The sequence below is a fragment of the Hypomesus nipponensis genome, chromosome 17 (assembly GCF_054491055.1).
Source record: "Hypomesus nipponensis isolate SF chromosome 17, ASM5449105v1, whole genome shotgun sequence".
In the NCBI taxonomy this organism is placed as follows: domain Eukaryota; kingdom Metazoa; phylum Chordata; class Actinopteri; order Osmeriformes; family Osmeridae; genus Hypomesus; species Hypomesus nipponensis.
Genome location: NC_140377.1, coordinates 3402037 through 3514129, shown reverse-complemented (window position 1 = coordinate 3514129; position 112093 = coordinate 3402037). Strand labels below are relative to the sequence as shown.

The following is a 112093-nucleotide window of genomic DNA, read 5'->3' as shown; positions in this document are numbered from 1 at the left end:
ACAGTAGGCCGTTTGAGCCTCCACATCTTGTTGAGCACGTGCCTTGAGCAAGTGTATGATGTCTCTGTTTTATCTGCGATGTCTATCATGAACATCAGACAATAATCAAAACCCCATCTGAGCAGCCACATAGACACTGGCTCTCTGCTCGGCCTTGTTCTGAAGGCCAGGCAGCCCAGCAGGACTGAAACCTGTTCAGCAACACAAAGCAGTTTTCAAAGGGCATCTTTGTTCGGGCCGGAGCCCCCCCAAAAGTTTCATTAGCCCCCCCCCAAATTATTTTTAATAAAACAAAATATGTAATGTCGTCATGTCATCATCTACTACTTGTCCGGGGGTCGGGTTACGGGGGCAGCAACCTAAGCAGGGAGGCCCAAACTTCCCTCTCCACGGCCACTTCCACCAGCTCTTCCTGGGGGAGCTGGGGGATATATATATATATATCTTCCTAAAACCCACTAGAGAACACTATCTAAAAGGATATTTTCAAAAATGTCTTCTGGGGGAAAATGCCCCCAGACCATAGGCGGAAATCACAGGGGGGCCCAGACTGGGAAAAATAGGATTTCCCCCCCCCAATAAATCACTGCAAACACAAAGACATCTAAATAATATTAATGATATACATTTAACTTATTACAATATAGGTTATGTGTTACAGCAGTAATTTTTGTGTCCCCTTCTCAGGAATTGCTCTTGTGAAAAGGTCATATAATTGTTCCCCCCAAAATTTATAGCAGATTTTCGCCACTGCCCCAGACGCCCCCCCCCCCCCCCCCCCCAAACCTAGATTCGCCCCTGGCTGGAGGTGCAGACGCAGGATTCCCCCCGGCCTCTTACTTCTTGAAGGGAATGAGTAACATACTGTGTGTGCATACTGTTTACTATACTCAGATACAGTACACAGAAAATTCAGACAAGACGCTGCTGCAAAATAACGTGTTTTTTTATCGTTTCACATTAAAAACATATACTGTAGCCAACATCACAAAATGAAAAAATCGGCCCTGCAAAGAACAATGGAAAATCAAAGCGATACAAACGACCCGGACTGCGTTTCCCGAAAGCGTCGTAAGCCTAAATTGATCGTATAGAATCCGTACGACGAATCTTAGTTTTACGGGCCGTTCCCAAAGCCATCGTAGCTAAAGTGTCTCTTGAAAATTATTGGCTCTTGAAAGCGCGTGATGTAGGCTTACACGCGCTTGGAAGAGCATATTCGGGACACGCACGTAAGAAATATCGATGGTTTTGTTTTTTGCTCGATCGTGGCCACGATCCATCGTTATCGGGAAACGCAGCCCAGGGCGATGTTCACTGCGGCCCAGAGTCCGGACCTGTACGTACCTCGTCCCAGGCCAGGTTGGACGGCGGCTGTAAGGCATACATCATGATGAAAGGTTCAACACAGCAGGGTCAACCTCAGACAAGAAACCAAGAGGTCACACACCCAGTTCTCTACATTACCATGACAGCAGAGGCAGTGTGTGGATCGAGTCCTGATATGATGAATAATGGATACGCTGTAAGTGGTCGTCATGTTGTATTAATGTAGACGTGGTCGTATTCATGGTCGAAAATCGATCAGAAAGGCTCAGCATAAACATGTGACCATGATTCGTTGGGAAGTGAACTCAGTGAGCTGCTCATTGCATGGCCTGCTTTTCTTCCTCAAAACCTCTCTAAACTCACGGCTACTAAGGGACACTATGATCTCATTTTGTCTGGTGAAAGGCTGTCTGATTTGTCTGTCGAGATGACTCACTCCTGAGCCTGGTACCCGTTTATGAGCACAACAGCAATTTCTACAGCACTATACAATACACCCTGCAATGGGGAAAAACAACAACCTTAAAAATAGTTCCAGCTGAATTCAATGTACGTCAACACCTAATTATCCACAGCATTTTCATAAAAAATAAAAAATAAAAAATAAAAAGATGAGGTAAATGATCCTTTCGTTTCTTGCCTGGGTTTGGGGTGTTTTGATAGTGGAATGTGTTAGCCAATGATGAGGTGTAAGCCCTAGAGGGCCCTCAGTCAGGTAATTATGAGAGACATTTGGCCTAGGCATGTTCTCTTTCAGGAAAACAATGTTCCACACCCCTGACTAGCTGGGCATAACCTGGAGTCTAATTCATTTAAATTGAATTTCAGATTTCTCGTCAGAATGTAGTGCTGGTTCAACACATCTTTATGAAACAGCTCAGTGACCTGGAAATCTGCATTACATCTGTTTACATTCAAACTGATGTAATCAAAGCTGAAATAACAAAATAAATTAAATACTGACTTTGAAAGAGTCACTTTGTATAAATTAAATACATTTTTGCAGCCTAATTTACACTGGATGGATCTACATTGTTAAACCTTTATGTATTGTCAACAGTACCAACAATCACACTCCAAGACATTAGTTGCCACCCTTTAAAAAGAATCGACAAGATGGACACGGTAGGTCACATATGAAATCTGATATAAAGAACCATATCCAATCTGCACATTCTATTTCTAGTTCTTAGAATGCCCTGTCTCACAGGGCAGTTCACACAGAGAGAGAGAGAGAGAGACACAGAGAGAGAGAGAGAGAGAGAGAGAGACAGAGAGAGAGAGAGAGAGAGAGAGAGAGAGAGAGACAGAGAGAGAGAGACAGAGAGAGAGAGAGAGAGAGAGAGAGAGACAGCATATGGCACATACATGTACAGCAAAGCAACATTGCAGTCCAGCATACGCATCAGCATTAAAGAAAGAGAGATAGTGAGAGACCGAATCCAAAAGATAGCGGCGCATGCAGTTTGAACAGTTCCCAGCTGTCTACGGAACAGTGTTGGCAGTAGAGCGCAGACTGATTAATGGTGAGGCGTTTACAGATGTCCTGCACAGGGCTGGCCCCATCCTGACAGTTTTGCTGTGTAAGCTATGTGTCTGTATTGTGAGAGTGTGCATTTAGGTGTGCGTGTACTGTGTGTGTGTGTGTGTGTGTGTGTGTGTGAAGAGAGCCAGTGCCTCCACACAAGTCTCTGGGAGCCGTGGAGGGGGAGAGGAGGGGAAGCTGCGATCCTCCTGGATTAACAGTACAATACCAAAGAGGCTCAGCCTGTTCTTGTGACAGCTCCTTCCCTCGACCAACCGCTGCAGGCCGGCCAGTGGGCAGGGCTTTTAGACAGTACCCAGGCCCTCCCCTCCCAGCCGTCTCTCTCCGTCCTGCCTAGGAGAAGCGTGGTTCCTGGATGGCACCCCCCTCGGGTCAGAGCTCCAAGCCCTCTGTGCTGGAGGGACTGGGGGGCTGGGGGGAAGGGTGGGGGGCTCAGCAGGCGATCTCCTCCAGCGTGCCCAGGGTGGTCTGCAGGGGCATAGACACCGTGTGGCTGACAGCCTCCGAATGGTTCCCCACCGGGTCACAAGAACTCTGGGGTCGGTGGAAATCACACACACACGCACGCACGCACACACACGCACAAACTTTACTATAGCTCAAAATATCTTGCTATGGTTTGAATGGCAAATGTGGGGTCTGGGAAAATTGTCATCGTAGTGCTGGGTTTTAAGAGTGCATCTGCTATAACTGCTAACTGATAACTGCTATCCTTACCACATCCTCTCCATGGCTCTCTTCCTCCTCCTCTCTGCTCAGCAGATCCAGCAGTCTGTCCTTCACCACCTAATATTGGTATAAATCACACCAACACGTTGCATGAACAGATCAACCATACCAAGGCATTGAATAAAGGCAGGCTTTAAACACAGGGGACAGCTAGCAGCCAAGGCTATAATTATGGAGATAGAACAGTTTAAATCGCAGCAATAAACATTACCTTGACAATTTCTTTCTTGGTACAGTCATACTTATACAAGACCACAGTTCTATCTGTGTACAAAACTTACATTTCTGTCATTCAAATGCTCTGAAAAACACTTTTGCTGTGTATTTATCTGGTATTTTGTGTTTGGCAGAGCTGTGTGCAGACACAACAGGAGAGCGATGGACCCAAAGACAACTTAATAAAAAAGCCGTATAATACCTCCCACTGACTGTCTCAGACAGCTCATCTGTGTGTGTCTTTTCCAGTCAGTGAATGAGAACGTGTGCGCCGTGGCTCCAAGCAGTGTTTGTGCTTGTCTCTCTGAGGGTGTGTAACGCTGTAATTCTGTCAAGATTTGTGGGAGTGTTTCATATTGGAAATGGAGGGGGAGTGGGAAGATGCCTGGGGGGGAGGGGGGGGGGGTTCATGTTTGGCTAATGTATGTATGTGTGTGTGTGTGTGTGTGTGTGTGTGTGTTGGTGTGTGTGTCAGAGGGAATGCAGACTGTGTACAGAGTGTTTGCAGCATGACTTACCTCGTAAGCATAGTCAAACAGCTCCAGGATGGTAAGGATGCTTGCACCAATGAACAGGCCCATCTGACCACCAATATCACCTGTTGAACCAACCGACAGTTAAAGTAGGAGAGACAGAGGGGAAGAGAGACAGGTTTCAGGACAGTGTTAGTTGGTACACTAGGTAGTCGCTGAACCTACCTAATAAACCAGCCACCTCGTATGCTTTCTTCTGCTCTATGGTCTCATAGTTCAAAGACTCAAAAAACACGTCCAAGACAAGGATATTATCCCTAAGAAAGACAGAATGAGAGCGAGAGGAAGAGCAAGATCATGGAAATATAATGACAATGAAAGATCGAAAGTGAAAGAGTGAGACGAGAGGCATTGAGAGAGATGGTGAGCAAAAGAGAGAAAGAGAGATGGCAAGAGACGTTAGCGGAGACAGTGTGAGACATTGAGTGAAGGAAAAATATTGAAGAGGAAAAATAATGCGAGTACATCAAAAACATTCCAGAAATATTCACCATCACTAGGTTGTTTTTATTGTGATAACTTAATTAGCAACCTGTGAGACAACGTAGGCATACTCAATCTGTTTCCCAAGCTTTGCTCAGTGACATTATCCTCTGTCTGTTGAGGCTGTTATTCGAATAATGAATAACTGAATTTCATTCGAAGGGTACCGATGCTATGTATTGAGCATTTGTCTGGCAAACCATCTGGACTGTGATCTATCTACGCGTGGGGGTGCTCAAATCCTCTTTACGGTACCTGCACACGGTTCTCACGAGTCGCAAGGCCTCGTGGGCGTGTGATGGGAACCGGTTGCGCCAGAGCAGACTGTCACTCACGTGATGTATTTCTCCGACCTGTTGAACTTCTTTTCCAGGTAGCGCGCTGAGGTCTTACTGGGGATCTTGACCATGGACAGCTCCTTGTTGTAGCGGGTCATGTTGCATGGTGCCCTGCAGATGCAATTACTGCTCTCCAGCATGGACAGCTTAGCTAGGGGGAGGCAGGGAAGGGGCGATAAAGGGGAAGGGAAGAGGGAAGCAAGGCAGGGGGGAGGCAGAAGAGCAAATCTTGTCAACCGTAATGGATGAGCAGAGACGTTGTCCATGACAACCGTCTAAGTATAGAGTGTTGAACTCCTATTGTTTATGACAGCTGGGGGGAAACAGGGTTGCCGTCTTTCTCATTCTGAGCGCAAGCCAGGGTCCACCCACACATACGCACACGTCCTTGACCATGCTGCACTCTGCCTTAAACCATGTGTGCCAAACTATGCTCCCTCATGAAAAGCTCTGGCTATTGTTGATGTCAACATCATGGCAGAGAGTGAATACAGTCCAACAGGAACATCACATATTCGGCATCGCAAATGCCTCCCCCTCAACTCTGGTACTGAGAGAGACTGGCTGCACAGACTAGATTCAAACAAGGAAAGAGCCTCAGATAGGAGACGGCAAAAGTGGAAATCCACTTCCTTCAGACGACACAAGTTGATGATGGCAAGCCTGATTTACTTTTCTGACAAAGCGTTTGCTAACAAGCGTTTGCTAACAAGCGTTTGCTAAAAGCGTTGCTTTTAAATATCAATGATGAAGTTTAAAAGGATGTTCGAAACGAACTGATCTGAGCAGCAGCAAACCCTGTCATCTTAACATCCACTTTCTTGCTTTCGAAACCTCCCCCAGAAAATATGACCAAAACATCTCTCACAGTGTCTTCATTCTGCTGGATTGCCAGGAACCTCGAGATGGGAACCTGCCAGACATACTGATGTCCTGCAGGGTTCAGCTGTCACGTAATTGCAAAAAGGAAATTCAATATGGCATCTTGGTCGCCTCTTATTTCCATTCAAATAAGGGGTTATTGGAATTGGGTAGCACTGTGCATTCATTAGCCTGGTTTAATACTCTCACTGTGGCTCGCTCTTTCTCGCTCTCCTGTTTCGCTCTCATTTTTGCTTCATTTTTGTTCTTTTCATGTAATTATAAGGATAGCACGTTAATGTTTAAACACTTTCAGAAACTCAGCCTTCAGCTTTGGATATAATAAGCTAGTTACAGTTTGACAATCACGTCCACAAAACAATTATACCCGGGGTTATAATTGTTATTTATGAAAATTACCATATTTCCAGGGCTCCATGGCCATGAAACCAAGGCAAAATGACTGCCTGTGCAATTAGCTGCAGAAGGCAAGCCACCTTCCAAATCCCAAACCTCGATGTAGAGAAACAAATTCTGCTGTCCCCCATTTAAACAACAGAGAACTACGCATACGGAACACTCTCCCCAAACACCATGACTGATATCTCTTGGAACTGAGTGAAAACCTTAACTGGTGGGTGTAACAATCTGGCGCCAACCGGAATGTGTACCGAAGTTTCAAAGTGTGTGTGTGTGTTAATGGTAGTTCAACCATTTCGCACCAAACTTGGAGCCAGAGCTGGACTGAAACCCAGCTCTATCTCCAGCTCCTCATTACTACTTAGCTTCAAATACTTGTTAGAGCCACAATGTCTAATTACAGAGCGGCAGAGAGGGAGCCTGCATGCACACTGTCAGGGCCTGCACCCTGCAGCTCAAATGTGCAGGAGAGAGACACATTTCTGGCAATAATGTCGGCCCAATGTCGGCGATGGCCTCCGTCTCACAAAGCGCGTGAGCATCTTTCAGTGAAGGTAATTGAGATGACTGGACAAAGCCATTTCATGAGTCCCTCCAGTGTGAAGGGAAGTTAAGTTAATCTGAAACTCCATACAGCAAAGGTAGAAACTGAAATTAGTTTTTAGTTTGAAAAAAACGAATTCAGAGTAATGTCTTTTAGTCCACAACCTGGATGGTGAGGGGCAACCTGAAGCGAAGGCTTCTCATGCTTCAAAACCTCTATGTCATTCTCCACTGAGGCAAAGAGAGTGTATGTTAAAGACTTTAAAATGGAGAATCACACTTACAGTATCTATACTTCAAGTGACCAATCGTCATTTTGTGCTATGTGTTCATTGAAGTCCATATGTGTGTGTGTAGGCACTGTGTATGAGTGTGTGTGTGTGTGTTTGCCTATGCTTCTCAGCATTTAGACTTACCAAGTGCAGGCTCCGCACAGTCTTTATACTGCTCAGGAGTGCAGAATGCAGCATCACCTTTGCGGAGACACAAGGAGATTTTCAATTGAGCTTGTCTTCAAAAGAAATTGGGTCAAAATGAACAACATCTAGATTGCTTACACCCCCCCAAACACACAGCTCTGATTATTCTAGATGGTCAAGGAAAAGCAAACTATTCTTTGTTGGTTGGAATCTATATTGGCACTGCTAGGAGAGAGAAAGAGAGAGAGAGAGAGAGAGAGAGAGAGAGAGAGAGAGAGAGAGAGAGAGAGATAGAGAGGGGGAGACGGAAGGAGGGGGGAGGGAGGGAGGGAGGGAGGGAGGGAGGGAGGGAGGGAGGGAGGGAGGGAGGGAGGGAGGGAGGGAGGGAGGGAGGGAGGGAGGGAGGGAGGGAGGGAGGGAGGGAGGGAGGGAGGGAGGGAGGGGAAAGAGTCAGAGAAAGAGAGAGGGAAGAGAGAGAGAAATGCCCCAAAAGATTATAAACATATTTTCCTTTACAAAAACCATAATCAAGTTTAATGTTATCTAGTGGTGAAAGTAGTCGTAAGGCTTCGGAGGTGTGTGTGTGTGTGTACCTACCAGGCATGTGTACCATCCTGCAGTTGCAGTTCTCGATGATGTAGAGAGTCTCGCAGTCAATCCTGCAGGCTGTCACACTGTACACCTGGAAGAACCCTGAGTCCAGGGCCCTGGACTGGCACTCTCCCCACGGCGGGGGCAGGTAAGTCAGCTACAACACACAGAGCACAGGCCACAGGTGAGCACAGAAGCAGGTAAGCACTGGGACTGACATTCAAGTCCCACACAGCCAGTACAAGTAGTCCGCTGGCAACTCAAGATGAAACTGTGCACGTTTTGGAAACAACCCCCTCTTTTGCTGTCTTGTCCCGGGAGGATTTTCAGGACTCGGGAGGTCTGACTGCAGCGGGTCTTGGTATCCCAGCATACAGTTGGGTAGAGGACACAGAGTTCCGATGGGGCAGAGAAGAGCGCATTCACAGATCCACATGCTTTGGCTGTGACTTCCCACAACAACACGCTCTGTGAACACAAATCTCCAAATGCGGCCTCTCTGCCTGTGACTCCGGAGACAGCGCAGCAAATGAGAGGGAGGGGACAGCAGGAGAGCCCATCTGCCCTACAACATATACAGCCTGTTCCAGCATCCATCTCCCATCGCGCTCTGCTCCCAATCTCCAGTCTCTGTCAACACGATGCATTGTGGGGAACGTGGTTTCCCCTGCCAAAATGACAGTTTGGTTTTTGGATCAATGTAATGAATATCCTGCCAGTCAGAATCTGGCTCCTACATACTTGTTAGCCCAGAAATTCTTGGACACAAGGTCCATCTACCAGAAAGAGATACTAGTTTGTTGTTTGTCTAATGTATTCCTAGTTTAGAATAATACAAACCTTTAGACTTACAGAATAGTATGGTGAAGTGCCTTGCCCAAGGACACAATGTAATTTTGCACAACCAGGAATCAAACCGGCAACCTTCTGATTAATAGCCCAATTTCTCTAACCGCTCAGCCATCCGACCCCCCATTTTACTGTACTCTTGTAACGGCTGTCTAACGGCTCCCAGCTATCAGCCCTGGGAGAGACTTCTAGAGACTTCTAAACAGCATCTATTCATCTATTCAGACAGGTGCTCCCCGGCAGTCAATAACCTTCATCATCCCCTTCACAGCTTGGATCATGTGGCCTGATGTACTAATTAGACCAGCTTTTGGCACAACCTGATTATTTGCGTGTAATCAAATAATCAAAGTGGCTCGATGTCAGTCGCCACTGTGCTGAGATCAGCTAACCTGATTAAGGGCTCTCTAATGAAGGCCCTGCCTCCTTGGTCTCCCTGGAACATTATTCATCAATGCATGACACATTCTCAACTCCGGATGATAAAGTACATTTTCTGTAGGACAGAGACGTTGTTAAAAAAGCCTATTTTTGAACACGGCATGCAATGGTGTTACAGTGAAGAGTCGCGGAGATTGTGAGAGGGATCATGCACACATATCTACAATATTCAATGTGGTATGTTAACAAGGTCAGACTACGGCTCCCCCTGATGCAGTCACACTGTTAGCTCCACTGCGCTGTCATTCCCAAAATACACACGTTTATCTCTATGGCAACGGCACAATCATTTTGATCCTTAATCATTATATTAAGATCCTATTTCATTATATTGAGATCCTAAATTATTATAATAAGATCCCAAGTCATTATAGATATATCATTAATGATTATATTGAGATCCTAGGTCATTATATTGTGATCCCAAGACATTATGGAGAGATAAGCAATTATATTGAGAACCTAAGTCAATACTTTGAGATCTTAAGTTATGTTGTTTGTTACACCAATACACTACACATGGGGTCCCGGCTTCAAGATGATTAAAAAGCAAGGCATGAAATTCAACCAGCATGTTAACCAACAATAAAAGCTTCACCATCTTGGAGCAGAGGTATTGTAAGGTTATCTTTTGGCCGGACTCTGAGAGAGAGCATCACTCAGACTCTGGGATGGACTGACTGGAGGGGGAGGGGGGAAGAGGAGGAGAGGGGGAGGGGAGAGGGGGAGGGGTTCAAACTAAACCATTTTACAACCTGTCTTGTGGAGAACTGTAATCCTCAGACATTGCAACACAGAAAAAAAAGAAAAAAAACACTTTCACAACTGAAATAGCAAGATGAAATAAAACTGTAATCAGTCACCTCGAGCAATCTATATTCTCTCTCTCCCTCTCTGTCTCTCCCTCTCTCTCCCTCTGTGATATACTGCAGCACTCTTAGAAGGTTAAATGTATTTACTTTAAATCAATTTGATCTGGAACATTTACATGTTATTTAAACATTTAGCAGGAAAGGGTCGAGCTGAGCTCATTCCAGTTGAGAGCCAAGCTCACTCTTTGATTGGATCACTTCCCTCCCCCGACGACCACCGCTAGTTCAACAGTTTCCTGCCCAAACCTCTACCCTGATTAAAGACTCTCTTCCACCGCCTGATTGTGGCCATGTTTTCCGGTCAGCCCAGGACATATCTTCAGGGGGCCGTTCAAGAACACAGGAAAGAACATGACGCAGCGAGAGCTCTTTCTGGTTTTGTAATTCAAAGTGGAAAGCTGAGTTAATTACGAGGAACTGAATTCATTGGTCTGCCACTGTGCTGGGGGCAGGGAAGTGTGGCTGGTATGAAAGCTGAGCAGCTGGCGATGTTGTACAGAGCCAGGTCTGAGGAAAGGTGAGGAGGAACTGGGGATCCGACCGGTAACATGAGGCATTTATAGAACACTCAGCCTCCTTTTCCTCTATTTTCTGTGTAGGGTTGAGAGGAAATACACGTGTCCTCTCCTTAGATTTTCCATATATTGTTTAATTCGTAGAATTAGTTTGACTATTATTATTTTTTTACTTTTAATTTAAGATCTGTATGTGTTTATTGTTTGCACCTTCCTGCCACAGTAAATTCTGTGTTTGTGTAAACCTACAAAGCGAATAAACCAAATTCTGATTCTGATCTCTGAAACTCTTTAAAAGCATGATTTATTTTCAACTGTGTTCTATTGAATGTGTTGACAAAATGATAGATATTATAACCGTTTTCCTTTTTGAGAGGTGTATTTGTCTTGTTTTTTGTTTCAGAACAGTTTGTGGTAACCTGTGGAACAGTGATCTTGTATGCTAGACACACAAGCCATTTAAAAATGAGGAACAAGGCATTAATCTTGGCAGAAATATGTCTTCTCCGACAAGGGCAATCAAAAGACAATCAAGTCAACTCCCCATGGCAACCTGGGGTAAAAACAGCTCCATAAAAAGAGAAAGAGAGGGCAAATAGAGAGAAATAATCTACAGAAATACGAGAAAGAAGAGAGAGATAGTAGGGCCCATGAGCCACATAAGGTCTATCACAGACATCAAAGAGTTGAGACAGTCTATCCATCCATCCATCCATCCAGACTGTAAGGGGTGACACCGTGGGCAGACAGGCAGCCTTCTGTCCAGATGACTCATCATGGCAGCCCTGTCCTACTCAAGACCGAGTCTTTCTCCAACCTGGCAGCCAGGTTTCTGGGTAAAGAGTGGAATAACCCCCTCGTTGAGCAGCCCCTGGCTTAGCTGAAGGGTGTGACTACAGGCCTCCCGGTGCACACACAGGTTTGAGGTCTATTGAGTCTACGAGGCCGATGGCCTTGATGCTGCTGTTGGTGGAGACAAGCACCTAACGACTGAGTGGGAATGAGGAGGTGAGCCACTTGGCTGACAGCAAGGTCATGGACAGTGACACAAGTGGAGGTTATCATCAGTCAGTCATCGTCTTTGAAGAGACAACCGAGGACGAGAGGTAGGGGCAGAGAAACCGAGAGAACAGACACGCACAGCTATGCTGACACACAGACACGTAATGTATACGCACACACTGTAGAAAACAAGAGCCAAGAGCTCCACACCGCGGTTGGTCAAAGAGGAGAGATGTTGCGGTCTCTTACCCTCTGTTCCTGCGTCGCCACGAAGGTCTGGAACCCCGGAGACACTCCAAAGCCGAGCTCGTGGATGAAGGGGGGCTCTGCCTGGCTGTGGATCTGCACCCGCACCCCGGCTTCAAAGGCTGTCTCCTCTGGAAGACAAATACCACAGGTGTCCTTGGATGCACGCTATGCCTCTCTCTGTCTCTCTCTCTCTGTTTCTGACTCACACATAAAAACACTTGTTTCAAGTAATTGTTTACACGCTATGTGCAAAAACACATTTGCGCGGGCAGACGCAAAGAGTGAACGTCCTGGGTGAAACCACCTTTGGAGAATTACTCTAGACTCTAAATCTATACGCTTTCATCCCAGTCATCTCCCTCGCTTGGTTACACCAAGTCAGTGGATCGTCAGTCCATTTGCCTTGGCTCAACATCAAAAAGAGGGTGCTGAAATAAAAGATTGCACTGGCTGTATGCTAACTCTGAAGATGAAAGGAATTTTACACTGAACACACACACAGACACAAACACACACTCACAGATAGGAGAATTCGAGAACATAAAGGGGTTTTAATGGCATGGCAAAAAAAAAATTCTCACAGAATCAGTGCCAGGCACGCTGTAGCACACCTTACAGGAAGAGGAGTCTTTATCTAAATCAATCATTTTCTCTCGACATGCTTTACATCCACCGGCAGTGTTCTTAGAACATTCACTCCAACCTTCCGCATCCAGCATTGCAGGCAGCAGCTTCAATCAGCCTGCAGGGCAGCTAGCTCCTGGGTGCAGAGTGCCTGCTAACTGGGCAGGCGTGACAGAAGGCACAGACACACAGACTCCTAACTGCTGCTCTTCGATCCCCACACCTGCCCTCACCATGGAAACCCATCACCCCATACGTCACCAAGACAGGAGGATAGCTTTAAAATGAGTTTGAACATGCCATGGGCAAAAGGAGGGTTGTCCACAAGTAGAGAATGACAAGGTCTCTTGTGTTCATACCTACTACTGCTTGCTCATTGACCCCATTGAAAGTAGTGACTATTCTGCATATTGGGATCAAAAGACAACAGTTAAGGACACAAGCTAAGACAGCAGAATTATTCTTTATATAAAATCTATCGTAAAACGATTATAATTACAGTACAGAACGACAGGGTTACATTCTCAACATTTGCACAGTATCATCATTGTTATCATCCTTACGCTTATTATATTTTTCTGAAAATACAAATCTCTGAATAAAGATCAGCATCTCAATGTGGCTGCTCTCTTTGCATAATAGTTCACACTGTTATTCATTCTACAGGTCATGTGTTGAGATTCAACAGGTCAAGCTCTATTATGGCTGAATTTCATTTCCTGGCATGACTGGCTGTGCTAGGTGGGATTCCTTCTCTTCTTGAATAAGAGGCCCAGGAGGAGAGGGGGGGTGGAGGCTCTGTGGCAGGAGGCAGGCAGGCAGGCAGGCAGGGAGATTGGTTGGTGTGTGTGTGTCTATAGGAGCATGTGTGTGTATGAAATCAAATCAGCACAGGCTCAGCTAAACTCAAGCTGGCCACCGCTGCTTGAGGTCAGACAGGTTTCTGCAGTATTTTAACTTTCTAACAACAAACAATCCCGAACCCTCCCTCTCTTCTTTTCTCCTTCCCTCTCCTCTCCCTCGCTCTCTTCTTTAGAGCTTTAACACACCTATAACCAAGGCCTCCCCACTCACCACTAACACCCACACTGATTACAGATTTGTACAATTGCTAACAAGCTTTTCCGTTTAAGATACTTTTTTTTTGTTAAAACTCTAAATACAACAACAAACCTACATCACAAAATTAGCCAAGCAGTTAATGTGGCAATTTAATGAGGGTGTCTGACCTGCCGTTTAATTAATATTATTTTCATGGTCCTCCTGGTGTATTAGTGTACACAGGACATACAAAAATACTGTAATAACTTGACAGGGCAGACGTAGATGAGAACAGAGATGAGAGAGAAAAGCGTTTTCATGTTGGCCTTAGAACTCCGAAATGCACCAACTCTGCTGTTTGAAGTTCCACTTTCTTTTCTCTGCTAACATGGTAGATATCTGAGATGATGGCGAGTTATTCCAGGGAAACGCCAAACCGAACAGACAGATGATAAAAAAGGAGAAAAGAGAGAGTAGTGTGTGTGTGTGGCTGAGAGTGTGGGTATGTGTGGGTGGGTGTAAGAGAGAGAGATTGATAAGTATAGGGGAGGTGAAGAAACAGAGATTAAGTGTGATATACTGATATTATAGGTTAGGACATCTAACTTCCAAGGTAACAGCACACGCGTATTAGTGAAAAATCAACAAAATACAATGTGGTGTGGGTGTTTCAAATGAGAGACACCACTTTAATATTACCATATGGCAAATCAAGGAAAACATATTTAATAATCCGTCTGCTGAAGGAATTAAATTAAGTATTGCAGATTGTAACGATGATGGACACGCAGACGTACAAATATAGTAATGAAACGTTTATCAACAAGTTATGAATTTTATAGGAAATATGATTCGGTCTAAGATCTTAAAGCGTGCAGGTTGCGTAGCAATGATTGAGTGACTGAGTCTGCGTGATTTCAGTCGGAGTTCGCGTCTTCGCAATGAGAATTGGGTTTTGGAATTTCTGATGCACCGTCGTTGTGTCATAGCTGGATTCCGTTGTACGCGAAACTCTAGTCAGAAGTGAGTCTTGGCGAGATCCTTTGGAATTCCAATCTTGACGGAAAAGTTGAGAGAAAATTATTTTTCATGGCTACTTATAGAATACTCAGTGTTGACGTATCTTCCCTCAGGATTGGAACGTTCTAGAAAGTCCAGTTGTGCACCTATCGAACACATGGTAATGCTTGTGTAGGGCTGGTAGTAGAGTAGGCAGTAAGACATTTCACACTGTAGGTGAAATAATTAGCTGCTTAGGGACTTTCTCACTGACTTCTGTCTAAACATGTTATCAACTACATGGGTTCATTTGGCCCTTTCCTCATATACGTACGAAATAAATTAGCATGGCAATTGGATAGTTTCTATTCCAACGCAGAAAAACCTCTTGGGTTCTTTCTAATTTAATTTCGTGAAAAAAAAAAAAAAAACTAACCAGTTTTGATTGTTTCGAGCTCGAGTAGAGGAGTTCCCGCTAAAACACTGCAGTTGGGAAAGTGAACAACGTGCTAAGCATCACAGGAAGTGAACATCTGTTTACAGGCCAGTGTGATCTTCTCATGTTAATGTAGAATAAGATTTTATTTGTAGGCAAAATCTGTGGAAATTTGAGAAGCAGTGTTGATAACAAATATATATATATATTTACAGCAATTACTATACCATGGCCTGGACTGGCTGGAGGGGTGTGCAGTACTTTTAACATACAGCCTCATCACACATCCCTGTTCAAAATCACTGCACACCCACAAGTAGTATCAGTAAACGCAGTAATTCATCAACATTCAGATAAAAATCACAGGAGGGAGTTTCTGTAATCAAGGCGGCAGAGGAATCCGGGATTGACAAGCAGCCAGGTTGAGCGCCCTAACTGAAACAGGATGATCCTCTTTAGGATTGTGTTTCTTGAAATCCGGGGTCTTCATTGAGGATAAAGGTATTCTGCTGAGTGAGAGGCTGCCACTGAGATGCTGTCAATAGTGACAGGGCTCTCGTGCTGGAGAGGATCTGACAGTGAGGAAGAGTTGCTCCTTCTTGTCCCAATTCAGTTTCAGGTGGAGGACATTCTTTTGTTAGCAGTGGTCGGAACAGCCATGTGATTCGATGACGGAGCTGAGTGATCTGGTGCACACGGGGAGGTGAAGGGATCCGAGCAGAACCTTGCGGGACTCCCGCAACAAGAGACGGGAGGTAGAGTGGATCCTCTGTAGCGGACGAACAAAACTGAAGACGTTTTGAAATGGGTATGATTAGTAAAGTGGACTTGCCACGTGCTCTTTCTGCTATTCCAAGCTGCCATTCTCAGCTGTGGATCTGAACACAGCTTTTCCTTCAGTGCCTTGGGGCTTAATCACTTGACTTTCATTTTATAATCCTTCTTGAAAGTCAAGTAAAACGATACGCACTCGCAAACTCAAATCATTGTTTGGGTTTGGTCCTGCCTTCATTGAAGACAGTGTAACAGTATAATAAAAGCTAATAAAAACATACAGGCAGGGGATTTACTGACCAGCTACAAAACAACCTGAAACAAGCATCAACAAGCCTTGTATGATCCAACCTCCTCCCACCTGCTACCTTGTCAGAAAAGCAGCCCAACACTCCCAGGCCAGAGCCCTGTTCTAACCAGCCCAGGAGGACTGCCAAGACACAAACAGGCCTAATGGACAGCTGGCCCTTTACAGGGGAGAAAGGCAGGAGCAGGCTAAAGAAGATGAGGAGAGACTGGAGGAGAGTTCTGTGCCGTGTGTGTCTGTCCAGGAGCCAGTGTCCAGATCTACGGCGACGAGGCCCCATGAGAATGTTCAGTGGTTAGGGTCCTAAGTTATGATGGCTGACACAGCTGCTAGCTGGTAATGAATCTGTACAGGAATAAACAAAGAGGAGGGAGGGAGGGAGGGATGTGCTCACTGTTGGTAGCTGGCTGTGGCAGTGCCTAAACAAAATAACTCACTGAGGTGTGTGTGCAGGGTAGCTAATGACATGAATGTACCACTGCAGCAGATGGTGGGAGAATTTTTTTGGGAGAGACACCATTGGGTTTCTGTACGGTAGATCTGCTCTGTGGAAGAGCTCAAAGTAAATAATGTCCATATGTCAGGTTCTCCATGTCCTGCTTGGCTTGTCCAGGTACTGCCCAGTCTTGTCTGGTTCTGAAACAAGCTGCTTATTGGAGGTGCTGCAGCATGGAGCCACTCTGCTTCACGCCCCCCGCCAACAAAAAAAAACAACCCAACCCAGAACTGCCCACAGGACTCAAGACACGAATGGCAAATTTGAAGGAAATTAACAGCATGAAAACATCAAAGGAATTTCATGCCTGGAAAGGTTTTTAAGCGCTGGATCACAGCTTTAACGATTATTTGACAGAATTGTCATAAGTAGTGGATTATGGCGTCTCAAATTTGTAGCATGTCTCTCCAGTCTAATACTTTGCTACATGTTACGTGTGGGGTGTAATCTCTGTGTGTCGGTTGTCAGCTTGCTGGGACAGCTTGAGGGTAGGACTCAGGGAGCCAGGGAGAAGGGGAGAGTCTACCTGTGTCGCCCCACACAGGGAGGTACTCGTCCTGTTGGATGTCTAGCATGACCTCCAGGCCGTTGCCTGTGCCGCCCTTCATGGTGGTGCGTAGGGTCTTGCCCTCCTCCGCCGCATTGAACATGTAGCACTTCCCATACCTGGTGAACACCTGTGGAGACAGAGGTCAAAAGGTCAGAAGGCACTAACGACCAGGCCACAGACAGCGGGAAGAAAGCAGGTTAGAGAGGGAGCTGTTGGACGAGGACACACATTCGTTTCTTGCTGTAGGGGCCATTTGCTCAACAGAGGTGTTGCTCTTGTAGTTTCCTGCCTTAATTAGGTCATTAGCCACTCTTAATGAATGTCACAAGACCGTGCAGCCAAATGTTCAGAACTCAGTATGACATAAAGGTTGTCTTCTAAGTAATGCGTAATGTAATGTAAGTAATCCGTAATGACAATAGTAGCATGATTGTTTTTCCCCTGAATGTCCCTGATTTAAATTCACCAAACAATTCAAACGGCACACAATCTCTAACACCTTCTCCGACCATTTCAAAGGATTGGAGAGATAGATTGAGCTTTTTATCTGTCTGAGGCCATGCATTGTTGTATGCCAAGGAACACTGCCCACAAATGCTGCTGTTTCAGAGTAATGGGCCGTGTTTCTGTTCAGCCCCCTATCCTCCATCCTGCACTCAGTCACGTGGTCTCGACCAGCCCAGCGGGTATCAGGCTGGCGAGCCTGACTCACTCAAGAACAGTTAAATGACTGAAAGCGCTTTGGAGAGAGAAAGAGAAGCTTTCAGCCTTTACAATGTCCATTCTGGAGTAAGTGCTGCTTCATAAGGTGTTGAGAAAGGTCATACAACAACCTAGGCCACATTCAAATGGTACTAATTTAAAACATGCTCTAATCTACTTAGATTAGTTTAAAACGTCTCAGAAATAACAAAACTCTTATTCACTGTGGGGACTGTGAAACATCTTGACAAAAACTGTGACGAAAAAAAAAAGAAAGAGGTGGAATGTCATTACCAAATTGTTAAGATAATGTAAAATCTTGAATACATTTTTTTTTAATCCAAGATAATAGCTTTCAGTATTCTCCTTCATTCCAGGTGCTTAAGCCTGACACAAACAGACAGCAAATGACTTTGAGGTAGCTATGAATAATAGATTAGAGTCAAACTTGCAGAACACAGCTAATTTTAGGTGAAGTATGTAACACATGCAAACATGTAAATGAGACCACAGTTGTGAGGTCCCTGTTCATGAATAATAATCACTAGAAGAACCCTGAACCTACCTTCCCCTTCAGTGTGGCACAGAGGGAGAATGAGTGGATACGATTGAATGATGTATAACTGCTCAATAATAAACGCTGGGCTTGAACACTCTGAGGAACATCCGCAATGCTTTGAGCAAAGCACTCCCCTTAAACGTTTTGCTCGTCTGATATACACGCCAAGGGATGTGCTTTTACTCGTGTGTGGTGGGGGAATAAACACCTGGAAGGTGATTCCTCTAAACAATTAGTACCACAGTATCCGCAGATATGATGGATAGCCTGTCCAGAGCAGGTTATGGTGGAGGCAGGCCAGGAGGCAGGATGAGGATATGGTGAACCATGTGGGAGGTCTGGTTCTCTGCAAGACAGCTCGAAACACGGATATGAATCTCCATAAGATAAATCAGAGACTAAGAGCTGCCAGAGAAGAGCACAGGGATAAATATTTATAGGACCAGCACTCCTGACTGCAGATACACGAGTGGTTCTCTGATCAACTTTAACCATGTCAGGAAAGCGGCAGAAAGACAGACAGACACGCACGCACACAAAACGTTTTTTTACGTTGAACAGATTCCAGTTCACCATGTGTACACTGAACACAAACACGCCGTTTGTGTGCTTCCTTCTGCGTTACCTTAGCCAACCTGAGTGAATGTGTCTGACGAGGACTAGCTTCGCTTTACTTCCTTCAAGGCCCCTCCTGAGACTCAAGTGCTCCGTGTTAATTCTCGGCCGCTAATAGGGCAGAAAGCATTATGTTTAATTAGCGCGACAGTCAACTTCCATTATATGTGTTTGTGTGGAAGGAGAGACGATTGTGGTGTGTGGCGCACAGTAGGTCGGTACAGCCTCCATCTGCCGAAGCACTAATGGAGCCACGATCTCACATCGTCCACACCCCGCCCCCTCCCACTCTGGTCACTGACAGGTGATTGGAGGCCTTTGTTAGAACCTCTTACCTTCTCTGTGTTTATCCAGTAATGATGTTTGTTGCTCAGCTAAGACTAGGTCATCACCCCATTAGGCCTCAGGAAGACAGGTGGACGTCTTGTCTCACGATGAGAGGTGTGGAGGCTGTTGTTCTGGTGTCCTGGAAAAATGTCTGTTTCTGACCTTCCTGTCTCCCATCCCTCTCTCTCTTTCTCTCTCCCCTCTGTCCTCACGCACGCCCCACATCTCAACACTTTCAAGCCCACAACTCTGATAGCTATGTGTGTATCTGTAGACACATTGTATGTCTACTGTATCAATATTATTGTACTCCTCAGTACAACTCCATTGCACTAAGAAACACATTATTGTACTCCTCAGTACAATAACGTGTTCCTCAGTGCAATGGAGTATTTAGCATCAGTATCTGCATTTCTGAATAGGTTCCATCTTGCGTGGCATCACTGCAATACAATGTTGCTTGTCGATAGAAACACAGTGTTGCATGCACATCTGTACCGAGCAGGGGTTTGAGTCAAAGCTAGTCAAGCAAGCCAATACATAAATACACACATTGCTCACTGATAGGATCTTTATGTACCTGATGTCTATCTTCTTTATATCTCTGTGATTAATTCACCGACTTTTCATGCATCAAGGCTCTAACCTTCAAAGTGCTTTGGTGTCAGGGCCTTGAAATGTCAAAGGAGTCAAAGCATGTCATCTCCTGTAACACATTACGCTGGTCGATTGGCTTTGCGGGCTTGCGTGCCCACCACAGACGAGCCCGAGCTTCGGCTGCCAATTAGGAGCCTTCGTCCACCGAACACAACTCATTAGCATTCACAAGTCAAACGGGGAATGTCGACAAGCACAGAGCGGCCAGACCCGGTGCGACCTGGCTGTCATGCCGCGTTGCCCCGCCCCACGCAGGAGTCAAAGATGACATGGCCATTAGCGAGGACTTGTGTCACGATGAAAGGTCAATCGTTAGTGCGAGACACCTTCACAGTCAACAGGAGGAGTTGTCAGTCGATGGCCAAAAGCACAGCCAAGCGGACACAGCTCTGAACACGACCGACGAGATGTCACTGGAAAACTTCAAGTAGGGAAATATCAAGTAGGGAAAATGTATTTATACTTCTTAAAAAAACAAATACATTCCATGCTTTGGTAATAGGCTATCTCTGCCTCTGTTTCTTTGTCTTTTATGAGAAGGCTCAAAGGTTCTTGTCATTAAGTTCTCACAGCACATATACAAATAAGAATTTAGACAGCCTCTTTCTGCGAAACCTAATCCTTCCTTTTTAGATATCTCTGCCTGCCAAGTGGTTCCACAACGAATCCCCATGCCAACAAACCGACAGATTATCTCTCTCAGACACGGACTGTATCTTTTCTTTATTCTGTAGTTTCTTTCCCCTCAGCCGCCTGTTTATCTACTGCCGTCAGTGTGGTGTCTCACTGTTCCGTCTTTGCCACCAAACGGCCCTGGAAAGCGTGGCATATCCGTGAAACCTCAAACACATCGTTTGGCAGATGGGGTTGTCGTGGAAACAGCACTCAAGACCAAAAAAGTAAAGTCACACAATTTTCGCCGCCTATTTTCACCCAGACTGACATTACAAATCCATATTTGCTCTGAGCCACATCGACGCAATGTTCACCTCTTATCCACCATCTCTGCTGACACAAACTTCTTCCTCTCTATTATTTATATTGATAGGATAAGCGTGACATCCAGAAAAATGGGAAACAGTTGCCGATTGCAACGCTACAGCAGCAGTGTGAAGAAATTATTTCCTGGTGTTCAATGGCCACGTATCAGGAACTGTAGGCATAGCAACAAGTCTGTCCCTAAAATCAGTCTGAACAGTGGAGGAAAATTACTCTTTTTACAATATTCCATAAACTTGTACCTCAAGTACATCTGTATTACAGAACAAACGGATAGCGATACTTATCTCCTTTTATTCACTAGGCTGGCAGGCAAAGGGAATAACTGAAAACTGGTGAGGAATAAATAGAAATGTTGAGCCAACCAGGTTTATCAAATCCCACTCAGCAAGTGAGGGGCACTACTGTTACATAACATCCCATTTTCATAAGCAGTCTATTGTTACGTGATGTTATTGTTAAATCTGAGCAGCAGGTGGGTGCAAACAGAACATGACAGGAGACGGGGGGAGAGAAGGAGAGACAGACAGGATGGAGACGGGGGGAGAGAAGGAGAGACAGACAGGATGGAGACGGGGGGAGAGAAGGAGAGACAGACAGGATGGAGACGGGGGAGAGAAGGAGAGACAGACAGGATGGAGACGGGGGGAGAGAAGGAGAGACAGACAGAAGTGGAAAGTTTATGAAAAGGTCTGTAAGTTGCAAGGCGTACAATTTTCCTCTTTCCTGTACTTTTCAATGGCAGCAGCAGCTAAAGTGGGTCTTGTGTGAGGATGAATAATGCAGAAAGCTGCGGCTGTGTCAGTGAGCAAGCTGGAACCACAGCTGACACACAGGACAGAAGGCGTTCAACACAAACACACAGTCGAGACTCGCTCTCAGGCAGGCTCCAGATATATCCCAACACACCTGAAAGACACAGCCAAAACAGCCAATTTTTCTCACTTCCGCCGCCACACCGCATCCAAACATCATTCATGTCACGCTAAACAAATGTCAGCTTTTGTGCGGGGCTTCGTGTGTATTATGGAAGACGCGAATCATTACATCCCAACGTAATACAGCATTTACCACCTTGCCTTTTACAAGCAAAAGCAGGTGTGGGGGCAAAAGGACACCACGAAAGGTAGCAGTTGCAGCTAGAAAACGATTGTTTGTTCTGTTCTATGCTCTTGGTGAGAAGGGACAGGGAGAGAGAAATAAAAAGAGCCAGAGAAATAAAGAGAGAGAAAACAACAGAGCAAGAGAGAAAGATAAGTGCCTATCTCTGAGTGAAAATGAGATCCATGTGAAATGGAATGAAATCCCCGAGGGTAAAGGCAGGTCACTGGTACCCTTTGACCCTTGCCGTTGTCCACGGAGACACGGCTGCCTCTGACTTAATGGAGTTTACAGGTAGGAGGTCATGGAGAGAAAACAGCCTTCACCTCTGCTGAAATGAACTCGGCGATTAGCATGCTACGCGTAGTGTACACCAGTAGCTTCTGTACTCTGTGATCTCTCTTAGGTGGCTTGGAAGCCCTCTGTGAAACATTGCCCAAATTCAAGTCTCAGACAAGATTTCACAAGTACTACTTTTACAGATATTGACGAACATCTTATGGATACTTCATTAATGGTTCTGCTTAATGTCTCTGTGCCATAAAAATCCAACTTGAGACCATATCCTGATATCAGTGGCAGAGAAGAACGATCATTCCCACAGATAGGACCAAGAGTGGAGGCAACAATGAGTGAATTATATGCATTGTGTCATACATCTACATAGGGACAAACTTGAATGAGCACTTAGGTGTCGGGTCCTTTTAAACTGGGTGATTGAACACGTGCTATAGGATGGGATTATCAAGTGACACAATACACTCCTTGGGAGTCTCCTGCCTGAAGCGTGGTCTATACAATATATCATCTCAGTCTTGGTACCAGCGGTTTCATTTACAATGAAACGGGTACAGTTTGCTCTACTGTTTCTGTAGGAGGAATAGCAGAGGCAGGAGGCAGGAGGCAGGAGGCAGGAGATGGCCAGATACTGGAGCGTGAGGCAGTAAAGACCTATCCTATCTCGGGATAGTCAGTCTGCCCCTGGCGAGATAGGAAGTTAAACGAGCGAAGTAAGGTGATCCATCATCTTAAACTGTTGCTTAGCAGCATGCCGGCCAGGCGTCCTTTTCACCCTTCCTCCTACTCCTCCACCAACATCTCCTTCTCTTCCTCTACCTACAAGTCCTCCTTTTCCAAATGCTTCTTCAGCCCCTTTAATCCTAAATCTGGACGAAGGTTAATTTGACAAACTAAGACTTTAAATTGTGTTTCCTTGCATTGACAACAAAACTTACAACTAAATCTGACAGTTCCCTCCTCTCTCCTCTTAAAAAAATGTTTAGCAGCCTTCACAGAGTCTCTAATACAAAACAACCCTACCATTAGTCTGCAGTGCTAAGCCCTAAGTCAACAAAATATGTATTGTTCCACCTGAGTCACTTCGGCTATTCCATAACAGAGACTTGCTGGTTTAAATGTACATGGTATAGTATGACACTTTGCCTGGAGCACTGGAAATGTCGCAATCCATGTTTAAGAAGGCATTTGAGCTTTCTTTTTGTTAAATGAGTCAAGCCTCCCTGTTTGAGAGGGAAGGCAAAGGTCTCTTTGGGTCAAACACATCATCATTCTTTCTGAATACAAATTCAATTGACCACCCTCTCTCTCTCTCTCTCTCTCTCTCTCTCTCTCTCTCTCTCTCTCTCCCTCTCTCTCTCTCTCTCTCTCTCTCTCTCTCTCTCTCTCTCTCTCCCCTTCTCTCTCTCTCTATCTCTCTCCCCCTCTCTCTCTCTCTCTCTCTCCCCCTCTCTCTCTCTCTCTCCATTTCTTTTGTTTCACTCACAGTACCTATCCTCCATCTCTCTCACCAGTGCAGGGCCAAGTGAACAATGTGTTCCCTGTCTGTCACCGGGGACTGAGGCAAGCGAGAGCCCAGGGACTTTGGGCAATGGATTAACGACCACATTTGCCTGCTCATCTATCACACCTTTTCAAAAAATGTCTCAATTTTTTATGTCATCCCTACTGGGCCTCCACCTGGCCTCCACCTTGCCTCCGCTTCACCTGTCACGGCTGTGCGCTGCAGGGGCTGATGGGAGTAGAGTGACAGACTTGTGGGGGAGAGCAGGTGACAGGTCCTAACCACAGGCAGGTTGCCAGGTTTTTCTAGCACTTCATGTCTATCTCTCTCACATTGTCCACAATAAGGCACACATTGCGACATACTGTCCATTGCCATGGTGACAATACTGTATGTCAGTCACCCCCCACTTTGGCTAAGGACATTGAAAACTTGTTGCATGAAGCTATTTTAGTGACAATAATGGTGCTCGTCTTATTTGACTCATTATCTAAAAAGCAGCTTCCATGTATCTCCAGTTGAATTACATTCACATTTGACACACGGTCCAGAGCATGTAGCCTATCTGGGCCTTATCACCACTCAAACCGGCGATGCATTGCTGTGTGGCTTGGCAGTACAACAGCCAGTCACACATACACAGCCAGCAATGTGATTCACACTCTGATTGGTTCCAAAGGAACACACACGTCCGCTTCGCCAGTTTCGAATGTAACTATCCAAACAAACATACAGACAAAGCACAACGGTGACACAATGTGTTGGTAATTGTCATTCTGCCCATGCTCTGACTCTACGGCTTGGCCTTAGACAGCTAGACAGCACCAAGGCTTGGTGCTGCCTCACTTGTTTAGAGCCATGGAAAGAAGCAAAGTAAGTGTCTCTAAACGAGGTGTGAGGGGCTTACTAAAGGGCACAATAAATAGGTGCCTTCAATTAGGCCAGGAAATGAATGAGGGAGTCTGGCAATGGCCTCTCAACCGAAATTAGGAATCCTTCAGTCATTTCCAGCAGTTTAGTATAGCTTAGCCAATGATCTGATACAGGGATATCTGTCTGATGCGATAACTGAATGTTGTATCTGTTGTACAGCAGGGGCACCCAACCGAGAAAATGAATCAGGTAGAAATGAAACAACAGACGATCAGAGAGAATACTAACAACTTCGGAGCTACAGTGGTAAAAAAAAAAAAAAAAACGTGTGCATGAGCTCATGACTGTGTACCCCTGCGTTTGAGCTTCGCTTTGTTTATTGTCAGCATTAATCTTGCCAACATGTACTCTTCAGAGGGAAGTCACATTATTAATGAACATGAGAAAGAAAACAGGATGGAATCGTCTGCAGGGAACAGAGAAAACGGAGTCAATTTGAGCTGCGATACTCTGGTGAGTTAAGTCAGATGCTTTGTGATTCAGCCAAATGCTCACAAAGTAAATAAACATTCAAGTGCAGTACGGTCTGAATGGTAGATGGAGGGAAATAATTCCCTGCAGGGACAGATCCTCTAATGCCTGCGATTATCCAAAACTTTAATTACGGCAACACAAAGGAAAATAATTATCTGGATGAATAAATAAGCATGAGACAGTTGGATTTGTCTTGTGAAATCAAGCCCGGTCGTGGTTTTCCCTAACTCACTATTTTCCCTGCTGCGGGAGCAGCTCCAAGGTTACTATCAGACACCGTTGAAAAGCACTTAAGGGATCCATGTGTGCAAACATGTCAAGACCCTCCTCCACTTTTGTTTTACGTAGCCGTACATCAGACAGTATAAGGGGCCACGTTACCTATTAAAAAGCAGTGTGTCGTTATTGTGTTGGAAGCTTTTATGGTAGTCAGTCCACAGCTCTTGTTAAGGTGTTAAGGAGTTTTGCTACCAGTGATGTCTGCTCCCCTGTTAGGCTCCACATGGTACAGTCTTTCCTTGTCTGGTCGTCTCCCAGCGCCACATCTGTAGTTTTCCTGCCTCGATAAATATGCACAGTAGGCCCTGCCTCTGACAGCACAGACCCAGTCACTGATTCCACAGCCTCCTGGCTAGCTCATAAACCCCCCCCCCCCCCGAAAAAAAAACAAAAAACAATCTAGATTGTGGTACACACCACCTTCCTCTGGTATCTCTATCAACACAGGATCACATTTCACCATACATTCAGTCCATTGAGCAGTCATTCTCCCATGCTCTGCTGCCCAACTGGAAACACAGGAGATTAGATGACAAAGTCTGACGGAAGCCAAGAGCAAGATTTCTGTCCATTAAGTGCATCCTTCAATGCAAAATACTGTTGCATCAGCTCCAAAAAGGTTGATAAAGGTTTATAAATGATTTTGCAATATTTATCTGAGCGTGAAAAACCTGTCGTTCAGGTATGGCAGAGACAGATAGAAATTCATTTCATATTCATGTGGTGTTTCGAAAAACACACGTTTAGACCGTTTTCCGTGTCAGTGTCTTTGGGGTTTAAGCACATTGACACACTGAGTGTGTGAAGGCTATGTCTATTTCTGACTATTCCAGCGACAACCCAATGGCAGGTGTTATGAACGACCAGAGCCTAATGGCAGAAATGAGAATAGCCGGTCCCACATTTCCAATATGACCAAACGGTGTCTTCCTTCTGCCATAGTACAAGTGCAATCCATCATGCAGGAGATGCAATAATACGATGTGGCATTTCCCTAGGGTTCCAGAGAGAAAACACAGGGGCTGGTGACATGTAGTAATGCCTGTTCTAAATCAAATCAGCTGCAATTAGTTTAATTGGATTGAAATAAAGGAAATGCATGAAGAGAAAAGGCAAAGACTGGAAACACAGTGAACAAATGTGTGATCTAGTTCCATTGAAAAGAGGTCTCCCACAGAGTGCTGGCCTTATACGCACAGGGAGTGGGTGGAGGGTGGCACTGATGTGAAATCTGATTGACGGAGCACTAACGCTTTAAACTTCACTACACACTGCAAGCATGTGATTGGCTGTGTGTGTACAATGCAGTGGGAGTAGGACTAACAGATTATCTTTGGTTGTGTGTTGGACAGCTGGCAGAGAGCCTCAAAACGTCTCCGAAGGCACCCAATGACCAGATCAACATTGATTATGTAACAAGTGACAAATGATGGAAAAATTTGTCTCCCTCCTCTGGCTTATCTAGATACCCTGCCCTCCTCCTCTGCCGACCCCTGACCTCAAGGGTGTAATAAAGGACGGGCCTACCAGGCTCAGGCCCAGGGGTCAAAGGTTCAATCAGAAGGTTGTTGGTTCGATTCCCGGACTTGCCAAATGACGTTGTGTCCTTGGGCAAGGCACTTCACCCTACTTGCCTCTCGGGAATGTCCCTGTACTTCCTGTAAGTCGCTCTGGATAAGAGCGTCTGCTAAATGACTAAATGTAAAGGGCCCCAGGCCCCTAGACCAGATCCTCTGCATGAACCACTGTTACTAACTGTGCATTTCTTATCTTATAGTAAAAAGGCTTTGTCATTCACGTCAATAAAAGCCCCAAAATTCCAACGTAAAAACCTGTCCAGGGGCCCATTGTCTCATAATCCACCTCAACGTGATCCACGGCACCCTCTCCCTGGCCTCACTCCACAGAGGCCAGAGGTTGCTGCGAGGCAGGGCTGGGGGACTTGAACCGAACCAGCCTCCAGCAGCAGGCCACCAGCCACATGGAAATGGATACGGAGTCAGAGAGTAAATCAACATCTGCTCAGCCCGCTGCGTTGTTGTGTGTCTGCATCACCGGGCTGCACTACCGTTCCTTCCATCAGGCTCTGCTGCACACAGGAGGGCCCACTGTCTCCACTCTCTGCCGCACACAGGAAGGCCCACTGTCTCCACTCTCTGCTGCACACAGGAGGGCCCACTGTCTCCCCTCTCTGCTGCACACAGGAAGGCCCACTGTCTCCACTCTCTGCCGCACACAGGAGGGCCCACTGTCTCCACTCTCTGCCACACACAGGAAGGCCCACTGTCTCCACTCTCGTCTGCGTGGGACGTGGCTGGGCCAACGCATACCTGACACCAGCAGTGCGCTGGAGCATGTTTAACCAGACCCGCTGCTCCTCTCCTCTCCTTAGCCAGGTTTCACAGCCCAGTCGTCAGCAGACATGGGAGCGTCTACGGCTCAGCTTCACACATGGAAAAAGAGAAGTCTCAGTCGATGTCTGAGATGTCTGAGACTGGAACCTTCTTCGGCTGACCTGCAGTGACAGAACTGACTGAGGTCAGAGCATCCATCAGAAGCTCCTGGACTTTACAGACAACCTCACATGGATGACAGCTGTTCTCCAAGTATATTTCTATACTAGGCTACGCCTCTCAGCTCTCATCATCTGCATGTTTGTCATCTGCTTCACAAACATGAGTGGGCGGAGCAGTCTCACTTTCTTCATACACGCACAAACACTTCAAAAAGTAAATTTAGCTATTTCTTCCTCCAGAACTAACAGTACTCCCAGTGAGGTTCTTAATAATGGTTTGGATTGGACCAGATGGACATGTTTGTATCTTTTGTATCTCCATCTGTTCTTCAACCATCTACACATTTATTTTAACTTTACAGTTGTCTGACAGATGGCCTGACAAACACCCAGTACAGTATAGTGCAGCATTTCAAGGTGCGCAGCCAATTAGCTTGAGATGCAATACAGCTTGTTGTATTGGTGAGGTAATAGGTCTTAGTTTGTTATTGACAGTGATGTTGTTGTTTCAAAGGCAGCAAGGAAGAAGAAATTATACTGATGATAATCCAAATATGCACATCACTGACTTGCCACTTCTTGGTTGTGGAATACCAAGTAATTACACAGCTGGAAAATAATTGCTCCTCAAAGCCATAATCAATCATTGCTGAAAGGCATTCTCACAAACACATAAACAATGTGACCAAAACAAATACAAAACAATTTTCTGATAGCTAAACCTACAATGTATAACATGAAACTATTAACCTTTTTCAACCTTACAACCACATGTGTACATTCACATTTTAATCTAAATTAAAATTGAATACATGCTAATCTCTAACTCAAATTCAACACTGAAAAATCTCTTTTGCATGAGTACTCTACTCACACCGTGCTTACTTTACATCTACAAAAATATTAATCAGTCAGTCAATTAGTCTTTTCCTCTACTACAAAAAAGTACCTTTTCAATGCGTCTCTATAATGTTATCTGAGAACGAGACCCTTACTTAGTCTCGGCTGTATGGAATACTTGGCTGTGTTACTTAAGGCTGTTGAATTTATAACAGCAAGTCATCCAGTCTGAGGTAACAACATTAATAAACCATCACAGCCCAGCTATGAAAGCCTGTAGGTGTGAATCAGCGCTTGATTATCTTGACAAATGTTCCAATTAAACTATAGAGGAAAATGACAAGGGAAAAATAACTGCCACTGTTCAATACATTTGTAAAACACTTACATTTTACCTTTGTAAGTGTAAGCTGTTGTTTGTAAAGGGTCAGGGAAAAACTATTAATTATGACATAAGACTGTGGGTTGGAAAAGGTGATTGTTTGAAAGGGTGCGAAAACGTTGACAGAAATTAGTAACATTTAAAAAATAGTTTTAACTTAATAAGTATGTGCTATTGTGTGTAAACGGGTAGGAAAATTGTAATTCATGACTGATGATTTGGCAGCAGGCTGGAAAAGTGGAGGGCTTTGAAGGTAAGAAAATATTTGCAAGCCACTGTGTAAAGTCCTTTTCACTCAAACAATTCTACAGTAATGATGATGTACATTTTAAAAGTATTTTTCAAGCACCTTACTGTGCGCAGCTCAACAGAAGCATGCGCATGCGTCACGTGAATCAACAGAAAGCCATTAGGGGGGGGTCTTTCAGCAGCGGTGACAAAACTTTTATTTCACAACATAATTTCACAAGTGGATAGAGGGGCAGTGGGATTGCTCTCCTAATGGCTGTGAGTCATCGGGGTAGAGATTGCGAGCTGGCAGGTGGTGTATCCATCAGCAGCACAGCGTAACGGCTGGTATTTGCATGCCTTTATCATCTTCAGCAGGTGTGGCAGTGGGATTGCTGGCGGTAACATTCATTATGCCAGTGTGTAGCTCACGCAAACCAAGAAAAATGGCAGCCTGGGGCACTTAACGAGATGCATTTCCACAGAGGATAGAGAAATAGATAAATAAATAAATGAACAAACAGCCATTCCTGGTTGGTTTTGGCCTATGGTGTCTGTCCCCCATGCTTGTATGGGAGGCATTCACAGAGTCTTAATGTATGAATATGAAAGACTTTTATTACAGTAGATGACTAATGATATACCCACCAGACAGTGAGGAGCATTATGGCCTTAAGTAGGAGGGCATGTGTGTTTGAGAGTGTGTTTGTGTGTGTGTGTGTGTGTGTGCGTGTGTGTGTGTGTGTGTGTTTGAGAGTGTGTGTGTGTGTGTGTGTGTGCGTGTGTGTGTGTGTGTGTTTGAGAGTGTGTGTGCGTGTGTGTTTGAGAGTGTGTGTGTGTGTGTGTGTGCGTGTGTGTGTGTGTTTGAGAGTGTGTGTGTGTGTGTGTGTGTGTGTTTGAATAATGGGTGTTTCAGTATGTGTGTTTGAGAGTGTGTGTTTGTGTAATGAGTGTTTGGGTATGTGTGTGTTGATTACAAGAGTGTATCCTGCTTGACAGACCAACCCTGGTGCATAAAGAGATGAAATATGAAACAGTGTGAAACTGATGAGGTCAAAATGATCTAAGAATGTTAAGTGATTCATTATTCCCTATCCAAACTCAGGGAAATGCTTGGACCAACCATTAAACCTCTGGCGCAGAGAGACAACACACCAGAGCTGAGCGTTGTGCTGCTGCAGTTGCCAAATGCCACAGGGGGACTACCTGGGACGTCCATCGTCAAATGGGATTATTCCATTTAATGAAGTTGACCAGCTCGTGAGGTGAACAGACATGATCCTTATACCTCCCTTATTCCCTCTCTCTTCAGTAGATTAACACGCGTGTGTGTGTGTGTGTGCGTGTGTGTGTGTGTGTGTGTGTGTCTGCATGTGTGTGAGTACATGTGTTCCAGCCCTTCTCTTCATCCCCCATTACAAAGGGATCCCTTTGCTAATTCTTTCATGTTATATGTTTGTACTGGCCACAGTTGAGGGCGCACACACACACACACTCTCTCTCACACACACACACACACACACACACACAATCACGAGGGAAAAGCAATAGGTGGCGAACCGTAATGTAGAGCTCTAATCATGGCTGAATATGTACTTTGGAATCAATGAAAGAAAAGAAACCCACTTACAGTAATGGCAGTCGGCGATCAGGCACAGGGACTGCATTCAAGCCCTGCCAGCACCGGCTGAATGAGACAGAAGGCCACAGTGCTCAGGGATAAAGCCTGACAGGAGCTGAACAGCAGTGGAAGGACAGGTGGAGTGGGAAACAGGCCCAAACATGTTCTTAACACCTTTCCCCTGGCACGCATCGCATCTCCTCAGTGTCCATGGAACTAGAACGACACAAAGGAGACTTAACCGCTCAGCCACCTGACTCCCATTTACCTTTCTATCTCAAACCCCTACGGAGTTGCTCGACCCCAACCTAGAACCGGAGTCTGGCACGGCCTCCGGTAATTGTCAGAGGAGAAGAATCACCATCTCAGCTACAGGAGCAGAACTCATTTAGCAGACTCTCTTATCCAGCACGACTTACAGTAAGTACAGGGACATTCCCCCCGAGGCAAGTAGGGTGAAGTGCCTTGCCCAAGGACACAACGTCATTTGGCAAGGCCGGAAATCGATCTGGCAACCTTCAGGTTACTAGACCGATTCCCTAACCGCTCAGCCATCTGACTCCCTGAGCAGAACTCATTTCTCCAAAAGAGTCTAGTCCCTTTGGTGCAGCCACTTATAACAGCCCTTCAGAAGTTTCCCCTGCTTTTATCAGGTGTTAAGAAGGAGGAGCCAGTTTCTTGGTGGAGCGAGGATCCTAGCCTCATGCATGGGACAATTACTGAGCTCCACTGGGACTGCTGACAAGGAGGAATTGAGCATCACAGCCGAGGGAGTCGTGGTGTAAAACACCGCGGTGATAAGGACAGCATCCTTCAAACGCTCAGATGAAGTGGGCCCCCACTGGAACTGCTGTTCTTTAGTTGGGTCCGTTCCACTCGGAGGAACCTGGGTATCAGCCAGTCTGGAGGTCCCTTGGTAGCACGGGGGTTTCAGGTCAGCCCTCACTGAGCCTGGAGTATTTGGCGAGGGTAACTCAACTCCAGTCCTGGAAGATTAGGGTTGAGAGACTTTCCATGTCTTGGAAAAAATACCTTTGATCTACTCTTCATGGATAATAGGTTTCTACATAGAGAGGGAGAGAGAATAAAGAGATAGAGAAAGAGACGGAGGGACAGAGGGAAAGAAAGAAAGAGAGAGAGACAGAGAAAGAGAGAGAGCAAAGGGGGCAGGTGGGGGTGAGAGTTGTACTCATTAACCATGCAAGTAAAATAGGTTTTAATTAAGGCTGATTTACCCCTTTGAGATCCCATTGATTTCCTTCCTGTACAAACAGTAATCTATACCTTGAAAGTTAGCAGGAACACGGTTCTAAACTGCGTGTGGGAGAAAACTTCAGAGGGACTGAACAGAGAAGAGTTTAGCCTCCCTTAACAACAAACAGAACATTGATCTGCACTTATCAACCACACTAAACAATGGTTATTTACGTCAGTGCACAAAGAGCATGTCTAATATATAATCCTGTATGAGTGTATGTTCATGTGGGTAGGTAGGTGTGTGTCAGACGCAGGCACTGGGGCTGAACAGAGGAAGGCCAGTGGTTCCATAAATAGACGAGCCGAGGCAGGCATGCAGATCCCAGCTCCAACCCGCATTTACAAGGGTTAATCACACACTGCACCATTGGCTAATTGACTCTTAATTAGCGTCTGATCTCTCCAGTGTGCGGGCGCGTGCCTGTGTTCTCATCTATATCATGTGATTATACATCTTCTTCTGGGGGATAATAGACTGTCTGACGAAAAGAAAACCTGTCCTTCACAGCGCCGTGCCCCCGAGTCCTCTCCCTTATTTAGGAGAAAGTGAGTGAGCAAGTGACGGAGTGTGTGTGTCGAGATCAGGTTAGGGTCCTCCTCACCGCCCCTGTGTGTTGGCACACACCAGATGGTGCCAGGGTGATATTTCACGATCAGCATGATGCCTCTACTTTACAAAGCAGACTTGTCCCTCTACTGCCCACAGCGGATATAAAACGTACGTGTGTGTGTGTGTGCGTGCAGCAAAGCCAGTGCTTCAGAGACAAAAGCCACAGGTAGGATTATAAATACAAAATCGTCCTTATGAATTAGAGACCCATAAGAGACAAGGCGGATGACTGTAGATCATGACCTGCAGGGCCGTGCTCTCAGGTTCTCTCAGACCCCACAAGGCTGTGAGAGCTCCACCCTTTTCCAGCCTCCTCCAGCCCCATCTCCCTCAAACCCCTTCAGCACAACACGGAGGGATGGGTATCAGTCTTCTGGTGTGTGGAGACGCCTGCCCGCCTGATCAGAGACACTGCCTGCCTACACCTTCACCTGGATCCCTGCCTGCTTTCAGCTCCATTGAGCCCCCCCAGCTTTCCCAGCCAAGCCCCCCAGAGCCGGAGGAGGAGACGAGCATAGAGCGGCGGAGGGAGGGGTGGAGGGTGCTAGAGTGGGTGAAGAGAGAGAGACAGGGAAATAATGGAAAATCCTCTGAGCTATGGAGGCTGAATCAGACACTGCAAAGCACCAAATCGCAAGGTTCGCACTGCCAGCAGAGCTGCAGACATCCTTCTAACACAAGCCCATGTCACCGCATGAAAAGGAACAGGAAAGATTGCTGCACTCGCGGCCGTGAGAAATCTTCACCGGCTGTGGATGGAGACTGTGTGCCTGTGTGTGAACAAATGACCCCATGCTGTCGCCCTTCCCAGAAGACTGGGTGTCTGGGTGACGACCAAGGAGTGAGACAGTACACTCGAATTAGGAACCTCCTAGAATTCATGTCGATGAGCTTACACTTGTACGACATCACGTGGGAATTGATCACCTGCAGCCTGCTAATGTCATTGACATTTCACTCAGGTGCCTCTACCCCCCCACCACCACCACCCAGCTTTGACTTGACTGTGCTCTGTTCCCAAGGCTGTGGGTGGGGAGCTTTACTGAGTGTGGGTGACAGTAGATCCATTGTGTGTGAGACAATGAGGGCTCAATCAGAGGGCTCCGAAGGAGACGACTATGGTGATGTGCTGACACACGTCCAGGGTAAAGTATGTCTAGGGGGCAGAACATGGTGGTGGAGTGAGGAAACAAATGAAAGGGGTTAGGGGTGCAAGATGAGAAGGATCCCCTCTGTGCTGGCTTCAGAATCCCCACCAATCAGGTCGTCCTCCTGGGAGTGCAGAGCGCTCGGTATACACAACACTGCAGCACAGAGAAACAGCAATTTCCTGCATCATTGATCTCTCTGTCTCTGTCACTCCCTACCTCCATCCCTCTCTCCCTGCCAGGGACCAACAGGCAGAAGGATGAGTCCCATCCTGCATGACCAGTAGACACAGACATAGCAACGCACAGGCACAGCACAGACACAGACGCAGACGCAGACGCAGACACAGCCCAGCAACATCAACGTGACATTTAAGTGACTGTTTTCCTTGAGAGGGATGTGTGTGTGAAGCGTGAAGTGTCATTGTTTTAGGAGTCCTGCCTTGGCAGCTCCCACTGGCACCGTGCCGCTTAGAAAAAAGACAAGCAGCTTCCCATTAAATCATTAAAACAGCCTCCCATTTGGGGACACCTACTGCATAAGTTAGCAATCACACTGACACACACAGCCCACACACACACACACTTCCTTTGCGCTGACACTACTTCCATCACAGTGAAAATATAAAGGGTACTGTAGAACATTTCCAAAACACCTTTTCATGAAATAATGAACACACTAAAACATGAAACTTCTAAATCCCCATAAAGGAAAGATAATCTCTTTCCTATTGTGCATGTATTCGGCAAGCCCAGAAAGGCACACTTTAATGACTAAGGGGAAATCAACTTGGAATAACAGTAAGATTAATTGTGGCTATATAATTACCTATAGTGTGTGCTTGTGTACCCAATTAAGTAAGAAGGGCATTTTTCCAGAGTTTGGATTCAGTATTTTCTCTCATTGGCCCAAAGTTGGATGTGCACATACTGTGCAAACTGGTTAGTCATAGTTCAGCGGAGGACACTAGTTAGCCTGCCAAGCTTGTCACTGTGTTTCAGAGACAAACTATACCTGGAGGCAACCAGGCAACCCAGGGAGGTGTGCTTGTCAGTCCCTCTCTGACAAAACGAAGCTTTGATACTCTCCTGCTCAACACTGTCAACGCTGTCGGCATCGCCCACTTCCTCCTGCGCTTCCGATCCCATGTTCCCTCATCGCCCACCCTACCACATGCAATGTTTAGAACACAGACAAATGTTCTGTTGTACAGGTAGACGTCAGGAGTGAGATTGTACAGTTTGGGGGGACAGGGAGAGAGGAAGGTAGATGTCAGGAGTGAGGTTTTACAGTTTGGGGGGACAGGGAGAGAGGAAGGAAGACGTCAGGAGTGAGCTTGTACAGTTTGGGAGGACAGGGAGAGAGGAAGGTAGATGTCAGGAGTGAGGTTTTACAGTTTGGGGGGACAGGGAGAGAGGAAGGAAGACGTCAGGAGTGAGCTTGTACAGTTTGGGAGGACAGGGAGAGAGGAAGGTAGATGTCAGGAGTGAGGTTGTACAGTTTGAGGGGACAGGGAGAGAGGAAGGAAGACGTCAGGAGTGAGGTTGTACAGTTTGGGAGGACAGGGAGAGAGGAAGGTAGACGTCAGGAGTGAGGTTGTACAGTTTGGGAGGACAGGGAAAGAGGAAGGAAGACGTCAGGAGTGAGCTTGTACAGTTTGGGGGGACAGGGAGAGGTGTGCTGGTGATGACACAGTCTCTTCCTGGTGATACTGATCTAGGATGGCGGACATGCAGCCCGGACAGACAAAAACCCTGGTCACGCGTTTCTGGAGAAGCCATCACAATGGCTGTTGGCACAGAGATTGATCTGGAGAGCATTTAGTTAGGTCACGATGAAAGAAAGACTTGGAGAGAGGGGCATTCGAGTGTGCGTGAGAGTGGGATGATGGGGAAATGGTGGATGTGTGAAAGGAAAGGTTTGAAAGGTGAAAAAGCGATGGAGCTATTCAGCCCAATCATCTTCAGGTGTAATGGTTTTTTGTGGGACACAAAGCCATGGGCTAACCTTTTCAACGATTGCAGAGAACCATCTTAACCCCAGTCATTTGTCTGTGGCTTAAATATTATAGATGTGGAGTCCGTCTACTTTTGCCTGAATACATTAAGGACACTTGGCGTCAACTCTTTCCAGGAGGATTTCTAGAATCCTCCCCTCCCCCCCAACACTATTTGTAACTTGTCTGAGCTTAACCAATCCAGAGATGTGTTGTCATCATCACACAGCCTCACCTCTCATCGATCCTCTCTTCGCTGGGTGACAGGGAAGAAAGCCCAGAACACCTCAGGGCAAAGCAATGGGACAGGAAAGTCACAAGTCAGGGATTTTTTTTTCTTCCAAACACTACAACAGAACCAAGATGAGTTCGATATCAAACGTCACTTATTCTTTATTTTTATTCTTTCTTTCCTTTTTTCCTTTTTTCTTATTTTCTTTCTCACATGGTTGTCCCCCTCTGGTTCTGTGCAGTAAAATTCTAACAGTAGATTTTCGCTTTGCCGCTCACTTTCCCTTACCGCTTTTCATACTCTCTTTATCGCTCCAAATCTGTAAGAACTCCCGTCTCTAACGGCCCCTTCTCTCTGTGTCTCCCTCCACTCGTCTTTCATCTCCTGTCCGAAGTAGATCAATTCCTCATGGTGCATCTCAGTTCCTTTTCCTCTGTTTGCTGACTTCAGAGTGAATCACCATCACAGCATCACACTGAGCAGGAGACACACTCGGCTCCTTAACGCCAGACTCGAGCACTCCGCATGTAGTGGCATCTAGACCTCATCTAACCCCCCCCCATGACTCAGCAGCGCACGGATCAATCTCCCGCCATCTTGTTTCTACTTCTTCTGGTTTTGCCTCCACGGCTTTGCGTTTCCTCAGACAGAAATGTGACTGTGTAAAGTGGACGGTGCCTGAGGCGTTTTATTTGAGTAATGAATTATTCCCACAGTCCTATAGATCATACTGTAGGAAAGCTTTGCATTTTCTCCAGTAAAAGGAAACTTGAGGTCGAGAGAGAAATTGAAGGAGATGAAACAAGGAGAGCGAACAGGTAGAATGAATAATAAAAATGGAAAATTACCCAGAAGAATTGAAAATGCTAAGAGGTTAAGACTGCCCCAATTGGGTTTTCCTCTCCCCTATGGTGTGACCAAGTGGAATTACAATCAAATTAATTCATAACCAGAGTAATTATCAAGGTGATTATCCAGCCTCACAGCTTCCAGAACAGGAGAAAGAAAGACATTATGTTTTCCACATTCTATCATGCTGATTAGTGAGTTCAGATAGTGAGTCACACCTGCTTGCTTTACGCCTGCAAACTCCACAGAAAAAACATCTGTCACATGTGCCAGTGAACATCTCTAACGAGGGACATCTGTTGACGGAGAAGCAGTGGTTCAATCTCACGGTGAGGATTATTCCATGTCAGGAGAGTGATGACTTTGAGACACACTTCACTTGATTCATTGAGTCAACATGGAGAGGAACACTAGGTCCTTTCGCATCGAAGTACGACTCACCTGGGAGTACACACACTTTAACAGACACTCGATCTTTGTGCCTTCTCCTTGTGAAACCCAGGAATGGAACGCAGGTCAGCCTGCGGAGAGGTAGCAGGCTAACCCTAACCCTAACCGCCGCCTGTCGTGAGGTGCAGAACGACTCGTCCGTTTCCACGCAGAGATGATAGGAGAGGCCATACCAGTCAGACAGCAGGGCCCAGCCCATCCATCCCTCCATCCATCCCTCCATCCATCCCTCCATCCATCCATCCCTCCAACCTCCATGGTGCTGAGCAGGATGTGTTGGGCCCTGGGCTGGTGCCAATGTTACTGAGCCTGTTAGAACCAGCAGCATAGCAAGCACATGCCCACCCCAGGGGGGAGAGCCATTAGTCTGGCTGGCTTAGCTTTGGACACCCTCTGATCTCCCTTCAAAGGAGGAGGCTCGGGCTGCAGTACACTAGCACCCAGGAGAACGAGAAGGAGGAGAAGAACTGGTAGATGAGGCCAGGACACAGCGTTCCAAGGGAGGGAAGCCATTTGCAGCCCTACTGACTCAGAAGTCGAAGCCAAGCACCACAGGTATGTGGCCTTGTCGGGGCGCAGCGATGAGTACAGACAGGAAACTAACAATGACACTGTTTGTTAGCTGACAATGACAGGGAAGAGGGCGGTGGTTATTTGTCTGGGCTGTTAAGCTAACCATCTCCAGGGACTGGGCCTTCAGCAGGTCACATCCTGTTCAATGACATTGCAGATACATCCGCAGGGAGGAAGGGGTGCTTCCCTGGGTTAAAACGACGCTGATCTATTTCAGATCTATTTCAGGCACCTGTCTCATGCTGTATGACTCTGACTCAGTGCTATGTGTGCTGCTCTTATATTCTCCCCCCATGCGCATATCCTATAAATAGAGTGCACGGCTGCCCCCCCCCCCCCCCCCCCCCTCTCCACAGACACCTGACCCTCTACAGTGAACAGTCTCTCCTCCACAACCAAAAAACACTCAAATCCGTCCGTCGCACTTAGACAACAACCCAAACACACCTACACACTTCCACAGGAGAGCCATCACGAGTCAGGCATGTATCCCAAACCACTCAAACTACGGGTACACACACACACATATACACACACACACACACATATACACACAGCTCAGTGACTGAGATGAAGTGTCTTCTTTTTAAGAACGGTCAAGGCTGGAAGGGATGTTGATTTGAGAATATAAAGGGGGCATGTTCGTTCTCTCAGACTGTTCCTGCAAGGCTCACTTTGATTAAAAAAGGGGGCATTATTGAGCTAAACTCGTCATTATAAAGGGATTAAAGGCAGTCCACATTTGGGTAATGAACCATTGTGTTTTCTAGGTCATAAGAGTGGGAGATGAGAAGCTGAGAATTCTCCCAAGGATTCTGCACTCATATGGTGAAATGTTAAAAATGGATAGGTCTGTGAAAGAGAGAAAATTAAAGAGAGAGAGAGAGAGAGAGAGAGAGAGAGATAGAGAGAGAGAGAGGGAGGGACTATATTTAGTCAGGAGCATGCCATGTCTTTAAGGTTTAACGTCTGGGTGGAAGTACAACAGAAGAGGAGCTGAGGAGAATCTCCTGACATGGGTGAGACCGTGTGAAATCTGCTAAACCTTGATTAGGGAGGATTGTCTCTCCCTCTTAGCGGAGATTAAAGAGCAAACGTCTCAGTACATTTGGCAAAACACCGTGGAAGGAGTCAGCGAGGTCTGCCTTGGGAATAGGGAAACTTTGTCACAGCAGACTTGTCACAGTTCAGCCAGGGATCAGAGGGCTCTCTTCCTTGTTTTCTAAGCAGCTTGGCTGCAAACACTTAATTACATTTCTTATTCTGGTGATGTACTACCAGGGCAGGGAGTTTTCCCCCCCCACTAAACGTCACTCAGTCCCCCTGCACTGTTCAGCCTGGGGAGACTAAGGGTATCTTTTGCCAACTTGCATACCATGGAATCAGCTTTCTCTGTGATTTTCCCCATTTATATCAAACAAAAACATGTTTGGGATCTCTTCCCATCGATACGTATTGACAAGATGGCAGGTGCTGTACCTTGACTGATTTGGAGCATACAGCCTCTGAAAAAATACATTCTGGCATGAAAACAGGGGTTTTCTAATTGATTGTAATACATTTTGTCAAGATAATTTTGCCGGCAGTGTCAGGATATTGGCCTTTCATTGTGACAAAGCTGTTAAATTGATCATGGCACGCTTCCAATATTGAAATGTCAACCTGTGATATTACCCCAGAGAGAGGTCTTGGGGAAGGTTTTAATTACCTCCAACAATCACAAACCATATATCTAACATGTCATCTGTTTTGTTGAGCTCATCTGGTCATTTACCCACCGTTTGACCTCTGGTGGAGTCACACGCTCACCTCGCACCACGACGGCTTTGCGGCATTGAGCAAAGTGCGGGCCCAAACGTTTGATAAGGTCGTGATGGACGACCCCGGGGGAACAACAGAAACAGGGCGTGGCAGCTGAGACCGGCTTCGCCCCGCGCGGAGAGAACCAACGGGGGAACATTACCCGTTTGACATCTGCGTTAGACGAGAGCGGGAGCACGCCCCAGAGACCTTTGGAGACTACGGAGCTCATTCTGAACTACAGCTCCCACGATGCAACACCCGAGTGGCTACTTTGCATAATCCCACCAGCAAGGTGAGTATGATAAGCTTCAAGGCTTTCTGCTTTGCTTGTGGCAGTCAGCAGTTTGGTCCCTGCGGTCTGGCGCTTGCTCTGGGTTAACATAGAAGCCAGGGTGGAAGCGTTAATAGGTTTCCAGTCATGCCGGGGGGAGCCTTTGCATGAAAGAGGAAAACAAGCCAAATGTGAATGAAAGTGCATTGTTAAAGAAGAACTGCTCACTCAGAATGCTGATTTGTCAGAGTCGGAGAGCTGAAGCTTATCATTGAGTCTGTTTGCTGACAAATATTATTCCAGCCAACACAAACCACTTTCCTATAACATATCCAAGTGTACGTTTCTGAGCAGATGAGCTTAAAAACAAAAACAAAGTTGAAAGTCTTGGAAAGTTAGTTGCTCTGAAAATTGGCAATATTTTTTTCTCTCCTCCCTGCTCTCCCACTTTCCAGTAAAAAGCCAGGGACTGACTGGAGCTTGTTTGTCTGAGTTTGTCTTGGCCTTGCAGAAACATGGATTTGTATTTCCCCTAGTCCAGTCCAGCAGCTGGATCTTCTCACCTCTGCTGCCAACATAATGGGGAGGCCAAAACAGAGACAGAGACAAAAAAATAAACAAGCAGTGGACAGAAAAGCCCGCTGGAATCTTCCTCCACCAATGTAAACAATAGAGAGACACACACATATAGATATACACACACACACATACATACATGCATACAAACAAACAAACAAACACCATGACCGTATCATTTGAGTGCCAGAGAGAAGATCTAGGACAAAGCTCTGGACGGATCTGATATTTCTAGAAACAAAAGCATAGGTTTTTTTTCTTTATCAGGTGGGTGAGTGTTTAGGGAGTCGGGCTAGTAATCTGAAGGTTGCCAGTTTGATTCCCAGCCATGCCAAATGACATTGTGTCCTTGGGCAAGGCATTTCACCCTACTTGCCTCGGGGAAATGTCCCTGTACTTACTGTGAGTCGCTTTGGATAAGAGCGTCTGCTAAATGACTAAATGTAATGTAATGTTTATCTTATCAATTGTCGTGCAGCAGCCCTAGAGAAATGCTTTGTGTCATGAGTGCAAGGCCAGATGAGAAATAGGAAAATGAGTCGGCGGTGGCATGGAGACAGAGAGAGAGCGGGAGAGAGACAGAGAGAGAGACAGAGAGAGAGACAGAGAAAGAGCGGGAGAGAGACAGAGAGAGAGACAGAGAGAGAGACAGAGAGACAGAGAGAGAGAGAGACAGAGAGAGAGAGAGAGACAGAGAGAGAGACAGAAAGAGAGAGAGAGAGAGAGAGAGAGAGAGAGGACAGAGAGAGAGACAGAGAGAGAGACAGAGAGAGAGGGACAGAGAAAGCTGGAATAAATGGATCGGCCAAATTACACTGACTGGCAGACGTATTAATATAGATTCACCATCCTATTACCTCTGGCTCCAGTTGCTTGTCCTATCTAAGTCACACAGCAATTCAAGCACGCACATAAACTAATTACACAGAGTATTAATGTGCTAGAACGTAAATTAATACACAAACAGTGAACATGCGCACATATTGTACCATACGAATCTTCTTAAAAACATACTGCAACATACTGCACTTTAAGTGAGCAACACAACAACACAACCACCCATGCACCCGACGACACACTAAAACAACTTTTTTTCTCTTTTTTTAAAAAGGCCCAGGAACAAAGAACTCTTCAAAGAGGGGCTATGTCTCAGCACATAGACAACACGTCATTCTTTCTACTGTTTTCCTCTACCTCCATCCTCAAACTTCCCCCCCACCTCCACCCTCCTCCGCCCACCTCCGCCCTCTTCCCCCCTCCTCGGCCCACCTCCGCCCTCTTCCCCCCTCCTACGCCCTCCTCCCCCCTCCTCCGCCCACCTCCGGCCCCTTCCCCCCTCCTCCCCCCTCCTCCCCCGCCCTCTACCCCCCTCCTCCCCCTCTTCCGCCCTCCTCCGCCCACCTCCGCCCACCTCCGCCCACCTCCGCCCTCTTCCCCCCTCCTCCGCCCACCTCCGCCCTCTTCCCCCTCCTCCCCCGCCCTCTTCCCCCTCCTCCCCTGCCTTCTTCCCCCCTCCTCCCCCCTGTTCCCCCCTCCTCCTCTTGTTGGAAGTTGGTCTAAACAAGAACCAACAGCAGACAAACATCTCTGCGTCTCTCTCACAGGAATCCTTGATTAAACGAGGAAGCCAATGCCACACCTCGTACGATGAAGTAAAGGTTAGTGTGTGTGTGCGCTTGGACGTGGGCAGTGTGATTGAGGGATTCGACAGCAATATCATGGTTGTCATTTCCATTCCCAGAGAAGCCTCAAACCACAGCCAGAATCCTTCTGAGTACCCTACTGAGACGTACTTTACTCCTTATTGTACTGTAAAGATTAAAGAACATTTAAAGAACATGTAACCTCAGATGGAATGGACTGAATGTCTGCACCATTAATGTTGATGTTCATTGAATATACGGTTCCAATGAAAATAACTGCTCACAAGAATAGATTTACTTGATAGCCGAACAAATTGTGCTCCCAGTAGCGTTAAAAGGCTCCAGAGAGAGAATGAGAGAGAGACGTATAGACAGGGTGAGAGACAGAGAGAAACAGGAGGAGAGAGACACGAGGGAGAGACATAGACAGAGAGAGACAAAGAGAGACAGGGAGAAACAAAGACACAGAGCGAGACAGAGAGAGACAAAGAGACAGAGCGAGACAGAGAGAGACAGGGAGAAAAAGAGAGAGACAGGGAGAAACAGGGAGAGAGACAGAGAGACAGAGGGGAGAGAGAAGGCGAGAGCATGCGCGAAAGAGCACATGAGAGTGAACAAGATCGGAGTGAGAGGAAGCGAGGGAGAGAAAAAGAGACAGAGAGAGACAGAGACACAGAGAGAGGGAGAGAGAGAGAGAGGGACAGAGGGAGAGAGGGAGAGGGAGAGGGAGAGGGAGAGGGAGAGGGAGAGGGAGAGGGAGAGGGAGAGGGAGAGGGAGAGATAGGAAGAGGGAGAGAGAGAGAGAGAGAGAGAGAGAGAGAGAGAGAGAGAGAGAGAGAGAGAGAGAGAGAGAGAGAGAGAGAGAGAGACAGAGAGAGAGCAGCACCTCCCCTCTGGTGAAGGTCACACCTGAACTAATGTGTTCTGACACCAGCCTGCCGTCCCCTGGGCCTGCACTGTGCCCTCCTGTGAGGGTCCTGGCCCAGGCCAGGCGTCCTCCTCCACTCAGCAGCCTCCCAGCCTCTCCACCAATCACAGCGCCCCCACAGGGTGTCAATCAGTCCAACGGGGCCAACCGGGGGATTGGTAATCTCACTCAACAACGGACTGACAGTCAAGTTGCGTCAGTGCATTGAGCGTTGAATAAAAGCCTCTGGCATATTCAATTTTAAATGTTTGAGAGGTGTTGTTGAGTGGTTATGTTACGTCATAAATAGGGTATTGACTTGGATCAGGAGACAGATGGCTGAGCGGTTAGGGAATCAGGCTAGTAATCTGAAAGTTGCCAAATGACGTTGTGTCGTTAGGCAAGGCACTTTACCCTACTTGCCTCAGGGGGAATCTCCCTGTACTTACTGTAAGTCGTTCTGGATAAGAGCATCTGCTAAATGACTAAATGTAAAACGTAATGGATCAAGGTCAAGAAAGTGTGTATTTTTTACAACGGAGCTTGTGAGATGTGTGTGTGTGTGTGTGTGTGTTTGCAGGACTACACAACACGCTAGGTACACAGGAATAGACCCGGCAATTTGAGCTGTTTGCTTCCTCACCTCCTCCTTGGCAGACAGGTGGAGAGATGACAGAGCAATAAGAGAACCTCAACTCCAGTTCAACAAGACATGCCAGGGATGTGAAGCGGCTCCTGGATCTCTCCTCTGTGGTGGTCATTGTCTCTGTCTTTGGGCGGGTGATAAAGAATGACTCTGGCTGTGTTCCACCCTCAAGTGTTTCAGACCAAAACGAAAGACCCACACAACCTCTTACTCATGCTAGCAAGTAAATACAGTCGCTGATGAATATCCACATTGTAATAGCTTAACTCACCCCCTCCCCCCACACACACACAGACACGAAAATAAACCAACACATACAGTCAAATCATCGTTAAAATCAGAGCTATATATCATATTAATTACTGTTTAATGCACACTCATCTAATTTAGTTATTCTGCTACACCAGCAGGGCTGATTATGGGGAATTATAATTTACGCATAGCAGCATCAATGGATGAAGGGCTTCCCTATAAAACCCTACAGCTAGACGGATACAGAGGCTGCTGTAGAGCCCCAGTCAGAAGTGCAGTTCAGTCCTATCCAGGTCAGGGTTGTTGACACAGACAAAAACATCAAGGCAGCCATTTCCATGGAGATGAGTTTCTCTATTCACTGTCGTTGAAATACCACAGGAAAATCTTAACTCATCCTCTCTCAAATTGAGTCATTTTTGAGAGATTCTGAGTTGGTAAAAACACATTTCGGAACTGAACCTGTGACTGATACCAGTTAAAGAAACCGACGGCAGAAAAACAGACGGATGCATCATTAACCTGCTGTAAAACATTGCACAACACTCAAATAAACCAACAGTATGGCTGCAACAGTAACACGGCCATTTGCAACCTTCTCCTATTTAAAGAGGGCCTTTTTCCTATCCTGTAATTACAGGATAATTATGCAGAGGGGTTGGAGCATTGGGTTTGAATTATGGATCAAATGCTACGGGTTAACCACACTGTGCTGCATGTGATGTTCTAGAGAGGTGGAGGAGAGATGAATGTTCTCCAAAAGGTCTGGTCATTGTGGACACAGTCTCCCATCTTCCACGACACCCTGGTCAGTGAGAGGAGGACCTTCAGCGGGCGGCTGGGCTGCATCCTTCTGGAGGTTCTTCCTACAGGCTGTTCATTCTCCCTGACCATCTGGACACTATGTACCAACTCTGTGCCAAGGGATGAAGCAGGGCGGGGGGTGAGGCAGGGCGGGGGGTGAGGTAGGGCGTGGGATGAGGCAGGGCGGGGGGGGTGAGGCGGGGCGGGGGATGAGGCAGGGCGGGGGGGGTGAGGCGGGGCGGGGGATGAGGCAGGGCAGAGGATGAGGCGGGGCGGGGGATGAGGCAGGGTGGGGGATGAGGCAGGGCGGGGGATGAGGCAGGGCAGAGGATGAGGCAGGGCGGGGGATGAGGCAGGGCGGGGGATGAGGCAGGGCGGGGGATGAGGCAGAGCAGGGGATGAGGCGGGCGGGGGATGAGGCGGGCGGGGGATGAGGCAGGGCAGGGGATGAGGCAGGGCGGGGATTGGCGGAGGTTGAGGCTGATGGAAGATAAAAGATGACCACTCATTCAGTACTCAACAAGCTAACGTTGTTTTTAGTTAACAGAGACAGGCAGAACAAAGAACATGAAACATTCAAATAAACAGCACTTACAAAAATATCTTAAGTGGTTGAAATGAATAGTTTGAGTCATGTGGCTTAAGAGAGAGAGAACGATGGTGCAGTGAAAAATTAACTCAGGGCATAAGCTCCAATTGATTTATGTCTGTAGGGTATGGCTGGGTATATCTTGCCTCGGGGGAAATCATTTTGCGGGTATTTTTGCCCTGGTTGTAGTGAGGTTTTGAACTGTAATACTCTGGAGCAATTTCACCCTGTTCACATCAGCCTTGGGCTGGTAACACTACAATATACACAAAAACACATCTTTCCCTCCCTCTCTCTCTTCCTCCATTTGTCTTTCTATCGTTGCCTGTCTTCTTTCTGGCTTTGGCCATCTGTATTTATAGATTGCTTCACTCACTCACTGTCCTTTAGTTGTCTTTTTCCCCCATCTTTTAGTTTACTCTATACTATCCTGAGATCTGGTGATCTTCAACTGGAGATGGAGCCAACATAAAGCTCCTACTTCTTTGATGAGTTTACATTCAGTAAATAAACACGAGGAAAAGTCATTTAAAACAACATGACAATGGTGAAAGCTGTGCGTGTACAGTGTGCCTGTGTGCGTGTAGGTGTGCGTGTGCGTCAAAGCAAAGAGTGTTGACATTCCTCCAGAACACGATTAGAGAACATTGGGCCTCATTCACCAATATATTCCTAAGTTATTGCTTGAAATAGTTCTTAAGAGTTCCTAAGAAAAATCTACGTGTGATTCATGAAGTGTTCTTAAACAGCAGAATTGTTCGCAGGTGAGTTCTTAGAATGATGAATCTCAATATTTCGTAAGTTGAAAGCTTGTGCCCCGTTGCTCCTATTTAGCATAGGTAAACGCACCGTTAATTCCCAGAAAAAGGCATGATATGGCAGGGCCGTGTGCACACTCAGAGAAATGTCAAAACGACGTGGTAAAAACGGTGGAGCCATCGACAAAAGAGAGAAAAACGAAATAATAATTCAGAAATGGAGGTACAGCTGCAAGAAGTTATAGCGACAAACGACACATCATATTTAATAGCGTCAGCTGTGGATTCAAAGCAGTAAATACAACCTATGGTATGCAATTACTCATGCAGTGAACGCAGTATCTGGAGAAGTGCGTCGAACTGATGAAGTGAAAAAACGGTTTAACTTTAATCTGAATTCTTAAGCAAAAAAAAACATAGCCTAGAAATCAGTTGACTGCTACAAATATCCGTGAGGGCTGCTCTTGATCGCCTAAAGCATTCAAACAGGTAGCCTACTCGTCGCTCACTACAAATAAAACGGTATGGTCAAGGAAGATGTGATCCTTCCTCAGGCAACGATCTGCAACATTTTGCAGCAGCAATAAATACGCCATTGTGTGGTGTAGTCCTAGTGTACGGAATAAACCTACTTTGGGTCTATAAATACAGTGATAAGTCACGTAGGCCTATTTGATGGCAAAGTTCCCTGTTAACATAATTGATTTAAATTGAAGGCGAACCAAGGCTAGTTTACAGTTTTTTGAATGACCCATCTCAGAGTAGCTTTATAGAATGTACGGTTACTGTATTGAAAAAAAGAAGACATAACAAAATTGCTGCAGTAAAGGCTTCATTTGCAACAGGACAAGAAATATGCAATATACCTTCCATTTACAGTATTACCCTAGCTTTGGGTTAGGGTTAATAATTTAGGTTTTGAACATGATGTTATCTGTTTTGCTGACAGTGTGAAAGCATTGGGAAATTGGGTGGTAAAAATCGATTGTTTTGGTCTTGGTTGAGCTTGTGTGTGAAAGAAGTTCAAACATTTAAAATGTGTGTTTACTCAATGCATTTTGTGTCAAAGCAACAAGAAATGTGTTAATTGCACAGCCTACACAGACGGATGTTGTGCTCACTGTGTTAAGAGTTTAGGAAACTTGTTGAATGTATTGAAAAAACGTTCATAGCGATTGTAAAATAAAGTATTTATATAGGACTAGCACAATTCATACACAATGGAAATACCAAGTGCTTTACAAATGAGCAGACGTGTAAGTGTAGTGTGTATTTATAAAAATAATAATTAAAAAAAACGTACAATTATGAAAATTATTAGTTGGAAAATTATAAAGGAGAGAAGTATTCAATTTTAAATTAGAATGGAAGAAAAAGGTAGAACTTTATTTTGCACAAACATGTCAGCTCTCAACTGTGCGTAAGAGTGCTCTTTAGTGTGCGTAACTTCTGTTCTTACCTAAGAACAAATCCCAAATAAGAAAACATTGGTGAATCCCAGAATCTTTGTGAAAACTGCCTAAGTGGGGTTTGAAAACAAATGTGTTTGTAAGAACATTTGTTGAATGAAGCCCATTGACCAGGGGGGCTAAGGTTGTTTTCACTATTCTAGACCCATGCTGTTTTTAAGTCTTTGGAACAGCCAGAGAAATTGACCTGCGTGGATCAATGAGTGGGATACACACAGTGACAGAGTCCCTGCTCCTCCCAGGTTGGCTGTAGTGCCGACAAAGGCCAGTGGTCTGCAGGTCTGCAGTGCTCACATGCCCCTGCAAGGCATTGATCTGTCACAGGGGTTTGTGGGCAGTCGTGAAGGAGTGGTTCCTGTCCTTCAGTCGGGCCACTCAGACAGAGTTGAACTTTGTGTGACAAAGCACTTTCCCAGAGCGCTGAAACCATTTAGAGAGAAACAAAAAGGGAGAAAGAGAAAGCTTTAACGGTGAAGTACTGCTCTGCACACATAACGATGCACGTTCCTGTGTGCCAATCCACTATTGAACTTGCGTCAACGAATCACCGAAGCGATTACTAATGAAGGGCTGAAATAATTTGCAGTACATGATTAACCTGAAGTCTGGAGGCAGATTTCATGATGCAAACTTCTTTGACTTTAAAATAGTTCAGAAAGTTCATTCAGTCCAACATGGCCTACTTTTAAGGTAATGTGGAAGGCATAGTCTTAAGTAAAAACAAGTACTGTGGGCGAAAAACACAAGTAAGCACTTTGGCGCTGTGGGTATAGGGTCAGGGTGAATGAAGCTGAACAGCATTTACCTTGAAAATAATTGAGATTCAAATATCTGTAAAAACTTACCAACATATCTCGAGTATAAACCTTATAAATAAAAAGCTACTAACTGCCAAATCAATCCCTTCTTACATTTGTATGAGGCTCTCCGGTGAATTGAACTGGTCCATTATGATAAACAGCAAGGGATATTCTGCAGCAGAAAATGGATGATGATCATAAAAACACAGAGAGGAGCGTAGTGAAGTACTGTGCTCCGCCATTAAGGAGGTAATTAATCTCTAATGAGATTGATCTAGCTGATTTATTAGCTCTTAAAAAGGCATCCACTCCCTAGCTGTATTCATGAAAAAAACAACTTAATTGTGCTCGTGTTGGGGAGTAGGAAGGTAGGGTGTTATCTGCTAAACCCAACACAAAGTCCGACAGAGGAACAGTAATTTACATGTGAAGGCTTAGCAGAGGAGGTGAATACCGCCCTACCATCCACCCGCTTCTGAAGACACCGCCCTGTCCCAGCCCTCAGCTATGTACGATCCAGCACCAACCAAATGTTGGAGGCTGAGGAGATGTTGAAGGGTCTTTGCAGAACGTACGAACGGCGACTTGTAGTCATCGTGTCGCTAAGGGAGGAGAGGCGGTACAACATTTTATATTTAAATCTATTAAATATCTTACATTGTTTAGCTCTTTAGTATATTGTTAAGCTCTTCTGAATATTGTTTAGCTCTTTGTATTAGACTTTTAAAAGTTGTATTTATACATTCAACATTTTCTACTTTTGATTTGTTTAAGATCGGTTTATGTTTATTGTATGCACCTTCCTGAGACAGTGAATTATGTGTTTGTGTTAACTTACATGGCAATAAAAAACAATATTGATTCTGAGACACACAGACTCAAGAGGATGGTCTTGAATAGTTCTGTATCTCTATCAAGCAACACATCAAGGAAGGTAAATGTACCTTTGTCTAGAACCTTCTTGATAATGCACTATTTTAGAAAGTGTAGGGAATGGAACGCAAAGCAGTTGTATCGCTAATAACATGTTATTGCTTTATTGAGACTGTTCCATGCAGTAGGTGTGTTATAACTATGGCTGAGTGGCTAAACCATGATCTAATTAGCGAAACTACTTTATGCAACTCTGTATGTTCCAAGTCAATTTCCTCTTTGCAATTCTTCATAAATGTAATCAAAAGGAAAGATAAAGAGAAAGAGTTTTAATAAAGGATTTCAAGAGTAGGCGACGTGACATTCAACCCACTAATCCCACAGTTAGACGTATATTTATAATTTTAAATATGACACACAGTTCTACAGTTACATAATACAAATGCATACATCCATTGTATGGCTGTATTACATAAAACACTGTTTTCTTTTTGGATCATGAGGTCTGTACCAATTGATGCTAAATTATTTACGCCACAGTTTTCTGACTGGCTCCAGTTTGAGGCCCAATAAAAAACGCACAGCCCGAGGCAGCTGGTTCATCACCGCCGCGAAAAACCAGAATGATCACAGAACCTCTGTGTAGGCTACCTAAACATTCTGACATGTGAGAACACACAGAAATAACTCCCCCCCCCACACACACACACACACAGGCACACAGTAGGAGGTGGTGAAACAGTCCTCTCTCATCTCTCCAGTTTGCACCTGTCAGGGAGGAGAGATACTGAGTGACACAGGGCAGTAGGCCAGCCCAGCCCAGCCCTCCACTCCACATGCATGCTGAGGACTTCTAGAGGAAAGCTTCAGGAGAGGGGCAGCAGGCCACAGTGGGAGCTTGAGGCCGTGGCGGCTTCTGTCTCTGCGTGTCTCTGGCTTCGACAAAACGCCACAGAGGGAGGCACCTGTTACCCCGTGTTACATGGGCTTTTTGATCAAGCTCATCTGCTGCAGAGAAACATGCTGCCTGCTTGCGAGGCTATAGCCCACAGAGGGGGGGAGGAGGGACAGGGGAGAGGGGAGAGGGGGGACAGGGGAGAGGGGGGGGACAGGGGAAAGGGGGGACAGGGGAGAGGGGAGAGGGGAGAGGGGAGAGGGGGACAGGGGAGAAGGGGGAGGGGGGAGGAGGGGGAGGGGAGAGGGGGGGACAGGGGAGAGGGGGGAGGGGGGAGGGGGGAGGGGGGAGGAGGGACAGGGGGGAGAGGGGAGAGGGGGACAGGGGAGAGGGGGGACAGGGGGGGCAGGGGAGAGGGGGGGGACAGGGGAGAGGGGGGACAGGGGAGAGGGGGGGGACAGGGGAGAGGGGGAGGGGGGAAGGGGGAGGGGGGAGAGGGGGGACAGGGGAGAGGGGGGACAAGGGAGAGGGGGGGCAGGGGGGAGAGGGGGGACAGGTGAGAGGGGGGACAGGGGAGAGGGGGAGAGGGGACAGGGGACAGGGGGAGGGGGGACAGGGGGGAGGAGGGGAGAGGGGGGAGGGGGGAGGGGGGAGAGGGGACAGGGGGAGGGGGGAGGGGGGGACAAGGGGGAGGGGGGACAGGGGGGAGAGGGGACAGGGGGGACAGGGGGAGGGGGGACAGGGGGGAGGGGGGACAAGGGGAGGGGGGACAGGGGGGAGAGGGGACAGGGGGGACAGGGGGGACAGGGGGAGGGGGGACAGGGGGGAGGGGGGAGGGGGAGAGGGGGTAGGGGGGAGGCAGGATGTGTGTGACGCAGGAGAGTTAGGGGGTGGATCGGGGACGAGCTGTGGAATGCACCGCTGGCTTTGAAGACCGCAGGGCATCCAGCCAGCTGCCTGGTAACAGGTTCCTCAGGGCATCATGGGGGGTTTACCTGCAGGAGGCAGTTTTGAAGATGAAAATAGCTGACAGTGTGACAGTTGATAAATGACACCTTGTATGAAGAGAAATGTTTTTAGATTCTTATTCACAGGGGGAGGGAAACTCGATAATGGATAGCAGAGTGCTTTCTGACCTTCTGGCATATTCTCAACATGTTACACCAGTCTTATCTTTTCTGTTTTCTGCTCTCTTTCAGTGTATAGTACAAAAGGTGTAGAACAGCATCTCTATTGGGTCACAACTTGTAGACAATTAGGCTTTAACCAGCCCCACTTGGAAAAAATCACAACAATCACTGAAGCAATGTTTCTCCATGAGACATTTAGTTTAAAAAAAATCTTACTCTGATATTGGATCATTCTTAGACATTTAAACAGAATCTCCAATCTTTTTGCCATACACTTTACAAGGCAAACATTATCATTGCCTCTTCTAACAGCAAATTAGCATTCTTTGTTTTGTTTGTAACGAGGCTGTTTCATCATGCTCATTTTAATTCAAACAAAGAATTTTCCAACAACCACTTATTTAAATTGTAGTCTTGTGAATCTCTCAAATGAGTTTAATATGTCTTCATATTTATAATTTGATCTAATAAGACTTAAGAATAAGAATACTTTAGAAGTTCCATTCCACTGTTCCACTTCTACTTAACAATATCAATGAGGACAAGTGACACTCTTAATTCATAGACCAGTTGCCCTGCATTGTCACATCTGTATTATGACTAAATCATTATTATCTGTTTGGCGTACTTGCTCCCTTTGTAGCAGACACAGCTACTGGACTTCAGTGGGCCAGTCCTATTAAGGATATTTGATAAGACTAAGATTAGATCATACAGATTTCATGGGTGAATCCATGCAGTAGAAACAGTGTAGGTCTCCACACTACAACATCAACCTCCAGAGGGCCGACATCTCTCAGTCTGAACGTCGGCCCACTTTGGAAAGAAAAAGACAATAAGGAGAAAGAACCTCCGAATGACATTTCAGACAGAAAAATTAGACTTTGCTGTAGCAACAGGCTCTGTTCCATTTATTTGTGCAAGTAATCTTATTTCAGCAGGTGATCAAGGCTGCATTTTGGAAGGTCTGGGTTTGAATCCGCTAGTGTGGATGGAGAGTCAGAGCTGCTTTAGAAAGGAGACGTCTGGCAAGGCCCGGGAGACCACTGCCAGTCTCTGCTTCAGCATCTCCAGGGGAGAGTGACACATGACCCCTCTAATCCCCCCTGCCAAGACAGAAGATGGGGATAGAAGTAATACACAGCATAGCAAGGGAGGGAGAGAGAGAGACAGTGCATGAGAGAGAGAGAGAGAGAGAGAGAGAGAGAGAGAGAGAGAGAGAGAAATAGAAATAGAGAGAGAGACAGACAGAGAGAGAGGGAGAGGGAGAGAGAGAGAGACAGAGAGAGAGAGAGGGAGAGGGAGAGAGAGAGAGAGACAGAGAGAGAGACAGAGAGTGTGTCAGCAGACTGAGATCAGCCTCCACCCACAACACTCCATTGAGAACAATTAGCTTCTGGAGCTTCACCTGCCTTGTGTCTAGATTAGCTCTGTATACCCTGTCTGTCTCTCTGTTCCCTGGCAGATCGAGCCAGGGTTTTACATCTCTACAGCGTTTACTGGTGTTAGTTTCCTGTTCAGACCCCCGGCTGTTTCTGATCCCGATTTTGCCAGTAGGTTTGGGATTCTGTGTTTCGTTTGTAAACCTTTGCCTGTCCTGGTATTCTGAGCCTGCCAGACTTTTTTATTCCTATTATTGTGGACCTGATTAAATCCTCAACATCTTCAATCTGCCTTGGTCTTCAACTGATTCCCTTTTGCTTTGTACCCGACAGAGAGACTGTGTGTGAGAGATACAGAGAGAGAGAGAATTACCTATTGAATTACAGTGTCTTTGCCATTATCTTTCCCTCAGACTCATCATTCAGTGATGAATCACCATCGCCTAGCTGATAGCGAGGTGATTCTACTCAAACTCACTAGATAAGACATCACTAACTGGAAAGTAGCCACAAGGTTAGACATGCAACAGACAGATGGAGGAGACCGAGGCAAGGGGAGGGAGAACACGCGTCAAGTCAAGACTGGAGAGAGAAGCACTGAGACAGACTACAAGGACAAGAAGCTGGGTCACTCGTTGATACACAGACTACTCAGCCTTCCTCCGCTCAACACACAGGAGAGGGCATAGAGGGAAGCTTGAGGTTGCTAGGCAGTGGACAACATGGTCCCCCCCCCCCCCTCCAGCCAATCTTGATTATGTCTCCTCCCTCTCCAGAATGCAGCCCCCACCCCTTACCTCCTCCAGCCCACCTGGGCCGTCGCTCAGGTTCCCCCTCCCCCCCCGGCACCCCATGCCTCCACGTTCAGCCCGGTCACTCCCAGATGACCCGGGCTCTGGCTCTTTGCCTCTCTCGTTCCCAGAGCACACAGGAGGACGGTGACGCAGCGTGGCTGAAATGACTAACGTTATCATGGAGGACATCTGCATGGCAGAGTCTCTCCCCTCTCTGTCCTCTGCCCGGGCCCTCCAGGGGGCCTCCTCACCTACCCTTCACAAGGGCAGCCGGGGCCTGTGCCGCCTCCCACTCCACTCTGACGTGGGAGCTTGCTGCAAGCCTCAGGGGAGGTGGAGAGGAAGTGACACACAGCGAGGGAGGAAGGAAGGGAGGAGGACACGGGAGGCTGATGGAGGTGAAGCTTTTCAGAAAAGAACATTGAGTGAGTACAGCCCCTTCCACGTCAAGTGTCTACTGTTTGTTTCATTTTCAGGATGGAAGGCAGGCGAAAGAGCCTTGATCCATGATCATCCAGCACAATTTAGACTCGACTGTTTCGTGTCAAATTCTACCCTTATTTTACACCTCACACCCACCTAACCTGCTACACATTCACTGCCCACACATCCACTCCCTGCACCACAGATTATTCGGACTGTCCAATCCCCATGTTACTTTTGTTAGCATTTTTAGTACTTTATACCCATGACTCGTCTCCCTCCTTGTCACTTCCAATGAGCCAGTGGTGACACTACCATGTGGCTAGGCTGCCATCTTGCTCAGCTTCCAACCCTGTCACCTGCAGTCTTGGCACAGCCTTAGGAGCAGCCGTTCCTTCGCTAGGATTTCATTAGAGCGTCTCTCAGAGTTGCTGTCTTTGTCAGACGTCCAGGGGAAGCTGAACCTGCCCCATGTGCCCCATCTGCTTCAGCAGCACAGCTGGAGCAGACAGGACCACACTCGCCTGGAACCCCACGGAGCCTCGCAGAGGAGGTGAGTCTTTCAGCCCTGGCAGAGTTCCATGCTGGACTTCATGCTGACATATGTGGCAGTGCAGGCGGAGAAGGGCATGATTACCGCCGGGCAACAGGACGGCTGGGAGACACGAATGTGGATGAACACCCGCTTGGCTCATGAATCATTTAAACCATTCTGAGTGACAGATTCAAGCCACTAGCTCCCTTGTAGGATTTTGGTTTGGTTTCTTTACAAAAGATGTGTTGAATGTGTTTCTTTTGAATTTGGAGAAGCAAAATGATAATGATGTCTTTCCAATTTCCTGTACATTGGCTTCTCTCCTTCTCTCTCTCTCTTTGCAAATCTCGTTGTGTTTCACCCGGCCAGGTGTTAATGGGTCAGGTGTGAATCTTTTCTTCATCTCTAGCCTTACCGTGTAAACACAGGTCAGGCACAAAGGAGCCCAAGCAAAGTCTGTGTTTTCTCTGGCTTCTTACCGAAAGGCCCGTTGTGCCTTTTTAATGAGAGAGAAGAAAAGAGAAAGCTTCTATTCAGAAAAAAATAAAAATAAATGAAATCTGTTCATTCGGAGGCCGCTGCCAAATCCACTCACGCACACCAACACTGCCGGGCACAGCAGGAGCTCCCACCAATCACAGTCCGCTTTCCCATCGCCCATGAAGGATGGCCCATGGGGATCTGGGTAATGGGCCGACGCCACCTGTGCTGGCAATGCCAGGGACACAATGGTGACAAGTGTCTGGGGGGGGGGGGGGGGCAACGTGCGGGTCTGTCCTGCGGTCTCACCCATCACTGTCCCTCCTACCGCGTGGTGCTTTCACCTTGCTGGGACCTTTGCTTGCACATAACTCAAAATTCCCTTGTCTTGTCTCACAGGAAACGATGAGTTACCGGAGCAGGCGCGTGTGAGAGGCTGTCCTGGGTCTAGTTTAGAGAGCAGGCTATTGTGTGAGTCGATCCAGATGTGTTGCTAATGTGTGTTTGTTAAGAGCGGGTCATGTCCTCTGCCTATGTGTGTAAATTTGCAAGAGAAGTATTGTGCACCTGACAGCTTGAAATGTATCATTACTATTCAAAAGGATGCATCAATTCACTTTGGAATGCCACAACCAGTGATTTTAGCTTCAAAAACCACAAACAGCTAATATGCATGGATGCATGCACGCACGCGCACACACACGCACGCACACACACACACACACACACACACACACACACACACACGCACACAGTGGATAAATGGCGGATAACACACAACAGAAGACCCCACGAGAAAGCCTCTGTGTGCTCAGGGTTCATTTCACAGTCGGCTGATCGCTGATCAGTCAGATTCTCACAGCCCTCCTCTAATATTCAGATCCTGGGTCAGGTCCAACTGCAGCTCCTACACCCACGCTTGGTTCTACCAGGGTCGAAAGGTCTGCAAGGTTGACTTTGTCATGTCTGTTAAACACATTGAACTGGTTCAATTAGAAATAAAAGCTATTTTGTGGCTACTTTGGCTCCTGAACCATTGCTCACAGACCTTTTGTATAAGGCTGGGCGTGAGCAAAGCGCTAGCAGGTTCAGAGCACCCAGTACCTGACAGGAAGAGGCATGGGAGGTGGACGAGCTGTGAGGATGGCTCTGTGTTTACATTATTCATAAAGAAACTCAATGAAAGGCACACAACAGCGCCATGCTCAACGTGTTCAATTATTGAAGGAAACCAAGATCTCAGGGAGGCCCCTCTCTCTTTCATCTTGCTCAGGTTAACTCTCCAGAGCGTGGCTGTTCTTTGTTTTCCTTTTTACTACCTCCTCGGTTTTTTCTCCCCCAGCTCAAAAACTCTTTCTTTCAACCTAAACTTTTGCTCCTAGCACTTCCATTTCTCGTTCCTCTCGGCAAGGAATCGAAATATTCCCTGCTAGTTTCAAAATACAACAACCTAAGGGGATTCAGAAGCAAGCAGACTTCTAACGGGTTGGCTGCACACGTCACATCTGAAGGTGAACTGTGCCAATAATGGACAGGTAATAAAATATGGATTTCAAGGACGCCAGATCTTGAGGCTTACCAACAGGTTGGGAAAATCACAGGATATGTAATCATTTTGTGTATATACTGTGTGTGTGTGTGTGTGTGTGCTTGTTGCATCAGGCTGAATATGAAACCAGCTAGAATGAAAAGGAAACAGCTGGAGTGAAAGTTCTGCTGATTAGCCCTCCTACAGAGTCAGGAGAGGAGAACCATCGTCAGCCATGAATTTCAAGTTACTTCCTGCTTGTGTCAGCTGTGCTGCTCAGTGTACACATTAACTTGGTCAGAGACCAAAGTCGCTGGAGCAGAGAGCTAACTCAATCCGCCCTACACAGATAACACCAGAAATCATACTTTACAACACAGCCAGTGAGCGTTTTTCCCAGGGCATGGAGAAAGGTAAATCCCCAGCTGTAATCTGCACTGTAGAAACAGCTGCTTCACGTCCTGGCCTGTCCGGGGCTGCAGAGTCGGTATCATCTAGACGTGTTTGATCCAAGTGGACACCATAGCAGCTGGCAGGTGTGGTGGAAATGCAGTGAGGTGAAATTCAAACAGCTTCCATAATAGAAACATTCCATTGATGGGTTTGTGTTTTTAGCACAGGGCTCATTGTCGTCCTGCAAAGTAACCTGAACATCGAGAAGCTTCCGTGTCTAATCACTCCAGAATGCTGCCTGCACCACCACAAAGTACCAAGTGCATATATAACGCATGGATTTGATATGATTTGACAGCAAACAGACAGATCGAGGACTGGAAATGTCCAAACGAAACGTGTGAGTCTGCTCTGGAGTGTAAGGTGAATCACATTGATTTGTTTGGCCCCTTTTTACAAGCACTGCAACAGAGGCGCCAAAAGGTTGAGGTGGAAAAATCGGTTGTAGTAAGATAGGAATTGTGACGGCTTAGTGTGGCTGTATTTCTGTCGCTACATGGTATTTAATGGAGCATTATATTGTTAGTTATTAGCTACATGGTATTTAATTTAACTTTACTGTAATTCTTTATCATTTATATCTGGTGAAGTGTATTTTTTTTTTGTGATTTTGGGTGTTTTATCTGATGTGAACGTGAAACCGTCACACGCTTTCTGTGAGTGAAACAGTAAGAAACAGAAATCGCCTTTTATTTTGGAAGCAGAGCGCGCCTATCCTTTAAAATACTTGAAACAGTAATGTCCCTTTCAAGGGGTTGTCTGCCGCAGCCTCATTCTATCTTTTCTGATCTCCAGCATGAAGTCACGAAAGCTCATTTCAGTAAATGCATGAGCACCTCCTCTTCTCAAACGGGATGTGAACACGCGCATAACGCAGGTCAGTCACAGCATGCGCCCAGTGTGCCACAGCCACGTACAGCTCCCAAAAGAGAATGCTAATGGTATTCATAGATGACAACACCTTCCATTAACTTCCCATCGCAAACAGTAACCTTTTACAGGCCTGGAGGCTTCACGTATGTAACCTTCTGAATATGTGTGTGTGTGTGTAATCTGCAGAACCTACTGGGCTTGTTTTCAGCAGCTTGTTATTGAAGGTGCATGGCTGTGGTCAGGCAGGTAGCGGCTGCGTCGCTGGAGGGCAGCACCACAGGCATAGAAATGAGCAGTGGCCACTGACCATGTCACGAGGCCCTCGTATGGTTCGGACTAATGGACGGCAGCTTGACATGCTGATCTCAGAGCGGGGGGGGGGGGGGGGGGGGGGGGGGGGGGGGTCTGACTCAAGAAAAGCCCAGCTCTGTTAATGACATTGCTGTGGTTCAGGCCCCTGCTCCGCCCCCCACACTGCCTGGTGTTTATCCCCGGGAAGATCGATAGCTTGTGCTGGGCTATGGAGTGTTGCCTCTGATAGGTCAAAAAGAGAGAGAGTAAGGTCTGCCGTTTATACATTACATTTAGCAGATGCTCTTATCCAGAATGACTTACAGTAAGTACAGGGACATTACCCCCAAGGCAAGTGAAGGTGGAGTGCCTTGCCTAAGGACACAATGTCATTTGACACGGCGGGGAATCAATCCAGCAACCTTCTGAATACCAGCCCGACTCCCTCACCGCTCAGCCATCTGACTCATCTGTTTATCATCCAGGTGAGCTTCAACTGCCATGAGCCGCTCTCCCATTGTCTGGCTGTGGGGCTGGACTGGAAGGTTGTTCAACAGAGCTCTGTTCCAGATGGAGGAGAGGGGGGCAGAGAGCCCCGACAGAGGGGCGGAGGGTTGGCTTCACACAAGGGGTTGGAGCAGCAGAAAGCATAGACTGGAGAGAGAAAAAAGGCTGTAAACAGATTGCATGGTTATCACAGCGAACAGAGGTGAACTGCATGTATATTCGGGAAAACACGTACATAACAATTTTTTTTGAATGGAAACGTAGAAACCTTGAATGACTGCCACAAGGCTCACTGCAGTGAAAACCACTCTATGTCACGCGTTCTAAAGCCAAGAAATACAAAAGGCCGTAAAGGTCACTGATTTAATTTACATGAACATAAAACGTGTTTCTGAAACTGGTGCTCGGTGCGAGAAGAATGCAATATTCATGAAGAACTCAAGGTCATAGGCATATGGGCTAATCTCTTCCCTGTGACTGCTGTTTGAGTTTCTTTCTCCATCAAATCCATCATCAACAGCCTCGTTTTACACGATCAAGAATAACATGGCTAGACTGGACCTTTGGGCAAATTGCTTACATTTGACGTGAATAACTAAACACGTCCACACACGCATGTCTGAGCATACACTCACAAACACAGTCACGCATCACAAAAACGCTACACATTTGTTCATTGGGCGAACACTTTGGTCCTAAGTGGTGTACGAAAAGTGCGTAATAGTCAGTGCAGCAGGTGATCATGGACTACAAGTGCACAACTGGGTGCCAGGGAACACTTTGTATTTTACAACACAGTTCAACCACAGCACCGCATTTCAATATACAACATTCCATAATGGGATTTTACACTGCTTAGTACATTAGAGACTTTGTAAGCTGTACCTTAATGGCGGTAAAAGGTTGGGGTCTGTAACCGTTAAATGTGTCTATGACACAAAGTTTTGCAGTGCTGAGAGTGAAATAGACCTCAGCAAACTACAGCAAACACCTAATGGATTTATTGATTGGAAGGCTGTCTGGTAGTTCCTGGTCACTGTGATAGATTCAAGAGACTGGAGGCTGCAAGAGGCTAAGCAGAATTATTGCCCTCATTTATATTCCCCACCATACCACCCCATAGCCTTTTCTTTAAACCAACCATCCCTCTCCCTCTCCCTCTCCCTCTCCCTCTCCCTCTCCCTCTCCCTCTCCCTCTCCCTCTCCCTCTCCCTCTCCCTCTCCCTCTCCCTCTCCCTCTCCCACTGTCTGTCTCCTTACTCTCTCTCCTTCTCTTTGCCCTCCCCACCACCAGAGGGGGGGTGCTGCTCACTGTCTCTCTCTCTCTCTCTCTTTCCTTCTCTCTCTCTCTCTCTCTCTCTCTCTCTCTCTCTCTCTCTCTCTCTCTCTCTCTCTCTCTCTCTCTCTCTCTCTCTTTCCTCTCTCTCTCTCTCTCTCTCTCTCTCTCTTTCTCTCTCTCTCTCTCTCTCTATCTCTCTCTTTCTCTCTGTCTCTGTCTCTTTCAGCTTTAGTTCAAAGGACTATATACTGTTAAGCCTGTCAGAACCAACTCAGGTCTCACATGTACACACTAATTTGTATAGACATGCACGCTATCACACAGACTTCCTCATGCGCACCCACACACGAGCACACACACACACACAGACAAAAACACACGTACACACCTTTCCCCTCCCCTTTCTGAATCTCAGTCTGACATTCAGTTATGTCCTATAGTGACACTGTTCTAAATGTAAGGGTAATGAATTAGCCTGAGGGGAGTCTTTTGTTGTGATGCGGGAGTAGGCTAACGAGATTAGCCCAGACACAGAGGGTCCGCGCAAGACATCAGGCCTCCGCTTGGGAGAGAGGATAATGCGGACTCTTGGCATCTCACTCGCTCAGGAAAAAATCATCACTTCAGGTTCAGACTGATCTGAACACAAATCGACCAATCCGACCCAATAAACGCTTAACACAAACATGTCCCGTTTGACACCCATGCTGACAGGTACCTGAAACAAATACACACACAGACAAAAATACAAAATTGTCTATGTCGTCACTTGATGGAGGGTGCCAACCTTTAGCCACGCGTACCATGAACCGCGCGGGTCATTAGGATGGCATGGACAGCAGAGTTTAAACAAACGCACAGTAACCCACCTCCTGAGCTAGTCTTCCAGATAGATGATACAGTATCCCTATTGCAGATGAGTGGTTTTAAACCACGACTCCAGGGAGGTGGCCTGAGGGCATGTTTTTGATGAAGCACCGTCCACGCAGTGTGGAGCTGCCTGGTCTCACACCTCGTTACGGTACTGAGCTCGAAAATAGAAAAGCCCCGTATCTGCTTCATTACAGACCCAGTCGTGAGTGCTCAATATAAGGGAGTCAGGTGGCTGAGCGGTGAGGGAACCGGGCTAGTAATCGGAAGGTTGCTAGATCGATTCCCGGCTATGCCAAATGACGTTGTGTCCTTAGGCAAGGCACTTCACCCTACTTGCCTCGGGGGGAATGTCCCTGTACCTACTGTAAGTCGCTCTGGATAAGAGCGTCTGCTAAATGACTAAATGTAAATGTAAAATGTCAATATAAATGCCACGTTCAATGCTGAAACTAATGAAAGTCATCCATTTTTGATCAAGACATGGACACAATGGGTTGGCCACGGTCACGGCACAGTAGCTTCTCTTATGAAGTGACTGGGGCGACACCCCTCGAAATGTGCCGTTAACAAAGAGACTGACAGCGTTGAGAAGCCACTGAATTTAAAACGCTGATGGTTCTGTTGTAGACCGAATGTTTAATTTCAACAGACGGTGGAGTAAGAGAGTTAAGTATGAAGCTGAGACTCGTGGTTGACACCTCAAAGAGCCCATACTGTAGTTCCCCAGTGCCTCTTCATCCATCTGTCTCACACACACATATGCCCTGGAAGACAACACACACACACACACAAACAATGCTTCCCTCTCTATGCTTGAGTGAGTACCATTTGCTTTGAGACAACATAGCAGAAATGAAATGCAAAAATAAAGTTTCAAAGGGTGTTTGGATTTTGGTTTCACCTCAGAGAAAACAGCTGTCACTGTCACAGTATTACACATGATCAGGGGAGCTTGGAAACAGACAGAGAGAGAGAGAGAGAGTGAGAGAGAGTGAGAGAGAGAGATAGGGAGAGAGAGAGAGAGAGAGAGAGAGAGAGAGAGAGAGAGAGAGAGAGAGAGAGAGAGAGAGAGGATGGTTGGTAAAAAGAGATAGGGAGATGGGAGAGATCAGACGGAGTGAGAAGGCTGTCCTCTGGGTTCTGGCCCACTAACTGAGATAGATTCCCTTCACAGTCAGAGGCTCTAACTATGGCCACCACATGGCCCACACCAAAACCACTGAGCTCTAAAGAGCCTCAAAACTGCAGCGAGAATGTGCCTCCTGACAAGATCTGGGGCCAAGACGACTTTCACCTCAAGATCCATATCCACGTCAAGTGTAGAATCTGTTGACCAAACTCCGAATGGCACATCTGCTTAGAAACACATCACGCACGTGGAAGGATGACAACTGTCAAGGAGGAAAGCCGTGAGAACAAGTTCACGGTCGGAGTTTACAATCAAAGAGCGGGACTTTCCGGAGCCAGGCCTGCGTTTGTGGGAGAGGGAAGGTGCTGGGAGACTTACGGAGGTGAAGTTGTGTGGCCCGCAGGGCTCCCCTCTGTATTTGCAGGACAGCAGCATGTCCTCCAGCTGGTGGCTCAGACGGTCCATAAACTCCAGGTTGGTGCCTTCAAAGTTCCTGGGGGGCAGAAACAGTCTGAAGTCGGAGAGCTTCCTGAACCAGGCCTGGTGGTCGTCCTGAAGCAGGTCCAGAACCAGGGGACGGACAGTCCGATTGGCCAACAGCAGGCCCAGCCAGTGGCCCGCAAAGTACAGGTCGCTCTTGGTGAGCTTGTAGAGTCTGATGGGGTTGTTGTTGCAGATGGTGACGGTGGGGAAAGGCAGCTCCTTGGCCCACTCGGTGTGGATTCGCGTGTAAGTGGGGAAGGAGAGCCAGTGAAGGAGGCGGTTGGAGGACCAGGACAGGAGCAGGCCCAGGGAGGTGCACAGAGCCAGCAGCCAGAAGGTTCTGTGTCCGATGGAGCCGCCGGGCACACACACCTGCCTTATGCCGTGCAGACGTGTCCTCGCCAGCAGGGCGGAGGTGATCTGAGAGAGGCCGGGCTTTACCGCAGGGCGCCGGGCGCCCCTCCGAACCACCGCGGGGGATCCCCGGCGGAGACAGTGCCCCTCCAGAGCCATGGCTGCCCACAGCGCTCCTACAGCCGAGGGGAAGGCTTCATCTCCCAGCCAGGCCTCAGGGGCTGGGGCCCACATGGGGCTCCAGGGTAACGGTATCCCCAGCGCCCACACCAGGGTGTGCGCTTTTCAGCCTTCTCCGCAGTCGCGGGCGTACACGCACAGCCCACTCCTCTCTGAGAGCTCTCACACACGCGCGCGCGGGCGCATGCACGGACACACACTCATACACAGTGTCTTCTGTTAGCTGTTGTCCTGAGTCTTGCTTTGCTCCCCTATTACTTATTGGCCATCCCCCCTCCTTGTATCTGTCTTCTTAGTCCATTTAGGTTGCTTGACCTGAGACCACTCCACTCGTTCGACTCAGCAGAAAAAAAGCAGCCGAGCAAATATGCTCGGAGCGAGGAAGCTTCCGCCTGAGCGACTCCAGCATCCAACACGGTTAGTTTGACAGAACGAGACGGAAAGAGACAGAGAGAAGGATGGGGGGGAGGGAGGGAGGAAGGAGAGGGGGAGGAATTGGGAGGGAGGAGCAGAGGAGGAGTGAAAGCGAAAGGGGGGGGCGGGGAAGAGGATGAGGAGACAAGCTAAGCAGCAGTGACCAAAACAGGAAAGAGGACGTAGGGAGAGGAAGTGAAGGAGGGAAGAGAGCAGGGGAGCTGAGAAGCTCGGGGGGCTGGAGCCGTGCGCTTGCCGGGTCTGTCAGGGAGCGACTGGTCCTCTGCGTCGACGCTGCTCTGTGGAGGCTGCTGCCTGTTTAGACCTGGGCTCTGCGATGCCCCTCCTCACCCCGCTCACCCTCACACACCAGCACGCAGCAGCCAGCGGTGAGGATCGTTACCATGCCACCGGCAGAGAGAGCGGCCATGCATGTCTAATTGCGTTTGTTAACCTCGCTCGTTCGTTTTGTCTCCGGCGCTCTCTGTTATCTCACTTTTACCTTCTTGACTTGCATGCCTCCCCTCTCGCCATCTGTCACTCTTTTGCCTCTCTCCTTTTTCTCCTTCTCTCTTCTTCTTTCCTTTTTTTTTGGGGGGGGGGGCGGGAGGACTGTTGTGCCCTGCGGGTGACAGCGCGCTCCTCAGTCCCAAGACTTCTGAAAGCCACACGCAAACACACTGAAGCAAATGTGTGTTCTGTCAGGGTCCAATCTAAGGATCAAGCTCTCTCTCTCCTCTCCTTCCTTTATCTCCCGTTTGTCCTCTTCGTTTTCTTTCTCGGAAAACAACGGTGGGTCTAATCCCAATATGTGTGCTGTTGTTTTCCCTGTTCTCAAAAGCACTGGTCTTTCTAAATTAGATTCATCAACTTGCCCTCACGCACCTCCGCTTCTCCCCCTGTGCCAATCAAACCTTGTGAACTAGCTCCACCCCACGACGCTCTCCCCCTCCTCCTCTCCTCCTCTTCATGCACACGCACGCACGCTCGCTCGCCCCCCACCTCTCTCCTCTGGCTACGGATCAACGGCTGTCCCACAGTCGACGCGCCTTTCCTCTCTTCAGCCCGATCCCTCCGCTGTTCTTCCCTCCCCCCGCTCCGTGAGCGCTCCTCAGTGCTCCTCGGGTTTTGCCGTGTTCCTGGCGCCAGGCAGCGTGCTGCTCCTTAGCTCTCCTCCGGTTTGCTTGCGTTTCTCCGGGCAGCTTGTCCTCTCTGCGCTCCTCCTGCGTCTCAGCTCCCTCCACACAGCCACAGAGCCAGCCGGCGATGAGAGCGGCTGTCTCTCAGAGCGCTGATCCCCCCCCCCACCCCTCCCCTCTCTCCCCTCCCCTCTCTCCACAACCCCCACCATCCCCCCCCCCCCCCCCCCATTGTTTCTCTGCGGCGACGACACACACCACTCGTTGCAGGAGCACAATGGGGGACCGGGCGAATGTGTTAGAGCACGTTTGTGCATTTGTGTGAGTCTTCATTTTTTTAACTTATTTTTCCATCTTTACTTCTTGTCCTGTTTGTTTTATGGTTTTAGTTCTCCTTCTTCCCACGATAGATGAAAACGCAAATAGCCATGAGAAGCAACCAACATGTTTTGTAACCAACATCATTCCCTCGATGTAGTGTTTACTGTAAGATACTGAGACACTTAAAGAAAGATGTAAACGGTTCAGGAAGTAGGATACCAGTCAACACTCAAAAGCAATCTTGTGGCTTTTTCAGCGTTTGGAAACACACACACACACACACACACTACAGGGGCATCTTCATTTCCTGCCTCCACAAATGATCAGTCAACGGCTGCCCCAACCTACACCTACACACAAACAAGCAGACTCCTAAGTCATCTCTGGAGGGTTTCTATCTCCCTGTGGAAGTGCTGTATTTACACCCACTCACTCTTGTGCAGCCTCTTACTGTACATTTTTACAGCAACAAAGGTTAAACATCAAAGAAATCTTGTGAAGTAGCTACACAGTGTCTTCTACAGCCTCCTCCTCCATCCCACCCCCGCTCGCGCCCTCAGGACTGCGGACGCAGCCACACTTCAACACCAGGACCAAGCTCCTGACCGGGGGGAACTGGGCCTTAAGGAAGTCTGGAATTCTCATCCTCCCTCTGGAACGCCCTCCCCAACCACGTTCGACAGGCAACTACACTGACACATTTTGAATAAGCCCTCAAAAACACCTTTTAAACTTGCGTTCAACACTTCCCTTTCCCTTCTGTGCTTTGCTTTTATTGCACTTTTAACCATTGTGACTGTTCAATCTGTGAAGCTTCCCTTAGCCTTTTAGTATTTAGAAAAGCGTCAAACAAGCAGTGGCGGTTCTAGGCAAATTTAACTGGAGGGCCCAGTGTTTCATCAGAGGGGCACATTAAAAAAGGAAAACTAACAATATTTAAACATTAAATACTTTAATTTTGCTTAACATTAAAATCATACAAACGGCTCTGGCTGTCCCTCTTCCAGCTGCTCAGCTCTCTCAATACCTTGATATGTTTCTCTAACTTTTTTATTTACTGGGGCAAAAAAGGCTGCAATGCCCCTTGCTTTTTTTTATTCAGTCAGATCAGGGGGGCCGCAGGGGGGGCCAGGCACATTTTTACAGGGGCCCTGGCCCCTGTAGGCCCCCGTGTAGAACCGCCCCTGCAAACAAGCTCCTTACTTTTATTGTTAATTATTAGTGCTAATTAAATAGAACAATGCATAATTAAGTGTCAAAATAAGATAAAATGTAACTTTATTTAACCCCAGGCTGGGAAATAATGCACGGAACAGTGTTGTGAAATACTCAAGCGCCATAATTATGAAACTGTTTTAGTATCACAGTATGCTTCCTATGGCCAAGATTTTGGAAGAGCAGACCACATCGGGGTATCGTTTAATGCTCGGGTAGTTCGGGACGCAATTTAAATAACTGGGTATCTTGCTCAAGCAATTTATCTGGAAGTTCCAGACCAGCTCAACCATGATGGTGCTACAGTATAATTGAATAATTGAGTAATTTGGCTGGTCGATCCTTATAACCACACAACCATGACCTAAGGTGCACGCTGTGGGTGAAAAGAAACAATTTACTCAGCAGAGATTAAAACAACCTTAAAATTCACTGAGGATGAGAAGTTGCAGAGAACAAAAAAAATAAAATAAATAACTTACGCTAAATCTATGCAAAAAATATCTGACGAAGTAAAAATACCAAACGCTCCGAGCGCCATGACACGTCTGCGGGACCAAAGAGTGGCCGAAAGGTAGCGCCCTGGGCTCTTAAAAGAATTAGCAAAGAGGCAGACTAATTCGCTAATGCCTTCCTAGAGTATCCACTGGTCTTCATTTGCTAAAGGCCAGTCAAACGTCTCTCCATTGCTGATGTGGGCTCTGTCACCCTCTTAATTGATTTGCTTCACGCTGCATGTTCTCCGAGCTGAGGAGCGGAGGATGAAGCGGCTCAGACTGCCTCATTATCAACCTGAAAAATAACTTGTCGACTTGGCCTCCTGTCTGTGACTCACCCGGGCTAAGTCAACTGTGGGAGGCGGTACAAAGCACCAAGTACAAACCACAACAAAGATAGATACATGTCTCATATGCAGCATATGCAGCAGAGCACGAGGGTCTGACGAACAGAAAGGACTCGCAACAAACATGCCCCTAGAAGGTACCTTGACCGTATAAAACTTGACACCCCGTTGGAACACAGAGCATGAATAATCCAACAATGAATATTGCATTCTGTATTAATAATGCAACCACCAAAACAACATCATCTGAAAAGTCAAGGACATTTGACTACACCTCCATTATATGCACAGATATCCCCTCAAGAATAACATAACACTACCTTTGACTCCATTCAAAGCCCTTGTTTCTCCCAGTAGATGTTGGATTGAAAACAATATAATTGGCTGGGAGTCTAATGAAAGAGTAGCTCTATGGTAAAGAGTAGAATATAGGGTAGGGGCCGCAGCGCATTTTTTGCCGTGACCAATTTACTTGGAACACCCCCCCAACCCCCCTTCTTCAACAACATTATCCAGGATCCTTAGATGCATAATCACGCTGATCAGTATTATGCAACAAATATCACAAGCATAAACATATCCGCTCTAAATAGTGAAGAGCCCGCACACACACACACACACACAAACACACACGCACACACTCCTCTACAAAAGCACAGAGCTGTGACAAGTAGGACCGATTGCATTTCAGCATCCTCCCGAACAATCTCAAGTGCATAATGAGAAGACTTGTAGCAGTGCGAGCCTCATCTCCCTCCAGCGCGGCGAGGTGGGCGATATGGAGAGAGGACGGAAGACAAGGAGGAGGAGGGGTAAAACAGTGCGCGTACTGCCACGCTGATCCATCCATCACATCCTCAGCATGCCCCGTTGACACCAATAGCAGGAGATCAAACTGCTTTTTTTGGAGGGAGGGTGCAATTTTTAATGAATTTTAATCCGCGCGTTGTCACACCTGTCGAGGAGAAAAATGGCTGTTTGCAGGATTGCAGCCAAGGCACGTCTGGTGCTTGTGTAGTGGATTCGTCTTTGGCCGAGCGCGGGGGGGTGGGTGGGGGCAGGGGTGTGGAGAGGGGGGGGGGGTCCCTCACCTCATAGCCTGCCCTTGGGATCAGCTGCTGGGGAGGCTCCCATGGCTGTCTCTGGGTCCCTGTTCTCAGGAGCCATCAGCGGCTGTCAGTCCCTGGAAGGAGCTTTAACCAGGTCTCGTAACAGAGGCAGCAGGGCAGGGGAGGGGAGCAGTTCATTAAATCCTACAGCTGCTGTTTTGTCTCTGATAACATGTCCCACAGCAGCAATCATTTCACGCAGTGAAGTCAATAGCAGTGATGCGGTCGCTGTTGATTATGCATACCCCCCAAGAGGACTTATTCCAAACTGCAATTCCACGGTTCTGTCTGCTGATGTTTGTTCGGCCATGACCTAGGAGTTAGCTATCGACATAAACACAGACCCCTGACCTAGCTTTTCAATCACCAATATACAAAATCACATTATGCAACCCCCCCTTCCCCTCACCCCCACCTGCCCCCGCCCCTGCCCCGCCCCCCCCCAAATAAATACATAAATAAATATATATTTAACTAGTTTGCCGTCGCAAACCTCGCGGTCCGTGATGGGTGTCCTGTCAGCGCAGCGCCACCATCCGTCTGGCTGAAGCTGACAGGCGGGCCGTACGCGAGGACAGTGTGACGCAGGAGCCACGGTGTCACGCAGCGACTCCACTGCGACTTTGCCCGTGGTGACGGAACAAGGACGGTGACTGCAGCGGGCCTGCAGGGGCTCTGGAGACTGTGGGATGTCGTCACCGTGCGGTTATGAAAGCTTTGGATGACACCAGCCAGACCTCTGGTTGAACCTGTCGAAGAGCAGCTGACTCACAGGGGGGGCTGAGGGCAAGAGGAGGGTTGCAGTGCTCTGAGGACAACACACGCCGGAATGTTCCTTTGAGGGCATCCCGTCTACGATTAAGCCTCTCTGTTCCGGTGCTTCTGTGCTTGTATTTCAACAATTGCTGGCGCCAGTTAAGTAATGATTATATTGATCTGAACTCCCCCCCCCCCCCCCCCCCAAACATGGGCGGTTGGCAGCCCCCCCCCCCCCCCCCTGCCCTTTCCAGGTCCCTCCAGCCCCTCTGCCTGCTTTGACAAACCAAGTCACGATGTAGCAGGCACGCTCCTCCGACCTTTCGGAAACCAGCACAAGGGCAACTTTACTGGAAGAGGAATTGCTGAGCGCACTCAGACTTTCTGAAAACTTGAGACCAATTTATGTCCCTGCAGACAAATGTGGTACGGCATTCCAGGCAAACTTGACAATCACACTTGGTGTGTGTGTGTGTGTGTGGGGGGGGGGGGGGGTGGGGGTGTCTGTGTCTTGCGTCTCCTAAACTTGGTGTGGTTTTCAAGGTACAGTTATATTTTGTCACATGGCGTGAAAACCATTCAGGCGTGGCAACGGAAGTGTTTCACTTAAACGCTACACTTGATGTTTGTGTTAGGTCTGCCCAATTTAAATCACAGCATGGGCCCTTTAAGAATGTATTAAGAGCAGAGTGGCTTGAGGAAGTCAGCTTGTTGACGGTTCATACTGAAGGCAATCCGACTGACTAACAGGAAATGCTCCTTTGAGTTCTGGAGAAGTATCCTACAATCATTCAGATGTGTGTATGCATGTGTTCAGCTTGTCAGATGACTCATAAATCACTGTATTGTTAGTATGTGAGTGAGTGCTTGTGTCTGTTATTAACGTTTCTCAGATGATATGAAATCACTGTACCGTTATAAATCACTGTACTGTTGATCTGTGTGTGTGTGAGTTTATGTGTGTTTACCCCCTCCGAGGAGATTGTGAGGGTCTATCCACTGGGTCGTAGCCGTGGAGACGATGCCATGCCTGGCTTGGCCGCCATGTTGCGTCAAGTGGATCTGGAACTGACGTGACCTGAATTCCAGAGGGATAGGGCTATTTATTCCCCCTGACAAACTCAGCCGTGGCCAATATGAGTGAGGTCAAATGCAGTCAAAGCTAAAACTCCATTTCCCAGAGGGCCATGGTGCTTTAAAAAATATATATTTAAAAAAACTCACCAACTTCTCAATCCGAAAAGTATCCCATGCCATAAAACCTAGATCCTTGTTGTTTCAAGTGTATCATTCTAATCCAGAACGCTGTTCCTGTGCCTTTCCAAGCACAGATGTGTAGTGTGCATTAAGTGATTCTTATCTATTAGGACAGAGGACTTTTCCAAGGAGAAATTGTATAAATATAGCTGACTGCATCAGTTTAATCAGAAGGGGGTCAGAGGCGTATTGATTAGGATGTTCGTCTAGCAGTATAATGGACTGACACTTAGCTTATCTCTGCTGATACCCACTGTACAATACACAGTGAAGAGGGGCATGGAGGTGCTGTTAAGACAGTTCCTTCTGACATGTAAACACATGAGAAATGTTGACATCTGTATTTTTTCTTGAGGAGCAGACATTTGTCTACACAAGTCTTGTGAGAAAACAGCCAATTCAGATACAGGACGTTATAAACACAAGGAAAAAGAAGCGTTTCTATCATCTGTTTTTCATAAGAACGTATAATAATAATTACAAAAAAAGCTCCTTGGCACTTTTCTTTTACACGTATTGACAAGTATGTGTAATTATGTTGGGGAACATACATTTATGTTGGAAGTAGAAGTTAGCAACTGCTTATTGTTAACCTAGCTTGCATTATCCTTCATGTTATCAGCTTGAGTTAGCCTTGCAAAACCAGTTAATACAATGTTGTTCAGGAGAGGTTTTCCATTGTCATTATCTAGTTATTTTCTTATGGAATATTTCATGATTCCCTATGCACAAATTGAGCTGTGTCTATTAATGGGGAACTTTTTTAGCTGGTTGTCTAAATATGCAGATTCCCGCATAGGCAGGACAGAACAGGTAGGGTGGAGACTTCCACATCAACTTAATGATGCTATTAGCACCTCAGAGGAAACAAAATCAATCGGAGCAGTGATTAAGAGTTAGCAGTGTAAAGCACAGAGACTTCTTCGGGAAAAACATGCCGAAACCTAATCAACACCTTCAATTTGTTAGTCTTCTTGAGCCATGAGAGAACAGCTTCTGCATTGTCCATGATATGTCGTGGAGATGCGGTGGTAAATGTTTGGGGGGAAGGAGCGGGTAGCTGCCAGTGACATAACAGGACACTAGCCTACATTTAAATAAATTAATATTTCAATTTTAAAGAGGTGAATTCAAAACCAACAAATGTGTTGGTGTTTAAATCTCTCTATTAAGTGTTCGATGCCTATTAAAATTCAAAACATTATGTCACTGATTTTCTTCCATAGGTCTGTCAAAGAAAATAACATAAAACTCAGGGACCTGCCTTCTCGACACGCCCAACCTGCCTATAGGAAAGACGAATCCTGTCTAACCCTAAATACTGGCGACATCTCCTCGCTTCTAACCTGACGTGTATAGACAGAGAATTTTTTTACGTGACATAGTTCGAACCCAAGGGCTTCCCACCAATCCCTTCCCCCACAAGGACAGGGAAACGGAGAGCAAACTAGATGACTCACGCACAAACTCGCAACACTAGAATTGCGGCTTTGACAGTTTGTAGTTAAAGGTGTTTATCAAACGCTGTTTATTAAAAAACACCGAAGCTGGGTCAAAGCTAACATGACCAAATAAGGTTCACTGGCTTCAGGGCAATCAAACTCGACACAAACAATGTCAACGGGATGTTTTTCGGGCTATTGAGCATAAACTGTCAGAGCACTTGCCCTTTGTTTACACAACTAGGTACACTTGAAATTGAACCACTACAAACCAACTGGACCAAAAAGCGAACTGCAACAAAAATAACTGTCAACTGTGGTATGTTAACATGTGTGAGCCCAGATCCAACACCAAAATGAAAACAAATAACAACGTCTCCAATCAAGAGCAAGAGAGAGAAAGAAGAGCAGACAAGACAATCAACTAAGTTCGTAAATAGCTTGAAACATGTTTATGTAGAAAATGACAAGCTGTTTCAACCCTCCAGTCTGACAAGCAGGTGCTCTATGGAATGGTAACAAGTATTTTTTTATTGCAAATCTCAGTGCAACAGCCTTGATATTTTTCCATAGAGAAAAAAAAACTTTATGTACTCAAATAATAGACTTAATAGAAGGACCCAGGAAACCTTTATTATCAAAAAAACAAATAAGTGTCCAAGTGGTTTCCTTCTCCGCTGTCCTCAAATCTCCTGCCAGCGTCCTGCTTTCGACAGGCATCTAGTTAATACCACAGTAGCTGTCTCTTTTCCCTTTGGACTAAAACACTTATCCACTGAAACATCTGTTGGGTGACCCCTGCAAGAGGGAACCTGCTGTGCTCTAATCTCTGGGCTGTGAAGCAGCGATACAGTGTCCATCAATAAATATGCCTGGATTTTGTGATTGGGCCAAAGAAGTGCAGGCTTAGTGGGAGGCGTGTGCCCAGCTGTGCCTTCAAAGAAGTGTTGACCATTTTGGGAATTTGCTCTGAAGGGGTAAAGAAGATGGTATTGCCACAGTAAGCACCCTCATGAATAAAAGATGGTCTCAAATTATTCCCACTGCTTGAACTGACTGGAACAGATTTTCAATTTGCATTTTATTTTGAAAGCCCATAACTGCCACATCCTGTCATTGGCAGCAGCATAGGTTTCTGTCACATTTTGGTCATGATTCAAAGCACCTCTGACCCATAGAGAGGACCATTTGAATATGAACTGTACAGTATATGTGTTAGTAGAACCCTGCAGCAACAATAAACTTCACAGTGTTCTCAGGCATCTGTTATAGGGCCGCATGATCTACATCCAGGTGATAACTCTTCTTTTGAATTTAAAAGTAGCTATCAAAAGTAGTACTATAAAATATTATCCATCAAATATTTGATAAAGTATTTATCCTTTTATATTTGGCCAACTAGACCCTTTGCAATATTGGGCAGATCTGAACAGATAGGCACACATCACCTTGAGGACAGGGTCCTTCCCTGGGGTTATAATCCTCCATCGAAAGCATATCAACAGGATAATCCTCCTTCTACACTTGTTGGCTCCCATGTCAACATCTACGTCTGCTTCCAGACCACACTCTGCACCTGGTGAGATTCCTCTCTCTCCATCAGAGTCACACTCTGAGATGACCAGTACAGATTGAGGGTTGAGTGTCTGTGTAAATATTGGTCATCGTCTCCTGTGAGCTCCTGAAGAGTCAGCACCGATGCTCCGGGTGAGAACAGCACAGTACTGATGGCTAACCCACTGCTGCATCTCAACCTGCCATCACTCAGCACCGACACGGGCGTGCCAGGTACGAAGAGGCGTGTCAGGAATAACCATGCAGCTTTTGCAGAGGCCTTCTTCTCCGTGGTTCTCCGCATGATTACTGCCCTCAGACTGGCCAGTAAAGGTCAACCACGTCGACACCAACTCCACTCTAATGAGAGTCTTATCAAAGGTTATCTTCCGCGGATCCACACCATCCCACAGCGCTCTCGCCGTCCACGGGGGAAGAGAATAGGTGTAAATGCAAACATGTCGAATCTGTAGCCCTTAGCCTTTTCTCTCAAGTGACCTTTTGGCTAAACCTCTAAAGACACCTCGTCTGTTATTTAGCAGGCTCCCGTCGATGTGCTAAAACATCACAAAGAGTTGGGTGAAAAGATTTCTTCACTTTTTTTTGTCCCGAGTCAGGGGCCCTATGAACATTTATTTTTCTATTCTAATAGTTGTTCTATTTTTTGGGGGCCCTGTCAGTCAGGGGCCCTTGGAAGTGTCCTAACTTTTTCCCCCTATAGGGCGCCCCTGTCACTAGCGGATCCCCCTATAGGGCGCCCCTGTCACTAGTGGATCCCCCTATAGGGCGCCCCTGTCACTAGCGGATCCCCCTATAGGGCACCCCTGTCACTAGTGGACCACTGTTCCATTGCTACACTCTAAAATGCCATTTCGGTTTGAATATTGAAGCATAGTACCTAAATGGTGATTGTTAAGTATCACATTCAGGTGAGTTGCTAGTTCTGTATTATTTGCAATTCAAAGTACTTTGAAATGTTAGTTTTGGCAAAGCAATTTACAAAGGGGAAGTGAATCATAACTCAAGACCAAAACATTAATTGTGCTCAATCAAGCAACAGGACTAAATGTGCCAAACCAAGCATGGAATGTCTGCATGCATGAGTTACAGTACAAGCTGTTAATCAATAGCAGACATACTAGCCTTTCACATGCACAAAAACAACACAAAAACAACCCACAACGACAACACTCACACACAAATGTGTGACAAAAGCATCCTCACTAAACCCTTCTTTATCTCCTGTGTTCTTCATGGCTGTGCTGTTCTGTATTCAGCTGAGAGAGAGACACTGACAGGAGCAATTCAGTCACATTTACATGACTTCATTCACCACGCTGCTACTCTTATCTTACCAACATTGGAACGTCTTGAATTATAGCTTGCTGGTGCATCGGCCCCCTTCGGAAAAGTTATACGGGGTTGGAAAAGTTTTGAAATTACCCAGAATGCACTCCTCTCGCTCTCCTGTTGTACACTGAATCTGATTTTTTGAGCTGTATTTCCAACTGAATTTGGATAAAAGAAGCAGGCCGCTCCTTTAGTTGAAATATGCAGTACTATTCTGAAATCTCTGAAAGAGTCCTCCGCAAAAAAGCACATTCCTAACACATTTTACAATGCCCCACATACTGTACACCGCACAGCGCCTTACCATATCTCCCCGAGGCAGGGGAGACCTTCACACCACATTGGTTTTCAGGCCCACGTCCAAAAAGGACATTTAGATCGATTATACCAGGGGTTTCCAATCCTGGTCCTCGGGCCTCCCTGCCCTGGATGTTTTAGATGTTTCCTTGTTCCAACACACCTGATTCAAATGAATGGTTGTTAACAGGTTTCTGCATAACTAGAATACGACCCATTCATTGGAATCAGTCTCTGTAGACCTGAACTCATGAACTTCTCATTAGCCCTCTGCTCTACTGTGTGAGAAACATTGTTTTTTAAGCATTGACCTTTTGAATGCATGGTGTGCATGGGTTGTCTAAAAATAAGAAACTCACCTGGAGGGGGCGCTATGGACTGGAGAGACTGGGGATGGCGAGGGCCGAAATGGAAACCCGAGGTTACCCGAGTTGCGTTAGCAGGGATGTTACCCGAGTTGCGTTAGCAGGGATGTTACCCGAGTTGCGTTAGCAGGGATGTTACCCGAGTTGCGTTAGCAGGGATGTTACCCGAGTTGCGTTAGCAGGGATGTTACCCGAGTTGCGTTAGCAGGGATGTTACCCGAGTTGCGTTAGGTCTATCAGTGGGAGCCAAGACTCTCGATGGAAGCCTGTTGAGTGAGCAATCTCAAGACAAGTGCAGCATGCAAACGGCATCATCAGCCTCCTTCGGATCCATCTCAGCTAGCCCCAGAACTAACCTGTGTCGTTATTTCCAGATTCCCTGTGGCTCAGCCAATCATAGTTTAGCAGTAAACGCTAAATAGAACCAATGGCCCTCATTGCCTTTGAGGGTTGCTATGACTACACCACATCTGAACCCGTCTAGTGAGCAAGGCGCAGCACCTGTAAGATCACTCCTTAAGAGGAGGCTGAACTTTAGGCTGTTGAGAGAGACGGCAAATTCAGCCTCTACCAAGACTCCCTCTCTGCCCCCCGCAGTGGCGGTCCAAGCACATTTGGGGCACCGGGCAAGGGGCAAGGTTTACACCCCCCCCCCTCCGCCAACCACAACATGGAGATATGACGTGTCACGGTCGGCGCCCTCTGCTGGTAGTGCATTTGAAACTCAAGGACAGCGGGAGGGTTCATTTAATTTGATGCATTTGGGAAATTGCCGCCCCCCTCTTCATGCCGCCCCGGGCTGCTGCCCGCTTCGCCCGTGCCTAAAACAGCTACTGGTCAGTAGGCAGACCCTGGTCCCCTGCACATGGTCAGTAGGCAGACCCTGGTCCCCTGCACATGGTCAGTAGGCAGACCCTGGCCAACGTACAATAGCACATCTACTGAAACGGGTACTGAAATCCAGCACTGCCTTTCTACATGTTCCCTTCACACTGTCACCTTTCATTTTGTGCGCGCGCTCCGCGGCGGCACACGTCACTGCTAATTAGCTCTGGAACGAAGGATGCGGGGGTTGGAACTCACATGGGTAAGTCGCACGGCAAGTTCATGTTCCATTAAATCCACTGCAACACGCCTGTACTTAAGGCTCCTTATAGACCATATAATCCTCTTCACTAATGGGAAGATGTTTCCTATTACAAAGAGCCATGTTTCCCCAGTAATGGAGAGCCAGCGATACGAGACAATAGTGAGAAGGATTATCTATCAGTGCCAGATGTCATGGTATGGTGACACACAGTAATGTGGAGCCAGGGAGGTCAGACTGACAGTCTTGGAGACCAGTGGTTGACCCAGGCTTGCCTGGTACCGACCCAGGAGTCCAGACACACATCGCGACTCATGAGTGGAAACTGATGTCAACTGCTTAGATTACAAAAGAGCACTAAGTGCCCCTTCGAAAGCTCGCCAGAGCAAACTATGCGGGGAAAACACGTTTTCAAGGAAAATGTACCAGTAAAATTGGTGACAGCACAGATGAACCGAAGAGTCTTTTTCTTAGACTGTTTCAGACTGACACACACACACACGTACACACACACGTACACACACACATATACACACACGTACACACACACGTAGACACAGACACGCGCGTGCCTACGGGTTGTGATCTCTCTCTTCAACCTGTGAAATGAGAAATGGGGAAAAGCATAGAGGTGCAATGGCTTTTTTTCTTTGCACACCTTGCACAAACTGCTGATTATTTTCCAGTGAGTATCTACGTTTCTTTGATCTTAGCACAGCAGGAAGAGGAGCAGAAAAAGGATTAAATCCTTTCTGAAATGATTTCAAGGTGAAATTTGATAAGGTTGCGTGAAAATGCCAAAAGCTCACGAGTGAAAAGGCTCACGACCACTCGCACCTTTTCACATGAACTTGACCACGGCGTGTGAGAATCTGCGCCCTTTCAATGTTAATGATGTATAGGGGGGAGGAGGGAATTTCAAAAAACCGGGATCACTTTGATTTTTGGTGCCTTAAAAAAAGTACACGTCACGATTTAAGCCCTAACGATCGGCGTCCCGCATAGAACGGAAGCGCACGGTAACACGATTAGAAAAGTGGATCATATATCGCAGACTATAACATTGAGGTGGAGAACATTGACCCCACTCTAGTCGTGACCCCTTGCAGAAAGAGCCGCGTCGACCTCAGAGAGCAGGAGAACACGCGAGGGGACCCGTGTGTTTAAGTGCTGTGGATCGACTGATGCAAGAGGGAGAAACCTCACTCGTTTCCTTTTCACTGAGAAGATGATGGACTGTCAGTCAGCCTCAGTCACAGGGAGCGGCTGAGCTGGGAGAGGGAGATAGATGACAGGCTACTGGGGATTCATCCAGTGGAAAAATACGACAGAAACACAATCACGGTTTAGAAAAGATTCGACCCGAAGAAAGTCGTTTGTTTTGTAGAGGAGAATGAGCCCTCCCCTCTGGGCGCAAACGTTTTGTCTCGTCCCCACTTATTTTGTCTGATTAAATTAATGCTTTTGCTGCACTTCACAAGAATCAATAATATGAAATAGAAAGGAAAAAGAGAGGGAGAAAGAGTGAATGTTTTTAATTAGAGAGAGAAACTGGTTAATTCATTGCTTGCCATTGGTTTTTGAAAAGCCCTTTCAAAATGTTTTCAAAACATTCTATAGAGCATGGCCTTTCTGGACCTTTTTTATGTGTGTGTGTGTGTATGTGTGTGTGTGTGTGTCAATATATTATTAAAGACAGGCATTGGCTGTGTCTGTGTGTGTATGTCTGTGCAGAGCTGCCCCAGAGAATACAGCATGTGCTCTTCTCAGAAGGGATGAAATAATCATGTGCCAGAGCTGTAGTCTGAAGGCTGTGGTGCTAAACACCTCCCTGCATCTGCTAGCACTCCTAGGAGGGAGCTAAGGCCAGCCTGCCCTGACACCTCAGAAGTGCATTCTGGGAGAAGCTGACAGACAGCTCATTCTCATTTGAATGCCTCCGATACATGGTAATGGGGTAAACGTCCACTCAAGTGTGGTGACAGAGAAAGCAAGCTGAACCTCAGAGATTCAACACGAAACTCTTTTGTCTGCAGAGAAACATTTTACAAACGAAACGACATGGTTGCCGAAATGCCCCCCCCCCCCCCACCTCCCCCTCCTGTGGTCATGTGACCCTCCCGTCTCCAGCTCCACCAGAGGGCGTCCTGCAAGAGCCAGGAACAACACGATTACCGGGACAGAGAGCCAGAGGGAGGTCTACCGGGATGGAAACCCGGCCCGCGTCATCGTGGAGAGCGAAGATGCGCCACGTCGCGCTGAGAACCGAACAAACAGGGACCTGTCACATGCAGCCCACCTCACCTAGGGTCACCCCGAGCGGGGACGGCGTCTCGGCAGGTGGCAGAGCGCATGGAGACAGCTCTGTTAATGAACCCCCCTCCTCCATCATCCTGCCTGGTTCACCTGCACACACACACAGGCAGAACGCTCCACAGCATGCCGAGGAGCAGGGCAGGACGGCCCTCGCCCCGGCCTGCAGATGCCCCGGGATGCACCTGCACCCTGAGGGGGAGAACTCATCGAAATGAAACACTAAAACTGTCTTATCATTTATTCATATTTCACTTACAGCTACCATTGGCAGTTTGCACGCCAATCCGGAAATCGATGCATTTTATAATAGTTGTCGATCGTACAAGGCAAATAAAATATTGCATGTGGTTTAATGGAAAAAATGTGAGACAAGCGTTGAATCCGTTTTTTTTTACTATTGGTCTCTGGCTGGAATGTTTCAAGGCACATGCAAAAGCTCTTTGTCTGAGTGATCTCAGATCGAGGTACTTGTCAGAATCTCCCGTGTCGAAAATTTGAGACAATCCTGAGGTATGGATATCTCTCATAAGTTTATCAGATAGATGGTTAGATAGCGTTAGATGATGTGTTATTAATAGCTGTGTTGTTACCTTAATTGGAGACGCAGAGCTTGCTTTGAGCACTGACCAGAAGACCTAATGGGGGACGTTTAGTGTGTCCGATCCAGAGCAATGTTCCTCTCCTCCTAATTGAAGAAGCTCTTATTAGTAGTTTTGTACTTTTCCTCCCCCCCCCCACATCCCCCCCTCCATCGCACCTCCCCCCCCCCCCACATCCCCACCCCATCACCCCCCCCCCCACACCCCATCACCCCCCCCCCCACAGCCCCCCCTCCATCGCACCTCCCCCCCCCCCCACCCCATCACCCCCCCTCCTCCTCATCCCCCCCACCCTGTCTCTTTTTTCTTCTGTCTGTGTGAAGAGCAGCTTTTTTAGATGGACGGATGAAAGGATCGAGTGAAAGATATTCCCTGAGCTGAAATATATTATTGAAGATAGGCTTGGCTGTGTCTGTCTGTCTACACACACACACACACACACACACACACACCATGGTTTAATGTACTACAGACTCTGAAATGGCTTTGGGATTAATAAAGTAAAATAAAATGGATTGAAGGCTTGGTAGACAGCGACAACAGTGACAACGCTGTCTGAAGGCAGTTCCAGTGACACCATCTGTCCAGTGTCCCGGGTGAGAACGCCCCCCCCCCCCCCCCCCCACGTCCCCCAAGGCTGCCTCACCAGTCCCAGTGTTGCTAACGGTGTCAAAAAGCTCATGGCAATGTGCTATTCCCAGTGATGTTGGTGGAGGAAATCATATTCTCCTCCTCCTGCCAGGTCTGTCAGGTAGGAGGCATGCATGCCCTGACAGCATGTTTGCTGCTCTTGTGTTTTCAGAGATGTGTGCGCACTAATACATGTAGAGAAATGATTAGGCAACTTGTGCAGAGGCACGTGCACACAGACTTCTGAAGGAAATTGTCAGGGTAGAATTAGTTGGTGACCTCAGAAATTTACATAAACAAATTGATTATGCTGAAAAAGGTTTTGAATATGCATACGATATGGGATATGGAAATATATGAAATATGGAATCTTCTTAAAAAAAATAAAAAAATTCATCTGGAAGGCAAGGGGGTAGAAGACTGGAACTTCTAGCCTTAGTAGAAGTATTCATTATGTTTAGGCTGCATCCTTAAAGTGGGGCTGTATAGTTCTGTCTTCTATTACACAAGCACACATCCTCCCTCCCCCCGATAACTGGTAGATCATTCTCATCAGTGGGTAATATCATGTAAGTGCACCAAAATAATGAACTATTTCCTGTCCCATTCAATCACTGGTGCTAGCGTGACACAATCCCCACAACCACACAGCCCGCTTAATAAAAGACTAAATGGATTCCATTCCATCACATCAACACACAGCGTCTTAATAAAATCCTCCGAATTGATGATTAACTACCTGACCAGACTTCAAACATGGCAAAACATTTAGGAGTCAAATTAAAGGTGAATGCAATCAGCCGCTGCTAAACTGCATGCATTTATGCATGGCAACCAGCAAGTAGTGGAAAAGACAGGGACACATGAGTCTGGCTGTTCGGCCGTACTAACGTAGGGCTCCCTGGAAGCTAAATCTCGACCGTGTACATTTAATCATTAAGCAGACGCTCTTATCCTGAGCGACTTACAGTAAGTACAGGGACATTCCCCCCCGAGGCAAGTAGGGTGAAGGACACAACATCATTTGGCACGACCGGGAATCGATCTGGCAACCTTCAGATTACTAGCCCGACTCCCTCACCGTTCAGCCACCCGACTCCTGTTTCCTGATGAGGCTGCTGGCCTACGAGCGCCGACACTCTGCCTCTAGCAGAACCTATGTGTGCTTCATGGCTTCTCCACAACATTGACAGGTGTGTAAACTATTTGCCTCCACCCCATTAATAATACACAGTTTTCCATGAATTCAATAATTCATTTGAGATGAATAAATAATGATTTAGGGTCTACGCCAACTATGGAAAAAATATGCCCTTATACCCATATGTGGACACAAGCATGCTAACACACACACACACGTGAATTTAGATGAGATGTCGGTGAATCAAGGGTTTGGACAGTGGCGAGCATGCCCAATGAGCTGTATGTTGGTGGAGACGCGGTGCTGTGATGGTGTGTGAGGGCGCAGGGGAGCTGGGAGGCTAATCTGAAGGACAGTCACGTCTCGGCTACCTCAGGGACCCCAGGCACCTCCATGCTCCCTACCCACCTGCCTCCCTGCCTCGGTCTCTGCCTCAGCTTCAGTCTCTGCCTTTGACCCGTTCTTTGCCTCTTTCTCTGCCTCTCTCTGTCCCTGCCTCCGTTTCCACCTTTGTCACTGCCTCTGCCTTTGTCCCCGCCTCTGACTCCACCTTTGTCACTGCCTCTGCCTCCGTTCCCGTTGTAGCCTCAGTCTAACACCTAACACACCAGACCCTGGCACACAACACACCTGAGCACGTCAATCACAGAGTGTTTATGTGTGTGTGTGTGTGTGTGTGTGTGTGTGTGTGCATAAGCTTCATCAGACTGTCAGCTGGGTTCAGTGAACGCTGCTGGCTTATATTCCTGATTCTGGGTTGCTCTCCTTGTTTCCAGGGCAATATGTCAGCGCAGCAGCACAACACAACTACACTGTGCTCCACCCCTGCAGTAGCATTTCAGTTATAACCACAAACAAGTTGTGTTGTGGGCCAGCTTTGTTTGAGGCAAAGTAACCCCCATGCATATTCAAACTGCAGAGCAGTCAGTCAGTCAGTCAGTCAAGCGGACTGTTTGTGTAGGACGTGCTGGTGAGCTGCACCATCCACTCGGTCCTTACGTGGGCAGAGGAAAAAGACCAGAAGAGGATTTGGGATTCAGAAATCAATTTTAACTGAGTGTTTTATTTCCTCTCTTTATTTATACCGTTGGAAATGGAGAGTTCCAGAAACACAGTAAACATCACAAACTGCCAACATGCTTTAAAAACTTTACATCGCATGGTTATGTCACGTTCATCTTGTTTTTTGTAGATTTAATTGAATTTCAATGACATGTTAAATTGATGGACGTGTTAAATAACTGTCTTTGTTATTGTCACGGTCACAGCCGTGCCCCCCTATTGTTTTTGGTTTTGCCCTGTCCTAGTGTTTCCCTGTCATTGTCTTCACCTGTGTCTGGTTCTCGTTAGTGTCATTGTCTTCACCTGTGTGTCGTTTGGTTCTGTGTATTTAGGTTTCTGTTTTTGTGTCCAGTCTTTGTCTTGTCATTACTCCTACTTGTCTGCGTGTGAGTACCCTTCTGTGTCCTGTTGTTGATTATTAAACTTCTGTTCTCGCAATGCCACGCTTCTCTCCTGCGTTTGGGTTCTACCCCTCCACACACCCTGACAGTTATTTACAAAGGAGGGAAGAGATGTGTATCGTGTTCTGCTGTACAGCGAGGTCGCCAAACAATCCCACACAGAATCAACACTTCCTCCGTTTGAGATGCGGGAACATCGTGGCCACCATCTTCCCTGGAGCGTACATGATAGAGCTCTTTTAAAGCTCGGAAAAGAGAGAGGCGCTAATTAATTGAGCTTTTCCCTTTCCTTCCTCCTCTCTAAAGATAACATCTCTGTTTTTAATCACAGCCCGAACTGAGGCCCAGCCAGACGGAGTTGCCGGGTTACTAAACCACCAATAGGAGAGCGGCGTTCTGCACCATTAAAACGACCTTCGTCTTTTCTCCCGCGTCAACTGTAAACTTTGCATTAGCCGCTCTGCTGTGTGTGGGCGGAAGGGGAGTAGTGGTGTGTGGACCTGGTGTCTGTCTTCTGTGCGAGGGCTGGAGGAGCCTGTTCCAGGCTGTGGGGTGGGGTGCCTGGTGTTCCCCCCCTCCAGCACCGCCGGGTAGGACGGTGGGGGAGAGAGAGAGGGCGTCTCTCTGCAGACAGACAGACTCTCTGTTCATGTCACAAACAGGTAGTGTGGTTAGAAGGGATAACGCCTCCAGTTCACGCCCAAACACAGGCAGCAAGGAAGACTCGACACGCGTTCATCATAAGCACTCTGCCACGACTCTAAAAAGGAAAGAAATAGCTCCAGCTGAATTTTCTCTCCTTCAGTGTTCCTTGATCTCGGTTTAGTCCCGGTACAATCTACAACAGCCATGGAACTGTCGTGAAGGAAAACTCATCATCGTGTCAGCCGCCATCCTATAGACCACCAGAGCCCTTCACATTCACGCTGCAGATGTCTACACATCCAGCTTCAAGTCGCCGGACAATGTTATCCAGTGGTGTTATCCAGTGGTGTTATCCAGTGGTGTTCCTCATCTCCTGCGACTGAGGCGACAGCCTATCAGAAAGGAACATCTCAGCGGTGGCAACTGTAAAACTACAGTCCATCAGCTGCTGTGAGCTGTGTGCCAAATCTAGTGAAGTGGAGGACCTGCTATTTTTAGTTATTGAAGCCTCAGCTCTTGTTTGTGTGTGTGTGTGTGAGAGAGGTAGTGCTTGCTTGGGGGCTGGTTTTACTGTTCAGCACCAACAGAGCATGGAGTCACCAGACTGGAGAACCCTCAGAGAGGGTGCACCTGTGCCCCTCCACACCCCCTTCCCATCAGGGGCTGAGATGATGTGCCTGCCTGTCTGTCTCATGTCTGTCTGTCAACTTGTCCGTCTATGTCTCCGCCTGCCTGCCTGCCTGCCAACTTGTCCGTCTATGCCTGCTTGTCTGTCTGCCTGTCTGTCTGTCTGTCTGTCTGCCTCTGTGTTCCTACACCAGCACCACCTGCCCCCATAACACCTCACAAATGGCTGATTCACTCGCCGTTGATTATTTCAAGCGTTTCTCTGTTTGTCATCGTGACGCACTGTGTTCCCCCACAGCCATAGAACACATAAACATCCATTAGGCTGCTCGCTGTATGACAGACTCCCTGAGTCAGGCCCAAGCCTAAGATGTGGCCCATTACTGAAGTGGTTCTGGGGGTAGGGAGGAAGAGAGGAGGACAAGAAAAATGACACAGCCATACACACCAACATGCACACCACCATACACACCACCATGCAAACACACTTTTCATTGACCCCTCTCACAATGACAAAAATAATTAACCCTGACCATGCCTGTTGTGGTTAGCCAGGGACAGAAGCTGTACCAGGAAGGTTTTGGAAAGTGTTTTGGGGAAACACTGCAATTCAATATAATAACAATAATACATATTATTTATATAGCGTTTTTCGGGATTTGAACCATGGACCTTCTGAGGCGACAGTGCTAACCACTGAGCCACTGTGCTGCCCTAATATGTGGTATTGTTACACAGTGAAGGGGAAAGTACTAAAGGTGATGGATGTCATGTGCTGCACAGGAATGGAACACTCTCTGGAGGTTATAAAACTGTCCATTTAGTCTTTGACTTTTTTTTTTTCAATCAAGTGCTGGAAAATCCACTCTAGATGAGCTAAAGTGCATGTCTCTGTGGGCATCTATGGCCCAGGTGCAGAAAAGTTGGCAGAGCATTACATCTCTCTCTTCAAGGTGGAGTTTATTCCCTGATGCATAGGTTACTCTACTTAAGGGCATCCATTTAGGTGGGGTTGCCAGGAAACGACTGGACCGGAGGTCTTATTTACTGACAGGCCCAATAGGAGCATGCTTCAGAGGAGCAGGGGGCCATTTGAAGTCCATGTCGGTGAATGTGCTCTCACATCTCTCAAAGGCTGACCACAAGGTAATTGTATCCAGTGTTTCGCTCTAGATCTAAAGTCACAAACACACACACACACACGGCTCTAAGACCTCCTATTCAGAACCAGTGTTCAGAACCACTTCAATTTCTAAACACTGCCAAAAGGAAAGAGGCTCATTTCCTCTCTAGCTCCCTCACACTGTATAACTGATGAAACGTTGATAAAAGACTCCACCAAACAGCACACTGCAGGTATTCTTAGGAAAGAAACGCAGCCGGTAGGCAGGGGATTGGACGACAGCGCATCACATGACAATGACGACCAATGGAGTAGGAGAAACCGCACCCTTACGAGAGACAAGCGGGAACAAACAAAACAGAACAGAGGCAACACGACAGACTTCAAAAGGACAGGGGAAGTCACACTGGCGGAGTGTCCAAATGCTTCTGATTTAAATGAATGGATTGAAATCGTCATGGCATTGGAAAGAAATCAATCGTAAGTCATTGAAGAGAGTTTTAAATCCGACCCAGAAACAATAGATCCAAAACAGAAGAGTCTGGCCTTCAAACACAACGACACCTCAGCAAATAGTTTTTTTTTTTTTTCAGGTCGATTCCCTCTTTCGCATAAGATAAGAAAGACCATTGCAAAGAAATGAAAAGTTACTTTCATCTTTCATAGCAGGTTCACTTTTCCTACGTTGTCAGATGACAAAATACAGCTGCTGAAATGTCTTTTCTCTCTCTGCGTATCTGGACCACCCCCAAGACTAGCTGTCTCAGCGCGATCACAAAGCAGATATGCAAAACAAACGAGCTAACCTGACTGCGGAATGCGCCCGGCTCATGCGAGGGCCTGAGAGCATGTCAGCTTTTAACGTTCCCATGGAAACGTCCTCACTGCTGTCTGACAAACCTGCTGTTTGATTCTCAGAACACCAACAAAGTTCCACACCCACTGGAGGACAACACATTTGTTACAAAACATAGCATCCTTCTTTCAAACGTGGGAGTTAACGGATTAACATATCAAGGAAGGACTATAACAAATTTAAAAGTATAGATCCTGTACTTATATAGTGTGTGAGAGTATGGGCGTAATGTGTGAATGAAGGAAAGGTAATTTATAATTGTCGTAAGATATGATATATATATATAATGTTTTAAATGAAGAGTAAATATAATGATTGAATCTTGGAAACAGAACCGAATCATATGAGACACAGTAAGTTAACCCCCTTCAGCAACATAATCGGAGCCGTTAATCAAGATAGGCTTCTAAAGCGCTCTCTTTCTACCACCCGTTTATCTGTTCCGTTCAGTGTTAAACAGGTGTCACACCATGTCACTCATTTATTCATTTTTCCTTTTGCTGGAAGCCATTTTGAATTCGGTATTTAATTAGGGAGGTTTGAAAACACCAGAGCCTGCTTCCTCAGCCCATCTGATTAGCAGCTTTTAGATTAGCGTTATTACATTTACATTTAGTAATTTAGCAGACGCTCTTATCCAGAGTGACTTACAGTAAGTACAGGGACATTCCCCTCAAGGCAAGTAGGGTGAAGGACACGTCATTTGGCATGGCGGGGAATCGATGCGGCAACCTTCTGATTACTAGCCCGACTCCCTCACCGCTCAGCCATCTGACTCCGTTATACCCAGTCACTAAAGCGAGGAGATAGATAAGGAATGGTATTTACAAGGGATGCAAATGGCGGAGGAATCCCCTCCCCCTGAATGAGAAAGGTCATGTCTATCCTGTTGGTTTAATTAGAAAAGGAATCGTTGAGACCTTTCACGTGATCATCTGTTTACCCCCCTCATGGCCACCTTCTTTCACTTTACGTTTGATTAAAATCCTATTTGCATTATGCATGATTGCAGGGCGGCTTCTTTGGCACGCATGCACTGTACACAAGTGCAAGCCCGTCGGGCAGGTCTGTGGCGATACCACAGAGACACAGGGCTACGCCTCAAACAGAGAGGCAGAGAGGCAGATGGGACGGGAGGAGAAGGCCTCCTTTCCCTGCACACACATTACTGTGCAGCTGCACTCATGGCACACAACTTTCTATAAGCTTCTCACACAGAGACAAGAAAATGAAATTCTATTGTGTTGTGGGCAGGAGCACCGGCTCAAAAGAAATAAAGAGCGACGAGAAGAGAAAAAAAAAACATGAGCAAAAACAGAAAGAAAGCCTTGTGCTCTCAAACACAATCTCGAGTGCTCGAGCCCCGATACCACGCACTGTTGGAGGCAAACTTAGAAACAAAGTCTGTCTCGTTTCTTTATCCCTTGGTGAGCTGCAACCTTCTCCTCCATTCTCTAACCACCTCAGCCAAGACCCAAGACCCCAAGGGTGACTCCCATTCCTGCCATGTCAAACTAAAACTGTTCCAACAAGCATTGTGTGAAGAAGGTCACCCTGCAGTCAGAGTTTCAGTGGATACACAAGGCTCAGCTAAATGCTTCCCAGTCCACCACATTGAATAAATTTACACACAATAGCAACAACATTGTTTTGTGCCGTATACCGATAAGAGTACTGTGGAGGAGATTTCAAACATCCACGCTCTGAGGCACTGGTACGGATCGTGTTGTGGACTGAAATATTTGTCCGCGGCCATTTTGAGTCACACGCACACTTATGATCAGCATTGAAATGCACCACAGTCTGTCTAACCCCACAGAAGAGAGAACATAGTGTTCTGTGCATAATAAGCCAGATAGAATATGAATATCGAAATAAATAAATGAATACATATATATTGAGACAAGAATGAGAGCGTTTAAGACCTGGAACGAGCAGCTCTGTCACTAGTTTCCATATAGACCATAGCTACGTAAACTCAGCCTATGACTAACTCCCAAACACATTATTAAGCATGTTTAAGATTTGTACTGTTGAAGATAGAGTTATACATCTGTAGGCTACAGATCTATTTCGTCTGTAGTCCAATCGTGTACAGCCGGAAAACCATTTGTAATCACAAAGCCCTGCAGCAGTTCCATTCGGACAGAACTAATCCAAAACAACAGGCTGATGTGGATCAGCTCAGGTTGTGTGTTGAATGTGAGAAGGTCTGGTATGTTTGACCAGTGAAGACCTCCAGCAGCTGGGAGAACCCACAGGTCCGGGCTCACACACTTACTACACGTCTCTCTATAGACTTTTTAATTAATACAGGGATGAGATTCATTAAAATTGTTCACCCATCCGCTCAGCTTCAGTTACAGTATATGCATGTTGAATCGACAAATATATTTTCTACAAAATGTCAAAGCAAGGATTTTAACTGGCCAACAGGTTTTAGCATTCTATTGCAAAGAAATAATACAAACATATACCTTTGTACATGACCAAACCATGACAAAGTCTCACTGAACAAAATAGACCAATGTGTTGTGAGGTTCTGAAATAGCAGCATGCATAACAAGATCAACTACAAACAGTCAACCTGACCCCCTGCACGCTATTTTTATCAACATCAACCAATGCTAATAAAAAATACATTCCCACTGAATGTTATAATATTAATAGGAAGACTTGGAAACACAATTCTCAGCCTTTTTTCCCCCCGCAAGAATAATAATGTACTTTACTAATATATTTTTTAATTACATGACTAAACTTTTTTTCCTACAAGAGGACACATTTTCTAAACTGGTCAAAGTCCTGCCTTGTAAAAGGCCAGGCCATAGATGCCGTTCTAGCACGCGTTTTCTAAGAGGGGTGAGGCTGTAGACCTCTCAAGGTGGCTGGGATATGGGGTCACTGACAAAGGCAGAGGAGACACGAGGCAGAGATGTTAAACTTTCAGATCTTTGACTCTCAATTATAGATTAAAAAGATGTGCCCACAAGAAAGAATGAATGAGCAAAGACATGTGTGTGTGTGTGTAACTGTGCCTTAATCTGTAGACATCACCATTGACAGCAAATGATTAGGCTTCATTCCACGCTGCAGCCATGCTTGTGTGAGCTAGTTTGTTGGACTGGGGGCGAGGCTGTTCTCAAGTGTATTCCAGGCATTTAGAAGCAGAAGATAACAAGATGGACAAACAGACCAAAATAGAACACTGACGCACTATGAGCAAGAACAGCTTCACAGCCCAATCAAACCCAATCAACGTCACGTCTGCAACATTAAAAAGTGCATAGCAACATTTACAGTCATTCGCTCTGTGTATATGAGTGAGAGTAACACTTAATGTAAAGTATTCAACATAGGGTTAGAATATATGAAACAGTAAGATGTAAATGACAACAAACTTAACAAACCCAAAAAATATACACATGACTACGATTACAATTACATTCAGCAGCCTAGAAGTAGTCACACAGATTCATACACAACAGTCAAGACACTCGACTTACTAAGAAACAGTGTCCTTTGTATTATTTAGTGACGTACGTCAAATCACATTCCTTGGCATAGTTGGGACTTGAACATTCGTCCTTGTTTGTAAAACTTTGTCCTTGTTATTGACCAACCATGCCAAAGAATGTGATTTGACGCAAGTCACTAAATAATAGAAAAGACACTGTTGGTCCAACCTCCTTACTTCCCTGTTAGCTTCTCTCCTCAGAGCAAACGCCTCGCTGCCCCCTCCGCCCTCCCAGGTGACTGGAGGAGCCGGCTAACCTGGGGGACACCATGGGACGGATAGGCAGGAGCACAGCGGGCTCTGGGCGGCAGCCTAAACAAGCATTACCCAGTATTACCCCGGAATGCCGGGTAAAACGTCTGGATGGTGTTGTACCTGGTGTAACATTTAGGTCGTCCTCGCTTGTCAGTGCAACAAATGCAACACGCGTTAATCATTCGTTTTAGTGTTGAATATAAACTCAGTTCAATTACCATAGTCAAACTGTCAATGTGGCGTCATCTTGGCAAGGGAAACCCACTTGAATTCCTTCTAATAAATTAACGAGCCGAGAAAGGTTCTGCTCAGACAGCACAGAGGAACCATGTTTTATTGACAGCCATCGTCAGGGGTTCATTGGGGAGTGTTTCAGAGCGTCAGAACCCAACGCTCCCACTAGCCTCGCTCCCCCCGCACGCCGTGTCGGCACATCCTGGAGAACAGCCATCTTTAATGATTAACCAGCACACAGGAGTCTTATAAATGTTCCAAAAGGTGGCATCGCACAGGGTCGTGATGAAGAAGGAAGATGATAAGGAGCTTCTGAATCCTTCATGCCTCAGTTAAGTGTGAGGTCTGCCCCACCGGTGTGAGACAGGCAGCTCAAACTCATCCCAGGAAAGTGAGAGGCAGAGTTTTGCAGGCAGTGGCAGCTGATTGTTTTGAGGTGTGTCGGGGCTGATGGTGCAGACATCTGCTTTCCAACCCGAGGGCGAAAGCACATGAAGAAGATTGTCTGAGATACCAAGCTCTCACATTATACCCAGAGCTTGACACTGGGAGCCAAACTAGGAGAAATATTTCTGACACTTTCCCCCCATGTAGCACAGGTTCCTAGCCCCAGGTTAAGAGCTGAGCCATCTCAGGATGTTACTGATGTGGGGTGACCTCCCACCCCCAGCCCCTTTCCACCACCACCACCACCACCACCGCCATCCTCCAATTTCATGTCATGTAAGCACTTCTCTGTGACAGTTATTAGACCCCTGTGGCTGGGACCTGCCCTATGGAAACCAGGCAGCACCAGGGTGGGGCGAGGGAAGGTGTCCATTAAATGGACACATAGCCTTGTTGTCACTCCAATGTACAGGTGAACTGATATACACGTTCATCTCTGTCTAATTAGACGTGTTCAGAATGATGACATCCAGGGAAAGGTCACAAACCACTAGGTAACTACCAAACAAGAACAGCCGCATGCAGGTAACACATATATATAAATACACGATACAGTATCTACAATATACTGTATATCATGTCTCTTAGTCACACTCTACTTGATCAAAGGGAGGTTTTGGACAAGGCTTTTGTGTGTTCCAGTTAACTTGGGTTGTGTTGGGCTAACTCGTTTCAGTTGGTTTGGGAAGAGTTATGTTGTGTTAGGTTGGGGTCAGTGTGTGTGTGTGTGTGTGTGTGTGTGTGTGTGTGGGGGGGGTGCTCCCTCTCAGGTGCTCCAGTGATAAACCCCATCAAAGCGCTGGAGTTTACGGAGGAGCAAAACGAGTAATGTTGCCAATGACCTTTTTTAATGTTCTCCCTCATTTTGTTTTAACGCTGACCTGAGCAGTAACATTGAGACTCCCTCCACCACATAGGCATCCAAGGCCGTAAAGATGTCCCAGAGACGCGGCCAAACATGCACTCTCTACCCCATCAGCTAAAAGTCTGCAGCTTATTATTGGGTCATAAAGAGAGCTTCTTATTCCTGTGTTGGGTGGAGGCAGGGGGACAGGAAGAGGACACAATAATGCCGAGGGTGAAAGGGTCATAACAATCCTGGAAACCTCCTCCAAAAAAGCCGACGGGTCACATAACAAAATGTAAACGTAAAACGCTTTTACACCAAGATTCAAACACACATGATCTATCTCTCTCTCTCTTTATCTGTTATCTCTCGTCTTCTATGTTGATGTGGATTAGATTTGCTTAGAGGATCTTGTCTCTCTCTCTCTCTCTCTCTCTCTCTCTCTCTCTCTCTCTCTCTCTCTCGCGCTGGATGAGAGAAAGGAGCGAGCAGGATGGTTATTTACTAAGGTGCACTTCTGACAGATTCCAAACAGCACAGAGCCCTTGGTGATGGCTGATGGTGGAGTGACTTGTGTGACATTAGAGCAGGAGACATAGAAATATGTGTCCTCATAACAGAAAACAGACTGATTTCACTGAATCCACTGAACCTGTCAATGTCTCCACAACAACATTAACCAATGTCTCTCGTTAAAAAAAAACTAGCACCATTTCTTCCTGGTGTACAATACCCCAGGAAAGATCCGTGTTCATTTGCCAACCCCTTTGGATTGCACAAATCATTATCCTGCACCAAATCCAAATCCCCCTCATTATTTGCCGCTACGGTTCACATCTCTGCACAGCTCCTAACAGTTTTGGATCAGTCAGAGTTGTGTTTGTGTTGCAGAGTGCAGTGGTGTGCAGAGGTGTTGTTTGGGGAATGAGAGGGGGGCCCAGGGCTTCTGAGAGCTGGGAGGCGGTGCTAAGTCTAGGTCTTAATGAAGGACAGGGCCAGGCAGGAGGCGGGAACACACAGCCTCACTATCTCAACATGAACCACACAGCGAGTATCCGCTAATGACAAACAAAACCCCTAGCACTACCCTGGGATAAATTACCCTAACCTTAATAAGAATTTGTGTATCATTTAATTAATTCATATAAAATGAATAATAACTGCTAGTAAGACTGTAATTGGGTTTCTATGATATGTTCCTGGTGTCTGAGTCTTTCTCGGTGCCTGAGACATGCGTGTCTCCTCTGAAACAGTGAAGCCACTCTAAATTCTGACCAACCCTTTCTGGACAGGCCTATCAGGCAGCAAATGGGCCGTTGATACACTGTGCTTTAACCTGATGACATTCATTAGAAAGAGAGGGAGACAGAGAGCAAGACAGATAGAGAAAGCGTCTGAGAAAGACAGAAGACAAATGGAAACAGAAATGGAGGGAAAGAGATAGACAGATATAGAGAGTGAGAGAGAGAGGCAGAGAGACAGAGAGAGAGACAGATATAGAGAATGAGAGAGAGGCAGAGAGAGAGAGAGAGAGAGAGAGAGAGAGAGAGAGAGAGAGAGAGAGAGAGAGAGAGAGAGAGAGAGAGAGAGAGAGAGAGAAGAGAGAGAGAGAGAGAGAGAGAGAGAGAGACAGAGAGGGGGAGACAGAGACAGAGACAGAGACAGAGACAGAGACAGAGAGGGGGAGACAGAGACAGAGACAGAGACAGAGACGGAGAGACAGACAGAGACAAAGAAAGAGGCTGACTGGTGATCCATCTGTTTGCTGAGCTCTTCTCCCAGAACTTCACTCTACCATGCCGTCAGCTGAAGCTGTTCTGAGACAGTAGCATAGCAGTTCTCTCTGATTACCTGCCTGGAGACTAACGCAGGAGCTGATGACAATCTCCGGGAGGCAAATCAGCAATTTCCAGTGAGAAGTACAGACACACACACACACAGACACACACACACACACACACACACACACAGACACACACACACACACCTGCACAATCGCATAATGTCCCACTTAATTCTTTTGCAGAAAAACAATACGGTCAGCGCTCTCTGCAGAGGTGAATGTGACATCCAGTCTCTGGGTGCATCTTCACTGGGGCATCCTGCACTCTGCTGCCCGTGTCAGAGCCCACGGTGATTCAAAAGCAGGGACAATAGATGTGTAATAAGAGATAAGGATCCCTGGCTCCTGCACACTCACAGTTACCGACGCAGGGGCCCATTTCAAACACCCATCATTTCAAGAAAATGACCTGCTATCCAGCATCCTAAATGGATGGACCGCAGAAAGCCACAACTCTTGTGAGTTTTCATTTTCTTTTTTCGGAGTCTCGCTTCCCCCCCCCCCGGTCCTGTCCTTCCATGACACATCTCCCACAGTTCAAACCAAAACTAGCTGATTAATGCCTAAAGTGCCAAATCCTTAAAGCTAAGAAGAAAAGCGGATTTTAATGAAAAGCAAATCCCTCGTTTCAAAAACAAATTCCAGACTAGTTTCTCATTCACTTCTCATTACAGGGGCTGAAAAAAAGACCAAATCTTTTTTTCTGGAAACGATCCATTTAATTGTTTTCACCCGGTCCACCCCCCTCCACATCCACTGGCACCTTGCTGTGGACCTCCAAATCCTGTGGTAATCCCAAAACACAAACAGAGTCATGGCAAAACGGCATGATCCAGCATACATGAAACACGGCCTGCCAGGCAGAAGGCCCTGCAGCAGTCAAACAAAGATGCTGCTTTGAATCACTGGGATAAGTTCAGAAAAAAGCTTTTTAGAAAGATATTGACTTGGATGTTTGAGTGCATTTATAGATGAATACAAGCCCTGGAGTCTCAAGTGTTTAAGTTCATTTTTTTTTATAGATAACACTGAAAAGGGTGTGGATCATAGTAGTCTAACCTGGAGATAATGTGTCAAGACATTTTAAGCAGTCCTGTTTGTACTGTGTATTCCTCAGGCCAGGAACCATGCAGACCAGTTATACTACAGCAACACCAGTGTTTCCCATATTAATAATATAATTTCATATACTGTATATATATATGTATATATATATATATATATATATATATTTATATATATATATAATTAATTTCACTTTTTAACATGGCAAAACACATTTCATTGTAGAGCTCCGCACAGCGCATTGATTCGCTCACCCTCTTCTTGGCTCGCTCGCGTTCTCTCTCTAACTACAACAGACCCGTCTGTGAATAGGCCCCTCTCTCCCTGCACGCTCCGAATCAATGCGTGGGACTAAATGCTCAGACTGAATGTTACATTTCTAGCAACTTGTGCTGTACTTGTGGAAGACCATCTCAGTAAACGAGCTGTGTATGAATGGTTGAGCCTATAAGCACTGCAGACCTCATTCAGACATACTAATGAGCAGCCATGGTTGGCCTTACGGCCCATTTTCTTCAGATTATAGGGATTCATCTCCATGCTGTTTACAGCAAATGTGTTGGATGGGAGGTCATCATCAGTGAGAGGTGTGATGGGGAGTTCATCTTATCCCAATTAAGCAGAGCAACAGGTTTGCAGCTGTGCGGGCTTCAATCTATCATAAGTTCACGCTAATGACTAAATAATCACGGCATCGCGGTAATCAAAGTAATCACAAAATGATCACGCAAAAATGGTTGTTGTTGTTGTTGCCGATGATGATGATGACGATGTTGTTGTCAAATAAGCAATCTCTCCTTTTCCATAATATGGATTAAACAATATAAGGAGGAATGTCTATGGCTTTGAAAGCCTCCTTTAATTTCCCAAAGGACATTTTACAGACGCCACGAATCCTTTTTGAGATGACCTATTTAAAAGAAATTGCCATGAGCAATTTACCCTTACAAGCCTGAAGCATTTGTCTTAGTGCTCTGCCCTAAGCTGGGTTGGAAAAAGCGAAATGTGCATCAATCAATCATAGCAAGCCTGAAGGCAGGAAGAAAAAAGTGAAGTCTTCAAGTGTCTCTGGAGGATCTTGACAACGGCAAACAGCAACAAAAGCAGGAGAGCGTCTAAAAAGGAAATTTGGGGGATTACATCAATTTTAGTAATTATGCACAAAAAAACGGGTTGATTCCATTTTGGAAGAACCCCCTGTTTCTGAGGAGTAAGAGGAAAAAATATAGTGGAAGTTGGGGGGGGGGGGGGGGGGTGGAGGGGTGGGAGGTTGGGGGGAGGGGTGGGGAGACAGACAAAAGTGTCTTGTGCAAATGAGGGATTGTCTGGTGAGGTACCTGCAAAGAGCTGGGGAATGTCTGACTGCTGGCTCAGTTTCTGAAAATCTAAATAAGAGGGAAACAAGACTCTTTTCAGTTTCTTTCTCGTCTGTAGAAGATGACTTCAATCTTGCCTCATCACTGCTGTCCTGCCTGCTGTGTCTTTCTACTACAAAGCTAAAGTTGTGGGTCCCCATTAGAGATGACGAGTACATTAAAGAAATTCATTCAAAACAAGTTCATGGGTTCGTTTGGATGTTTTGCTGTTCAGTTGAATTCAGAATATCATCGGTGGACACTTGAGGACACGTGTGTTGGTATCATCCGCTCCCTGCACACGCGTGTGTTGGTATCATCCGCTCCCTGCACACGCGTGTGTGTCACATCACATGAGCCATGAACTGTGCAAATCATTTTGTTGTGTCAATACAAAAAGTTTGTTTTAATAAGTGCAGGAACAAAACACTTTGTCAGTTTCACATGAATAGGAGCGAACAAGTCAATAAAGAACAAAGTCCCTGAGCAGTCCCGGCACTGGTCCAACCAGCCTCCATAACCTCAGGTACCAGAACATAATTACACATTCACTCACTTTCATTTGAGGCACAAGACAAATAACGTCATAAAACCTTCAAATCACGGCCATGGAAACATGCCTGAGGACATCTCCAGGAGAGTGTAGACTCGTGCTGCACCTCAGGTATAAAATGTGTCCGCTGAGTCGACTGAGGAGGCCAATAACTAGCGCTATGACAACCAGGGGATCCGCCCCCATCCCCCCCGACCCCCCAGAATAAATATGTGTCAGGTCTGTTCTTCATCCCCAAGATTCCCCTCCACTCCCCTCTGCTTTCCCACTCGGCTGCACGGCGTAGATGAAAGGATGGATGTATTAATGCGCTCGTGTGTTTAAAATTAGACATGCTCATGCTGTATCACACACACGTACACACACACACACACATCCCCAGAGACGCGCCTGTGTCACATCCACTGACATTGTGTCCGCAGGGATAAAAACGGATTCAGGAAAATGAACCACTTGGCTTATCTCTGGGGCAGCCTAGTGAAGCTGTGTGTGTCTCGGTCCTGGAAGCCAGGGTATGTCAACAGGACTCAGGTCGGTGATAGCAGGCAGGGCTCCAGCCGCTGGAACACACATTGATCAACTCTGACCTTCCCTCCACTTCCAGCTCGTGGCACCAACGTACCAAACATCGTTCCAGCTCACTTTGATTTAAAATCTACCAGCAAAGGGGACACAAAGCAATTGGTTCACAGAAAGCACAAAAGAAACATCAAACATGGGCATGCTGAGTTGGCAATTACACCTCCCCTTTACACAAAAGAAAGTGATAATGTAGACCGTCCTAATGATGTTCTCAGTGCAGAGTCAACACCGGGGGGCCCTAGGGGGCCCTGGACGTCATGAGCATTTGATGGCTCCCATTTCCCCGCTCTCCCCCTGTCTTCATCATCATCTCTCGCTGCGGGGCCTTTCCGCAGCCGATGCAGTTACAACATTTTTTTTTTTCTCTCACACGATTCATCAGGGCCTGGGAAGGAAGCAGTGTGGTGGCACTCGACCACAGAGGGCCTACAAGCAGGCCTCGATGGGCGGGGAAGGGCGGGCGGGCGGGCGGGCGAAGGGCCAGACCCAATCTCCTCACACCATTTAGTTCCAACATCAACTTGCTCTCCCTCTCAGGGGGCTGTCTGGAACTAGCTGAGTGAGATATGCTTCCTCCTCTCTCGTTCCACATGGTCCCCTGTGGTCGACTTAATCTGCTGAATGGATGGAGCTCTGGAGCCAGCCAAGTGCCAAGATCCAGAGCATGGAAACCGGCTAGGAATGAGGGGTGGATTAAAAGAGATGGAGGAAAACAGGAAGGAAGAGAGAAAAGGATATAGGGAGGGGGGAATTGGTTGAGAGAACTGTTTCACGGGAGTAGCCAAAGAATGGCTGTAATTCCGATGAGTGTTACTTCATTAGTTAGCTGATGACTTTGGGAAGCAGATGAACTGGAACTGAACCATTTCTCTTGGCCCTGGAAGGGGGGTGGGGGGGGGGGGGTTGGGTTTTAGATGCAACACTCCCTCTGATCTCTAGAACTGGAGCAGACTGGAAACATCCCCCATGGTTGGGATAGCTTCAACGATCCGCCAACCAGGTCCCTGAGCTCAGAAGACTCTCCCCGCCTCACATCAACAGTAGCCAATGGTAAACATGACGACCTTGACACCAAAACTGTTTCTGCTGGTTCTTCATAAGTTATATCTGACAATTGGCCAGTGAGACTGACCACGTTAGGCTTATTGTATTGATCAATGTGTGGCTTAGAAGAGCAGACATATGTTGCCGCACTGCTCAACACTTCCACACTTACTTGTTTGTCTGCAAAGCCACACCACAATTCTTTAGAGCAAGGAGCAAGTTATTTTAGCTGCCTCAGGCAAACGGCTGAGTTTGATAAAGGGTGAATTGATGTGTGTGTATGTGGTTGTGTGTATGTGGTTGTGTGTATGTGGTTGTGTGGGGGGAGGGCGGTTGGGTGGGTGTTTATTTGTGTATGAATGTTAATGCCAAAGCAGGCTCGCTCCCCTGCTGCTATCATCATTTCAATATGAGCATCTCCCTTCGCCCGCAGCGCACTCTCCTCCATCCCTCCCACCCTCCCACCCTCCCACCCAGGCCCTAACAGAGACAGCAGTCTGGGGAGAGAAAGACACACTCCACTGGCCTGGCTCCAAACTGCAGCTGATGATCTTTACCCAGTAACACCACAGACTCTCAAGACGCCCAAACACAGTGTTGGAGGGCCTCCCTCCCTCCCCAAGGTACCAGAAACAAGCGTGAGGTTGCCAGCGTGGGAAGAATTTATCCCTGACTTCCATCTGCTTTCCTCAGTAGCCATGTTGGTTCTGACAGATAAGGAGACATTAGGAGAAAAGCATTTAATTTGATGGAACTCGTGGGAGACGTAAAATAAAACATTTGAAAAAACTGTCTGCGCTTTTCAAGTGATTCTATGGTCCCTTTCAGTCTATTGAGTGTGCTGAAGGAAGTAGAGCTAACACTCCAATTCATTCCACTGTTTGAGAGAATAAATGTCCTCATGTGATGGAAATATATCTCAGTTACTCTTCATAACATAGTAGGATCTTCCCAATGTGAGGGGGCGAGGATGACAGACGAGCAGAAGACGAGACTAAAATTACCCATCAACACCTCATTAGCCCCTGGAACAGACGCCTCCAGAAGCAACACACCTGATGGGAGATAATGGGCTGACTCTCTCCAAGAGAACCAGCGCACGGAGAATTGTTTCTGAAAACGTTGGAGCGCGGTTGGAAATGTGGTCAGGCTGCGTCGTAGACATACTGCGTGTAGCCTGGATCCTGCTTCAAGCTCCCGTACAGCGCCTCGGTCTCACTGCTGTCTGAGGACAGACCAGGGGACAGCTCCACGAGCCTGACCTGGGGACAGGTACCATCCTGACCTGGGGACAGCTACAAGCCTGACCTAGGGAACAGGTGAGACCGCATGCTGGGTATAGGCTTTGTACAGACAAGATCCTCTAAGCAAATCTAATCCACATCAACATAGAACACCAGAGATAAAGAGAGAGGGAGAAGAGAGAGAGAGAGAGAGAGAGAGAGAGAGAGAGAGAGAGAGAGAGAGAGAGAGAGGAGAGAGAGAGAGAGAGGTGAGAGAGAAAGAGAGAGAGAGAGAGAGAGAGGTGAGAGAGAGACATAGAGAAAGAGAGAGAGAGAGAGAGAGAGAGAGAGAGAGAGAGAGAGAGAGAGAGAGAGAGAGAGAGAGAGAGAGAGGTGAGATGAGCGGAAAACCATTTCAAAGAGAACTACAGAGGAGAGAGAAGCAGACAGGTTTGATAGGGCTGTGAATTTCAAGGGCTGCTCAAAGTCAAAGGGATATTGGCTCAGGCTAGTGAGCCTCAAACAAGGTAATAAAGGCAGGAATTATTAGTATTAAACTAAATCCTCCTGTGTGAAGGCTTCACATACCCATTCAGGAATGTTTAGATGCAGAGAATGTTCTCTCTATGATTATTATCAGTTACGATTCTCCTCGTGACCAGCACCACAAAAACATACCCTTTTTATTTTTGAGAAACTCATTTTGGATTTTAGTGCTCACCATAAAATAACCTGTAGCCTCTAAAGAGCCACAGGGAGATAGGAGGAGGCTCCAGAGGCAATGTATTGCAGATTAAATCCCTCCACACAGACACACACACACACACACACACACTGGTACATCCTAATGATAACAAATATATGCTGCAGTCAGATCCGTTTTTTATGGGCCTCTCTCAGAGGCTGCATGGCTTTTTACTGGATCCACTAAACACCAGCGTTTAACGCATCGTAAACTAACCAGAATGAGCAAGAACTCAGTGGTTATGGACCTGTGCTGTTCAAACTGTTTGACCTCACTTCTAACCATTCACATTCCTCCAGCAAACAGCAGTGGATCCCTTCTGAACATCTGGCATGTTGAAAAATGAATGTAATTACTGAAGGTAATTCCTACTGATCTCTCGCTCCCTCTTCCTCTCTCTCTCTGTCTCTGTCTCTCTCTCCCTCTCTAACACCCTGAACGTAAGGTTTCCAGTCCTGCAGGTGGAACCGATTAAAAAATAAAACAGTCTCTCGAGAGGGGATTGATTCACTCTCTCCTCCTGTCCTCACACACTAATCCCAAGGGTCTTGGACAGTTGTCATCTGGGAACAATGGATTCCACCCAACTTAATGAACATACCCAATCAAACCTGTCACTGCTCTAAGTGCCAGACAGTTATGGCTAGACAATTGATGTGCTACAGTCAGTATGGCAGCTGCCTTGGAAAACAAGTAGATGGAGACCGATTACAGCCGTGCAGTGTCAATCAAGGTCTCTCTATTACAAACACACGCACTCGCATCTACAACCCGGCATTTCAAAAACACATACTTCCACCACCTCCTATTGGCTGGCTACAGGGTAGAGTAAACGTGAGGTAAACAAGAGGTGAACTAGGGATAAAAACACGGAACCTGTCCGAACGGAGAGAGCAAGCTGATGAAACCGAAGCCCTTCAGGAAGTGAGGCGGGAACTACCTCTGCAAAAGCTACAGCTCCACTCCTGGCCACGCTCTGCCATCTAGTGGAGCAGACTGGTACTGCAGCAGGGAAGGGGCTGGACCCCAGGCGAAGCAGCAGTCATCCCTCTTCTCCAGACAGGAGCAGGGGGAGCAGCAGACCCCTCTCTGCCTGGCTGGAGACGCCCCCAGAGACGCTGGGCAGGAGAGGAGAGCTGGTCTGTCACCCTTGGGGCTGCTGTATTTGCACCCGGGGCCCGCGGAGCATCTTTAGGGCTTGACTTCCCCGGTCCTCCTTCACCCCCCTTAACCCTGCTCTCAGACTTGTCAGGGTGAACGGCATGCGTTATCATCAGACACCACCAGGGGGAGTAGTGATCAACTCAGTTAAACACTGATAGGGGGTGTGTTTGAGAGAGAGAGAGAGAGAGAGAGAGAGAGAGAGAGAGAGAGAGAGAGAGAGAGAGAGAGAGAGAGAGAGAGAGAGAGAGAGAGAGTAGAAGTGCTCCGACATGTAGCAGGGTACCATCATGTGCCTCTACAGTGAAATCCACTGTGAGCATTTGTATTCTTTTCAACTTCCCTCATCTCTCTCTCCACAGAGGCCTCATGTCTCTCTCTCTCCACAGAGGCCTCATGTCTCTCTCTCCACATAGGCCTCATGTCTCTCTCTCTCCACAGAGGCCTCATGTCTCTCTCCACAGAGGCCTCATGTCTCTCTCTCTCCACAGAGGCCTCATGTCTCTCTCTCTCCACAGAGGCCTCATGTCTCTCTCTCTCCACAGAGGCCTCATGTCTCTCTCTCTCCACAGAGGCCTCATGTCTCTCTCTCTCCACAGAGGCCTCATGTCTCTCTCTCCACAGAGGCCTCATGTCTCTCTCTCCACAGAGGCCTCATGTCACTCGCTCTCCACAGAGGCCACATCCCACAACTCGGGCTGTCAGAGTCTCTGGGATCCCTGTATGAAAGTGTGCTAAAGGCTGGAGGCTAGAGACTAGAGGCTGGAGGCTAGAGGCTGGAGGCTGAAGACTGGGGGCTGGAGGCTGAAGACTAGAGGCTGGAGGCTGGAATCTGGCAAAGTCTGTTTCCCTTTCAGTGAGATAAGGTTTGCCAACAGACTCTTATAAAGTAAACTCTTCTAAATAAACTATTTTAAGTAAACTCTTTTAAGTAAACTCTTTTAAGTACATAATTTGCTTGGGTGTAGCTTAGCGCTTTGACTAATTGATTTCAGATTAAGAGGTCCCACGTTCCCCATGTATGTCGATCTGAATGAAAGTGTCAGCTGGATGAACACATTATTATTACATACATGACGGTTTTTTCTATACGGTGTGTGTGAATGGGTGGTTGTTTATATGCGTACAATGTGTGTATAAGAGACAGGGAGGAACTCCAAACCATTTCTGCTGCTCAGTTGGAAGATTCGTGAGTTCATTCTTAGTTCACACCATTTTCACTTTGTACGAGTTTCAAATCCCCTGAGACATGGCACTCAGAATGAAAACTGGAGGAAAACGTAATTGAGCAAAACTTAATTGAGCATACCTTATACGTTTCTGAGAAAAATTACATGAAATCAAAAATGAAAAAATTGGAGTTACAGAAAATCATTGTTAAAGAAATAATGACTTAATTAAAGGAAGAATGTCATTAAAATCCCTCTCAGATGTACTTATAAATGGGTCCTTTTTATCTTGCCAGGAGTGGGAGACACACTGCATTGTGTCATGTCCCTGCAGGAGACGAGGTTACTATCCTCTGCACTGTAGCTAGAGGTCTAAGTGGAAATACGCAATGAGTTTGCAAAAAGAGCACTACTTTTCCCCCCCATTTGTGGTTGTACTGCACTGTCAGCCATAGAAAAACAAACATGCGGTTCACGGGTCATCAAATCCTGTACACAGCAACAAAGCACTACTGTATCAACAGCGAACGTCCCTGCCTGGCCATCAGAGCAGATGACACCCAGACACACAGCCAGCAGAGTCCTGATCCTGAAGCTCCCTGACCCCTCCACTCTGAATCACAGCCCTCCACCACCACCACCCCCACCACCCCCACCACCCCCACCCCACCATTGATGTTTTCAAACACACAGCACTTACCTGGGCCAGCCGACAGACCCAGGAGAAAGGGGCGGGACAGCCCAGGGTGGAGGTGCAGAGAGGGACAGCCCAGGGTGGAGGTGCAGAGAGGGACAGCCCAGGGTGGAGGTGCAGAGAGGGACAGCCCAGGGTGGAGGTGCAGAGAGGGACAGCCCAGGGTGGAGGTGCAGAGAGGGACAGCCCAGGGTGGAGGTGCAGAGAGGGACAGCCCAGGGTGGAGGTGCAGAGAGGGACAGCCCAGGGTGGAGGTGCAGAGAGGGACAGCCCAGGGTGGAGGTGCAGAGAGGGACAGCCCAGGGTGGAGGTGCAGAGAGGGACAGCCCAGGGTGGAGGTGCAGAGAGGGACAGCCCAGGGTGGAGGTGCAGAGAGGGACAGCCCAGGGTGGAGGTGCAGAGAGGGACAGCCCAGGGTGGAGGTGCAGAGAGGGACAGCCCAGGGTGGAGGTGCAGAGAGGGACAGCCCAGGGTGGAGGTGCAGAGAGGGACAGCCCAGGGTGGAGGTGCAGAGAGGGACAGCCCAGGGTGGAGGTGCAGAGAGGGACAGCCCAGGGTGGAGGTGCAGAGAGGGACAGCCCAGGGTGGAGGTGCAGAGAGGGACAGCCCAGGGTGGAGGTGCAGAGAGGGACAGCCCAGGGTGGAGGTGCAGAGAGGGACAGCCCAGGGTGGAGGTGCAGAGAGGGACAGCCCAGGGTGGAGGTGCAGAGAGGGACAGCCCAGGGTGGAGGTGCAGAGAGGGACAGCCCAGGGTGGAGGTGCAGAGAGGGACAGCCCAGGGTGGAGGTGCAGAGAGGGACAGCCCAGGGTGGAGGTGCGGGTGGAGAGGATCCACAGGTCCATGTAAAGAAAGCGAGGAAAAGACAGACAGAGAAAAAGAGACACAGATATCCATGTATTAGATTGTGTAGATTACTTATCCAGGATATGAATGGGGATGAGGTAGTATGTTGACGTGTGGGGGTGAGTCCGTGTCTCATGTCTTGGAACAGGAGTGTTTGTTTGCAGAAACATGCAAAATATAATGTTTTAGGCACACTGTTCATTAAATGAACAAAATGTTGTTCCCTAGGCAACACCATAGTCCGTACTCCTCTCTGGAGCATGGCTGGAGAAGGAGAGGGGAGAGAAATTCATCATGTAGAATAGAAAGGCCTGATGCTTGACGAAAGAAACTATAACTCTTTGTACAAACACAGAAGTCAGCGTTGAATGGCACAAACTATACATAACAGTAGTGTCGTTCCACAGCACGACTGAAGTCAATACCTCATTAAAGGACAGAGAGAATAAGAGGAGGAATCATAGCAAATGTATTCATGTCATCAAGCATCTTTTTAAAATTATAATGTTTCTAAATATGTGTGCAAGAGACAAAAAATGAAATAGTCATGCGGTGTGCGAAAAGGTTCCACTCTACTTCAAGAAACAACGAATGTAATTCTGAAGTAAACAAAGCTTATGTCAACAATTGCAAATAACTAAAGTTATATTGTTTCAACCACTGCTGTGACCATTTCTAATAAGCAGATACTGAGAGCCTTCCTTGAAAGCCTGTGAAGTTAAGGAAGACGGGGAGACGGCAGAAAGGGAAGACACTTCTACAGTCTCTGATTAATTCCTGCGACGGCCTCTTCCACAGGTGCTATCGATTTTGCTTCACCCAGGAAGAGACGGGACAGCCAGGCTGATACGTCTGAGCGGCTACCCCAGACGGTGTCAGCGTCCTCAGGCCTCTCGTTCCCCTGCCCCCCCCCGCTCTCTGGGTCATCCCCATGGTCATCATTACAGGGCTGCCAGAGTGCTGATTTGGTTGGCTTCGAGTTTGAAGGGGTTGATAATTAAAAAATATATATTTTTATATACATAATATACAATATATATATATATATATATATATATATTGTGTCAAAATATATTAAATCTCAAAATATATTTATATATATATATATATATATATATATATATATTGTGACCTTAAGTGAAACTTCGCTAAGGTGACCTGAGGCCCTCTGAGGTAGCTTCAGGAGGAGGCAAAACCAACAGCAGCAGCTCTGACGACTAGGTCCTCTGCTCATTTAACAGGAACCTGCTGAAAAAGGTTGAATAAAAATCTCAAATAAAAGCCAGAAGCTCTCAGAGGCATAAATAGTGGGTTATGGCAGTACTCGATGGGCTGACTATAAACCAAGAAGAGCGAGACAGACTTTCATAAAATGAAGGACTTACAATAGAGACACTAGCAGTTGTCTCCATCTCTTCTTTAGTGAGGAAAAGATTTACACCCAAGGGAAACATCGACTTTGATGATGCAATCTCCGCTCTCTCGCCCTCCTCCTCTCCACCTTCACATAGACACATCACTGAGGCATGCTTTAAAGGGACAAAAGGCAAGCATTTCCGAGAGACCTTGTTGAAAAGGAAAGCTGACGTGAAACTAAGCACTGCGAAGGAGAGCAGCTCTTCAGATCACCTAAATCTCGGACTGACACTCGAGTTCCACAGCAGAGACCAAGCCCACTGTCACTCACATCCTACCAGGGAGCCAGCCTCTCTGCATCCCATGTTCCAGCTCCGCACAGCCCTGCATGCTCGCTGGTAATAGGACAGCCTGAGAGGGAAATCTTAAGCAGGATGATCAGGGACCAGAGAGAGGGAGGCTTCTTCCTATTTACGCCACGGACAAGTAGTGACGGGGCCGTGAAATGATAAAAGCTGATCAACAGATGGATTTTTCCATGTCTGACTCGCACTCGGTTCAGAATGTGCACTAACCAGAAACAGACAGGTTTCAAACACTACGTTTTCATCTGTGTTATTTAATCAAGCATTAGGTATTTCGCTTGAGTGATCTTTTAGTGTTTTCACACATTCCGCCAATGCTCTTCTAAACAATGTTGGTGAGATGCAAGCTTACTGTACAAGCCTGTGTATCAACTAAATACATGGTAAAAAAAACTATTGCCCATCCTCTAACCCGTTAACTGTCTGGTACTAAATCCTCTTCCTCAGCGTCTCACACATTTACACATTTGTTCAGAGGTCCTCTAAAACTCACTGTAACAAGTATACTATTATTTAAAAGACTGAGAGGAAATGAAATGTGCTGTATACTAGTGGTTAGAAAGTGGTCTCATCTGAGCAGCGTCAGTGCAGGTTGAACTATCCATAACCTGATGGGCAACTGTTTCACCATCCCTCCATATCACCGGCAAAAACTGCAGTGAGCGAGTTCCTTATAATGCATCAAGAAACCTAGTTGAACCAACACCAAACTAATCACAGCTATGAGACTGTTTGCATAAGCCTTCGGGCCAGGAGAAGATTGGAGACGTTAATAAGACAGAGCTCGGAGCCATCACATAAAGGACTTCCTCTCTCCATTTAGACTATTTCATCACCACCGTATTCAATCTCACTCTCGACATACGAGAGGTCTGAATGACAAAAGTCTCATTCTCTCTGGGCCAGCTTGTTCAACTCCACCCCCCCCCCCCCCTTCCAAACCCTCTCTAAACTGAGATGACTGACAAAATCGAAAAAGTTTGGCTTCTCACTCTCCAAAGACCCTATTCTAAACCCTCAATGAGTCTCCATTCTCTGCAGCCTTCATGGTCCATTAAGAGACACCCAGCTCAGCTCCTGGTGAATGCCTGCTGGACATGGTCCACTTAGGCAGGTTGGAACAGCTCGAGAGGGCAGCCTGGCCTGCTAGTCTACGTCTGAAGCCCTCAGATTCATCTCTCACAGTACGGGGGAGACAACCCCTTCATTCCATTCAAGTGAGACCGGCGTCCTATCACAATGGTCTCTCTTCACGACAGAGATACCCACATCCAGGAGCAATTTAGCTCGGCTTGTACAAACTTTTAAATCATCCCATGAATAATTGAGAAAAACACTGAAACGCTGTAGGAGTACAGTTGTAATCTCTAGCAAAGAGGGCTTATGCCTCCAAATATCTGTTTTGAATATATGTATTTTATTTGTGTACATTTTTTGGGGGTGGCATTGTTCTGCTGAGGACAGGAAATGTCGGGGGAAAGAGAGAGGGGATGACATGCGGTAAAGAGCCTGGGCCGGATTCGAACCCAGGCCACCACGGTGACCCCGCGCACCCCTGGTGTCACTCCTCCCGAATCTGCGGTCGAGAGCGTGAGGAAGCCGTCTGAGAGAGACTCCTCTCACCTCTGGTTCCAGCTGGGTGTGTTCCAGCCAGCACCTCAAATCTCCTCCCCGCTCCACCCCCCATCCCCATCACCCTGTCAGCACAGCAGGAGGGGATTAGCGCTCCAAGCCTCTCCACCTACTCGAGCCAGGCTGCTTCTTACTTTCATCCACACCCTGTCTCTCGGATTCACAGCCTCTCACACTAACTTGATTATAAAGGTCAACGTAGCGGAGCCGAGGGGAGGATGAAACCAGAGAGAGGGAGAGAAGGGCGGAGGGAAGCAGGGAGACAACAGGACAAATATGTTAGCATGGATCAAGGGGCACAAACGGTTTGTCTAAAACAGAAGGTTAGAGGACACGGGAGACAGAACAGGGCTGACAGGGGAACGACGCCACGTGGTTTATGTTGAGACGCCGCTGCATTTGTTGGCAGCTTGTCGTTTCATTACTTTTAGACGGGCCCATAAAAGCTAAAATCATCTTCCAATCATTTTCCAAGCATTTTGAACGTCAAAGTGCTGTTTTATCGTTTTTGGATACTGCCTTCTGCGAGACCTCTCTCCCTCCCTCCATCCATCCATCCTTGCAATATCCATCCCTGTCGCTCTCGCTCTCTCTCTTATCCCTTGTCCTCTTTCACTGCACAGTTCACATGAGTTCTCTGAGCAGTGAGCAGACAGGTTCATGTCTGAGGGTTAGTGGAAAAACAAAGAACTCGCCGTCCTCAAAACCCTGCGCGGTGATTGGGTGTCGGAGTATGTGGGTGTCTGAGCATGCGGGTCTCCAAGCGCGCTCCCAGGTGAAGATGACACAGTCTCCTGACACAACACATCCTCTAGTCCAGTGGTTCCCAACCCTGGTCCTCGGTGCACCCCTGTCCCGCATGTTTTAGATGTTTCCCTGCTCCAACACACCTGATTCAATTAAATGGTCATAAGTAGGCTTCTGCAGAGCTGGATAACAACCCGTTCATTTGAATCAGGTTTGTGGGAGCAGGGAAACATCTAAAACATGCAGCACAGTGGCGCCTGAGGACCAGGATGTCCCACCCCTGCTCTCGATGGCCTCACCTCCCAGCAGACTGACAATGCTAGGCTGGTTCAACACGTAAGGCAAGTCTGATAGATGGCGAATCAAACACACCCCAAGCTCCTGTGTGACCAGGACTGTCTTGAGGAGGGGCACTAGGTGGCACTATTTGGAAACAAAATCTCCTATTGTCCTCGGGGCCTAGTGCCACAAGTCTCTAATCTTCTGTTGTTATAAAGATTGGTTTTGGCTTTGTTTATCCACAGTCTCTGCTTCTCAATAATTAACAGTCCTTCCCAAAGCCCTGTTCAGGGAATCGACTGTACTGTGTGCAGACAGACATGTGGGAACTCCAGGCCGGGTTTCATGCAGCATAATGAGCTGCCATTGTGGCCGTGTGATATTGCTGCCGCTTAGTGCTGGCCCTGTAGACTCCTACCTGCACCTGCCTGTTGTGCTAGAACAGGCTTTTTGAGTCCAGAAGGCTCAACTATAAATCACTTCTCACATTCCACTGCGGCTGCTTTATTTTAGTGTTGTTGTTGTGGTGGCGCCCATCTTAGAAATCAATCCGCTGGCAAACTCAATTAAACTCAGAAGCTGTGTTTTTCTCCTTCCTCCTCCACCTTCCTCCTCCTCCTTTCTGTTCTTCTCTCCAGGGCTGAATGCGAATGAGAGAACGGCGGCTCAAGGTGTGAAGAACAACTCCAAGGTTCAATTACACCCACTCGCGTTGATCCGGAGACTACCTTCGTCTGATCCCTCGCATGCTGACGTGTTTGAGAACCAATGAGCTCCCTCCCGGAGCAGGAGAATGAAAGAAGAGAAGCCGAACACGGATCACAAGGAATGCAACAACAATCGTTTCCGGGTCGGCTGCGGTCCCTGAGGTCCTGAGTCCGCGGAGGAGCATTGATGAACGTTCTGACCTAATATTCTGCCCTAATGAGGCATGGCCTCAAAGCAGTTTGCTGGCCAGCTGAGGGCACTTCCTGCTCTTAAGGGGTATTTGACAGTTCCTGCCCACCACCGAGCAGCAGCAACTACAGGTCAGCACAAAGTGTTGTGTGTCAGAGAGTGAGGTGCAGAAGTGAGCCGGGAAAAGTGAGCGTGTAACATGAGGACTTCATCCAGAGTGGTAAATCCAGTGGCATGGGGACTACAGTATGCGACATCCGAGTCATCCGTAATCCCAAACCGTGGTCATGTCGGGCCAGCCTTCTCCACCTGCTGCCAGGAACATACCCTGTGCCCCTCCATATCCTAAACACCCCTGTGCCCCTCCATATCCTAAACACCCCTGTTCACACAGCTGAGATCAACATTACAGGGACATAGAGTTGGTCACTGACTCCCAACGGAACTGGGTGCCATCTCTGTGAGTGAGTGAGGGCCCTGACCCTCAGTGAGGGCCCTGACCCTCAGTGTGGGCCCTGACCCTCAGTGTGGGCCCTGACCCTCAGTGAGCGCCCTGACCCTCAGTGAGGGCCCTGACCCTCAGTGTGGGCCCTGACCCTCAGTGAGGGCCCTGACCCTCAGTGAGGGCCCTGACCCTCAGTGTGGGCCCTGACCCTCAGTGTGGGCCCTGACCCTCAGTGTGGGCCCTGACCCTCAGTGTGGGCCCTGACCCTCAGTGTGGGCCCTGACCCTCAGTGTGGGCCCTGACCCTCAGTGAGCGCCCTGACCCTCAGTGAGGGCCCTGACCCTCAGTGAGGGCCCTGACCCTCAGTGTGGGCCCTGACCCTCAGTGAGCGCCCTGACCCTCAGTGAGCGCCCTGACCCTCAGTGAGGGCCCTGACCCTCAGTGAGCGCCCTGACCCTCTGTTGCAGACAGGAAGTCAGGCCCTGACCCTCTGTTGCAGACAGGAAGTCAGGCCCTGACCCTCAGTGTGGGCCCTGACCCTCAGTGAGCGCCCTGACCCTCTGTTGCAGACAGGAAGTCAGGCCCTGACCCTCAGTCAGGCCCTGACCCTCTGTTGCAGACAGGAAGTCAGGCCCTGACCCTCAGTGAGCGCCCTGACCCTCTGTTGCAGACAGGAAGTCAGGCCCTGACCCTCTGTTGCAGACAGGAAGTCAGGCCCTGACCCTCTGTTGCAGACAGGAAGTCAGGCCCTGACCCTCTGTTGCAGACAGGAAGTCAGGCCCTGACCCTCTGTTGCAGACAGGAAGTCAGGCCCTGACCCTCTGTTGCAGACAGGAAGTCAGGCCCTGACCCTCTGTTGCAGACAGGAAGTCAGGGTTCAGAAAGCCAGATATCTGCTGTATTTGTGTTGCTCAGATGGAAGCAGCAAGCTCATGCTGCCGTCCAGACCGCATCTCCCAGCAGCAGGAAACCGATGACTGATGCCACAGAGATGGGCTACTAGAGAGAGCTGTCACTCCGTCACGAGCGGTCTGTCTGTCATCACCTCCCAGGAAACACACACAACACAATACAATGATCATTAACGGGTTGAAAGCAAGCTCAGCATTTCTGATATAGGATAAAGCAGACAGAACATCAAAGGATGGGTGAAATTTCTCACCTCAGCGTAAATATTTCATGATCATGAATGTGGATATGGTGTTGTTTTTCTCTTTCTGTTTCATGATATATAAGTGGAGACATTGGTGGTAATACCGAGCAGTGGGGACCATGAGACCAGTCAAGAGGAGGGGGAATACTCCACAGAGAACTCGAACCAAATCCGTGGTCGTGCGGACACATCATCTCTCTTCGAGCGTTGATTACAGTGTCACCCAGACCAGATGAGGACTCACACACACACACAAACACCCACACACACCCCCCCCCACACACACACACACACACACGCTTGACATCATCCACACAGCAAGGTGTCACTGACAGATCCCAGGCCGGAGATCACAGCCGGATGCAGATCAATCTCTGGAACAGGAACGTGTGGAAATCTGTTTTTGTTCCAAAATGAGCCGATAACACTCGAGCCAGTTTGAAAATGGGTTTTTGAAAAGAAACCAGGCAGCCTGGCTGTAGAAACCAGGCAGCCTGGCTGTAGAAACCAGGCAGCCTGGCTGTAGAAACCAAGCAGCCTGGCTGTAGAAACCAAGCAGCCTGGCTGTAGAAACCAGGCAGCCTGGCTGTAGAAACCAGGCAGCCTGGCTGTAGAAACCAGGCAGCCTGGCTGTAGAAACCAAGCAGCCTGGCTGTAGAAACCAGGCAGCCTGGCTGTAGAAACCAGGCAGCCTGGCTGTAGAAACCAAGCAGCCTGGCTGTTGAGTGAAGGGCTTGTTGGTCTGGCTGACGTGCACCTCTTCAGGGTGCGAGTGGCTCCATTATTTCTGGCAGAGAAGAGCGTTGACAAATGGATTTTCATCAGACGTTAGATTTTGTAATGTGTTTGGATTTGGAAGAGCCGTCTGACAAATACGACTAAGATTGCATTTGCATCAGAATCTAATTAATTGCTTTTTTTTTTCTTTTTGTCTCGGCACTAAATTAACACACGCGCACACTTCAGAGAAATCAATCTCATTGAGAGCACCTACGATATATTTTCAACAAAGCCAGACAGAAAAATATGAACAATGGGTATTAAATGAGCTACACAGTGTAAACACTGTTGGGTACACATACTATGCCTTTTTCCTACTAATCAGAGAACATTAGTCAGCAGCTGCTAGCTCTGGTTTGGCTCAGAGTGGCACATTTGTCTACCAGAGCCAGCCACAGGAATACACTGTGCTGCTGGAGACTGTAGGGCACCCTGCCACCTGCTGCCAACAGCCCTGTCAACCATGGAGCCTCTCCGACAGGGAGGGAGGGGGGGGGAGGGGGGAGGAAGGGAGGGAGGGAGGGAGGGAGGGAGGGAGGGAGGAAGGGAGGGAGGGGGGGGGAGGGGGGAGGGAGGGAGGGAGGGAGGGGGGGGGAGGGGGGAGGGAGGGAGGGAGGGAGGGAGGGAGGGAGGGAGGGAGGGAGGGAGGGAGGGAGGGAGGGAGGGAGGGAGGGAGGGAGGGAGGGAGGGAGGGAGGGAGGGAGGGAGGGAGGGAGGGGGAGGAAGGGAGGGAGGGAGGGAGGGAGGGAGGGAGAGAGGGAGGGAGGGAGGGAGGGAGGGAGGGAGGGAGGGAGGGAGGGAGGGAGGGAGGGAGGGAGGGAGGGAGGGAGGGAGGGAGGGAGGGAGAGGCGGAGGGAGGGCTACATCAGCCAGACACTGGGAGGCCCCCCTTCCCCCCCCCCTTCACCCCCCCCCCCCTCTTCCCTCCCCCAGAGCAGCTGAGTGCTCATGCATGCTGTCAAATACACCTTCCTGTACATTTATATGCACCTGAATTATTAACCGCCACATTACAGTGA

The 112093-nt window shown here is 47.2% G+C and overlaps 1 protein-coding gene across 1 annotated transcript; it reads right to left on the bottom strand.

Moving 5' to 3' along the window:
* Positions 1 to 2729: 2729 nt before the first annotated feature.
* asic2 (acid-sensing (proton-gated) ion channel 2) lies at positions 2730 to 63346 on the bottom strand. The gene is made up of 10 exons (XM_084678528.1): positions 62654 to 63346; positions 17140 to 17290; positions 11937 to 12064; positions 8015 to 8165; positions 7415 to 7471; positions 5172 to 5325; positions 4519 to 4610; positions 4339 to 4418; positions 3593 to 3661; positions 2730 to 3409 (listed from the first exon to the last, which is right to left on the bottom strand). The coding sequence occupies exons 1-10, from the start codon at positions 63344 to 63346 to the stop codon at positions 3308 to 3310; spliced, it is 1677 nt and encodes a 558-aa protein (XP_084534654.1). The 3' UTR covers positions 2730 to 3307.
* Between the last annotated feature and the right edge of the window lie 48747 nt (positions 63347 to 112093).

What these genes read in the sequence shown, in the direction of transcription:
- asic2 (XM_084678528.1), bottom strand. Translation starts at nt 63,346, where the DNA reads ATGTGGGCCCCAGCCCCTGAGGCCTGGCTGGGAGATGAAGCCTTCCCC. An exon ending in CCCTGTGTGGGGCGACACAG is followed by an intron (nt 12,065 to 17,139) that starts GTAGACTCTCCC and finishes TTTGTCTTCCAG; the next exon opens with AGGAGACAGCCTTTGAAGCC. An exon ending in CTGTGCGGAGCCTGCACTTG is followed by an intron (nt 5,326 to 7,414) that starts GTAAGTCTAAAT and finishes GCCTCCCCCTAG; the next exon opens with CTAAGCTGTCCATGCTGGAG.